Below are 144,179 nucleotides of genomic sequence, written 5' to 3'. Positions count from 1 at the left end.
TAGTAGTAGTTGTAGTAGTAGTAGTAGTAGTTGTTGTTGTACTAGCAGCAGTGGTAGTAGTAGTTTGTACTAGCAGCAGTGGTAGTAGTAGTTGTAGTAGTAGTAGTAGTTTTTGTTGTTGTTGTAGTAGTAGTAGCAGCAGTGGTAGTAGTAGTAGTAGTAGTAGTTGTTGTTGTTGTACTAGCACCAGTGGTAGTAGTAGTAGTTTGTACTAGCAGCAGTTGTAGTAGTAGTTGTAGTAGTAGTAGTAGTAGTAGTAGTAGTAGTAGTAGTAGTAGTAGTAGTAGTTGTTGTACTAGCAGCAGTGGTAGTAGTAGTAGTGGTCATAGTAGTAGTAGTAGTGATAGTTTGTACTAGCAGCAGTGGTAGTAGTAGTAGTAATAGTAGTAGTAGTAGTGGTAATTTGTACTAGCAGCAGTGGTAGTAGTAGTAGTAGTAGTAATAGTAGTAGTAGTAGTAGTAGTAGTAGTAGTAGTAGTGGTAATTTGTACTAGCAGCAGTGGTACTAGCAGCAGTGGTAGTAGTAGTAGTAGTAGTTGTAGTAGTAATAGTAGTAGTAGTAGTAGTGGTAATTTGTACTAGCAGCAGTGGTACTAGCAGCAGTGGTAGTAGTAGTAGTAGTAGTAGTAGTAGTAGTAGTTGTTGTTGTCCTAGCAGCAGTGGTAGTAGTAGTAGTGGTCATAGTAGTAGTAGTAGTAGTGGTAATTTGTACTAGCAGCAGTGGTAGTAGTAGTAGTAGTAGTAGTAGTAGTAGTAATAGTAGTAGTAGTAGTGGTAATTTGTACTAGCAGCAGTGGTACTAGCAGCAGTGGTAGTAGTAGTAGTAGTAGTAGTAGTAGTAGTAGTAGTAGTAATAGTAGTAGTAGTAGTGGTAATTTGTACTAGCAGCAGTGGTACTAGCAGCAGTGGTAGTAGTAGTAGTAGTAGTAGTAGTAGTAGTAGTAGTAGTAGTAGTAATTGATTGTTGATGATTGTGATATGCTTCATTTGCTGTATGGTTGTCGATAATTATGTAATTGTGATATTATTGTTGTATGGTTGTCGTTCGATTGTTGTATGGTTATATAATTGCTGTTAACGTGTTGTATGATTACGGTATCACTGTATGATTGTTATTATAGTTGTATATTTTTGAATATTTCTTTTCATGCGATCATATAAGTGTTGTTTATCCGACTAATCGCTTCATGCAATTTATACATACATTGGTGAAGACTGAAATCTTGTATTAATACAACCCTTTTACAGTACAAGAAAACCAGCACATGCATCCTCTGTGGTTCCCAGCAAGACCCCCTAACGCTGCGTATGACCCTACAAGAAATGCACCATAACACGCCATTCAAACAACCTCATGAAACCTCCCAAAGAATGCCTGTTTACAAAGCTCCAGCGACAACCTCCATCACCCCCTCCCCGGGGCATTCAGCCCAGTGACCCCTGATACCCCGGGTAGAGCCCAAGAAGACCCTGTCTCGCGCTCGAGTTGTCAGATTGTATCGGAGACGGCAGCCATTGTTGTAGGCCATGCTACTGTAACGAAACGAGGTGAGATGACCTTCACGAATGGCATCCAGTGCTTACTGTAGCGGAACGATGGTAGGGATGGTCGTGGTACTTGTAAGTCCTAAATACAACCTGACACTTGGGGACTTTTTTGGTTTTGTAGCTCCAAATAATCCGATCGTCACTGTATTTTGGTTTAAAACAATTTCCGTATTCCATTGATTTATCAACATACTTCACAAATAACTTAAATTCTAAGAAAAGAAAAAAATGGCATCAGTGTTACTAGAACATCGTAGGCTTTGGATAAGCATTCAGTTGATTTTGGTAAATTTAGCTTGATTCAAAATAGGCAATAACAAATCTTTTGCTGCAACCATTTGGTTTATTTTTTTGTTTGACACCGCACTCAGCAATATTCCTGCTATATGACAGATGTCTGTAAAAATCTAGCCTGGGCCAGATAATCCAGTGATTGACATCATGAGCATCGATCCACGCAATTGGGATACGATGACATGCATCAACCAAGTCAGCGAGTGTGACCACCCGATCCCGTCTGTCGCCTCTTACGACAAACATTGTCACCTTTTACGACAAGCATGGGTAGCTGAAGACCTAGCCGAACCCGGGTCGCATGAATATTAACAAGAACGCAGTGAACGCAGTGATCTCTTACGACAAGCAATGGTCACATCAGGCGGACCACGACTGACCACGTGTACGACGCCGTTGCGAATGTAAATAACTGAAAAGTCGTGGTCCACATTCGCAAACATCGTGTTATCGGAAAGGGGCATAAGGCGCTGCGTCTGAGAGCTGCAACACGTCCGACTTTCCTCCCACATTAAGATGACACGCTGTGATACAACTGGAATACTGTTCAAAGCGGCGTTAAACCCAACTCACTCACTCACTCACTCACTCACTCACTCACTCGAAAGAAAACAAGTCTTCATTTGAGCATGAGATGTGCATATAACGTCACGATCCGTGCACGCGTCGAGAATTATCGTTTGTCTTTAAAGCAACTTAATCTGAACAATCTATATACGTAAATTAGGCCCTGAGGTAGAATTGGTCCCCGTAACCTATGTTTGTCGTAGGGGGCACGGGTGGCCCAGTCGTCTAAGGCGCCGCAATTCGCTGTGCAGAGTTGAGTCCCTTGGGCACGCCAGGAATCTGTGATTGTGGGTTCGAATCCCGGTTCGCCCCAATTATGTTTCTAGGTTTGTCTGCACCATACCCGTGCTCGTGGGTTTAACCGAAGTGGTAAACGTCTGAGACCTGCATCACTTCGGGCTTTCCTCCCACATTAAGCTGACACGCCGTGATATAACTGGAATAATGTTAAAAGCGGCGTTAAACCCAACTCACTCACTCACTCACTATGTTTGTCGTAAGATGTGACTAGCATGTACCTGGTAGACAGGCTCGGTGACTTGGTTGATTGCATGTCAGCGTACTCCGACGGCGTGGAACATGCTCATAACATCAGTCACTCGATTGTTTACATGTCGCCGTCATATTGCTGGAATATTGCTTTGTACGCCTTTGAGAAAAAAAATCCACTCACTAATAAATGTTTTTGTAGCTGAAACATTCAAGGTCAATAAACAGTTCACCGTCAAAAGCACTGTAAGCTGATCCGAGAATGATCCTATTTAGGTAGCGATGCCAAGAAGAATATATGTCGTGATCTACTTAAGCACGAGTGTTACGTACTGACTGGCGTCACATTTTCTGCCACGGTTTATAGAGCGTAGCCAGATTAAGCTGGGGGTTCAAATAACGCTGGGCGTTCCCAGATGTCAAACGTTTTATGGGTGTTGTTTTTAAGGGGGGAAATGAATTTACCTGTCACAAAAAAACATTCGTTCTTGCATGACGGGGTTCGTTTGTTTTATATATTTAGATGTAAAATTCTGGTTTTGCATCTTCAGCTGAAAAAATAACAACTCATTTGGTCACCATACAAAAGCAACCACCAGCACACTTCAACTCGCCCTACCCTACCCCATCCTACCTCGCACCATCGAAATCAAATGGTCGATCCCTAAATCATCGCTGCCATCTTATGTTCATAAGTGCCATTAGTTTAATGAAACACCACATACGTAGTGTTAGTGAGTGAGTGAGTGAGTTTCATTTAACGCCGCTTTGAGCATTGTGCCAGTTTTATCACGGCATGTGAGGAGAGATCTTTGATGAATACCATTTCATTGAAATATAATTCGGGCGCCCACGAAGAATTGCGACGTCTCAGACGACTGGGCCACCCTTGAATTAAGCACAATATGTGTTGATAATCTGTTTGTAATTATGGTGAACCAAACCCTAGCTACTGGTGTGCCTTAAAATTAAAATAAAGTAATGGATGACCATTTAATATAATATTTTTTCAGTCACTTACTCCAAAACATACGACTTTCTTGTCAAAAAGGACGAAACAAACGACTTTTTAGGGGACACCAAACTCAATTTTTCTCAGAAGGCCTATCAAACAATAAACATGTATTTTTTTTAATCATTTTATGGAACAAATCTTATTGTTCGCACGCAACCCTCTCACCACAGAAAATCATATGGTAGGTCATTAAAGTGTTCACACAGAAACTCAAATGGTAGGTCTCTTAAATGAGCATACATTAACTATGGTTTTGTCACATTTTTCACAAATTGAACTTGTCACTTTTAAATAAAAGCGACAAACCCTTTTTCATAACCATGAGAGATGTGCGAAAAGTAGAGTACATTGTACGATCCTGAATACTAGTATATCATAAGCATGTGTTAATGAATCACTATCAAATAGTGATGACAACCGGGTGTTCGCGGTAAGAGGTGTGTCCTGCCCCACCGGTGACTCCTGTCACAAGCATATGCATGTCAATTGTGAACTTGAAAAGAACACGAAAACAAATGACATAAGTCAAAATAGGGAATTGCATCGGATATCACTACAGCGTCACTTTTAGAAACGACCTCCCTGTCCACGTTAAAACTGTTTGAAGGTTTGTGGAATTTAGACACCGATCCTTCCACAGAACATTATACTTATTGCGTTAAGTCTTTTTGTATAAAACAAATGGGACTGAAGAGAAGTTGAAACCGATGCTTTAATCGTGCTGCTAGTTTAACCCAGGCTTTATGATGTGACGAGTGCTGAGAAAGATCTGTGAACGTTAGGTGTCCTGTAAACGTCATCCATTGTTCAACAGTTTCTGCTTGGTAATGTTTAGTCCACATTAAGATACGGGCGAGTGTACGGATATCTGTTATATGTGCCGAAAGTACATAAGAAGATATATATTCAGCTTTATATTGAGAAACGGGTACATGGAGAGATGCACGTCTGGGTACTGGTACATACCAAGATATACGTCAAGGTACTGGTACATACCAAGATAAACGTCAAGATACGGGTACATACAGGTTATCACGCGAGTGTGTTTGGGGATGGTAAATATCCTGCATTAGGAATAAACATTGTATTTAGCGAGCCTTGGCGAGCTAAATACATGGTGTTTATTCCTAATACAGGATATTTACCATCCCCAAACACACAAGCGTGATAACCTCTTTATCATATAATGTCATTCTTTAATTCTGTGTTTTAAAATCGCTTTCCCTCTCTCACAAACATTACCGAAACATTGCGAGTTTTCCTGGAATGCGCGCATTAATATTAATTACGTCACAGGGTAAGTGATGTGTCAGTCGGACAGTGACAGTAGCCAATATAGTTCTAACTGAAATCTGTTTCTTATACAGTGGCGAAGCAACGTATACGCAAGACAACAATTGTTTTTAATTGCCTTTCGCGGCAATCCATCTGTCCCTTAGAGTAACTGCCCTTTGTCAAAGGGAAGCTACTCTAACCCTAGTCTATGAGACGTCACGGCCACGGTCAGACGTTGACAGTCGGTCTGTCCTGTCATAACGTTAAGAAGTGTAGTCAGATGTACACACAGCGACAAAACGAAACAAGGTTACAATTCAAACATATTTCGGCCAAATCCAACTATTATAATTTGTGGAGAAGGTTTCAAGCCGCAGAGGTCGACAAGCACAGATATGGCTACTGATCCCGCTTGGCTAGGCCTCGTGCCCTCGCAAAAGTGTTTCGAAATTTATATCTCCAAGTTGCCAAAACTTATAAAATGCCTTAGCTACGTCACAGTTAGACACTGATTTTCAGTATATTAGACTGTTCTTTTGATAATGATAGCAATTATCCCTGTAGTTTATCCAGCTTCCCGATGGTTAATTCTGACTCGATCGCCGAATGACGACGGCGACGCCATGTTTGTTTATAAACAGTGAAAGTAGTCCTTACTTGACCTTTGATATTTGCATCTCTATCCGCATATGACCCAAGCGGATATCGTTTTTATCCGTTGGCTTTATCCTGCCGAGAAACCTACCCATTATATGATAAATACCAATACACGTCAAGGTACGGGTACATATCAAGATACACGTCAAGATACGGGTACATATTAAGATACACGTCAAGGTACGGGTACATACCAATGCACGCCAAGGTACGGATACATACCAAGATATACGTCAAGGTACGGATACATATCAAGATACACGTCAAGATAAATGTAATTCAACTAGACTGACATAACTCTTAAATCGGGCCCCATTGTTAATGACGACAGCTGATTCTTTTCAGATAAATAATGAGGTGTCAACCTGATAGGGATCTCAGCATGAACAATATAACTGAACACACAATATAAATAACATTTCAGAAACATGCACATAAAAAATGCAATGTATATCCATATTATATATTCGCTCAACAAAATGCCAGTAATGTATTCAAAACCAACGCCGTGAGCAGGCAGCATGCGTGACAGTTATAATGGAAATGGATCAGCATGTGTCGCATCTCTCACGGCATCACTTCATCACAATGAGGCGACTACGCATCCGACGACCTATTTATTGTACGTTTTTTTCTAAACTGAGAAGCAGCAGAATCGTTGCACTTGTACAGAGCAGACGTTATTCAAAATTAACTTATCAGGTTTTTAAGTTTCAACAAAAACAGTAAATGAGCTATCTTGTCACTGGACTTTCTGGTCCACCGCTTGATTGTCTGGTTTGTTTACAGGCCGAAGTAGCACGGCAGGAGGACTACAGTGTGTGTGTGTGTGTGTGTGTGTGTGTGTGTGTGTGTGTGTGTGTGTGTGTGTGTGTGTGTGTGTGTGAGAGAGAGAGAGAGAGAGAGAGAGTTGGGTTTAACGCCGCTTTTAACAGTATTCCAGTCATATCGCGGCGTGTCAGCTTAATGTGGGAGGAAAGCCCGAAGCGATGCAGGTTTAAGACGTTTACCACTTCGGTGAAACCCACGAGCACGGGTATGGTGCTGACAAACCTAGAAACATAATTGGGGCGAACCGGGATTCGAACCCACAAACATAGGTTTCTGGCATGCCCAAGGGACGCAACTCTGCACAGCGAATCGCGGCGCCTTAGACGACTGGGCCACCCGTGCCCCCGACTACAGTGTGACGTCTGGCAACAAACAACACTTATATTTGGATGCAAATTGTGTGAGTGGCGGGTGCTACTGGTAGGCCAGGACATGCTTACCATGTTTGCGAATACTGGTGTCATCCTTAATTTTCAGTGATCCATTCTTACAATTTTCACCGCTTTTTTAAGCCCAATAAAATGTGTTTCGTCTGATAATCGAGACTGGTTATTCTCTGGAGTTGATGTTTATTTTTAATTTGGCGTTAATGTTTATATTCAATTTCTTAATCTATTCAAAGCTCGAATATCTAATTTAATTATTCATTGTTTTAGGTTGAAGGGATACTATGTTTGAGGGAGCAAATTGACAGTCCAAGCGAGGTTGATTCAGTGGTTCAAACCCCACCCAGTCCGTGTGCTGTTATGATTTATGTAATTCCTCCAGTTGGTTATCAATAACCTTAATGCACAGGCAATGGTTTGGTTTCACATGGGTAGGCCTTGACCTACATTGGAATTGAGCATCAGCGTGTGGTCGAGCCCCTTTAACTGGGAACCGAAGGACAGCCTTGGGACAAATATATTTATTTTTCGGATGTTGTTTGTCTGGATTTACACATAAACAGATTCATTTACAAACACAATTTATTGTACATATTTACGGGTCACAAAGTTGAAAGAAATTAGCCCTGTAATGTTATTCCAGAACAGCTCATGCGATAATCGTCCTGGGCCCACTTGCACAAAACGATCTTAGCGCTAAGATGATCGTAACTCCCATTCTTTAACATAGGCTTACGATAGTCGTAGCGCTAAGATCGCTTTGTGCAAGTGGGGCCTGGACGGAAGTTGTCTCCGTCAATGCTTTATCATTAATATCATTACTTTCAAACAAACGTCTCCCTTTTAGTTTTCGTTAAACTATTAAAAACGAAATTGTTGATCAACTGACGTTATCGTTTTAGCTACATATACATGTGTCTTATTTGTTTGACGCTGCACTCGGCGTCCTGTTCAGATAATGGAGTCTGGACCAGACAATGCAGTGATTGGGTATATGATGACATGGTATCTTTCACAAAGTCTTGTGGAAGGCTTTTTGTAACTGTGAATCCAAATATGAAGCAGATGGGACACTTTCACTGCTCTCTATTAATTCTAGTTCATGTGAGTACATCAATGGAACGATATCAGATCATCGCTATATCTGAAGCTTAATTCAACTTACTTTAGACTAATTCTTATTCTCATTTTGCCATCCCGAGACGAAATTCCGATTAAAATGCAAGGAGAAAGAGATCAGCAAGAAGTGGGGCCCCTGGGGATTCCCAAATGACTTAGACCGCCTCCGTGGTCTAGTGGTAGAGCGTCCGCCCGGAGAGCGGAAGGTCCAGGGTTCGATCCCGGGCCGCGTCATACAAAAAGACGTTAAAAGATGGTACTTGTTGTTACCCTGTCTGGCGCTCGGCATTAAGGGGCTTAAACAAGGACTGGTCGGCTCGGAGTCAGTATACTGTGTCTGAGTGGGGTATTCATGTTAAACTGCGGCATGGTATCTCAGTGAGCTAGCACTATAAATCGGCATCAGTCCGGACTAGTACAAGCAGCCACACACACACATACACGTGCATGCACGTCGCTATATAAGTGCAATAATCTTGGACGCGACGTTAAACCCAATTTCACCTCACCTCACCTAAATGACTTATCCCAAAATTTCACATATTGTTTTCCCAGTAGACTTCAGGCTACATTTGCTTGACTATGGTATTAATTCCACTTGTCCCAAATACTTTCTGTGAATATAAAGAATAATTCTGTCTCAAATGTTTTAATGTTCAAATGTGGTTAATTTTTGTAACAGGGATTTGGTGGTACATATGCTGGACCCAGCAATATATCTCTCTTTGTACGGATTTCTATTTGAAATCCAGTACGACAGAGGACAGTTTGTAGAGTCAAGACAAATGTTGACGGCACTGATGCGTGTTTTGTGACAGATTTATTCCCCGGTTAACACTTTGGCTTTATATGTGGCATTATTCGATATGTCATTTATACCAGGTTCTTTGATTAAAGGATTTATACAGAGATGCTTACATTATGGTGATGTTATTTGGAACAGCATCAAACTTTTCATTAATGGTAGGGGGGACGGGTGGCCCAGTCGTCTTAGGCGCCGCGATTCGCTGTGCAGAGTTGCGTCCCTTGGGCACGCCAGAAACCTATGATTGTGGGCTCGAATCCCGATTCGCCCCGATTGTGTTTCTAGGTTTGTCAGCACCATTCCCGTGCTCGTCGGTTTCAGCAAAGTGGTACACGTCTGAGACCTGTATCACTTTGGGCTTTCCTCCCACATTAAGCTGACACGCCGCGATATATCTGGAATACTGTTAAAAGTGGCGTTAAACCCAACTAACCCACTCACTCATGTATGGTAGCCAGACTTCTGATGGCAGCTGACTGGAACAAAATAGGTTTATTCCAATTATGTTTCCTCTTACCAACGACACGGGTATGGTATTGATAAATCAAGAAACATAATCAGGGTGAAGCGGGATTCGAACCCACGATCATAGCTTTCTCGCACGTCTAAGGGACGCAACTCTGCACAGCAACCACCTGTGCTCCGTTTACTCCTTTGGACATTTACCACTTTTGCGAAACTCACGAGTACGGGTATGGTGCTGACGCGCCTAGAAACATAATCGGGGATTCGAACCCAGTATCATAGGTTTCTGGCACGCATAAGGGACGCAACTCTGCACAGTGGATTGCGGCGCCTAAAAAAAAAAGTGCCATCCGCCCCCTCCCCCCCCCCCCCCCCCCCCCCACACGTTTTGTGCATGTGGGCCCTGGTGTTCGCGAGAAGGGCAAACATGTCGTGTCCTGGCGTTAGCACCGCCACTCACACAATTTGCATAAAAAGTTAGTCTGGGTTTGTTGTTGGCGGAGGCCGCACAGTGGGTACTCCTGTAAAGTAGAAAATGACATCACTGCCTATCATTTAGCTGATTCTACTTGTATCTTTATGTGATTAGTAAGTGGGTCTTGTGTGTATATGTGATCTGTATCATGTTGCTGCTTTTGACCGCTTTAGCATGTCCGTTGTGTAAAGACGATGTTCATGCTTGTTTTGATTTTGGATTCTTTATTGGATGGCTTTCATTTTCATAACCAATGAAATCCATCAGTGTTGTGTTGGGGTAGTAAACTAGCCAAGTGGGCACTCACTCACTCACTTACTCACTCACTTACTCACTCACTCACTCACTCAAACCCACTCACTCACTCACTCATTCACTCACTCACTCACTCACTCACTCACTCACTCACTCACTCACTCACTCACCCACCCACTCACTCACTCACTCACTCACTCAAACCCACTCACTCACTCATTCATTCACCCACCCACCCACCCACCCACCCACTCACTCACTCACTCACTCACTCACTCACTCACTCACTCACTCACTCAAACCCACTCACTCACTCACTCACTCACTCACTCACTCATTCACTCACTCACTCACTCACTCACTCACTCACTCAAACCCACTCACTCACTCACTCACTCACTCACTCACTCACTCAAACCCACTCACTCACTCACTCACTCACTCACTCACTCAAACCCACTCACTCACTCACTCACTCACTCACTCATTCACTCACTCACTCACTCACTCACTCAAACCCACTCACTCACTCACTCACTCACTCACTCACTCATTCACTCACTCACTCACTCACTCACTCAAACCCACTCACTCACTCACTCACTCACTCACTCACTCATTCACTCACTCACTCACTCACTCACTCAAACCCACTCACTCACTCACTCACTCATTCACTCACTCACTCACTCACTCACTCAAACCCACTCACTCACTCACTCATTACCAACTCACGAACTCACGAACTTACTCACTCACTCACTCACTCACTCACTCACTCAAACCCACTCACTCACTCACTCACTCACTCATTCACTCACTCACTCACTCACTCACTCACTCAAACCCACTCACTCACTCACTCACTCACTCACTCACTCACTCATTCACTCACTCACTCACTCACTCACTCAAACCCACTCACTCACTCACTCACTCACTCACTCATTCACTCACTCACTCACTCACTCACTCACTCAAACCCACTCACTCACTCACTCACTCACTCACTCATTCACTCACTCACTCACTCACTCACTCAAACCCACTCACTCACTCACTCACTCACTCACTCACTCACTCACTCACTCATTACCAACTCACGAACTTACTCACTCACGAACTCACTCACCGACTCACGAACTCACGAACTCACGAACTTACTCACCGACTCACGAACTCACGAACTCACGAACTCACTCACTCACTCATTACCAACTCACGAACTTACTCACTCACGAACTCACTCACCGACTCACGAACTCACGAACTCACGAACTCACGAACTCACGAACTCACGAACTCACGAACTCACCCACCCACTCACGAACTCACTCACTCACTGCGATGTATCTATGTATTAAAAGGTTGATTTATTTATCAAGCAGTAACAGGATTATTAACCTATCCCTACACAAAGTGACCACGTCACATCATTGTCACAAACAGCACCCCTTAACCCGAAACCTATTTCCTTTCGCCGCTGGACATCGTGATCCATGCAGTGTCCACTGGACTACCTGTGTAACCTTACACCTGTAATCAACTCACCTGGATCCAGGTAACGATAAGACATGTCCCCCGGATTTGTCCCATTGAAGGGAGGGGTAGGACTCCAAATCAGGAGGAAACTCTACCCAGTTCAAAGAGTGTATGTAAACACGGGTAGATGTCACATCGACTTACAACGATACCCGGACTAGATGGCCCTGCCTATGATACACACCTCAGCACACAATTGTAGTTGTTGAAAGTACATGCTATTTTCCCGTTCATAACATCACAACTTTACAGATTTCAAAGACACCCGAGACAATTCGACCGCCCCTTTTCAGGGTGCGGCGCTACTCTTTGATGAAGCGTTAAGTGATAGACAGGTCATGGCGAGGTCGAACGCGACAGTCAAGTCAAATATTATTATGAAAAAAAGCTATATGCAGTTTCAAACTCGACAACCTTCGCTAGTCTCTGTGGTTGTTCTAGCATCTCATGTTCTTTCATCTAGCTCTATTACATAATACGAGGGGCATCAAGATTATCATAACCAAACAAAACTGTGGGATCGAAGGTGTGAAATGCTGTCGCTCACAACGGAGCTAGTGTTCTGAGATTATGTGTGAAGTGTATTTTTTGAGGATTTTACTGTTCTCATTTTTTAAACTCTTACTTTTTAGGATTATTCTTTGAGAGGGATATGTGCTTTCCCTTGCCGCGCATCATGAGTTCAGCTTAGTCAGCGGTTAATGCATATGTTTAGCGATACTAGAGACAGAGGTCGTGTTTTAACGAGGGCAGGTACTGATTAATGGTAGACGGACATTGTGGTTCTGGACGTTTTAAGTCTTCATTTTCAATGCACATCCAACCTTGTGTGTGTGTTTGGGATTGCCCCATATGAACTGGTGGTATATATTCAGTCATTGTCTATACACTGCGATGATTGTGGTCAGAAGAGCTCAGTTAACTGTTCAACTGGGACAGTTCGTTATAAAGGGGGTGTAAATAAGTCGGTAAAGCGACAAGTTGGTTATCACAAAACATCAGTTAAAACTGAGAGTGAGAATAACCAAATACTAAGGTGGATGGATGGATTGGTAGGGTTGGGGGATGGGGGTTGATTCACTGTCATCAGTTGATATATTCCTTCAGTTTATCCTTCTTCTTCCACAGTTTCCTTTTCCTTATTTTTATTCTATGCTTTTCCCTCTTCTTCTCCTTTTCCTTCTTCGTCTTCTCCTTTTCCTTCTACTGATACTCCTTCTCCGTCTTCTGATACTTCTCCCTTCCTGCTTCTCCTTCCCTTCTTATTCTTCTCATTCATCGTCTTCACCTCCTTCATTTTCACCTTCTTCTTCGCCGTCATGTAGCTGGAATAGTGCTGAGTGTGGCGTTAAACAACAAACAACTCTTCCTCTATTTTCCTTATCGTATTTTCTTCTTCTTTTTCTTCTTCTCCTATTCCTCACTCCTCCCCTACTCCTTCTTTCCCTTCTTCTCTTTCTTCTTATTATCCTTCTCCTTTTCCTACTCTTATCCTTCTTCTGATCTTTCATATTATTATCCTTCTCCTTTTCCTACTCTTCTCCTTCTTCTCTTTCTTCTCTTCTTTCTCCCCCCCCCCCCCCCCCCCCCCCCCCCCCCCTCGTCCTTCCTCCTCAAATACGACTACAACGCACAGTGTTACACGTGGGGACACAGGATGAAGCCCTGGGACCAAGCTCGTAACAACAAGGTTGTGATGGCGTGGTTTGTCCATAATGTTGGTTGAAATGAGTAATTGCTATGTCATTCTAGTTTATGAGGTGATGGATAGTAGGATAAAGTAGCCCTGGTCTTTGTTGATGGTCGGCTTGAATCTTTTGATGTGAATAGCTTCACCATAAGGGAACTAACAAAAGACATTCACATCAAAAGACACCAAAACTTTGCATTAAAAGAATAAAGAAGCTGACATCCACAAGTCAATCCTGCCTCCCAATGTCACATAAAGATAGGAAGAAACGATGCCTATGACTAAAAATCGATTATAAACGAACAGCGTATTTTGGACATAAAACAGATTTTAATGCTGCTTTGTATTGAATTCTTTAATGTAAACTGCTACAATGAACTTTTACATTATAAACGTTTTACAGTATAATTCTGAACAATACTCGAGAGCCTCAATGGAGATTATAGTGAGTGCACATGGTTTTACGCCGCTTTTAACAATATTCTAGCAATATCACGCCGCAGGACGCCAGAAATGGGCTTCACACATTGTACCTATGCTGAATCGAACCCGGGATTTCGGCGTGACGAGCGAAGACGAACATTAAAACTAGTTCATATTTCTCATGAACATGGAAAGGGTTTTATCGATTAGGAATTATACGTGGTAATGTCATTATAGATGCAATGTCCATCTAAAGTTGTTGTCTTATAGTTGTTAATGTCAATATTGATGCTGTCAATGTGATTCTACTATATGATAAGTGTCAATGTCATTATTGACGCACTGTTCCCGTGAATCTACTTTCTGATAGTGCTAATGTGATTAGTGATGTACTGTCCGTGTAAAGTTGTTGTCTTATACGTGATAATGTCAGTATTGATGCATTGAAGTTACTCTCGAGTACGTGTTAAGGTGTTATATTGATGCAATGTCCATTTGAAGCTTTTATACATAATTTCATTATCGACTCAGGCTGTTGTCTCACATGTGATATGTCAATAGGGAGCACGGGTGGCCCAGTCGTCTGAGGCGCTGTGCAGAGTTGCGTCCCTTGGGCACGTCAGAAACCAATGATTGTGGGTTCGAATCCCGGTTCGCCCCAATTATGTTTCTAGGTTTGTCAGCACCATACCCGTGCTCATGGGTTTCACCGATGTGGTAAACGTTTGAGACCTGCATCATTTCGGGCTTTCCTTCCTCATTAAGCTGACACGCCACGATATATCTGGAATACTGTTAAAAGCGGCGTTAAACCCAACTCACTCACTCACTCACTGATATGTCAATATGGCATGTGTTATTTCCATGCGATAATAATTTGATCACTCTCATTTCTCATTCTGAGTATACTGAAATGTCATCATTGACGAATAATCAATCAACTCCCTGGCTCAGTTTTTGTTGTTTTTACTGACATCATATTTGAAATCAACAACGTTTAATCAGAGCAAAAGTTTCCGTTTGTAATTTGTTTTCTCCAAACACTAAATCTGCTTAAATAATATCAAAGTACAAAAGTAATTGATCCGTATAATGTTTACGTGTTTACAAGCCATAATATCCTTATGTCAACAGGAATCAGACAAAGTCATAAAACCTTATCAGAACCGCTGACATGGAAGGTGGAACTGTGTTTATTACGGCAATATTACTCCTATAAAACCAATTTAGCCTACACGACAGAGACGTGAAATATATAGCCCCGCCATGTCTGTTGCGTGAGTGAGTGAGTTTGGTTTTACGCCGCTTTTAGCAATATTCCAGCAATATCACAGCGGGGGACACCAGAAATGGGCTTCACACATTGTACCCATGTCGGGAATCGAACCCGGGTCTTCGGCGTGACGAGCGAAGACGAACATTAAAACTAGTTCATATTTCTCATGAACATGGAAAGGGTTTTATCGATTAGGAATTATACGTGGTAATGTCATTATAGATGCAATGTCCATCTAAAGTTGTTGTCTTATAGTTGTTAATGTCAATATTGATGCTGTCAATGTGATTCTACTATATGATAAGTGTCAATGTCATTATTGACGCACTGTTCCCGTGAATCTACTTTCTGATAGTGCTAATGTGATTAGTGATGTACTGTCCGTGTAAAGTTGTTGTCTTATACGTGATAATGTCAGTATTGATGCATTGAAGTTACTCTCGAGTACGTGTTAAGGTGTTATATTGATGCAATGTCCATTTGAAGCTTTTATACATAATTTCATTATCGACTCAGGCTGTTGTCTCACATGTGATATGTCAATAGGGAGCACGGGTGGCCCAGTCGTCTGAGGCGCTGTGCAGAGTTGCGTCCCTTGGGCACGTCAGAAACCAATGATTGTGGGTTCGAATCCCGGTTCGCCCCAATTATGTTTCTAGGTTTGTCAGCACCATACCCGTGCTCATGGGTTTCACCGATGTGGTAAACGTTTGAGACCTGCATCATTTCGGGCTTTCCTTCCTCATTAAGCTGACACGCCACGATATATCTGGAATACTGTTAAAAGCGGCGTTAAACCCAACTCACTCACTCACTCACTGATATGTCAATATGGCATGTGTTATTTCCATGCGATAATAATTTGATCACTCTCATTTCTCATTCTGAGTATACTGAAATGTCATCATTGACGAATAATCAATCAACTCCCTGGCTCAGTTTTTGTTGTTTTTACTGACATCATATTTGAAATCAACAACGTTTAATCAGAGCAAAAGTTTCCGTTTGTAATTTGTTTTCTCCAAACACTAAATCTGCTTAAATAATATCAAAGTACAAACTTAATTGATCCGTATAATGTTTACGTGTTTACAAGCCATAATATCCTTATGTCAACAGGAATCAGACAAAGTCATAAAACCTTATCAGAACCGCTGACATGGAAGGTGGAACTGTGTTTATTACGGCAATATTACTCCTATAAAACCAATTTAGCCTACACGACAGAGACGTGAAATATATAGCCCCGCCATGTCTGTTGCGTGAGTGAGTGAGTTTGGTTTTACGCCGCTTTTAGCAATATTCCAGCAATATCACAGCGGGGGACACCAGAAATGGGCTTCACACATTGTACCCATGTCGGGAATCGAACCCGGGTCTTCGGCGTGACGAGCGAACGCTTTAACCACTAGGCTACCCGACCGCCCCTTCATGTCTGTTGCGTTAGTGAAAACTATTCAATGGTGGCTTTGTGTAGATGTTCGAGACATGGCATCAGCGACTGTGCAGGTAGGTGGAGCAATTATTAATGGGGAATTGAGCCAGGGGAGGTTAATCTTGTATAGATGCGGGGAATGTGTACTTCGAATGCATTCGTAGCCACTCGTGTCACCCCGAGAACGCACCGAATGATGACGAAAGGTGCTCGGCACGTCATTAATATTCTATCATCTGAAAAACAAAACAATATAAGGAAGAGAATATATGGATGTCAACGTCTCTATTATGAGGAACACAACGTTTCGGAGTATATGCTTACTCCTTCATCAGGTGAATGAATGCCATGAGGCAGAGTGAGTGAGTGAGTGAGTTTGGTTTTACGCCGCTTTTAGCAATATTCCAGCAATATCACGGCGGGGGACACCAGAAATGGGCTTCACACATTGTACCCATGTCGGGAATCGAACCCGGGTCTTCGGCGTGACGAGCGAACGCTTTAACCACTAGGCTACCCGACCGCCCCGCCATGAGGCAGAGAGCATATATATGCATACGTAAGGACACGTACGGACAACAAAGTTAATAAGATAACAAAAGGTGGAATATTTGGAGCGTTTTATGAATGTTTTTTTTTTTGTATTAGTACAAATTGCAGATTTGTTTGTATAATATACAATGTCAAATGCCTAATCAACAATCAAGTCTTGACCAGACTATCAAGGTATCGACCAGACAACCCAGTGCAACGATATCGAATTTAATGATTTTGTTGAAACTAACAAGGATATATTAATTTTGAATTACATCTGTTGCGTACAAGGGCACAGTCTGTCTCACAGAGAAACGTTTAAGAAATGTTCGTTTTGCAACCCAGTGGGTGGCAGTTTTAATGTCTCGGTCTAAATATTTCGTTTGCTGTTGACGCAGGATAATTCATTTTATTAGGGGCCACGGGTGGCCCGGTCGTCTAAGGCGCCGCGATTCGCTGTGCGTCCCTTGGGCACGTCAGAAACCTATGATTGTGGGTTCGAATCCCGGTTCTCTACGATTATGCTTCTAGGTTTGTCAGCACCATACCCGTGCTCGTGGGTTTTACCGAAGTGGTAAACGTCTGAGACCTGCATCACTTCGGGCTTTCCTCTCACATTAAGCTGACACGCCGCAATATAACTGGAATAATGTTAAAAGCGGCGTTAAATCCAACTCACTCACTCACTCATTTTATTAAATGCTAAATGAGTTAATGAAGAGACCCGGGGAATTTACTCCACCAGCGGAAACATCGATCCTTCACAAGTAAACATTAAACATCACGAGTATAGACAGTCTGTGAGCGATTCAATTATCATTGAAGATGCGGGTACCAGTTAAAGTTAGCCTCCGAGAGTTCACCCCAAGTGCTGCTAATACAAAATGAAGCTAATTAGCGTCATTGCGCTTTTATGGACTCAATTCCGAACTAGTATAATAATAGATTCTGTGCAGAAACGGATTCTACTGTGAAGAATTTGTCACGTGCTATTGTGGGTCTTCCAGCCTTTGGGTATGGCTCGATGGCACCCTTTACCTGTAAGGTTTGCACACGGGTTGTTTAGTGCTTCATTGACGTAACTTTTAGCAAGATCATCGCAATTTCCTTTTACGTGATGAAGAGATTTAATTTCAAACACGATTCCCACTTCAGTCTTCCAAATGCGCTTCATTTCATCGGAGGTGGGGGTGGGGGTGTTTACAACAATCTTTTTTCCAACTGCATCCAACAAAATATTTATTTACTGAGCCCAATGAACCAATCTATTCATTTTACACTTGTAACATAAAAACTTTGTCGCTTGGGCATTTTCCACAAAACAAGCTACCCGGGTTTTTTACTACTGCCATTAGACTGTCCATTTTGGGCACATATCTGAACAAACTATTCATTTTAAAAAATCGTGATCGAAATTATAATAAATTTAAATCCATGATGTTGCATTTTCAAAATAATATCTTTCAATTAGATTCGGTTGGAAGAAATATAGAAAAAAGTACAATGAAAGAAGGGATATAATCCTTCCCAATCCTGATCTGAATTTTGTTTCATTGTAGTAATAAGTTGACAGATTAGTCCAGAAAGAAAATAATAAATCATTCTTTTCATTCACGAAACTTTGGGTCGGTAGATTGGGTTGGCGTGATTGAAATCCGCCTAACATATGTCGATTGATCGGGACTCCGTGCACTTCTTTCACCCCCTAGTATGGACCAAGTCTTACCCATTCAGGTGTAGGAGAACTTCAAGAAGCTACCAATAATAGTTTAATTAAGCGGGCATAGATGTGGAACTGCCGCTTGGTGTGTGTTGTATTGTAACACAGTAAAACCCATGGGAAGAAAACGATAACACTGAAAATCATTGTGGTCCGACATGACAAAACGTCTTCCTGGACGCTGGTCTCAAAAGCATTTGAATTAACTGTGAGGGTTGGGGGCGGGGATGGTGTGACTGACTCGGCGGGGATTCGAAGAGTGGAGCCACGGGGTCTCACATCGGAGAGGACAACCTTTCTCTGTCTGCACGTGTGGTTGAGCTAGTCAAAGAGGTCGTGGTTGTGTGCAGAGTAAGGAATTTGAATGGAGCATAATTGCACCAAAAAGGATCTGATGAGTAATTTGGGGGATGCTTGGTGTGAGAAGAGTTTTGTTTGGGGGCTCCATAATGATAACATTTACAAATATTGAAATAGCAGTTGTAGTAGAAGTAAAAGCAACATTATTTGAAATAGAAGAGTTTAGCAGCTTTAGTAGAAATGGAAGAAATAAAAGCAGCAGTATTAGCAGTCGAAGAAGTAGAAGGAGCATTAGTAGAAATATAAGAAGTAAAAGCAGCAGTAGTAGCAAAAGAAGAAGTAAAAGCAACAGTAGTAGAAATATAAAAAGGTAAAGCAGCATTAGTAGAAATATAAAAAGTAAAGCAGCATTAGTAGAAATATAAGAAATAAAAGCAGCAGTAGTGGAAGTAAAAGCAGCAGCAGTAGAAACAGAAGAAGTAAAAGCAGCAGTAGCAGCAATAGAAGAAGTAGAAACAGAAGCAGCAGCAATAGAAGAAATAATAGCTGCAATAGCAGCAATAGAAGAAGGAAAAGCAGCAATATTAGCAATAAAAGGCATAGAAGCAGCAGTGACAGCAAATACATGAAGCAAATGTAGCTGTAGTAGCAACAGAAGCAGTCCTAGTAGAAATAGAAGAAGTTGAATCAGTAGAGGTAGCAACAGAAGCAGCAGTAGCATTAGAAAAGTAGAATCAGTAGAAGTAGCATTAGAAGCAGCAGTAGTAGCAACAGTAGAAGCAAATACCGCAGTAGTGGCAATAGAAGAGGTAAAAGCAGCAGTAGTAGCAATAGAAGCCGTAGCACTACTGCAGCAGTGGTAGAGGTAGAAGAGATAGAAACAGATGTAGCAGCAATAAGACAAGTAAAGCAACAGAGCAGCAGTAGTAGCAATAATAGCAGCCTTAGTAGCAATAATAGCAACAGAAGCAGCAGTAGCAGCAATAATAGCAACAGAAGCAGCACTAGTGGCAATAATAGCAGCAAATGCTGCAGTAGTGGCTATTATAACAACAGAAGTAGCAATAATAGCAGCAAATGCTGCAGTAGAAGCAATAATAGCAACAGAAGCAGCAGTAGTGGCAATAATAGCAACAGAAGCAGCAGTAATAGCAATAATAGCAACAGAAGCAGCAGTAGTAGCAATAAAAGCAACAGAAGCAGCAAAAGTAGCAATAATAGCAACAGAAGCAGCAGTAGAAGCAATAATAGAAACAGAAGCAGCAGTAGTAGCAATAATAGCAACAGAAGCAGCAATAGTAGCAATAATAGCAACAGAAGCAGCAGTAGTAGCAATAATAGCAACAGAGCAGCAGTAGTAGCAATAATAGCAACAGAAGCAGCAGTAGTAGCAATAATAGCAACAGAAGCAGCAGTAGTAGCAATAATAGCAACAGAAGCAGCAGTAGTAGCAATAATAGCACTAGAAGCAGCAGTAGTAGCAATAATAGCAGCAAATGCTGCAGTTGTGGTAATAGAAAGACGTTGAAACAAAAGTAGCGGCAATAGAAGAATTAGAAACAGAAGTAGCGGCAATAGAAGAATTAGAAACAGAAGTAGCAGCAATAGAAGAAGTAAAAGCAGCAAGAGCATAAGGAATAGTTTTGGTTCATACTCGACTCTTTACACATGTGTGCCTGGACGGAAGGTATCTTCGTTCTTAAATGCTAAGATAGTATATAAAATCATTGGTCCTGGTGCTTCTTGTAACAAAATATGGGTACCAGCAGTTGAAGACATTAGACCTGCTGACTGTGCAATTAAGCTGAAATTAAGAAATGTTTGAGTCGGAGTAACTTTAAACAGAGACCATATAATAGAGGGACGGCCCTCTAGCCTATGCGCGAAACCATCAGTGCTACGGCTTGTACTGCGCAGCCTGTCCGGAAGCGAGCAGAAACGCGTTAACTGCAGTCATCGCTGTCGCCTTTTTTTCCCATGCAAAAGATATATTTTACAAAACAAAATTACACTCATGTATTTCTTAACATTGTTAACATTACAACTGAGATTTGTTGGTGCCCTAAAGCATGTCGTTGTCACTGTATTTGATGACTGTGATCACGCTTTGTCTTTGTCCGAGAGAACAAAATGGCGCACATGTAAAATCGGCAAAAGTGCAGATTTTAATTTTCAATAACGGCCTCTAATTCGCAATGAAAGTCCTTGGTTACCAAGGTGTATAAAAAGGATATATGTTAAAAATTGGCTTAGTGCCATTTACAAATTTAGGGCGGATGCGATATTTCAGATTTTGACTCAAGAAATGGGACTAAATCTGACTTTTCCCGAAATAATTACACCACAACTCTTAATTTCCGCATGCTTTCAGACGAATGTGTTCCTATCATCGGTCCTGAATTAAATAGTTTTACATTCATCACGATTTCCCCTTTGGCTTGGTACCAAAGTTATTTAGGTACGATCGGTAGTTTTTTTTGTATGATTTTTGGCGCAAGGCCATATTTTACGTCACATATTTTAAATTAAATTACCATATAGCAGACGAAATAACATGCATTTTGTCTGTGATTATCATCCGCATATATCTTTTGAAACATTATACAAAGTGACTTATATTATATGATATTAGAATTGTTTTTGTAAGACGTGTATTTTTTTTACCTTTGCTTTCGCCATTTTTTCGTAAGTTTAACTTTGTTTCAGTTAGGCTTCTATCACATATCGCGCATATACTACATACTACAATACTACATATTTGTTATCTTCTGAAGATTTTGTCTGTATTAATCATGACTACATTTAATCAATTATTTATTTTATGCCGTGTAAATATTGATTATGAGCAAAATGATCTTGGCCTAAACCCAATCATAATAATGTAAATATGATGAAGGTACTACTTACTTTGTGTATTTACACAACAATGAAAACATCATACAAAAATAAAAATCCGTTACATGAAATATTTGTATTATAAAATTATCATTTGCTTTGTAAATGCCAAGAAAAAAGAAGGATTATATCGGCAGTCGTCGGGAGAGAAGTTCCAGACAACAAGGTCGAAGGTGTCAAACTTATCTCGCTCCGGCAAACCCCATTATCACTGCTAGCCCCAAACTGGCATTAACCAATAACATTTGATTCTTTCGAAGCCCATTGTCAGACACATCGAAAATTCATTTAACAACGCTCGTAGTTTAATGTGTATTTTTAATTCATTGGAACTATTAGCATTATAAAATAGTAGCGAATTTACATGAAATAAAAACATTAATATGGCGTCATTTTTTTTCTGGCTAATAGTAAAGCGTTTACACCAGTCGGTGATCATGCATTTTTGCAAGTAAATCTAGTCTGGACTTATTATAAGATATGAAGTTAATCTGGAGATATATTTTGTGAACATCGGGAATATGGTGATATGTTACAAGTGTCTTCCCTGCTTCTGAATGAGTTTTATTTACACTTCTGAGTTCCTTTGCAATTTACCGGATCGTAGTTTTCTGTGGCGTTCGTAGTAGATTTGGTATATTTGTTTTTTTATAATAGTTAACAATTGCAGCATAAAATGAGATATGTAAATTGAAATAAATGTCCCGGAAGACACACATGTTCAGCAAATAATTTGCAGCCAACTGACATGTGCTAATGAGAGATATCATACAAAAATCTTTGTAATCCGCTAAGAGACGTCCTTTTATTGGATTGTCGCTGGTCGTAGTCGGAGAAATCTCGGCTAAGGGAATTAACTCTTACCCCGGATATTATGTAATATTGTTTACGTGGTTACCAGAATGGTCAGTCGTGAATGTCTGCGCATCTATTGCGCATCTGCAGCGGTACAGGGAGGTTAACAGCAGGGTGTCGGGGTGTATCAGTTACATGCCAGACCGTAGCGCTGATGGTTAGTGATAAACTGTTGGTGAGGGCCGTCCCTCTATTATATGGTCTCTGCTTTAAACGATAACAATGTTCACAGCAAACATGTACATGGGAGAATGATAATTGCCAGTTACTTGTCTGTTGTATCTGCATGTATAGTGCAGCTGTACCTGGATGCACCTGGATGCACCATGCACACGTGGCAGTGTAGGTGACTGCCAATCACATGCAATTACATGCCCTATCATCTTAGGTTACACCTATTCAGACCTTACCTACTATCATTACAACACATTCAATAGCGATGTTGTAATTTGTTGTTCTGTTGAATGTTCTCTCCAACGTGCCTCTGATTTGAAGATGATTGTGACATGAAAATTGGTATAATTATATGTTTCTGAATAGTAAACAATCATTAGGAACGCCGCTGTGAGCAGAACAAGAAGGGCGGGGGTTGACTGGGGTGAAATCGGCTCCATGACAATACCTGAATTGAAGCTTTAAAACGCAACAAATAAGAGCAACATTCCACCCCTGTGCAATGGTCATGGGAACTGATGAACAAATAGTAGTAAGATAACAATGGGAGTTTAGTATGCATTTAATAGCAAGCAGAGAGAGCATACGCGTGTACCTTCAGACATTACACACACGTGGGAGACAGGTGCGCTCTGCAACTTAACTGCCAAGCAAAGCAAAGTATACAACTATGTTGGTGGCTAAAGATGAAACAAACTTTAATAATGTTTTGTAATGTTCAAAGTGTATATTTTCCTTTCTCACGCTGTTAACAGTGAAATCTGCATGTACTCTCTTTAGGAAAACATCAGTTTATCTTATATCACTTATATTTCTTTTTTGAATTTTGGCCGTCGATTCTTTATCTTTAACGGGAAACTAAGGTGAAGGACCAAATTTCATAAATAGATTCTCTGCTGAGGCCCAAAACAAGGGAAACCGTACAATATAAACGTCTATGATATCTGACCTTTGGCCTCCTATGTCTTTCAGCTTTAAACATTTGCCGAAAGATAATTAATATATTGATGTATGTAGGTGTAACTTTGCCATGAAGCACATTTGTGTTATGATGCACACACATACATGTACCTGTACTTTTGCTCGTGATTGACCTATTTATGGTGGGCATGCATGTATCTGCACCTTTGCTTACGATGAACCTATGCATGCATGGGTTTTGTATCGTGTGATGCTCATATGTAACTTATGCATGAATAGGTTATTTTAGCGTATGATAAACATTTGTAAGTTATGCATGCATGGGTTTTGTAGAGTAGGGTGCTAATTTGTACCGTATGCATGCATAGGTTATTTAGCGTATGATGCACATTTGTAAGTTATGCATGCATGAGTTTTGTATCGTGTGATGCTCATATGTAACTTATGGGTTTTGTAGCCTATGCTCAATGGCAAGATTGATTCATGCAAGTAACCTGTGTGATGCACATTTGTGTGCCATGCATTTGTGTGTGTGTCATGCACTTTTGTGTGAAGTATGCATGTATGTGTTCATGTAACCTTTATGTGTGATGCACCTTTGTGTGTGATGAATCTGTGTTTGTGATGCACCTTTGCGTGTAATGCACTTTTGTGTGACATGCATCTTTGTGTGTAATGCACCTTTTCATGTGATGAACCTTTGTGTGTGATGCGTCTTTGTGTGTGGTGAATCTGTGTTTGTGATGCACCTTTGTGTGCGATGCACCTTTTTGTGTGATGCACCTTTGTGTGTATTGCACATCTGTGTGTGATGCACCTTGTGTGCAATGCATCTTTGTGTGTAATGCACCTTTGTGTGTGAGGCATCTTTGTGGGTAATGAACTGTGTTTGTGATGCACCTTTGTGTGTGATGCACCTGTGTGTGTGATGAATCTTTGTGCCATGCACCTTTGTGTGATGCATGCATATATGTGTTCATGTAAGTACTTGAAAATGGAATACAGACTCGTAAAAATGTTTAAGCGTTTTCAACGTTCATACAAACATTTAATGTCATATTTCTGACATAACTTACCAAATTTCGTCATTTCCATAATGTGTTTACTTACAAAAATATAACTCCTTATGTCGTGGTCTCTCAATACTGATACATATTTGACATGAACAAATAGGTAAGATATTTCATACATAAATCGGTACTTAAGAAATATCATTCTCTCTTCCCATAAAAATGACAAAGAAATGAAAATGGTCAAAAACATTTATCTACTAAGCTCCGGTCAACAAAATCACAGTAGGGGACATAAAAAAATGTCAAGCATCCAATTAAGAAACACTGCCCACGAAAGAATAATTTTATGATTATTACCCAAAATTGAAGAGAAGGGTCAACTCGGGGTCAAACAAGGGAGATAACTGTTAAAACCAGTGTGGCATTAAGCTGTCAAGCTATTGAACAGCATGTCTTTTCACATTAACAACCAATTCGACGCCATTTCTGTATCGATGGGTGTCGGCAATTGACAATATGAGGTCATCGGGCAATAAACCGACAAACGCTGAATCAGCACGGGGTTGTAAAGATGTCTTGAGGATGAAGCCGGAGACCGAGATATCAGTGTGCATTCACAAGCTAATTACGTTCATAAATGTGTCTATTTCTCTGTGTGACAGGAAAATCGTGAACACATGGTTCATCAATGCAGATGAATTTCAAATAGCATGAACAAGTGTGGGTCTGGTTTGCGGACATAAAAATGTAATTAAACTGCATACAATGGTTCGTTTTGTTGGAAAGGGCATCATAAAAACTCTAGCTACAGACGTTTTTTTAATCGAAGACACTCGGCAATGTGTATATGCTTGACCTTAATATTGTTGTTTCTTGTTGTTTAAGTGTTTATTTGAAATATCGAATGAACAGACGATTCTTTGCTTGGTAGGGAATATTTTCAAAGGGACAATGAGCCTGTGTTTCTGAGAGCATCTCTTCTCCACAATGTCAGTATTGTGTCAACTATAACAATGTCTTGTATTCATTAGATGACGTTGTAAAACAATATTCTTTTCTTGATCATAGGTTATGACGCTTGGTTTTCAGCACCCGTTCCTGTGGAACCATGAAAGTGGGAAAATTCTTAAAACTATGTCACCTTTCACTTTCCTTCCCAGTTAGAACTCGTCTTCAGCAACCCAAGCTTGCGGCAAAAGGCGACTATGCTTGTCGTAAGAGGCTACTAACGGGATCGGGTGGTCAGGCTCGCTGACTTGGTTGATGCATGTCATCGTATCCCGTAAATCGATGCTCAGGGTGTTAATCACTGGATTGTCTTGTCCAGACTCGATTATTTACCGCCGCCATATAGCTGGAATTTTGCAGTTGGCAGCGTTAAATACCAACCAACCAAAAGTTTGCGTCCACGTTATACTGACACGCTTTGATATAACTTATTTGCGAACAGGTGTAAACTTGAACTCACCCACTAAGTCCTCTTTGGTGTGAGTAAGTTGGGTTTTAACACGGCCTAATTTTAGTTTATATCACGGCATTTCAGTTCAAAGTGGGAGGTTATTGCTGTTTACAACGCGAGAACGGGAATGCTTCTGAAATGCCAAGCATCATAGTCGAACAATCCACGATCTGCGGATCCTGAAAGCTAAGGGACGCAACTCTGAACCAAATGTGTCATCTGTGCTTCCTTCTAAATATGAATAATAACAAAGGCGCAACTTGTTACCGGTTTCCGGATAATGGGGTGATGAATAAGGGTTTTGATACAACAGACCACTGTTAGTCAAAACGGATGGGTGAATATCCGATGAAAAATTCATATTTTTGTCATATCAAAGTATTTTTTGGATAAATATGAGTGGTTATTTGGAGATGTTGCTGTAAGAATAGGATGCGGTTTGGGCTGGACCTGATGCATGTTAAGCTTTATTTCATAATTAACAAATGTCAGATTTATCCCCATTTGAACCCTCAGAATATCCATATCAATATCACCGGAATACATGTCTGAAAATTGTTTTCTTATGATTGGTAAAATTCACTCTTATCAAAACTTCTTAAGAATAAATATTTGATTAAAAAGGGTCTGTTTTGTCCAGAAAAGGGTGAGTTTTTACCAAATTGGCTAATACATGACTACAATTTGACTTCAACATTCACAAGCTTATTTTTATACTGTAAATAAAACAAGAGGCCTTGCAAGTTTCACTAGTGGCATTTTTAGAACCGAAAACATGCTTCAACTCTACATGTAGTTTGACCATAATTAATCAGTTATGCGGGTCAGGAATGAATTGTATAATTGTGTACAGGGAGACATGTTGCTAATAGGAAAGAGAGCTATCAAGCACAATATGTCTTTTAACACCGTAAATCAACCCCTTCAATTGAACAATTCATGACAAGTTAGTCGTTAAAATATACAATACGTTTCAAACGACAGGGGTCTGCGAAGGCCATCTTGATAGAGAGGCGATCTACCCGAGATACCCAAGGTATTGTGCAGCCCAGCGGGGTGTTGGCCAACAGTCACTCATAACGGAAGATCGCGACTCGACATCAAATTATCTCCCTTGGGGACATGACACCAGGTGGGGTGATTCTAAGGCTCTGGGGGCCAGAGGTCATCGGTAGCCATTCTTCGTTATGACACCTCGTAAAGATGCAAGATTTACACTAATGCGAAGTAATGAGGTATTAAAGGATTAAATCCACATGTGATAGCTGTATTAGGCGAGAAAGCTGTAGAAGAGGGCTTCAGTGACAAACCCATATTGAGAGATTAGTTTAAATGTCCTGTAGTCCTGAAAGTTCAAAGAATAGGTTCTATGTATCAGGCAAATTGTGACTGTTGTGCATGTAAGCTACTTAGGAACAAACTAATCCCTCCTTAATCCTAAAAAGTCTTCAATCTTGAACAGCAAAGGTTACATAATCCAAGGCGATAATCAATGATTACGCCGATGTGATGATTATGATGTACTGATCCACTGACCGGGTAGATAGTAATGGACATTTATTTGGACTTCTCCTGACGCTTCTTATTTATTTATTTATTTATTTATTTATTTATTTATTTATTTATTTATTTATTTATTTATTTATTTATTTATTTATTTATTTATTTATTTATTTATTTATTTATTTATTTATTTATTTATTTATTTATTTATTTATTTATTTATTTATTTATTTATTTATTTATTTATTTACAGATCAAAATAAAAAATGCAGCAAGGAAGGTTTGGTTGATCTTGGCAAAGTCAGGCTGGTTAGGCTCATCATCAGGGTCCTTGTCCCCTCTACACGCAGCCCAGGCAGTGAAGGGGACTTCTCCCAGGAAGCGCTGCCTAGTCAAACCCACCCAGAACTTTTCGGAGAATGTGAAGACTCCCCAACACTGCAGCCTTCTGCATTACACAGATTGTCAGAAGGGCTGTAATTCTTGGCAGCGAACCCGGGTACTCTCCCAGTGTCATTCAACAGATTGGGAGGTACCAAACCTAAGGCTCCGAGCGCAATGGGGAGTCGGACAACTTGGTACTTTGGATGCAAGCGTGTCATTTCGAAAGCGAGGTCCGCATATTTGCCATGTTTTTCCTGAATCTTGTCAATCACATTTGTGTCAAAAGGGACTATTTCATCGGATTTATCAAAAAGGACAATATCAGGTTTGTTGGCCTAGATAGGTCTGAGGCTGTAAACGGGCCTATTCCAAAAAAAATTGTATATATCATTTTCCATGACGCCCCCTACATATTCTGGGTCCTAGCATGGATGGACCTCTGTGTCAAAACCACAGGCATGGCGAAGACGGTAATAAAATGATCGAGCTACACCATCATATCGCTTAAGGTACTGTTTTTGTGCCAAAGCATCCACTGACAATATGTTGGACAGCTGATGGATGGGGGTTACAATGGCTGTGTGTCACCGTGCCCCGAAAGCATGGAACCTTGGTCATGCTGTCAACCACCGGTTTTCTTGGTCAAGGCCCGATTACAGCCCCTCGTGATAAGGCTGGAATATTGCTGACTCCTGCGAAGAGCAACATTCATTAATTCATTTCACTTGTCCAAAGATCAAATGGTCCCTTTCGAGATCTAGAATTTGGAGGGACAGGGTACGGATTAGAGTTGTCTCCCCTTCCCGGCATGTGGCATCGTATACACCGCTGGCACCAATGGAACTCTTTGACGGACAGGTCGAGTTGTCTCCCTTCCTGGTTAGTAGTGTGTCAGAGCATCGATACACATCGCTGTGCCTCATGGTAAGAAGCACCCTTTCCCCTTACATTCTCACCACACTAACTACATGATAGTTGTGAAATTAAATTAAAATTGAAAATGACAAACAAACAGAGGAGGTAGAGCAATCGGAGTTACGACAGTCATCCTTTGATAGCAAAGATAACGGTCCAGAGTTGTGGCCGCCAAGCCCAGTGGGAAGTTGTGAGTTGTTGCTTCCATAGTATCGAGAGCTCTGCGAACGGGCTGTCGCTGTAAGGAGCTTGGTGGATTATGTATCAAAGGGACATTACTCCCAGCCTATGATTCGTTATTCAGAAATAAGTATTAATGAGAGGGATTTCAATTGCAATGGTACCAAGATTAACGATGTTTCAATATATTCACACATATATGTACTAGAGTCGTCCCAGAGAAATAAAGGTCGGTGGTTCGATCCCCGGCCGCTTCATGCCGAAAGAGACTGTGGATAGAATAGGTCTTCAGCAACCCATGCTTGTCGTAAAAGGCGACTATACTTGTCTTAAGAGGATACTATCGGGATTCGGTGGTAAGGCTCGCTGATGCATGTCATCGTATCCCAATTGCGTAGATCGATGCTCATAATATCAATCACGGGATTGTCACTGTTATTTACAGACCGCCGTCATATAGCCGGAATATTGTTGAGTGCGGCGTTAAACGACAAACAACCGTTTTGAAAATATTCAAGTTATAACGTATGATGAGAATTCTCATTTTCTATCACAGCCAGAATAATCCATTCATGAGATACATGATGTGCCAATGTCATTTATTCTTCCCATCTCAGGGGGCAAATCAAACAAATCATACCGAAAGACGTTAAAAGAGCTTCTTGTTACCCTGCCTGGCGTTCGGCATTAAGGTGATAAAACTAAGATAAAACAAGTCTTGGTAAGGTATCCATCCTAAACTGCACCATAGCATCTTAGTGGGATATGTGGGCTATCGAGGTTTAGTTCAGAGGTATCAAATGGAAATCCCAGAATCACCCGATTATCACCCGATTGTCTGTCCAATACGTGTAATCAAATAGGAAGCCGTATCTACAACCTACGTCTCGCTAAGCTTACCTACCGTATTAATATGCCACGCCGTGTTGTAACTGAAGAAAAAGGCTTTTAACACAACTCACTCACTTACACATGCTCTGTCACGTTAATCTGACGCGCCGTGATATAACACAAATAATGTTCACACTCACTCACTCTAAGGGGCGCTTGGGTAACCTAATGTTTAAGGTGTTCGATCGTCTCGACGAAGCAGGGGTACAATGTGTGAGACTCATTTCTGATGTTGCTAAAATGTTAAAACCATACTCACTCACTACCTCAAGTAAAACTGGGGCGGTAGGGTTGCCTAGTGGTTAAAGCGGAAGACCCGGGTTCGATTCCCGACATGGGTACAATGTGTAAAGCACATTTCTGGTGTCCCCCGCCGTGATATTGCTGGAATATTGCTAAAAGCAGCGTATAACCATACTAACTCACTCATTCACAAGCAGCAAGAACCCACGCACACGCACACGCACACGCACACGCACACGCACGTGTGTGTGCATGAACGTCGCTATATACATGAAAGAGCAATAATCTTAAACGCGACGTGACACCCCATTTTACCTCAACTCACGAAAACACTTGTTCAATTCCCTTTGATGAGATTAAGTTAATCATCTGTATGTAAGTACTAAATGAGTGAACTTAATTTTACGCCGCTTTGAAAAGTATTTAAGTTAAATCACGGCGTGTCAGCTTGGTGTGGGAGAAAGGCCCGAAAGGGTAGAATACAAATTCCATAGACACAACTCATTCATCAGAAGATAATTTTCAGTTACTCAGAATAGGCCGGCCTTGTTATATTCTCAAGTACGAGGAACAAGCTGAACCTTGACAGGTTGACACATGAGCCATGTCTAGACAGGGGCAGCAGGCGAGATGACACATAGACACACGTAACAATACACAGACAACAGACATGTCTACACGCTGCATGGATGGTCACCCGAGGGCCATGGTGGGATCAGTGGGCGGTGTCACCCTCAAGGCGAGTACAATGCGGCTTCACACGCGCTTCCAGTGTAATTTGTACCCACTTTAACATGTACGGCCACCAGTGTGATAAACCACATCGTACTGTCCAAAATATAGTTTGTGCAACTATCCAAAAAAGATTCTGTTGTTGTTTTGTTGTTGTTGTTTCGTATGTGTATCGCGCGGGAGGTTTGTTTGTTTGTTGTTTAACGCCGCATTCAGGAGTATTCCAGCTATATATCGAGTCTGTAAATAATCGAGTTTGAAGCAGACAATCCAGTGATTGACATCATGAGCATCGATCCACGCAATTGGGATACGATGACATGCATCAACCAAGTCAGCGAGCCTGACCATCCGATCCCGTTCGTCGCCTCCTACGACAAGCATAGCCGACTTTTACGGCAAGCATGGGTTACTAAAGACCTATTCTACCCAGGATCTTCAGACTGTTTTCTTTAATGCTCAATTGTAACCAAGGATGCATTTGGTAGTAGAAAGATTCAGAAAGCATCTATTATGTGATAAGCATATTCTGCTTCCGTGTCCGGTCATCGTAGATCCGTTCACCCGACGACTGGAACCACGTCACTCACAGAAAGGCCAGGGTGCCGTTGTACAAAGCGATCTTAGCCCTAAGGTGATCGTAACTCCCATACCTTAACACAGACTTACGACAGTCGTAGAGCTAAGATTGTTTTGAAGAACGGCAACTTGGTCGTTGGCTTGTTTATTTGTATGTTTGTTTGTTTAACGCCGCTTCAGCAACATACCAGGTACATGACGACGGCCTGTAATGGAGTCTGGACCAGACAATCCAGTGATTGACAGCATGAGCATCGACCTACTGAACTGGTATATGTAGGCGCTGCATGAAGTCCCATCATGCAATACACCGTCACGTGACTGTCACATTCTGTTCTACCTTTGGCATTCTTCAGTTTCAAATTGCAGTTAAGATTAAAGTTGAAGTGTGCAGCTTGTATTTAATGTTAATATAAGCTCCTCTGTTATTTAAATACAGATGTATAAGTTTCTCAACTAAGTCGAGGCAGTAGGGTTGCCTTGTGGTTTAAGGTGTTCGCTTTTCGAAATCGGGGTTGTATCATCCACAATAATATTGATATTGTCGCTAGTTGAAAAATGCTTAAATGTATTTAAAGCTCATTCATCCCCATTTATCTACATTACGACCCATACATCCCTCACCCGACCACTATGCCCTACCCCTAGACCAAATATCCCCGACCCACCTGGACCCCATATGCCAACCCACCACCACCCCTACCCCTACCCTCACCCCCACCCGTATCCCCACACCCAACCACAACCCCCACCCCCAAGATCCATTATCTGTAGATCCCCGGCCTACCCTTGACCCGATACTGCCCACACTTTGGCCCAAGACAAAACATCCACGTTCACCCTGGACCAACATCCCAATCTCTTAGGCCCAAACCGAAGAAGATCCGGGGGAGAATAGGTCTTCAGCAACCTATGCTTGCCGTAAAAGTAGATTATGCTTATGGTAACAGGCTACTAACGGGATCGGGTGGTCAGAATTGGTTGATGCATGTCATCGTATCCCAATTGCGTAGATCGATGCTCATGATGTCAATCACTGGATAATCTGGTCCAGACTCGATTATTTACAGACCGACGCCATACAGCTGGACTATTGATTAGTGCGGCGTTAAACAACAAACAAACAAACAAACAAACGAATCTAAGGCCCAAGGTCCCATACCCCTTGACCAAATATCCCCGACTCACCAGAGACCCCAGATTTCCGCCCCATCACACTAAACATCCCCGACCAACCCAAGACCTCTGATCCCCTCTTAGATCCCCTATCCCCCACCCCAGACCAAAGATTGACCCACATTAAAAAATCCCGGTTTACTCTATTCGTCTTTTGATTTAACGCTGTGACGTAACCCTAGCCTGCGTCTAAAGACACTTAAAGAGATTTACCCATGTACTTTCCATTCACAAATCCCACCCCTGTGATTGACGAGTACTTTTTCTACCGATTTAACAGTTATGTAAATGTTGTCGGCGACTCAAGGTTGTTCAAGAGATATACATCACCCCAATGGCGTTATTACTGACACCTTTCACCCTTTGAACTCTCAAATGGTTTAGCATGCACAGTATGATACTCGCAGTTACGACGACTCTGCTGGAATTGATCACAAGGTGAATATTATCGGTTCGCGCTGCTTAAGCATCTGTTGAACACCCCATTGGCCCCAAAACGCTTTCTAAAGAGTGTTCCCATTTAATCTCTGAGACCTGAATATTAAACAATAGCTTCTTGACCAGTGCTTCAACTCACACGTCACTTAGTGCGGTAACGCGCACCTTTTCTGACCAGCGTGGACATTGTTCGAGCTGTGCGGTCAACAATGAATGAAGTGGTCGGAATGTGCAGCATATTTTTCAATGAATTTTATCCTTTTGATGATGGCACGGTTGGGTGGACGTGTTTCCAAACAACCTGTGGATCTGGTCAACTTAACGTGATTGAGGAGGAAATGATACCGGCGTTCGGGGTAGCTAGTTGAAAGGATTGGGGGTACAGGGGTAAGCTGTCTGTGGGCCAAGAGATTCTCAGGGGTAATTTGATTTATTGGGACTAGTTCCAGTGGCAAGGACAAGCAATTGTCGCCATTTTTATAGCAGCGCAGGGATCTTTTGTAGGAGATGACATTTTGGTCAAATTGATGGAATTAGCGCTGTTACTGTGAAGCAGTTGTGAATGATAATGGATTAACAGGTTATCGGACATATTTAATTTACTCAAGGATACCGTTACGCAAGAGAGAGAGAGAGAGAGAGAGCGAGAGCGAGAGAGAGACACACAGAGAGAGAGACAGAGAGAGCAGCGTCCAGCCATAAGGCTATTGAGGCACAATAAGTCGGTAAAACACATATTTACGTAAAACATAAGGATACCCTCAGTATCCTATACAAAACAAAATTATGATGATCATACACATAGCCCGTTAATAAAATATTCATGAATTAAATAATCGTTTTCCATTTTATAAAGTGTGCTTGCTAATACATTGAGGATATGGGTGTGGTTTAACCCCGCTTTGAACAGTATTTCAGTTACATCACGGCGTATCAGCTTGATGTGGGAGGAAAGCCCAAAGTGATGAAGGTCTGGGCATTTCAAACTGTTGTAAAACCAACGCGTACGGGTAGGGAACTAACAAACCAAGTAACATATTCAGTGAGAATTTGGGATTCGAACTCACGACCATAGGGACGCCTAAAGGTCGTAACTGTATAAGCAGTGTATGTAATATTCGGCGACTGTGTCACCCGTGTGCCTTATCGAGGGAATTTTGATCTCTCCAACAGATGTAGTAGATGAACGATTATTTGTGGAAAAGGTTTTCATAATCTTCCAGTTTCTAGATTTAACATTGCCAAGTAATGAACCTCGTCAAATCGGACCCTGTTAATCTGGGCAAACGCTGTTCGGACGAGTTTGCTATAAATGTTCCCTTATATCCTGGGGACAATTCTCAAAAACAATGATTCGTTAATCAGGACGTTTTGAAAAATCTGGACGATTTCTAGGGGAACAGCACTGTCCGGATTCTCGAGGGTTCACGAGGGTTCAAAAGGGTTCACGTTATTGACTCTTGAACACAGCGTTAATGACCAGTGGCCGACATCATCCCGGCATGGACGTTCCTTCGAAACATCATACGGATTTATGTTTTAGTAATCTTAAAGAAAGACCATGCACCACTGGCGACTGCATTGATCGGGTGGTCAGCCTCGGTGACTTCATTGATAGCGGCGTGGGACGTTGCTCATGATATCAATCACTGGTTTGACTAAGGACTCAATTATGAAAAGGTCCATTCAAACACCTTCCACATTTGTTATGCCGCTTTTGGTCATAGCTCAGCAATATCTCGGCGGAGAACATTAGACATGAGCTGTACCCATGTGTGGAATCGAACCAGGGCCTTCGACGAGTCGAGCGAACGCTTTAACCACTAGGTGTACTTATCCATAGACTTTAAAGTTCACAATGGAGGACGAGAAAAAAACAACATAATTTAAACAGTTTCCTATTTGTTTACGTTACTCCTACGCCATGAAAGTAGGACAAAGAAGCCGTTATGGGTGTGCTATCATTAGCCCTGCACACCCTTTGTGCGCCATCCCTGGCTCGTCGTCTATATGACACCACTGTATTGTGTTATTGACGAGGTGTGGTGGATAGTGTTTACACGACAGGGCATGTCCATATAATTTTCCCCACCTTACACCGAACACTTATGACGTCTCTTCCTCCCACGCTGAGGTAATCAAATTTGTACTTTTGTACTGTTAAACGTTAAAGTGCATCGCACCTCTGCTTGGGGTGTTATGATATGGAGAACGCCTTCATAAATTAAAGAGCATAAACCTGGAGTCTATATAACTTCGCATAAACCCAGATCCATTTAGCTTCGCATAAACCCAGAGCCTATATAACCTCGTGTAACTTGGAATCTATATAACTTTGCATAAACCCAGAGTCCATATAAGATCACATAAACCAAGAGTCCATATAAGATCGCATAAACCCAGAGTCTACATAACCTCGTATAACTTGGAATCTATATAACTCTGCATAAACCCGGAGTCTATATAAGATCGCATAAACCCGGAGTCTATATAACCTCGTATAACTTGGAATCTATATAACTCTGCATAAACCCAAAGTCCATATAGCATTGCATAAACCCGGAGTCTATATAAGATCACATAAACCCGGAGTCTATATAACCTCGTATAACTTGGAATCTATATAACTCTGCATAAACCCAGAGTCCATATAGCATCGCATAAACCCGGAGTCTATGTAAGATCGCATAAATCCGGAGTCTTAAACATCGTATAAAACAAACGTACTTCAAAAGTGCAAACACATTGTTTCCAAAATGTTTCTAAAAGCATTCGGAACTCTCCAGATAGGGAGATTTCGGTAAAATATAATTTGAAACATGAACTTTGCAACACATTTGTTGACTGAATACGTGATTTGAGTACAAATACGATATATGGTATTATTATATTTCATTGTATACTATTACGTATGTAGTAAGTCGTAGTAGCAGCTGTAGTAGTAGTAGTAGTAGTAGTAGTAGTATCAGTTGTAGTAGTAGTAGTGGCAGTAGTAGCAGCAGCAATAGTAGCAGTAGTAGTAGTAGCATCAGTTGTAGTAGTAGCATCAGCAATAGTAGTAGTAGCATCAGCATCAGTTGTAGTAGTAGTAGCATCAGCAATAGTAGCAGTAGAAAAGTAGTAGTAGGAGTAGCAGTAGTGGTAGTAGTTGTTTCTTTATCGTTTTCATTACTTTTATGCGAGAGAAAATTTTACACAACTTCATTGTTATTCTTAACGCTGAGAGAATCCGTGTGTGGTATAAGGGAGATAACTCTTATTATCCACGCGTTCGAGAACATTATGAGTTTATCACAACCCCATCGCTATCAGCGGTACAAGAGTCACATGGATGTTAGAAGTATGTACACAGTGTTCAGTGTTCACCGTGTATTGAAATAGAACAACGATATCTCCCTGAAATGTATCTGCATGTCTTGCGAAAGTCACCAGTTACTTCAACCAGTATCGACACTTCTCTCCATGCATGTACGGAATAATTGTTAAGTTGTAAATATCTCCTCAAATCTCCCTGCAAACACGGGCAGTTGACATATCTTTGTTTGATTGTTTGTTTGTTTGTTTGTTTGTTTGTTAACGCTGCACTCCAACTATGTGACTGCGGACCAGACATTCCAGTGATTGATACTGTGAGCAACGAACCACATCAGAGTACGTTGACGGGTTGTCAACAACGTCCCCGAGACTGACCACCCGATCTACTGGTTACCAGTGGTGCATGATCTGTCTTACTAAACTGACTAAACATGTTCTTAGTATCACGTTTCATAGAAACATATTATCAGGAACGATCCACCCCGCCAGGGTAGGATGGCACGCATTCAACAGGGACACCCGCCCTGACCACCCGATCCATTAAGTCGCCTACAAGTATTCGTTGCTGGTGACAGGAAATAGTAAGGCAGTGGTTGCAAATGCATGGATTCAAGGGGCTGGTTACTATTTTTTGTTTGATTGTGTGGTGTTTCTTATCGCAACATTGGCCGTTGTTATGTCGACTACCCTGAAAGAGTTTATTCGCACTAACTCAACTGCCCGATATGGGAAAAATATGCCGTATTTAATTATTCATGTTATCACGCACTTATTTCCTGTGTCTTTCCAAAAGCAAATAATTTGTTCTTGGAACGTTTAAAGTGATTTTGTTGTTTGTGTCTGTGCGGCCTTGATTTTGCGTGTATTCCTTTTTGTATTATTGTTTAGCGCTGCACTCAGCAATATTTCTACAGGGGCCTTCGTTCAAAGTGTACTTATGTTTAACTGGGCTAGAGATAGACAATTATGGGTCTTTCTCGCACTGTCTATGTCTATTTCCCATAAAAGATTACAACGGTTTAAAAGCACCTCCAGTAGCTATAAAGTCCATTGGAAACTCGGTGTGTTAAAATGAAACAAATTTGAAGAGGGATTTTCTTGTTCACGGCAATACACAAAACGGTCTGCCTTCACAAGTGGTTTGTTGTGTACACAGTTTCAGTTCGTTATAAGCATACATACAGCATATACATCTTATGGACTGGACCGAAAAAACAGTTCGTTATATCCGTCAGTTCGTTATAACCGTGTTCGTTATAAACGTAGTTAAAGTAGAAGACTGGTCAGTCTGGAAAGCCTTACAGTCCAAATCATCATAATTAGCATTACCTTCCTGTTATAATTAAAACAAATGATCGGAGTTACTTTTGGTTTTGATGTTAGTGGAAAGATGATGATATTTCTAAATACATAGATAAGGATAAACTGTTTCACAAAAGCTTACATCAGAGCTGTCGTGAAACGTGTGTCCAATATCTGAACATCAGTAAGTCTTCCCACACTGAGAGCCTTGAGACACGGACCTGTTCACAGTTAACTTTCTCTTCAAGCTGGATAAATCGGATTTTTCATACATTTTCTATACTGTATCATCAGAACTCTAAAATTTGCCAATATAAAAACGAAAATATGTCTGATAATGTTCATGTCAATACACTGTACTAAGTGAATTCTCTCTTGTGGCAAACAACCTGTCAGACAAAGCGGCTTACCACTGTGTGTAACAATGTACAGTAAACTACGGTTATAACGAACACGCTTATAACGAACTTATTTTTAAGTCCCGGCCATTTGTTGTATATATGCTGCATATATGCCTTTAACGAACTACGGTTAAAACGAACTTAAATTAGTGGTCCCTTTGAGTTCGTTATAACCGTAGTTTACTGTACAAACAACGTGAGGTAGATGATTCAATAACGGCACGCAAGTCGTATTTGGTCAGTAGAAAACCCGGTAAGACATTATTTTTTCCACGAACCTTCATTTTCAACTAAACAGAATTTGACAGTATTTCCGTAACTTCAAAATTTGATATTTTCAGTGAGCCAAAACCCGGCCTTTATCCAAACTCTAGTCCCCCTTAAACATGGGCATGATATCTCCACAAAGACTCTGAGAGCGATATGTTAATCAATATTTAGACGCAGCGTTTTTAGATCAGCTCTGATAGCCATGTCAACATCGATGTTACCAATCTTAAACACCCACCCAATGTTGCTCAGTGCCACTGCCCTGCGTAATAACGAGACACATACATAACCCCTGGTACGTACCCACTTAACTGCTACACTGTATCGGGTAGATACTAGAGTGTTTGTGTATACATTGCGTGAGAGTCTCCCGTTAAACGAGTCGCAAACAGACATCGATTCCTATCTGTATCAGATCTCAACCACTTATGTGTCATTCTGCCATTGAGACGGGACCCAGTCTATTGTTCGTAAGGTCCTGGAGCCGACTGCATCGAGAAATGTGCGCGCACATTTTAAACGTTAGTTTTACTATAGGAAGAAACGCCTGATTTGAACAGAATGACCTCTGTCTGATCTTAAAGGCGCACTACTGAAGGTACACTATGACCTGTGATGAAAAACTTGCTATAAATACGGAATCTGCGAATCCTTAAATATATGTGTGTGTTGGGTGTGTGTGGGTGGACGGGTGGGAATGGTGTGGTGGGGTGGGGTGGAGGATGGGTGCATGCTGTTAGGTTTGAATTTTTACAAGACATCATGCACCAGTTCATCACCGACCAGACTCGACTTAAGTAAAAGTGGCTTGGCTGGGAATAGGGTCCAGGCCATCATGCTTGAATCTTACCATTTAAACAGTACTTGATCCAGTAAACAACTGCAGTTTTACCATCTAGATGATTTCGTCAACTAGTAATTACACTCAATTTTACACATTTTCCTGAATATGGACCCTAGACCTCTAAATGACAGATGTCAGTTGAGAATTATTTTTTTAACCATTCTTACTTTTCAGTCGCTACTTTCTATGTAGATCGTATATCTAATATCTGCATATCTACGTAAATTTTATATGTCAAACAGAAGGTTAGGCAAACGATGAAAGTGTTCGCTCGTCACACCAAAAGTTGGGTTCGAATCCATCGGCAAATTGTTGGAAACCTGCTACAAGCTGCGGTAAACCTAACCCATACAATATATATATAACTATCAAGCTGTGTTCTTTTCTATAATGGACCATGTTTAAACTACAAAGGCACATTATCTGAAATAGCGACAGTCACGTGGTTATTGCTACATGTGTTACCAAATTACTTATCACATGTAATGCCTTTAATATCACAGCAGTCCCACGTGTACCAGACAAGCTGCAAATACCCACCACTGCTATGCATGCCAGTCACGGGTACTTCGGCCGATTGGTGGACGACACCGTATATCTGATTCCAGTGAAACAGATCGACATATCCGATTTATCGACACATCCGATTTCGATCCGATTACCACTCACCACTGCTATTCATGCCAATCAGGGATGCCCCGGCTTAAAGGAGGGCAACTACCATGCATTCTGATCTGAATGATCTTTAAAACATTTCAACATATCCGAGGTGTCGACACATCCGATTTCGATCTGATTATCAGTTAAGCTACTGATGTACACGCCAGTCATGCCTACTTCGGCTTAAAGGGACACAAATACCATGCATTCTGATTCCAGTGATCAGTAAAAACAACCGATATATCGACACATCCGACTTAAGCGTCGTAAAATGAGGAGTAATGATTTCGCCGAAAAGGTGTTACGTGTCTTAATGACATTTCAAGATGACCAAATCCAACTGCACCCTTTCCAATTCCTTCAACGTGAACATCAAGGTCCCTTTAATACGCACATATCATAAAAACGCACAGTCCCTTTAAACATACACGCTTGGCTTGATTCGCTTGTTGCGAGCTGAGCTCACTAATGCCAGTTAAACTCCGACTCTAGATGCGACCAACGGCCATGTTAATTACGGTGAGTTATTTATTCATTTTGATTATTCAAAAAAATCGTCTAGTTTCTCTCCAGTTGTTGAACTGGTCTCGGCACACAACAAGATTGCCCATATTTCCCAAGTCACTGCTCATGCACATTTAAGTAACTTAAAAGTTCTTTGACAGGTCGGATTAGTGAAACGGATTATCCCAGTTGGATTAAATTGATTTCTTTTGTTGTAGAACCAGGTGTGTGTCCATTTCGTACCTACATGCGCCATTAATAGACGATTATACGTGTGTAATATTTTCTCGGTCATGCCATAATAGTTAATATACAAAGTACTTCACGTTCATTTGTTGGTAGATTAGGGTTTACGCCCGTAGCATACTAGTCGATAAAACACCAATGTGAGCTTTGCAAGTTGATGGTATTAACGTTATCGAACACATGACGTCTGAGTAGCGCCTTGGATAGGAATTAACGAACCACACTCGGAATACAGTGACGCGTGCTTTGTAGGAGTGTTGGAATAATCGCCTACCTGACACAAGATTCCGTGTCTAGATAGGAGAAAATGGCGAGCTACTGGCATGACTGACAAGCTATACCGAAGGGTATATGTGTCAATATTTAGCTGTCAATCAGCCTTTCACTGTCAAGTGGAGAAAGCTTAATTTGTTAGACAATGAACCCCCCAGCAACCTATGGACTTAGGTAGAACGACATTGTCTGGCACTGAAGAAAAAAGCTAGAATTGTTTTAAAGCTGTTTCGAGTCCAGACACTTGAGCTGAGGGAGAGTCATCTCTGGTCAAATTGTGACGGCATCGTGGATACAGTTGATACCCGCTTGTGTGGAATCATCATCTAAAGTGACATTTTGTCACTAGCATGAACATTAGCATGTTAGTATCATACTAAGATATAAAACAGGATACAAGTATGACTACCGCACCACCAATACTTCTGCAGGTATGTGACATTTAATTCATGCATATATCATTTCTTTCATTCGTTTGTTATTCCATCACTTTCTTCTTTCATTAATTGAATCAATCTGTTCTTCATTGATTCATTCATTCATACGTTTATCATTCATTGGGATAGCAACGGATCCTTGCATTTATCATTTAATCAACTTCTTCATATATGCTTCATTCACCACTCGTTTATTCATTCATTCGCGAAGAAAATGTTTCAGGAAGAACTGGTAGGTATTTTGACACTGAAATATATTTTTACTGGGTGACTTGAAAAAATTCCTCCCAAAATAATTGTTTGGCTCCCCATTTTCTGAGAAAGAAATTCGATACTAAAATGTCGTGAAGTTACATATTGTGAATTCCCTATCAGATTTAAGTGGTACTTATTTTCGATTGTGGATTTAAACAGCTGTTTCTTCTGATGACTTCAGATAGTTGTCTAATTTTAAATCAGTTTCAACGACGGACGTTATAAAAGCTCCATGTGCAGAGCCTTCCGGATTTGAAACCATGTGTTTAACACCGTAATCAGCAATATTGCAGTTATATGACGGCGGTTCGAACATAATCGAGTCTGGACCAGAGAATCCAGTGATTGACATCATGAGCAACGATCTACGTAATTGGGATTCGATAACATGCATCAACCAAGTCAGCGAGCCTGACCCCCAAATCCTGTTAGTAACCCTTTTCGATAAGCATTGGTTTCTGAAGGCAAATTCTAACCCGAGGGTCGATATGCCAATGTTTGTTTGTTGTTTAACGCCGCACTCAGCAATATTCCAGCTATAAGACGGCGGTCTGTAAATAATCGAGTCTGGACCAGACAATCCAGTGATTGACATCATGAGCATCCATCCACGCAACTGAGATACGATGACATGCATCAAGTGCAACCAAGTCAGCGAGCCTGACAGACCGACCACGTTAGTCGCCTTTTACGGCAAGCATAGGTTGCTGATGACCTATTCTACCCTGGATCTTCATGGGTCCGATATTCTACTGCAATCTGGGATTATCTGGGAGTATCCATAAGATACCTTCCACGAATGATGTTCATTGTATGACCATTTTTTTTCTAGAATTGTCATTATTTAGCGTTGATAGATGTTTTAGGAATTACTATGTGGTGTCGCGTTTGGAAGTGCCTTTGTTGGAACTGTGCCATTGTACGCCAAGCAGCAAGTGGGTACCCGGTAGGATGAACTGGTGAAGTGAATGCAAATCCCTTGGGAGTGAAGCATGTTTATTGAACTGGTGATCGAGATAATACTATGACATATCATCATCATCATCATCATCATCACCATCACCATCATCATCATCAATCCCACCGCCCCCAATCATTATTCTCGTCGTCATCATCATCATCATTAGTGGAAGTTGAGCGGCGCGGTAGCTCGGTGGTTAAAGCGTTCGCTCGACAAGCCGAGTTCGATTCCTCACTTGGATACAATGTGTGAAGCCTAGGTCTGGCGTCCACTGTCGTGATATTGCTGGAATATTGCGAAAAGCTTTGAAAACGTTACTCATTTACTCACTAGCAGCAAGGGTAGTAGTAGAAGTAGTAACAGTAGCAGCAATTAGTAGCAGCAGCAACAGGAGATGTTACTGTAGCAGTAGTAGTTTCTGCTACACCACCTCCGCCATCATCATAATCGTCGTCGGCATTAGCATTAATACTCGTAGTGGTAGTAGTAGTAGTAGTAGTAGTAGTAGTAGTAGTAGTAGTAGTATCACAACTTGACAATGTTGCTGCAGCGACCGTTCAGATTGTAGATGCATAACTATTTGTTGATATGTCCGATAATGCGAAACTTGTGAAACTGAAAAGTTCCGAGGCTCTTCGCCATTAAACATTTTTCTATAAATTATAGAACGTTTCTCCCACCTCAGCAATGGCTGTTCATGCGTCTACGTACAGCTGGCGGCGGTCCTTACTGTCACACCGAAATAAACTGAGCCAAAAAGCATTGTTTCATGTGAAATATGAAATTGTATGCTCAGCCTTCACTACAAAAACGTATCCCAAAAAATATTCATGACTCCTAATCCTTTTGGTTCAATAGAGATCAAGTTCGCCAATACACCGAATAGTGTGGGTATTAAGTCAAATGTATCCATACCCGAAGACGATAACGAAAATCTACCGACAGGATGATGTTGTTTACGATTGTATTGACTGTAGGTTGCTAATGATGTGGTGATGAAAGCGGTGACTAACGCAACGAGAAGACCCATGAAGAAACGGGTTAAAATATGCCTTCAGCTTGCCGTAAAAGGCGACTATGCTTGTCGTAAGAGGCGACTAACGGGATCGGGTGGTCAGGCTCGCTGATTTGGTAGATGCATGTCAACGTATCCCAATTGCGTGGATCGATGTCATGATATCACTCACTGGATTGTCTGGTCCAGACTCGATTTTTTACAGACCACCGCCATTATTGCGGAGTGTGGCGTTAAACAACAAAAAAACATCACGAGAGGGTATGAGCGAGTGAGTTATCGCCGCTTCAAACAGTATTTCTATTAGATCACGAAACCCACGAACATAGGTATGGTTTAACCCCAACATTATCATCACTGGACATATTTGCAGGGGTTAAAAGAGGCAGATTTATCATATATAATCGGGTAACTCAGGGAATCGAAGCAACGGCAAATGGATCCTGGTAGTCCAAGGGACGCAACTCACCACAGCGAAACGCGGTACCTAAGACTACCCTTGCTCGTAAAAGAGAAAGAGGTTGTTGAGTGAGTGAATATGGTTTTACGTCGTTTGAAGCAATATTCCAGCAATAGCACAGCTGGAAGCACTAGAAATGTGCCTCACACATTGTACCCATGTTAGGAATCGAACCCGGATCTTCGTCGTGAAGAGCGAACGCTTTAACCACTAGGCTACCCCACGGCTCCGATGATGATGATGATGATGATGATGATGATGATGATGATGACGACGATGCCTGTAAATAATCGAGACTGGAGCAGGCAAACAAATAAATCGTTTCTGACTATGTATTTTAGCGTAGAACACTATTCTAACGACAAAATAAAAAGGTAGAAAAGCAACGTCTTAAAATAACTACACAATAATCACCAAGCACTTGCGTCATCCAACCTTTAAAAGGGAGTTCATGTTCGTCTCTGGACCATTGATCAGATGGCTTGCCTGTCTGTTTTTCTACAAGCCAATGCACTTTGTAGCAAGAAACAAAAACACACATTATGGTGATCTTATTACCCACTGCACACTTGAATGCCCTCCCATTGGCTGTCGTCATACAAGGCCTTCACATGCAACACAGTGCTACATGTTATCTTTATAGTAAATCTCTGGTATATTTTTACCCGACAGCCACACGTTCAAAGGGCTAGCAGCGGACGCTCCTCGGTTCATACCCGCAGCAGTCAGAGGACGTGCCACGAGGATATACAAACACCTGGACCCACCCCGTGTTCCTCCACCCCCTCACAACCCGCCCCCACCCCCTCACAACACGACCGCACCCCCATCGGATCAAGACCGGTCAGCCTCGACAGTAAGAAGGTACCTCCCAGTATGCCCGCCGCTGAGGTGGAGGACGATTTGGAAACTGAACTCGATACGAACGGTAAGTAGTACATTGAAACCCCTTTAATCCAGAAACTTCGCTTTCTGGACATCTACCATTGCTTCCCCCGACACAGGAAATACAAAAATAAAGTGAACTCGTTTATCCGGACGGTACTGTGTCTGTGGTTGTTTACTCTGTATAAAGACAGTACCGTCCGGATTAACGGGGTTTCAGTTTAAGTTTTTATTTAATGTGTTCGGGAAGGTTTGCGGTAATCCCCCTCACGCTGGGAAGTGTAAGGGGATTTGTTTGTATCCTGTCGTTAATAAGTGTCTCAGTAACTGGGAGTCGATCAATCGCGCGTTGGAGCCCGACCGCATTGAGTTGAAATCGTGCACATTTTGTTACCTGTAATCAATAGCTATCCGTGAACATTTTAATGTTGTTAGGTTGCTTTTCGTTTTTCGTTGAAGTATTTCAATATATATTGTTTCTTATTTCGTATATATATATATATACGCTAATGTATTGTATTGCGCGAATTTCACTTCGATATTAGTGAGTGAGTATGGTTTTACGCCGCTTTTAGCAATATTCCAGCAATTTCACGGCGGGGAAAACCAGAAAAGGGCTTTACACATTGTACCCATTTTGGGAATCGAACACGGGTCTTCGGCGTGACGAGCGAACGCTTTAACCACTTTAAGCGAATGTGAAGTGGACGTCAAATTCGTTACCCTGTCTATCCACATTCGCAGAACATAAATCGCGGTTCTTATGTGATGAAAAGCGACAAAACCCTTTCCACAAACCACTTCTTAATACATGTTAGACTTCTAGATTTCCTATTTGCCAGGTTTCTGTTTCACGCATATATTTTATCAAATGATTGTGTTTCTCTTATAACGCGACTCCCACGACAAAAGCCCATATTTCTATATGGTATATTGTCCCATATATCGCTAGTCAGTATTCACAAGTGTCCAACCGTTGCGTTATATCGAGGATAACAATTACGACTTGGCAGTTAAAGATATCCAAGTGACAACCCGTTGGCTTTTCTAGGTTCCCTGAATACATGCACGCGGTACCTGCACTGTAGATATACCACTTTAGATACGTATATACTACTCAAAAGAAGTCAAGGGCCATCGACTTTTTCATATTACTATGGTTAATCTGACATTTCGAAAAAAATCTTTATTTCTGTATAAATTACCACCAAAGACAATAAATAGATCTGAATTGTGCACACACAAACACACACACACACACACACACACACACACACACACACTTTTAAAAAAAAAGCTGTATCCGCCCATGATAAGTGTCGTACCAGAGAAGATACACTGCATGTCGTTTGGGTTGCAGTAAGTAATGTTTTGTATTGGTTAACGACTTCCGGTGTAGCTCACATATTTCACTTCCGTGACAGAAGAGTACGATCATATGCCCACAATGCATCAGCTATATGCCGGCGGCCTGTAAATAATCGAGACTGGAGCAGGCAAGTTAGTGATTGATATTATGAGCAAAGTCCCATGCTGTCGGGGTACGATGCTATGCAAACAACCATGTCACAGAGTCTGACCAACCGATTTAGCCTAGGTTACTGGGAACCTACACTAACACGGGATCTACGCGGGGTTGTTTATCTTTGTACTACAAGTATTTTATACTTTGAACGTAAAAGTGATTTCAGATGTTTATTTTTTTTATCATATAAATAATCAACAGATAATATCGATTGTTCAAAATTGGCAGACATCATTGTCATTGACCAAGGCGCACAAGGAATAGTATATTTTCAAGGTGAAGGTAATCTTTTCTCAATATCTTGTATGGCCACCATTAGAGTCCAACACTGACTGGCATGATCTACCGTAGTTGTAGATGTGGCCGTGGTGGTTCTTTTACGTGAGTGACGTAGCCGTATGAATCTGCCCTGTGCTCTAGTGGTGAAACGCGGTCGACCGGATCTGGGAATGTCCCGTGTGTCCACAGTTTCACAGTCTTGTGTAAGTGGTTCTTGGTGCTACGTGGAAACCCCTACAGCTGAAGATGATTCTCCTGTTTGCAGTCGGCCGATGGCGTTGTTGCATTAGGCTTCCGTCAGTCGTGGCATGGATTGTGATGGCATGCAAATGAAAACCCAACGTTTTTATAGCCCAACAAGTGATGTTGCACGTACATGTCATGTTGGTGTGTTTCGGCGCCAGGCTCTCACGTGGTTGTGTTTTTCGATGTTTCCACCTTTTCACCAAATTTCTGCAATAGCTTATTCTTTTCACACAAATCAATTCCAATCCAAGCAGCAATGACCTGTAAACTTTTGGTCATAATTTAAATTTTGTATGGATATCGGCAACATTCGATATTTACGATTTTACTACTTTTGTGGGGTTTTTTTGTTTTGCTAAAAATGAAACAAACAAGAAATGGCTATTCGATGGTGGTGTTCTTGATACGTGTATCATATCATATCATGCTTTCGACCTTAGGTTTGCTGTGTTTCGGCGACTGTTTTCAGCCTGAATATCCTACGGCCACGGTTTCGAATTCCAGATTCCCCATGATTACGATCCTATACCCGTGCTCGAATCCGACACTGGTATAATCGTTTTGAAGATTTCCCTTTCCCTTGTAGAGAAGCCTCACAGCTATGACGACACTGGTATAATCGTTTTGAAGATTTCTCTTTCCCTTGTAGAGAAGCCTCACAGCTATGACGACACTGGTATAATCGTTTTGAAGATTTCCCTTTCCCTTGTAGAGAAGCCTCACAGCTATGACGACACTGGTATAATCGTTTTGAAGATTCCACTTTCCCTTGCAGAGAAGCATCACAGCTATGACGACATTGGTATAATCGTTTTGAAGATTCCACTTTCCCTTGTAGAGAAGCCTCACAGCTATGACGACACTGGTATAATCGTTTTGAAGATTCCACTTTCCCTTGTAGAGAAGCCTCACAGCTATGACGACACTGGTATAATCGTTTTGAAGATTCCACTTTCCCTTGTAGAGAAGCCTCACAGCTATGACGACACTGGTATAATCGTTTTGAAGATTCCACTTTCCCTTGTAGAGAAGCGTCACAGCTATGACGACACTGGTATAATCGTTTTGAAGATTCCACTTTCCCTTGTAGAGAAGCCTCACAGCTATGACGACACTGGTATAATCGTTTTGAAGATTCCACTTTCCCTTGTAGAGAAGCCTCACAGCTATGACGACACGGGGACACGGACGTATGAGCGAGCTTGTCGTAAACTGGGGATCATTCCTTCTTCAAACTGTGTTAAAAAACTTGGCAGGGTGACGGAGAACCTCGACCTCAAGTATTACGGAATGGGGGCCCGTGGCGCGATGGCAGTGTCTATGGCACTAGTCGTAAGTGTGCCATTCCTCTTATTATCGTTGTGTCATTCATCCATTCGTCTTCGTTGTTTTTTTTAAGGTATATTTAAAAAAGAATCATTTTAATTAAATAATCTCTGCACTGCAGACATCAAAACGGTTTGTCGCTTCTTTAAGCACCCCAGCAAACTATGACGGTGGTACCTACCTGGTTTGCGGTCAAATAAGAACCTTACTTCCAGTGAATGGGATATTTTTCATTTTTTTGTTGTAAAGGGGTAGCGAGTGGCCAAGTCGTTTAAGGCCTTGCTAGTCGCTGTGTAGAGTTGCGTCCCTTGGGTACGCCAGAAACCTATGACTGTGGGCTCGAATCCCGGTTCGCCCCGATTATGTTTCTTGGTTTGTCAGCACCATACCCGTGCTCGTGGGTTTCACCAAAGCGTTAAAGGTCTAAGGCCTTCATCACTTCTGGCTTCCGTCCCATCAACATGACACTCCATGATGTAACTGAAATACTGTTCAAAGCGCGTTATTCCCAAATCACTCACTCATTATATTTAGTTATATATGTGATATTTTGAATCAGATAAACGACCGGATAGCCAGCGTGAACATGTGCGGTAACGACATGGGGCCGACGGGAATGATGTACATGCAGCGCATGATGCAGGAAAACAACAACATTGTAGAACTGGTGAGCTGTGCTGACATTCGGCATCACTCGTTGCTTTCCGTAAACTGCCACGAGTGGTCCCTGGTTTATATAACGGACTGTCGTGTGTATGTTGATTGTATGTTGTCATTTTTTTATTATCTGACGTGATTATGTACTTAATTCTGTTGATTTAAAAAAATGTTTATTTGGAGAAAATTATTTATGGCGGTGTTTCTCGTTTTAGACTGGGGTCATGTGTGGTTTCGTGGTCAGAGGGGCCGAAAGTCGCTGTGAATAGGGCATTATAGAGGATTGTGTGTCATTGTTTTCACGAAAAAGGCATTTAGAGCCAGAGGCATTTGTGTCTGATTTCAACAAAAAAGGCATTACAGAGGCATTTGTCACAGTTTTCACGAAAAACGGCATTATAGAGGCATCTCTGTCCCTTTTGTCAACAAATAGGGCATTATAGAGTAATTTGTCACAGTTTTCACGAAAAACGGCATTATAGAGGCATATGTGTCCCTTTTGTCAACAAATAGGGCATTATGGAGGCATGTGTCACAGTTTTCACGAAAAACGGCATTATAGAGGCATCTGTGTCCTTTTTGTCAACAAATAGGGCATTATAGAGAATTGTGTATCACTTTTTTCACAAAAGTCATTATAGAGGCGTTTGTGTCTGATTTCAACAAATAGGGCATTATAGGAGTATTTGTGTCACTGTTTTCACGACAAACGGCATTATAGAGGCATATAGGTCTCTTTTTTCAGCAAATAGGACATTGCAAATGCATTTGTTCCTTGCTTCTCCAGGGCCATAGAGAAGATTTGTATCCCTATGTTCTTCACAAACAGGGCATTAATGAGGTATTTACGTGTCTCTGGTTCGAACAGAATATATCCGAGAACAATCTGGGAACAGAAGGTGCCCGACATATTGGGGAACTGCTGCGTGTGAACAAGGTTATCCGTCACCTAGACGCTTCAGGTAGGCGGTCTCTAGAGGGTGCCCCCCTCTCTACCATGACACACTTCACTTTCAGGTGTCGTGTCAGGCGCTTTAGTTTATACATGTTTGGGGAGGGAACAGCTAGTCGACTCTATTATTTTATTGACATTAGATTCAGAAGCGCAATTGGTCAATGTGTTTTGTTCATTCGAAGACATAGTCAGTTATCAGTAGAATGATATATTAATACAGTGATTTTGTGGTTTATTTGTCAACAATGAGACATGTATCTTTTTTGACGGAAATATGACGCGTGAAATTTAATACATCTGAAACAAAATCAACTTTCAGTGGACAAGTTTGGATTATTTTACCTTTATCTGCCTAAAATTGTACAATACTTACCAAAGGTGTTTCCCATAGCATGGCATTGACATTAAACATGACTGTACTACTAATTTGTCAATTATTAGCAAACAAATATTAATTTATTATTTTCAGGAAACGATTTTACAGACGCTGATGCACAACTCATATCAAAACCCGTTGAGGTAGGTTTGTTTGTTTGTTGTTTAACGCCGCACTTAGCAATAGTCCAGCTATATGACGGCGGTCTGTAAATAATCGAGTCTGGACCAGATAATCAAGTGCTTGACATCATGAGCATCGATCTACGTAATTGGGATACGATGACATGCATCTTACGATAAGCATGGGTTTCTGAAGATCATTTCTTATCCGGATCTTCACAGGTCGATAGTAATGATGATTATTGAGGGTGAACACCAATCAGTGCCTGCCAAGGTCATGTACTGTTATAGTAAATGTTCCATGAGCTGATGAGATCCCATGAGCTGATGAGATCCCATGAGCTGATGAGTTCCCATGAGCTGACATCCACCACAGAAGCAATCCCATTAAAATCAGGACGGGACTCAACCCAACAAAGTACTGGAATCTGTACTTTACTAAGTTTATCCCATTGCTACATTTCCTTTCTACATTAACACCCAATTTCCCAATGTAGAATGACCAGAAAATGTTCCACTTACCCGTTTTTCTACTTAATGATATCCGGGTTTGAATAATAATATTAAGAAACGATGTCGCAGTCGCTACCTGCCATATCATCCGGTTCTTCTTGTTAAACGGTTTCTGCTTAACGAGATTCGACTGTATCCCTACCCAAGTTGTGTAGCATAATTATGGTGTCTATATCCCTGTCCAAGTTGTGCAGTATAGTTATGGTGTCTATATCCCTGTCCAAGTTGTGTAGTATAGTTATGTTGTCTACTTGACAGGCGCACACAGGGCTTGTCCGTCTCAACCTCAGCCACAACTCACTCGGAGATGCAGCTGCTGGCGCTCTTCAACAGATGATAGGTGAGAAACTCTTACTGCACAATTCACTAAGTGAGTGAGTGAGTAGGCCTAACGCCGCTTTGAACAGTATTCCAGTCATATCACTGCGTGTCAGCTTAATGTGGGAGAAAAACCCTAAGTGATGCAGGTCTCAGACGTTTACCACTTTGGTGAAACCCACGAGCACGGGTATGGTGCTGACAAACCTAGAAACATAATCGAGGCCAACCGGGATTCGAACCCACAATCCTGAGTTTCTGGCGTGCCCAAGGGACGCAACTCTGCACAGTGAAGTATTTTTAACTGAGGCCATGAAGAGTTACATAAGAATAAATTGCGGGAGAAAAGAAAGTATACGTCCATGTTTGATATTGGCTTAAAATGAAACAACCAAAAATGGTTATTCGATGGTGATGTATTTGATACGGATGCCATAGTTGTGTTTTGGACCTTAAGTTTGCCATATTTGTTCTACTTTCTTTTTCCCGTAGTTTGGTGTTAGTCATCAGCATGGCATGTGAACGAGCCTCGTTAGGGCGAGCAATATTTTTAGGTCAGGTGAAAAATCCTAACTAGGATTTCGGGTGGAGACGGGATATATCTTTTCAGTTCAAGACGTCGATCCCATACATAACAATTGCAGTTTATTTGCATAATCAGTACCTTTTGCAAACGTCTGGAGAGTTGTTGAATTTGTGAGGCTTTTACTAGAAACAGTGCAAACATGTTTGCAGCCTTTTATTTTGGACACTTTTAGAAAGATCGCTCTTTCCGAGTTTCTTCCAAGCAAGGAAATGATGCGTTTTCTTTCAGTGTGAACAAAATTAAAAGTTAAAATGGTATTTTCTTATTCCAGCTGAAAATAGTTCCCTGCAAGAACTCGACCTTAGCTGGAATCACTTCCGGGGCGCTGGAGCCATTCAGTTAGCCCAAGGCTTGTCGGTAAGACTACGAAACTTTTCATTACACTAAATTCATGTTTGCAGCAACTTTTTCAACAAATATGTACTTAAAGCATACAAATATATGCTATTAGTTTAAGATAATAAGTAAACACAAGTAAAAGACTGAGGAGCAAAAGAAACTATACATCTCAGCTGCATTTTATCATATGTTTGAATTTAAATTGAAAAAGTCTTCCGACGAAATTATATGGGAAATAAATTAAGTGTACTAGCGCTTGATAAGCACTCAAAGAATACTTCTACAAGGAGTTTTTTTTAAATATAAAAAAAATAATTCTGTATACTTTCTTTTGTCCCTCAGTTCATTAACGTTTTCCAATCATGAGACCTCGTGTTGTCGTAAGATGGTGATGGTTGGTGACGGAGTGATGGTTGCTCATTATATTAACCACTGGTTTAACTGGCCAAGAGTCCAAGCGGTGGTAAAATAGCTAGAATACTGATGACTGTAGCGTAAAACGGCATACATTCACTCATTCCATGTGTTGTCCCGGCCCCAGGAAAACGTCAACATTAAAGTGTTCAACGTGTCCTGGAACGGCTTCGACGATGACGGCGCCGTGGCCCTTGCGTCGTGCTTGAAGAACAACTCCGTTGTGGTTGACCTGGACGTGGCTTGCAACAGGGTCGGGCAGATCGGTGTCATGGAGCTCGTCTCAGCCTTGAAGGTCAACGACGCTCTGGAAACACTACGGGTAATGTTAACGTTGGGTGTCGTTAATTAAGGGAATTAGGGGACCATCCCTGTGATGTCCTGTGGGGTGGGGAATGTCAGAGACAGGATTTGTTTTCGAGGTGGGTTATAGTACTGTGGGGTTTGAGTAGGGATAATGGTGATGTTTGTTGGGATTTCTTTTAAAACACTTCCAGAAAAAATGGAAAGCAATTTTTTGTCATTACGTTTAACCAAAGAAAGTATATTTGTTCGCTGAATATGCTGATTGTCCTGAAATGGATGTGGCTGTCAGTTTCATTCAGTAAATGTGCTATCGTGTCACTGGATTGTCTGGTCCATCACTTGATTGTCCGGTTATGACTCGATTGTTTACAGGCTGCCGTCTTGGAGTAGTGTTCAGGCAACATACAAAAACAACCCGTAGAGCAGCGCATACTTACACTTTGGCGAACACCCGGGTCCACTTGATTGCAGCGCTAAATTAAGATTGTTGTGTGCAAGTAGACCCTGGTCTCATCACTGATTTTCAGTTATCCATTCATATCTTTGTCGTCGCATTTTTTGCCTTTTAAGCCCATTGGAATCTGTTTCGGCGGATGATCGAGACTGACTATTCTTCGCTTTGACATTTTATATTTAACTTGTTCGGCTATTCCTTTCACATAAATTGTTTTAGCGTGTTTTGAAGCTGTGACCAACAACAAATTATGTCTCTAACAATCTGCTGGACTTTATGTTTGGACTTACACGACATGTCTGGTTGTTTGTTGTTTTACGCCGCACTCAGCAGTATTCCAGCTATATGACGGCGGTCTGTAAATAATCGAGTCTGGACCAGACAATCCAGTGATTGACATCATGAGCATCGATCCACGCAATTGGGATCGATCACATGCATCAACCAAGTCAGTGAGTCTGACCACCCGATCCCGTCAGTCGCCTTTTACGACAAGCACAGTCGCCTTTTACGGCAAGCATGGGTTGCTGAAGACCGGATCTTCACGGGTGGTGCTTACGCGAGTGAGTATAACGTTAAGGTGTCCATCTGTCGTGTTTAAACATTTAGGTGTGGCTCTTACATCTTCTTGTGTGATGTTTCACACTTGCTGTGTCCACTGATTTCAGATCGGTAAAAACAACATCTCAGAAGAATGTGCCGGTGCTGCAGTGGAGGTGTTGAGGATGACGAACCCCCTGAAACTGACCAAACTGGACATGTCGGTGTGTACAGGTCATGTTCATTTATATTTTATGATTTTTAAAAAATTAGTTTTAGAGCTTAATTACATGTTAATTGAGCTCTTGGCGTCGCCGTCTAATGGATATGAACTACAGATATGTACCACAGATACATTTATGTAAACTAAAATGTACCATATCCAAAATCGGTTTAAAAAAACTGTACCCCAACTACAGCTTAGCAATGTACGCTACGCAAGTCCATTCCAAATGGGTGATTTTTATCTAGTTTTGGCATATGTGATTAGGCAAGGTGAGGTGAAATTGGGTTTAACGTCGCGTCCAAGATTATTTCACTTATATAGCGACGAGCATGCACGTGTATGTGTGTGTGTGTGTGTGTGTGGCTGCTTGTACTAGTCCGGACTGATGCCGATTCATAGTGCTAGCCCACTGAGATACCATGCCGCAGTTTAACATGAATACCCCACTCAGACACAGTATACTGACTCCGAGCCGACCAGTCCTTGTTTTAATGCCGAGCGCCAGATAGGGTAACAACAAGTACCATCTTTTAACGGCTTTTGGTATGACGCGGCCGGGGATCGATCTCCGGGCGGACGCTCTACCACTAGACCACGGAGGCGGTCTTGATTAGGCAAGTCTGCAAAGGAACCGGTTTGGTGCATTGTGACATATATGTAGTACCTTATACCACAACAACCCCTTCAGCGTTGCCCGACACAGTACCCGGATCATCGAATCGGGAGGCTCCTTCTTTTTCTTTGGATGACACGCGCCATTATACAGTAAAAGTAATTTCAAAATCATTTCGTAAAACGTTTTTCAGTGAATGGTGCTGAACCAACGACCTATCTATCAATGTCGGTGTACCTTAATGAAATCGTTTTCTAGTTTCTGTACATGAAATTGAAAATGAATATAACTGTATGACATCTACAATACGGAGTGAGTGAGTTTTGTTTAATGCCGCTTTGAATATCCTTTAAGTCATATCACCACGGCGTGTCAGTTTGTGGGAGGAAAGCCCGAAGTGATGCAGGTCTTGGAAGTGTACCACTTTGTTGAAACCCACGAGAGCGTGTATGGTGCTGACGAACCCAGAAAAATGATTATGGTGAATATGGGATTCGAACCCACGATGAAATGTTTCTGGCAGGCCTTAGGAACGCAACTCTATACATAGTGAATAGCGACGCCTTAAACGGCAGGCCAGACATGCCCTAAATGACAAGTAGCGTTGAGTGATGTTTTCAAGTGCTCGATCCCTGTCGAGTACAATAGATAACGTGAGTGGAAATTTACCGTTGCTTCGTCTTTATTTCAGCCATATAGCTATATAAAATAATGAAATACAGTGAGTGTATATGAAAACGAGAAAACAATAGCTAGCTGGCCGCAGTGGATGTAAATTCGAACTCCTATATAAGAGATACAACGTTTGAACTCTTCAAAATGTTTCTTCTCCGACAGGATGTGATCCTGAGCTCCCGGTTCGCCGACCTCGTGTCCGACTTGTACGACGTGCACCCCGAGTTAGACGTCGTCTACGGCTACACGGACTCCTACGGCAAACGCAAGATGAAGGGATACGACATCGTCGAGGAATCTATGAAAGTGATCAGCGAGTACCTCAAGGCTAAAGACATCACGATTGTGGAGTTGTTCAGTCGCTTCGATGCTGACGGAAGCATGAGTGTGACGCACGAGGAGTTCAAGGAGGGACTGAGGGTCAGTATTAATTTGAGTGAGTGAGTGAGTATGGTTTTACGGCAGGGCCATCAGAAATGGGCTTCAGACATTGTACCCATTTCACAAGGTTTCTTCTTTTGCTTCTGAGACTCGTTCTGAAAAAGACACCTTCTTCATTTAACCTGCGACTGAATGACATTTACAATCACTAACATGATGACCAGTTGATTTTATCATGTTTGATTTTTAATTGAAAATATCTCAAGTTAAAAAACCGCATTATGAACAACTGTTGATTGGTATTTAATTATACCCCGTTCACGTGCAAAATATATACTCACGTAGGTAATTTTGCACATGCGTAACTATACATACGTGAGTGTTATGTAAATTTACTTTGCGTTCACATGAATATTAACTTAGGTATGTAAATGATGTATGTAAATGGCGTAATGTACACACATTCATCAGTCTGTTCACGACTTTCAACATGAGAAGATTGTTTTCACATCAAAGTCGAATGAGGAAAGAGTTACCTTACAGGAATCTTCGCTTGAAGCAGCATGTGTTCGATTTAATCTGTACTACCAATTATTGACGCCTTGTAACCCAAGGAAAACACCGTCCGCCCAGCTCCGGATGTCCGCGTAGGAGTAGGTATTGCTGTATAATGAGTGAGTGAGTGAGTAAGGTTTTACGCCGCTTTTAGCAATATTCCAGCAATATCACGGCGGGGGACACCAGAAATTGGGCTGTATAATGATTAGCGTCAAATTCAGAATACAGAGCTGTTGACAATTTGGCTGGTGTTGGCAAATCAACAGATATATTAATTAGATCATTTTCTGACGTGGGCATAAACGTTCATATGACAACATAGACATACAGTGCAAATTTACATTTACATTTGCACCAGCTCAAGCCATGATTCAAATTTGCTTCTGGTGTAAATATACACATGAGTAAACGCGTTCACATGACGAGTATACTCACGCCTGTATATTTACACACCTATGCAAATATACACACATATGTATAGAGATGCTGTGAACATTTCAAACACATGTACTACATTTCACACATGGTAGGGGTCATTTGGTTGCAAATGTATTTCATACCCCAGTCTTCATTGAACCAGGGCGGTCGGGTAGCCTAGTGGTTAAGGCGTTCGCTCGTCACGCCGAAGACCCGGGTTCAATTCCCGACATGGGTAAAATGTGTGAAGCCCATTTCTGGTGTCCCCCGCCGTGATATTGCTGGAATATTGCTAAAAGCGGCGTAAAACCAAACTCACTCACTCATTGAACCAATATATTTTTACACAAAATTACTCAAGCACAGATTACTTTTTAGAAACTATTACATGAATAAATGGTGGTAAAATAGACATAATCAAACAGTTCTTTCAATTTTCAATTACATAAAAAACAAAGTCGGTGTGCTTTCTTTTGCCTCTCAGTCTGCATCTTCTCGAGGCAGGAGAGTTACCTGACCATAAAAGTGAAAACTGAACTTTTAAAGTCAGTTAACTCCCTTGCCTCGGGAAGATGCTCAGTTTGTAATAACTTGCCAATTCAAGGACTTAAATCCGCGAGGTACTCCTAACAGTGTATCTATTGAAAACCATTCTTCCTTGCCGAGTCCTTGGACCCAGTCAGGAGTACATTGCGTACAGAGTTGCTTCCCTTGGCAAATGCGGGGTTTGTCGACTATCGATCGTTGATGAGATGAAATCCCACAAAGTGGACTGTTTATGTGTAAGAAGGTATCTATGAACAAGACTGCATCACCTGTCAGTTCAACTGCGCGTGGGAGCAAATTCGTATTTTTGGCGTGTGACGGGTGACACCTCATTCGAATGACCCATTGTGAGACAGCGATTCCAGTCCAGTCTTTGTCAATACAGGTAAGAATATAAAGAAAATGGCAATTATTACTTTCAAAACAGAATAGGTCTTCAGCAACCCTTGCTTGCCGTAAAAGGCGACTATGCTTGTCGTAAGAAGCGACTAACGTTGGTTTGTTTGTTGTTTAACGCCGCACTCCGCAATATTCCAGCTATATGACGGCGGTCTGTAAATAATCAAGTCTGGACCAGACAACCCAGTAATTGATATCATGAGCATCAGTTTACGCAATTTGGATACGATGACATGCAGCAAACAAGCCAACGAGTGTGGCCACCCGGTCCGTTAGTCGCCTCTTACGACAAGCACAGTGTTGCCTTTTACAGCGAGCATGGGTTGCTGAAGACCCATTCTAACCCGGATCTCCACGGGTCCTTATCATTATGTGCCGTAAAACACGAGAGAGCTGCCTTCTGATTGGTCATTCCATTGGTCGGTCAAAGTTCTCGCAAGATCGGCCTGAACGTGACCCGTAATGGGATGTCCTCAGATCTGTGTTTAGCGGTAGCGAGAACTCAGGTCTGATATTAATGATATTTCTACCTTTTGTTAAATATGCGCCAATTATCAGCGCATCCAAAAATCGTCCGTTTAAAAAAACTAGCGGGGGATATAAGTAGCCTTAAATCCGTCCGTTTTCCGTCAATGGTTAAGATGCCGACCACAATGCACATATTATTTTATTTTCCCACTTGTTAGGTGTTACATGAAATATTACCTACAAATATTTTATTTATTAACTAACCTAACAACCATTAAGGGATTTTTATACACACAGTATCGTTTAGTATGTGAATAATCGTACCTAATTTTCTACCCATAATACGATCAGTTTCAAACTTAGATATACATATTTGATGCAACACTGCAAGAGTTATCTCCCTTCGCTGCGGCTGCCTTTTCTTCAGACGATCCAATGAATGCGATTTGAAAAATAACATTTCCGTCATAGATGAATTCAAACGTAATAAAAAGGCTTGGTTGCTGGACTGAAGTCCCTAGAACTATTCTGTTATAGTTTTGTTTCTAAATTGCACAGTAGAAGAGATAATTTGAGGAATAATAATATTAATTAAAATCGACAAATATGAAAAACTTGTCCAGCATCTATGAGAGGAACACTGACCTTGAGACATGCGAACACCACGCATCTTATAACAGCATATGATATAACAGTACATATATGACTGCATGACCTTGAGACATACTCATACCACATAGCTTCCATACAACACATAACAAAACTGTTCATCTTGCAAATTGTTTTATGAGGCCTCGTAAAAGAAAAATCTGTCTCCCTGCCTCGATCGATCTCCATATCCTCCTCTGTATCTCCAGTATTCCTAGCGTCGGCTTACCGCAGTGCGAACCATGAAGATATAGAGCATGCCTCACTACCGTAATAACTGGAATATTATATATTATATTATAATATATGGAATATTCCAAAGATATAATACAATGGTACGCAAGACTTGCGTGAATGATTTTACCACGACTCCAGCCGTTAGCGTACGATTATGCAACGATGATACGATGCGTCACCGACTCTGTCCATTCGAACCATTCAGTCACCTCGTTCGACAAGCATAGTTTGCTGGGGACCAGTTTCCCACGGAATATTCACCGCAAAGGATCAGTTACATATTAAGTTATAACACCTCGTGATTAATTGTGATCAAGAGTTAAAGGAACATTAACTTAAAGTGTCTCAATGCATTGGCAATTAATTGAGCCACAGTGCATCATAACGGAGCTTCTACGGGATCGTGGATTTCTAACTATAATTTAATACATGGCCAATAAACTTAAACACTATTTCTCTGTCACCCTTTCCTCAACGTATTTTTTTCTTCTACCTGATGTGGAACTTCGCAAGTCGTAACATTTGTGGACTTTATATATTATAAACGGTACACAGAAAATCGGACAGTATCTTAAAGTAAGATTGACAGAATTGACAGAAATATTCTACAATCATAATCTTCAAACAGATAGCTAGCCTACATTTTGTACCAATGACCTTATTTTCATATGAAAACCCACGATCACTGGTTCGGTGCTGTCAAATCAAGAAAAATAATCGGGGCAAATCTGGGACTCGAACCCACGATCATAGGATTCTGGTCCGCCTAAGGGACGCAACTCTGTACAGCCTGTTTATTAAAGTGGGAACCAGAGGGATCACATACAGTGTACGTGATTCACATAATGATAAGGACCCGCGAAGATCCGTGTTAGAATGGGTCTTCAGCAACCCATGCTCGCCGTAAAAGGCGACTATGCTTGTCGTAAGAGACGACTAACGGGATCGGGTGGTCAGGCTCGTTCGGGTGGTCAGACTTGTTTGATGCATGTCATCGTATCCCAATTGCGTAGACTGATGCTCATGATATCAATTACTTGATTGTCTGGTCCAGACTCGATTATTTACAGACCGCCGTCATATAGCTGGAGTATTGCGGAGTGCGGCGTTAAACAACAAACAAACCAACGTTAGTCGCCTCTTACGACAAGCATAGTCGCCTTTTACGGCAAGCAAGGGTTGCTGTAGACCTATTCTGTTTTGAAAGTAATAATTGCCATTTTCTTTATATTCTTACCTGTATTAACAAACACTGGACTGGTGAAATGAAACGAAAGATGGAATCGCTGTCTCACAATGGGTCATTCGAATGAGGTGTCACCCACCACATGCCAAAAAATACGAATTTGCTCTCACGCGCAGTTGAACTGACAGGTGATACAGTCATGTTCATAGATACCTTCTTACACTTTCCACTTTGTATATGTACTGTTATATCATATGCTGTTATAAGATGCGTGGTGTTCGCATGTCTCAAGGTCAGTGTTCTTCTCATAGATGCTGGACAAGTTTTTCATATTTGTCGATTTTAATTAATATTATTCCTCAAATTATCTCTTCTACTGTGCAATTTAGAGACAAAACTATAACAAAATAGTTCTAGGGACTTCAGTCCAGCAACCAAGCCTTTTTATTACGTTTAAATTCATCTATGACGGAATTGTTATTTTTCAAATCGCATTCATTGGATCGTCTGAAGAAAAGGCAGCCGCAGCGAAGGGAGATAACTCTTGCAGTGTTGCATCAAATATGTATATCTAAGTTTGAAACAGATCGTATTATTGGTAGAAAATTAGGTACGATTATTCACATACTAAACGATACTGTGTGTAAAAAAATCCCTTAATGGTTGATAGGTTAGTTAATAAATAAAATATTTGTAGGTAATATTTCATGTAACACCTAACAAGAGGGAAAATAAAATAATATGTGCATTGTGGTCGGCATCTGAACGAGTGACGGAAAACGGACGGATTTAAGGCTACTTATATCCCCCGCTAGTTTTTTTAAACGGACGATTTTTGGATGCGCTGATAAATGGCGCGTATTTAACGAAAGGTAGAAATATCATCAGAAAATGCAAGGTTGCATTACGTGTTCTAAAATATATAGAGCAACAAGTGGAAATTACATACCTCAGGCGCATATTAGCAAACATATTTATATGCTCCCAATACCTAGGTAATTACATTTATCAAATTGCTTTATTAATGATTGAATTTTTTTTAAATGAAACTAATTAGCTCTAACGATGAGGCTACTAACCAGAGTACCACACCCTAGTAGGTATGGGCAACACGTGGTTAATCGAAGGATGAGGTAAATTAGTTCACGTGTGCTAACATTGGTCAGCCAAGGCTAACTAGGGTAACCGTGTTCGACGTAATAAGCGCCCCGCTCTAATAAGCGCCCACGGCGGTATTTGCTAATATATTGGCGAGTGAACAATCCCAATTAACTCCCCTTCCGATTGATCAATGTATACAAGACTTATTTATTCGCGTATAATACGCACTCGTACGCGTGTGTTATATGCACCCTTCATTATGGGCAATTAAATTCTCGAAAAAAATATATATTATCTGTCGTACAAAACACTTCAGGCTGTCAGCATAAACCACAAAATTTAAGTGTCAACACTGTTTTTTTCACCAAAATAATATTCTAATAAGAGCCCCTTTTTTCTAATTTTTGAGAGCGCCCTGTGCGCTTATTGCGTCGAATACGGTATACCTCGGTCAACACGGGTGCACCTGGATCGTCCAGGGTTTGGAGGGGCGGTCGGGTAGCCTAGTGGTTAAAGCGTTCGCTGGTCACGCCGAAGACCCGGGTTCGATTCCCGACATGGGTACAATGTGTGAAGCCCATTTCTGGTGTCCCCCGCCGTGATATTGCTGGAATATTGCTAAAAGCGGCGTAAAATCATACTCACTCACTCACTCACTCACTCACTCCAGGGTTTGGAAACAGAACGTGAGCATAGACACTTATAGAGATCGAGTGATAGAGAAAAATAGATATTTATGCCCCTTGTGGAACGTTTTTAATGCACTTAGATTAACAAGCGAATTATAAAATACATGTCAAACGCAAGAGATATCCTGAGCATATTGCTTGCTTGCTTGTGGATATTAGTATTACAACCACGCGAGAACTCCCGGTAGATAACTTCACTTCACTGAACAAAGATGTATAACCATTTCTGATTGCCGTGGATAGCTGATATAGTGGCTTTGCCCTCGGCGGGGGTAAAAGTAGCGTAAAACTATTGTCCCCTTGAGAGGGTATGTGAGACCATCTCATTCAAAGTATATTTATATCTAACTCTATTTCAACTGCAGAATCTTGTTCACTTTTAATCTCTGGCTAACCTTGCAACAATCGCCAGCAACTAAGGGAAAGGTGTAAATCCTGCTGAGACCGTAAGTCCCCCTTGGTCCCTTGTATGGTGACATTACCTTTGTTGCTGGCGACCTATACCCCCATTTTTTATATCGTGTCGCTACCCAATAATCACATATTTTTATTATTCTACAACTAGTTTTAAGTCAATCTGTGATATATTTCTAGTTATTAACTGTCCTTCGTCGACAGTTATTATAAATATTGTATGCCTTGTTCTAGTCACACTATGGCTGAACTACTGTCCACGTGACTCAAAATTAAACTCACTAACTCACTCCAAATTGAAAGCTTTGTATTTGAAGCAACAGATGCATGTGAAAGGAAGCTGGGTGATGTGTTTGAAAGCACGACGGGCGTTCTTATTAAAGGGGCACAACTCGTGTATAAGTAGAGTCTGTTATCAAAGTAACACGCTGATTTAAAAAATCTGAAGCAAATGCATAACACATCTCAAACCACATTTTTAGCAAAATATTAATTAAATTTGTGAATAAGCATTAGTTCATTTTAAGCTCAAATGTGTAATTTCAGTTAAAAAGACGTTTAATGCACCTATTTTGAGTAGAATTGATTGAAATATATTTTAGTGAAGTGACAATTCTCGTAATGACCTTTTGGCTTGCCTTAAGCCAATTAACATTACTTCCTTTTTTTGTAGCGCTTTGACCTTGGCGCAAAATTAATATAATACCAGTCATTCAACAACATACAACACTAGAACTAAGTGAATTGAACACGTCTGTGTAGGTACGTCGTTGTATTGATTTTGGTTTGTTGGTTAACGCCGCACTCAGCAATAATCCAGCTACATGACGGCGGTCTGTAAATAGTCGAGTCTGAACCAGTGATTAATATCATGAGCATCGATCCACGCAATTGGGATCAATGACATGCATCAACAAAGTCAGCGAGTCTGACCACCCGATCCCGTTGGTCACCTCTTACGACAAGCATAGTCGTCTTTTACGGCTAGCATGGGTAGCTGAAGACCTACTCTACCCCGGATCTTTGTATTGATGGATATATTTTTAGTACTGTCACTGTGGACTAAAACGGAGTAAATTCTTTGTGTTTGGTGAAAGAAAGGTTTCTGGTTAATACAGATACATGTAATTATGGACCCGTGAAGATCCGGGGTAGAAAAGATCTTCAGCAACCCATGCTTGCCGTAAAAGGCGACTATGCTTGTCGTAAAATGCGACTAACGGGATCGGGTGGTCAGGATCGTTGACTTGGTTGATGCATGTCATCGATCCCAATTGCGTGATTCGATGCTCATGATATTAATCACTGGATTGTCTGGTCCAGACTTGATTATTTACAGACCGCCGTCATATAGCTGGAATATTGCTGAGTGCGGCGTTTAACCACAAACCAACCAACCAACCAACATGTAATTATGCTAGTTTTGCGTTATTTTCCTGTTGGGTTTTTTAATTGTGTATTCATTTTACAGGGTATTTAAGAAACCCACGGCAAGCCTTTTTCAGACGAATTAAGACGTGTGTGTAGACCTGCTATTAATTGTTTTGATTGACTATATTTTGTGTGTTAAAAATTGTAGTCGGAAATGCTTATTGCCCGTTAAAACAAGACAGAATGTTTTACAGACTGTTGCTATTGTAATATCGAGTAACTACCGCTCTGCCTACCTATGGTTTGAAGTATTTCAGTCACAAGGAGTCCTATCGACAAATTTACAGAACAATTCGATCGAAAACAGCAAATTCAGGAGTCCAATGAGCGATGTCTGAAACGGACTATAGACATATGCGCATGCGACTCTGTTATGATAATAATGTAGTCTTCATAAAACATCTAATCAAAGGAATTTTTGAAAATAATTATGCTTCAGACTGTTGGAAAAAAGGAAATTGCCTGCCACAAACATTACATTGTTACAAGATTCAGGCGCATAGTTTTGCGGCCCAGTCGTGTGAGGCGCCGCGATTCGCTGTGCAGAGTTGCGTCCCTTGGGCACGCCAGAAACCTATGATTGTTTGAGGGTTCGAATCCCGGTTCGCCTCGTATATGTTTCTAGGTTTGTCAGCACCATACCCGTGCTCGTGGGTTTCACCGAAGTGTGAAACGTCTGATACCTGCATCACTTCGAGCTTTCCTCCCACATTAAGCTGACACGCCGTGATATAACTGGAATAATGTTAAAAGCGGCGTTAAACCAAACTCACTCACTCACTCACTCACTCACTGACTCACTTGTGTCTTCAGGATGCTGGGATACCCCTGTCAGATCTGCAGGTGGAGGAGATCATCAAGCAGTTGGACATGGATGGAGACGGGGAGATCGACTTCAGGTGAGTAACGGCATAGGACGGGAGTGGATGAGCTGGGATTCACGTCGGTTTGGACAGTTTTTGTCAGCTTGAATTAAGGCAGCCATCGATTTTTCATTCCAAGCGCTGCTTAATGGCCAAACGAGGCTACAGAATCGTACTAGTTGTCAATTGTTTTTCACATATATAAGTCCTAATAGCTACTTATGACACAGGCGTATTGTGCGTGCTGAAAGGGAATTCCGTGACGTATTTTGGCCACGTGTTACTTTTGGTGTTCCAGCCTTTAGGTACCGCTCGATGACTTCCTTTATATGGCAGGAAGGCTCAAAGTGGCGTAGGTTTTAAAGGTCATCTCACAAACAACACACCATGCACATTCTGTAAATAAAAGGCACATGAGAGTATGTTCGGAGGACAAGTGGCCTGTCGTCTCTTTATAAGGCGACTCGGTTCGTTCTGCACATACGTCCGGTGATCTAATGGTCATAAGTCCGAATACCAGATATGAACTTTAGCCGCACCATACTCGAGCTTGTGGGCTTAATAACGTGGCAGATGTCGAAAACTGCATCACTTCGGCATTTGTGTTTGTTCGTCTGTTTGTATCTTAACGCCGCACTCAGCAATATTCCAGCTATATTCCAGCGGTCTGCAAACAATCGAGTCTCGACCAGACAATCAAGTGACTGACATCATGAGCATCTATCCACGCAATTGGGATACGATGACATGCATCAACCAAGCCAGCGAGTCTGACCACCCGATCCCGTTGGCAGGGATGTGTTGCTGAAAACCTTTTCTACCCTGGATCTTCACGGGTCGGTTTAGGTTCAGAACCTCCTCACTGGGGATCCTTTTCAATTTAACTGTAGTTGCTTGTTTCTATCAAAAATATATATTTTCACAGACTAAGGACATTATGTTAGTCTACATTTAGTCGCATTTTACGGCAAGCATTGGTTGCTGAAGACCTTTTCTACCCCGGATCTTTACGGGTCTCGGGATTATTTCAACATTATGCCGAAACGCCGTGATATAACTGTGATAGTGTTCAAAGTGGCGTTAGGCCAAACTTACTCACTTTTAGCAAGAGCGTTCTAGACACAGGCGGTATGCCTTGTTATCGGACGCTCCGGCTACAAAACATAGTGAGTGAGTGAGTGAGTTGGGTTTAACGCCGCTTTTAACAGTATTCCAGTTATATCGCGGCGTGTCAGCTTGATGTAGGAAGAAAGCCCGAAGTGATGCAGGTCTCAGACGTTTACCATTTCGGTGAAACCCACGAGCACGGGTATGGTGCTGACAAACCTAGAAACATAATCAGGGTGAACCGAGATTCGAACCCACAATCATAGGTTTCTGGCGTGTCCAGGGGACGCAACTCTGCACAGCGAATCGCGGCGCCCTAGACGACTGGGCCACCCGTGCCCCCTACAAAACATAGACTACTGGATATTGATTTAGATAATGTCGTTTTATGTGGGTTTTATTTTCTGTTTGTAGTGAGTTGGTGATATCTACGAAGGATGTTTTATAAGCGACAGTCACAAGGTTGGTAAGGATCTCACATCGAATGTGACGCTGGAAGAGGGTCGATAACGATCTCGTGACACCACCCAACACAATTCTCGCCAAGAAGTGAAGAAAGACGACCAGGTGTTTGTGTGGGCCGTGCTGACTCGTTGATAGACTAATGTGCCAGAGTCATTTATTATCATTATTAAATTAAATTTGTCAACATAACTGCCATGACTGCACCACGAAAGCCTGTAAGGACTACTCACCAATATATCTTGAAACTTGTTAAAAAAATGTAAGATTTTTAAAATAATGTTACCTTTTCAACATGCCTAGTTGAATTTCCAATTCCAAGCATTGCAGTTTAAAGATAATGGTGATATTGACTGAGATACAAAAATAACCAAAACATTTTTATTAAAAAACATTAAACTTAGCACCTCGAAATCTCAATTTTGCAGCTTTTATTTTGACATATTTCTATTTGGAAACCCATCAAAGGTTTCCTCATAACAACTATTTGTGTGAATCGATATACATGTAGTTTACATGTGAGCGAGTGAGTGAGTGAGTGTGGTGTATAAAGTCAACAATATAACAGCTATGCCGTGGCCGCCTGCAATCAAGTCTGTAGCAAACCAGGTGGTTGATAGCATGAGCATGGATACCGGTCAGGTTATAGGGTGCCACCCTATCAGCCATCCAAACATTGTGACTATCGACCCCATTTATGCAGGGCTTAAGGACCAGGTCAGGGTGTAAGGTGCTACAGATTAAATAGTCTCTCTCACATACCCCAGAGCACATAGTCAATAAAACATTCACCCCATTCTATTCCTAACCCCTTTTTTCAGCTCTTGAAATTAAGGGACTGGAGGGTTCTTTTAATGCCAGCGGGTTAAATCCCTTGTAGAATGTTTTCAACTTAACCTTATAAGTAACTTTAATTCAGGGACATAGTCTATATAGTCATATAGTTCTATAACCCTAGATGAAGCAAGTCAAGGATTGTTTTTGGTTCAGATTCTGTTTGTTAGTTTGTTGTTTAAAGCCGCACTCAGCAATATTCCAGCTATAAGACAGCAGTCCGTAAATAATTTAGTCTGGACCAGACAATCCAGTGATTGACGTCATGAGCGTCGATCCACGCAATTGGGATCAATGACATGCATCAACCAAGTCATCGAGCCTGAGCACCGATCCCGTTAGCAAGGATGAGTTGCTGAAAACCTTTTCTACCCTGGATCTTCAAGGGGGATCCTTTTCAATTTAACTGTAGTTGCTTGTTTCTATCAAAAATAATTTTTTTCACAGACTAAGGACAATATGTTAGTCTACAGATTTGAGAACGTCAATTTTGTGTGTGTGTGAATAGACTCGATTGCGCCGTATACTGTTTAGCCATTCTACCATATTAGGATATATTTCACTGGACAATCGAGGATGGTGTGACAATTGTTAGCAAAACCTGTCTATGTTTAAAGTGACTACCCCTGTCTAAAGTGCTGTCTTGTGCTATGAAGGAACTCATAAATCTTGCAAGTTGGAATCAATTGAAGAAGAGTCATGATAAAACATGATTTTGATAAATTAGTTGATTTTCTTTCTTTACAAACTCATGAAGAGATAGATCGCAGGTCATTTGCGGTTAATGTAAGTTTGATTTTTGTTATTTCCATGGAAACAAGGATATAGTCATGTTAAATTTTATCACTGGTGTATGACACTGGAAACATTACGTTGCTTTATTTATGGCATGTGTATATATAACCATTCGCGAATTTAAGGTAATGTTTGTCAGAATCTGTGATCTTTTTATTTTTATGAATGTTGATAAAAGGTGTATGACAATATGTACAGAGACATTCATAACTTTTATGTAGACATCCAGTTTTGCAGATAATAAAATGTGGTCGAAGGAATGCATCCTCTGTGCTACGTGGAACTATTCGTTTGTTTTGCATCACACGAAAAGTGTGTGCACTGAAGCCTTAAGTTGTCGCCAATCGCTTTTAGTCATTGCGAAATATTTTTTTTTTTTAAACACCGTACTCAAAAGTCTGGGCCAGACAATCCAGTGATTGATACTATAAGAAACGATCAACAAGTGGCGGTACACTGACAGGCAATCAATCAAGTCACAGTCCCTCCGTCAAACAAATAAATCGCCTATTGGACCAGGACAGGGACCTTAGAAATACGAACCTTTCATGTCTGTAAAACGTCATTTCTTTCTTGTTAGAACAGTATTTCAGTTTTGTCAACTTTAAGAGCGAGTGAGTGAGTGAGTAGGGTTTAACGCCGCTTTTAACAGTATTCCAGTCATATCACGGCGTGTCAGCTTAATGTGGGAGGAAAGCCCGAAGTGATGCAGGTCTCAGACGTTTACCACTTCGGTGAAACCCACGAGCACGGGTATGGTGCTGACAAACCTAGAAACATAATCGGGGCGAACCGGGATTCGAACCCACAATCATAGGTTTCTGGCGTGCCTAAGGGACGCAAAACTGCACAGCGAATCACTGGGCCTTAGACGACTGGACCACCCGTGCCCCCTCAACTTTAAGAGGTGAGGTTCAACTTGCGTGCGTGCGTGCGTGTGTGTGAAACTTATTCCGATTTCTAGTGCTAGCCCATGAATATACCATGCCACTCTGAACCATGAATACCCCTCTCAGACACAGTATACTGACTCTGAGCCAACCAGTCCTTGTTTTATCCCCCCTCACCTCAATGCCGAGAGCCAGACTGGGTGACAAGAAGTAACATCTGTCAACGTATTTTGGTCTTAAGCTGGATCGAACCTTCCCCTCTCCAGGCAAACACTCTACCTAGAGGGCGGTCTTGTCAGCTTTAGGATGATATGGAGCACAAGTTAATGAAAAAAGATCCAAACAACAGATTCATCTTAATCCACTGTTTATTTACAACTGGATGCACAGTAGAACACCACCAATGATCTTTGTACACTGAAGGTGATGATGACTGCAGATTGAGAACACATGGATGGGACAAGACCAATCAAAAACTGAGATTTCCCTTAGCAATTCAGTATTACACTTGAAATAAATGAGTGAGTGAATGACGTTTTACACTCATACAAGATAGTACATATCATATCACTGCAGCCGGTAAATAATCAGACCCGACAAATGGTTGATAGTATGGGCATCGATCAACATCATTGGAGAAATGACAAATACCAGCTACATCACTCATTCTAGAACATAGGCTAAAGCAGGAATTATTTTCAGCATCAATACATGTCCTTGTCTAGATGGAATGACGACACTTTGTAGCTGAGAAAGTGTCAATGCAAATAAATTACAATTGTTGCATTCTAGCATTAGACTGCACAATGATGCCAGACAGGCAACTGTGGAACATTCACTCTTTTAAATACTTAAGATGGCAGTTTTAGCACACGTATCCTGTATGGGAGTGCAGCCCTGAACTCTCAAGACATAGGTGTAGACACATCCTATGTGGAGTGCAGCCCTGCTCATTTTCCATGCAAGTACAAAGTTTCATTGATGCTGCAGTGTTTGCAGATCAGGCAAGCTCTAATGTAAACTATTGGTTCAAAGATAAACTAAGCATAAATTCAAGACAAGCTTATCACAATATTGAATAGTCATACACATGAACAGTCAATTAGCTAACCATGCACCAAACACCAAACTGTTTGCCATCTTTAGTTGGAGGAAACCAATGAATCATTGAAAACAATTTGTAACCCAAATATATACCTGTATATGACCAATAGGCCTTCGTACATGAAATATTCTTTGAGTTTGAATAGCTGAAAAACTTTGAAACTAAGATGATTTTGATTACCTGTTTCCTGGAAAATATATCTTGCAGTGAACAATTTTTGGTTAACACCCCAAGCACAGTAAAGTGCTGACAAACCCAGTAACATTATTCAGGGCGAACTTGGATTCCAACCCACAATAACAAGTATCTAGCAGGTGGTGACACAACTCTGCACAGCGAATTGTGGTGGCCATAGATGACAGGGACACCCATGTCCCCTTTTATCATGGATGGTGACAGAGGAAGGTCAAGTACATAAAACACTGTTTATAACAGGTTTCTTCCAATACACAGGGCTCTGAATATTCTTCATCCTCATCACCTCTGCCAAATGGTATATGAAAACAACATTGGTAGATGCTGGATTAATACCCCTATCAACACTATTTCCTTTTTTAGGCATGTCAGCTAAATGTGGGAGAAATGCCCAAGTGATGCAGTTTCTAGAAGTGTACCACAATGGCGAAACCAGCGAGCACAGGTGCCGACAAAACAATCAATAGCAGAGTTAATCTGGGATACTAGAAATGAACCGAGATGAATTACTCAATGAACAAAGCATCATGCAGGTGGGGGCCCATTTATAAGACCATCTGAGACAAGTATCCCTATGTGATTACCACAGGGTAATCTTTTCATGCAGGGATTTATTTAGAATTCCAAACAAAGATCCTTTGGCAGGCAAACTGCAATTTCTTTTATTTTCCTCAATATTGGAATCTTTATAGTAACTATTTTCTTAAATTTAGAGGTATTTTAACTTGTATTCTCAGCATTGTGTTCAGTGTGGCAATATCAACCTCAGCAATAAAGCCTCTTCCTTTTTATCATGCTTATTGACCACATTATCACTGTAGCACAAGTCTCTTTACGGTTTAACAGTAGTTATACCTATGTCAACATGAATTGGGTAGGTTATTCATTCCAATTTGGGCATTTTTACTGACATTTGCTGCTGACTTGGGGTTTAATATTGGTCTCTCAACAGGCCTAGATAAATCCCTGCAAGTGATTTGCTGCATGGTTAGTGCTTAATACTATAGTGCTACAAGACAGTTGCTGCCTTTTCTTGCACTGATTGGTCATCTCGGGAAAAAGTCCTCAGCTTCCTGATCTGCCTCATGATCCTTCTAGGTATGTCCCTGTTTTGATTCTGTACACGAAACTGTTTTCCGAAGTGTGCCTATTTTCAGCCTGATCATCATGTTTCAATACAAAGACAAGCACAAAGAACAATGTAACTAGTCTGAAAACACTTGTGAAGCCAGTATCGACAAGTCCTGTAAAAATCTTCCACAACTGCAGGTAGTATCTGTCTTCGAGGCAAATGGTGTTAGCAAAACTGGAAAAACAGAAATAAAGCAATTACAATGTGTTGTGAAAATAACTGAAGGGACCATCAGCATATGGACACTCTACAAGGACTTAGTCAAGGACATAAAGGGACCTGCAGCATATGGACACTGTACAAGAATTAGACAAGGACATGAATGGACTTGCGGCATAGGGATGCTCTACGAGGACTTAGTCATGGACATGAAGGGACCTGCAGCATATGGACACTGTACAAGAATTAGTCATGAACATGAAGGGATCTGCAGTACCTGGACCCTTGCTAAGTGAAATATTTCTCCTTACAAAGTTTGGAGGTTGATGGCTCACAACTAAGGCTACCTGACCGTATTGTATCAGACTGTTATGTTGAATATCTGACCTAATGTATACCCATCTATCCAACAAGTCAACCTTAAAGTAGCTATGATACAGATTACATATTCTGTGGCTACATACCTTCCATCTATGACCGCACTCGTTGCAGTAGCAGAAGGTTGTCATTGGTTCATCAGCGCTTCTTGTTTGCACCTGTAGCAAAGGGAAAAGGCCATTAAGTGTAAATATTGTTATCATTACTTGTAATAAACTCCAGCTATATGACTGGCCAACTGTACCAACCAATACAAATCGGTCAGCAGGCCTGCACTGACATCATGATGTCATAGTGTTTCAAATAACATCATCTCCTTGTCACATCAACTGACCCCATTCACATTTGACTTACAATACCAAACCCACTAGTGGTCGTACGACAGATCTGATATTGTCTCTAAACATATTTCACTGAAAATAAGTGTACTTGTGAACTTATCATGATAGATTTATTACAAGTATCACTAGAAGGGTGTACAGGAAACTACCATCTTCCCGAGGCAAGGGAGTTAACTGACTGTAAAAGTCCAGTTTCCACCCCTGCCAAACTAGGCTGGAATTTCTAGGCTCGATCGTAGCGCCACCAGTGGCTATAACAAGTATTGTCCCTCCAACTGACCGGTCAGATTCCAATTCAAAATCACCTGCATTTGCTTCAAACAAAATGGCGGTGCCCAGTCAAGACAATCAGATCGATAATCAAGATCTATATTGTAATAAATCATGTGAGCACCTTGATTAGAAACATGAAAGGATTTGGAAAATATCTATTGAAGCCGAGTTGGCAGTACACATGCTTTACAAATCCTGCAATCAACTGAAACCTGCAAGGCAGTTGATGAACAGGACGTCGCTTTAGTTGCGCGATTTTAATTGGACTATGCATTGACTCATAGGGTCCAGCCAAAATGTAACTCCATAAATCCAGCCTAGTTCGGCAACTGTTATAGTCAGTTAACTCCCTTGATTTGACAAGATAGGAAATTATGAGTTACATTCAATGTCATGGTGTAGTCCATTCAGCTTGTGAAGTCTGTACACAATGATAGCAACACATGTATCTCATTATACCAACATAGTACAAAACATACCTGCCATTCTTACTTCCATGATTAAACATCTAAAAGCACACAATGGCTGATTAAAGCATGGATAAGAAAATCAAAGTTTTCTTGTGAAATACCCCAGAATGGACAGATGAGGAAAAGTTCTTACATGTGTTGAACTACTCACTTAATATCACGTGCATGAGAATGTGACTGATTTTCGTATTTAATATTCTATGTGTATCACAACAGGGAGGCACCAGGTAATTCATGTGAACAGGATGTCATTGAAAGACATACATACCTCCCTCCAGTGTTTGAAACAAAACAATTTGCCAGGTTTCATCAGGACCCACTGACCTTAGAAGCTGCAGCCTCTGACTAAACTCTTCAGTCCCTCATTAAAAAACTGCAGCTTATTCTAACAAATAAATGGACTCTGTCCCCACAATACATTAATCCAGAAATGTTATACCCTTGTGCATCAACCCAAAATAGTTACATTTTTTCATACTGGGTAACAAATGTTGGGATTTGTGTTTCCACACTCCTGAATAATGCAATTCCACTAGATCATACTCAACAGAATCAGAAGACAAAATTGAAAGTCTGTGAGCTGAATAGAATGTACAAGAGCAAATCTATGGCACTTTGCCTAGTATTATCTCAGAGCGACCGTTTGTTCTAAAAAGTGTCTGTGCTTGTTTCCATGGCTTCTTTATGAAAATGGCCCTGGTTTTGTTTAATGACCCCAAATTTTGCCACTTGGGCCAAAAGAATTAGCAACTAGAATGAATGAGTTAGTATAGTCTTACGCGGCTTTTAGCAACATTCCAATAATATCATGGCAGAAATGGCTTCACACATAGTACCGATGCGGGGAGGCAAAGCCTGTGGGGTCAAAGCCTGGGGGGAGCCAAAGCCTGGGGGGAGCCAAAGCCTGTGGGGAGTCAAAGCCTTGGGGAGTCAAAGCCCATGGGAGCCAAAGCCTGTGGGGTCAAAGCCTATGGGGAGTCAAAGACTGTGAAGAGTCAAAGCCTGTGGGAGCCAAAGCCTGTGGGGTCAAAGCCTATAGGGAGTCAAAGACTGTGAAGAGTCAAAGCCTGTGGAGAGCCAAAGCCTGTGAAGAGTCAAAGCCTGTGGGAGCCAAAACCTGTGGGGAGTCAAAGCCTGTGGGAGCCAAAGCCTGTGAGGAGTCAAAGCCTGTGAAGAGTCAAAGCCTGTGGAGAGTCAAAGCCTGTGAAGAGTCAAAGCCTGTGGAGAGCCAAAGCCTGTGAAGAGTCAAAGCCTGTGAGGAGTCAAAGCCTGTGAAGAGTCAAAGCCTGTGAAGAGTCAAAGCCTGTGGAGAGCCAAAACCTGTGGGGAGTCAAAACCTGTGGGGAGTCAAAGCCTGTGAAGAGTCAAAGCCTGTGAAGAGTCAAAGCCTGTGAAGAGTCAAAGCCTGTGGAGAGCCAAAACCTGTGGGGAGTCAAAACCTGTGGGGAGTCAAAGCCTGTGAAGAGTCAAAGCCTGTGAAGAGTCAAAGCCTGTGAAGAGTCAAAGCCTGTGGAGAGCCAAAACCTGTGGGGAGTCAAAACCTGTGGGGAGTCAAAGCCTGTGGGGAGCCATAGCCTGGGGGGAGCCAAAGCCTGTGAAGAGTCAAAGCCTGTGAAGAGTCAAAGCCTGTGGGAGCCAAAACCTGTGGGGAGTCAAAGCCTGTGGGGAGTCAAAGCCTGTGGGGAGCCATAGCCTGGGGGGAGCCAAAGCCTGTGAAGAGTCAAAGCCTGTGAAGAGTCAAAGCCTGTGGAGAGCCAAAGCCTGTGAAGAGTCAAAGCCTGTGGGAGCCAAAACCTGTGGAGAGCCAAAGCCTGTGAAGAGTCAAAGCCTGTGGGAGCCAAAACCTGTGGGGAGTCAAAGCCTGTGGGGAGCCATAGCCTGGGGGGAGCCAAAGCCTGTGAAGAGCCAAAGCCTGTGAAGAGTCAAAGCCTGTGGGAGCCAAAACCTGTGGGGAGCCAAAGCCTGTGGGGAGTCAAAGCCTGTGGGAGTCAAAGCCTGTGGGGAGTCAAAGCCTGTGGGGAGTCAAAGCCTGTGGGAGCCAAAACCTGTGGGGAGTCAAAGCCAGTGGGGAGTCAAAGCCTGTGGGGAGTCAAAGCCTGTGGGGAGTCAAAGCCTGTGGGGAGCCAAAACCTGTGGGGAGTCAAAGCCTGTCGGGAGCCAAAGCATGACGAGCAAATGCTTTAACCACTAGCCTACCCTACTGCCCGCATTTGAATGAAGACTGGGGATATATGTTATGTACCTGGTTGTATGTGACACTCTTCTTCCCACACTTGCCGCACTTGAGTAGATCCGTCACTGTGCCGCTTGTCTTGGCCAACTGATGATCATCAATGGCCTCTTTGGTAAACTTTGTACGCAAATTCTTCATCTCATTGCTTGCCATTTCCTAGAATACACAAAGGATCTAGGTATAGTGATATGTTCCAGGCCTTACGTACCTATGACATATTGCAATATTGCAGCTATATGATAGCAGCCTATACATAATCAAGTCTGGACCAGGAAACCCAGTGATTGATGTGAGCAAAGACCACCAAACGATTCAGCTTCAATTCTTAACTGCCCCAATTCAAAAAGTTTGATTGCAGCAAAAGAAAACCACTATTGAACATCCTCAATAGGACATCCGTTTAGGTTAAGATGCCATGGTGCTCAGAAATCATTGGAGGTATAAAATACATGTATCCATAACAATATAATAGCACAGCAATATTTTTTGCATTCGGAACCTCCGATTTCGCGAGATACAGAAATCAGATGTGCTTGTCTGCATGCTTCACTCACTTGTACCGAGAATATAGAAGATGAGTGGAAAGTTTACAGTAGTCCTCAGATCTTCATGCAGAGAGGAATCATGTTGGAGCAAAACATCTGATTTTAATGAGTCACAACACTAATGCCCTACAACAGATTTAGGGCAGTGACTTATGGAAGATACAGAATTTATGTACAAATGCACTGCTGAACACAAGTCTATTACCTCTGCTGTCATTTTGGCCAGCTGAATGGGTGTGATGTGACCTAGCAGCACGTTCTCCCTCAAACTAGGATTCTTGGTGTCTCTCAGATTGGCAACTCGGCTCCGAATTCTTGTCTTATACTTGGAATCTGTATTAGCAAACTCACAATACACAGCTAAGCAGAGTTAAGGACAATAAAGAAACCTAAAGTTGATAATTCATTGGACATCATTTTTCAAAGACACCCGATCTAATTAAAAATCATCAAGCAAACCTTTAAACAAAAAATGCCTCTTTGAGACCAAACAAAGAAAAAGTAAATGAGAACATAATATCATTCATTTTTTCTTCTTCCTTAATTTCACACACAACACCCCTGGTTGAATTCTGTTACAGCATTAGTATCAACATAACTTATTGCAAGAAGCATTCCCTCAAAATACAAAAGGATTCAGAAGAAAATCAGGGCTTGATTTCAGTGAGTGTGTGAGTTTGGTTTAACGCTGCTTTTAACAGTATTCCAGTTAAATCATGGCGTGTCAGCTTAATGTGGGAGGAAAGCCCGAAGTGATGCAGGTCTCAGACATTTACCACTTCGGTGAAACTCACGAGCATGGGTATGGTGCTGACAAACCTAGAAACATAATCGGGGCTAACTTGGATTCGAACCCACAATCATAGGTTTCTGGCGTGCCCAAGGGACGCAACTCTGCACAGCGAATGGCGGCGCCTCAGACAACTGGGCCACCTGTGCCCCCGCTCGATTTTAGGAACATGCACGAGTTGCCTGTTGACATGAAAATCAAGTTGTACCAAGCAGAGCCTGGGTGCACCCAAGGTTCATAAATTTATCAAAATTAACACACAGGCCGATTAGCAGCCATGGTCACATAAACTACAGACACATTGGTGTGAAATGTAATAGAAACCTGCACCTAACCTTGAAGTACCCACAGTGTGATAAACTCAAGCCTAAGCCTAGCTAAATTGATCCCTGAAAATATGCAGACGCCTCCATAGTCTGCTGAATGACTTTTTACTGCTGACAATTGTAGAACTTGCCTTTGAAAATGAAGGGAAATCAAAAATTGCTACGTATGACCTACCATCCAGTTTGAAGCAAAATGTTAGCCAAATCAAACAAATCTATACCTTGTAAAAATTGGAAATCAATATACCAGTATCTGCGAAAAATGCAGCGTAACTCTAAAGAGTCTTGTCATGTCAGGCTCAGTATATTGGAAGGATACCATCTTCAATCTCTTCTGCCAACACTGCCCCATCCATAGCATCCTCCATTCCTTCAGTGTTTTCTGCAATAGAAATAAAAATGATGTAATAATAATCGTAAGTGAGTGACTTGTTTTTACTCCATAGTAAAACCGATTACAGCTATATCACAGTCAGAAGGCTGGACATGACAAAATAATGCTTAATTGATAGTGTGACCAATTATTCCTGCTGTTAGGGTTTAATTACACATAAACTTCAGTACCTCACCCATAAAGTGCCTCACCTGGAATGTTTGAGCACATCTATGAAATGTCTCCTGTTTGTTTGAAAGCACCCAAATAGTGCCCCACCTGGTAGCTGGAACACATCCATATAGTGACCCACCTGGTAGTGTGAGTGCACTCATAAATTATCTCACTTTGTAGTTTTAGTGCACCCACAAAGTGCCCCACCCAGTAACTGGAGCACATCCATATAGTGTCTCACCTGCTAGTTTTCATGGTTTTAGTTCACCCATAAATTAACTCATCTGGTAGTTCAAGTGCACCTATAAAAATGCCTCACCTGGTTTTAGTGCACCCATAAAGTGCCACATCTGGTACCTGGAACACATTCATATGGCATCCCACATGGTCTTTTGAATGCACCCATAACGTTCTGTACCTGGTAGTTTTAGTGCACTCATATGTCTAACCTGCTAGTTTAAGTTCACCCATAAAGTGCCTCACCAGGTAGTTTGAGAGCACCTATGTTATGCCTCACCAGGTAGTTTGAGAGCACCTATGTTATGCCTCACCTGGTAGTTTGAGTGCATTCTGCAGCAATTCCCGACACTTGAGGCGGACAGGATCGTTGGTATAGTTAAGCCCGGACCCAGATGAGCTGCTCTCCCGTAGACTGGTGCTGCTCTGGGAGGACTGGGAGTTGTCAAAGCCATCGTTCGAGGACTCGTCCATCTTGGTGGCACTACTGCTGTTGGACTTCTTGTCACTGCCTTGGTTGGTTTCTGTAAGGCAACGTGTTATGCTGTGGTTACAATTTAGAAAATATATTTGCATCCAAAAATTGTTTTCAACATGTTCAAAAGTGAGCTATTACATATTTTATCTTTCTTACTATTGCATCAACTTACTGACTACGTCCTTCCTTGGTTGTGGTTGGTTTGATATGAGTCACCTTCCCGAGGCAAGGGTGTTAACTGACTATAAATGTCCAGTTTCCACCCTTGCCGAACAAGACTGGAATTCCTGAGTCACATTTTGGTTGAACTAACGAGTCTATGCATAGTCCAATCATAATCGCAAAACGAACTATAGGGTTTGTAAACAACATGGATTTCAATGTGCAGATATCGGTCAACTGCAGGATTTGCAAAGCAAGTGTTCAGCCAACTGGGCGTTGACAGATATTTTGCAAATCTTTTCATGTTTTTAATCAAGGTGCTCAGGTGATGTGATGCACTTGGCGTCGCAAGAACCTTTTTATTGCAATATAGATCTTGATTATTGATCAGATTGTCTTCACTGGGCACTGCCATTTTGCTTGAAGCAAATGCAAGTGATATGAGACGTGGAATCTGATGGGTCAATAGGAGGGATATAGAGTGAGTGAGTGAGTATGGTTTTACGCCGCTTTTAGCAATATTCCAGCAATATCACGGCGGGGGACACCAGAAATGGGCCTCACACATTGTACCCATGTCGGGAATCGAACCCGGGTCTTCTGCGTGACGAGCGAACGCTTTAACCACTAGGCTACCCGACCGCCCCAGGAGGGATATAGAAGGGACATTACTCGTAATAACGACTCGTGGCGTTACGATCGAGTCTGGAAATTTCAGCCAAGTTCAGCAAGGGTGGAAACTGGACTTTTATAGTTAGTTAAAACGCCCTTGCCTCAGGAAGATGAATATGAGTGGGTTTGGGACAAACATCAGGCAATGACCTACGACATCCATACATTAGTTCTTGGGGATAACAACAGAAGTTATAAAATAGTAAGTGATAAAATTAAATAAACATGGGCTCTAACATCCTGAAGAATTATGTAAGATAGCATTTCAATTTTGTTTTCAAACTGCTTTGAACAGTATTTCAGTTATATCATGACATGTCAGCTTAATTAACACGTGAAATTATGCAGGTCTTGGACATTATGAAACCATTGAGCACAGGTATGGTGCTGATGAACCCATGATCACAGACAGAAAACATGGCCGGGGATGCACTGCAAGGCAACCTGGGCCACTATTACATCCATGAACCCAAATGAAAAGGATTTGATCATCTCTGCTTGTTTGTTTGTTGTTTACCGCTGCACTTCACAGTAAGGCAATCAGTAAATTGAGTCTAAACCAGACAAATCAGTGATTGATATTGTGAGCAACAATCCACTCGCTCACGGTAGGATGACATGCTATCAGCCAAGTCACCGAGCCTGATTACCCAATCCATTTGGTTGCCTAAACAACCTGCAAAGGTATCTGGGGATATATTTTAACCCTATATTCAGGGTTAGTGTCGCTAGCAGTAGCATCATCAGAAACCAACCTGGCAACAGCTTCTTCCAGTTCTTTATGAGCGTCTTTGCTAGTGAAACAACTTCGTCATTTGAGGTTGCCTTCCTGAAGTTGTTCACAATCATCCCTATTCTGGTTTTCTGCAAACAGGTTTTCATCATTATCAATCTCATAGAATATATAGAACAACTGCATAGTTATGGGTCTACCAAGATTAATTATCCATTTCATTATTAACTGATATTCAGTGACAATGCTTGCTTATGATAATGTGGGTATATGTCAATGTCTTTGCCCAAATTAGTTCTCAGAATAACAATTAGGCCTCGAAAATTTAATTACTTAACCGTCATCCCAATTTCCAATTCTTATTCTTTCTTTTAAATGGGATTCAACTGAAGTATAAATCATTAAATGTTTCATTGAACTATGTATATAGTGTATTCCATCAAGGAAAGACAGAAAGGAACACTTGTACTGATTGTTTTAGCATGTGTATTCTGTAGCAATATCATCAAAATCAGATATACTACTCCAAATCTATGCCTCTGTGTGTGGAGATCTAAAGTGACTAAAGGCCACCTCCAAAGAAAATTGCATCAGGGGAACCCTTAGCTAAACAAAAGTCAGATATGCTGGTCTGAATACTTCATTCATTCATACCAAGAATTTAAAAGCCTCTACACTGAACGGCTCATCAGAAAGTTCACCTGATGCCTCCAATGCAGGTGTCCTCAGGGAGGTATCGTATCAGAGGGAAACATCTGATTTTAATGTGATTGTGTCTGCAAGTACTTGGGGACAATAAAATGATGCGAGGCAGGTTGGGGTGTTCTATTGTGAGGTTGGTGGGGTTGAAAAATCTCATAATTATCAAAAATATCATGCTTATGAGCATTGTCCCTATGTACATGTTGTACCCTACCTGCAAAACGTCCAAAGTCATGGGCAAGTCTCGAAGTGTCTTTAACAAATCCAGAGCAGTCACATGATCCTGGAAAAAAAGTATGAAATATTTTTTTACAAGCATGCCACATATTGTGCCCATTTTGTATTTGCATTCATTTATGTATTGATAGTAAAATAGACAGTCATCTGGACTAGTTTTAATATAAATGAATTTCTAAGGCTGTTACGCCGTGCTGTTATGGACATGTTGGGGTAGGACTTCAGTTGATGCATTATTAGTAATCTACATATACCTAATAAACATAATAATGCAAAATTATACAATTATTCTGAAAGAAACCATGATGATTAGTATTGTTATTACTTAAGCAGTCAATGTAGCCAATTATAATTCTTTCTCAAATATAATTCTTGTTTCTCGTGTAAATTAAGTTTACTTTCATTGATTTGATACCTAGAATATGATCAGCTTATAAAAACTGAGACTAAAATCTCAGTGATTTTGCTTTAAAAAAATGCCATTTGTATATTTTCATAATTTTGTGCCAATTTGGATAGGACATCCTTTTATATCATTATCAAATTTGACAATTATCTTTAGGTTAATTTGGATGAAAATCAGTCAACATACGAGAAATTAACTGATAATGCCAAAATACAAGTGAGTGAGTGAGTGAGTGAGTATGGTTTTACGCTGCTTTTAGCAATATTCCAGCAATATCACAGCGGGGGACACCAGAAATGGGCTTCACACATTGTGCCCATGTCGGGAATCGAACCCGGGTCTTCGGCGTGACGAGCGAACGCTTTAACCACTAGGCTACCAGACCGCCCCTCCAAAATACAAGACTCAAATGTATTTGCAATAGACTACCAACCAAAATTTCTCTTAAGCCTTGCTATTTGAATATTGTCCAACGATACTAAGGGAAGTGACCATAAAATCTGATTGGTCAATCTGAATATGTTCCTTATTCAGACAACTGCAAACATTTCAAATTTAACACTATCTCGATCCCAATGACGGACTGTCACTGGCATACAACAACGTATGCTTCATGGCTTTAGCAGTTACTTCTACTGAAAACACGGCTACCTTGTTTGTGTGAACCGCATAATCAATCTTATGTCATGAATAAATGATATATCGGGTTCGGTGAATGGCGCGCCGGGTGAAAAATGTAAACAGTTGGCACTAGCATGTGCCCGGTTTCACATATCATAACTCCTCTTGCGAACAGTTTAACCCTGAAACTGACACTATTATAATAAAGCGTATGCACAGATTTTGCACTACTTAAATTTGACGCTTTGTTATTTTTAATCAATTTATATCAGTGCAGACGTGAGAAGTCTTTGCAGTTTGTCATGTCGTGATGTTCTCCATCGAAGACATGAAAATTAAACAATAAACGCATTCTACACAGTGCACTTACCGATGTATCGTTTGAAATCATTTTCTCGAGTTTTTTCCCAACCCTGAGCACATCGTCTTCGCACCCCATTGCTTATTTAGTGTTTATTTGTATACAATAAAACAATTTTACTTTCGATAACATCCAACGTAATCTAGAACGGAAGTTATATTCTCAAAATGGCCGCGCGCGTCGCAATGCATTGTGATTCTACAACTAAATATTTTTGCAAACGAAACATTTGTATTTAACAAGAAATATGGGGATTTGGTAATAAAGAACAAACGCCGGTGTGTGAAAATTGATAACATAAATTCTGAATATATATAGTCATTGAGAAAGTTTTTTTACATACTAGTTCCCTAACGAGACATTTTAGATGAGGTACTGATTGATGCCTATGATAGGACGAGTTTGGAATCAGTTTTGTTCGTCAATAAAATATTGAGACACCGACTGCACTCAGCAGTTGGCGATCAAGCCATTTTAATTAAGAATTTCAATGTTTATTCTTTAAAAGTCGCAAAGAAATCAAATTGGTTTTTTTTTACGATATTGGGACTTTGTATTACATTTGCATTTAGAATAGGTCACAACTAATTTATTCGTTTCATTTTCTTTCCAAAGTGAGGTTGCATATCAGTACATTTTGATAGGTCAAGGTAAAATGTTTTGCTCTCACGCAGCAAATATGCTTTTGACAGGCGTAGGGGTGAAACCGTAAACTAGTACTAGAGTACTCGGGAGAGCTACCTCCTCTTCGAGAGACAACGTGATACGTCGGATCAAAACACACCCAAGGTACGGTCATGTTCACTTTGTGGCATACAGTTGTCTTTTAAAGGCGGCACCATTTCAACGATGAGAAACATTGCCAAATGCAAAACAATCGACTCTCCTCAATTGAAAATGGCTTCTTATACGAATACTCATGAGTAATGACTTACAAGTACTCGAATAATATTTTCCAACCCATTTTAACCCAAGACAAGAGTTTGGTTTGTTTTTTTAAATCAACTTGACACACGCCCTAAGATAATAATAAAGAAGACAAACTCAAGTATTGTGTCACAGTAATTGTATTATATACATTGTATAACAGTTCATAACACCATATGCACACATATCTTAATTTTGCACTAATTCTGGGCACCCCTATCACATATATTATCAAAAGCATGCTGTGTTTTCTAACTGTTTTCACGCACTTAGGCATTGTAACAGTATCATTAGGATAAAAGTGTATTCATGTTTTCACAACAGATTGGTACACTGGTCAGTACAGAAATCAAAGTAAATTGATGAGATTGGTTAAAGCAACAGTGGACTCTACTGGAAGGTATTACATTGTAATAACAACATCTAATATGCATCCTCTGTACATATCCTGCTCACATTGAATATTCATTCTTCCCCGCCCTGAAGGCGGGGAAGTTTAAGGATTAGTTTATTTTTTACTCAAGGAGAGCGCCAATTTGGTTTCCCTGAAGCAAATTTAGTTTTGAAAATGAAATGAGTTTGACTTAATCTGGACATTTTTTAACCATATTCTGTGACTTAGTCACGTTTCGTAATGTAGATAATCTATTTGTTCATTTTATTTTTAAAAGAGCTAACAATGTTTAGGGGAAATATATGTCTCCTTTCGCTAAAGTTAACCGGTCTATATTTTGTAAGAATAAACTATTGCGCTCTGAGCGATTATCTCCTTTAGCTATAGGCGTAGTATAGAGCTTTATCACGCACTGACCTTGCAATGCTGTACATCGTATCTTATTAAAACTGTATCACTGAGAGTGGGTGATTATCTCCCTTACCCGAATAGCTCTATTGCGCACAACCTTTGTATCATACATTATTCAGGCAGCCAGCGAGAACGGTTCCAGGGAGGAATTCAGGTCAAGCCTGTAACGCGCACTCAATCCTTCTCCCTTCACACTGCTATTGCAACTTATTGTTCAACACGATTAACTACCAGGCTTCTATAAAGTATGACTCTGTTCAGTAAACAACACATGTTTGGTTTGTTTGTTGTTTAACGCCGCATTCAGCAATATTCCAGCTATATGACGGCGGTCTGTAAATAATCGAGTCTGGACCAGACAATCCAGTGATTGACATCATGAGCAGCGATCCACGCAATTGGTATACGATGACATGCATCAACCAAGCCAGCGAGTCTGACCACCCGATCCCGTTAGTCGCCTTTTATGACAAGCAAAGTCGCCTTTTACGACAGGCATGGGTTGCTGAAGACCTATTCTACCCCGGATCTTCACGCGTCAACAACACTTCTCAAACAACGGGTTTGATGTGAGAATTTTTTAATTATTTGTCTTCATAATCACATGTATGGCGCTTGCTATGCATAGTTGAGCACAGTATTGTTTCAAGTAGTTCACTGTATGTAATGTATGATTCATATCGTTTCATACGGCGGTTTACGGTTCTGCATGGTTTATTGCCTTGACAGTTTTTTTAACTTCCGGCAGAGATTATACACCCGTATATGTTCTTTTCTTCTGGATAAAACAGGTTGATCTGTAATTTGCAATTACTTTCCTGAAACATAATGCGGTTGCATGGTATATTCACGATGTTTGGGTTGAACATAATAACATTCTTCTATACAAACTTCAAATCTAAACCCGAAGTAATCACAAGACAAACCCAATAAACCAAGAGTGAACCGTACACAAGAGTGAGTGAGGGATTTGGGTTTGACGCCGTTTTCAATATTATTCAACTTATATCAAGGCGTGTCAGCTTGCTGTGGGAGGAAATCCCGAAGTGATGTTGGTCTTAGACGTTCACCACTTTGTTGAAAACCACGAGCACGGGTATAGTGCTGACAACATAATCGGGGCGAACCAGGATTCAAACACACTGTCATAGGTTTCTGGCGTGCCCAAGGGACACAACTCTGCATAGCGAATTACAGCGCCTTAAGCGATTGGGCCAACCGTGCCCCCGTACACAACTGTAACAAACTATCGTGCAACAAAGATTTTTTAGATAAAATGTGTATTGCGTAACATTCCATAAAGAAACAGTGGCAATATTACACTATCACAAACTACAAAATATATGCACAATAACAATTAACAAATATAACAATTTTATTTTAAAACAAGTGTATTATAATGATGCGGAAACAATATGGGAATTGAGCAAAACTATGGCATTGTTGTACATGCAAGGAATTTATTTATAATTGTTGATATGATAACACGTACATCTTGGGAGTTGTTTCTGGATAACTGTTGGTAAAATTATAAAGAACTGTTCTTTTTAACAGAGTGTACCAAATTCTTTATCATGATTGAGTATTATTTGTGATTCCCTTTCTTGGTAGTTTGTGCAAGACAGTGCATAGTGTGGCTCATCTTCTGAGACATCACATGTTTCACAGAGACGTTGTGCCACTGAAGTTGGTGGGTTTTTTTATATCTACCAATTTCAATTTTTAGTTTGTGATTACTCAAACGAAATTTTGAGAAATTTGACCCACGAGCTTTGCTTTTACAATATGTTAGATTATTCTCAATATTTATAGATGACTTGACCAACCTGCATGCTCCGAACTTGCTGTTAGATAAAATGGGAATCCCTTAGTGAATGCGTGAACATATTTTTACGTTTGGACAGGAGTTTATTTACAGTGGATTCATGACATTTATTTGTGTTTACTCTTTCAAATGTTTGTTTTATTTAACCCAGCCAACAATCTGACCAGAATTATTGATATTTTCTGCCAAAGCATGATAAAGAATGACATTAGTTGTGTTATCTATATTGGACTTTTTTTTATTATAGGTACTAATAGTGGGTATATATCTTCTGTATATAGTTCTGCCTGACAGGCCCAGTTAAGGGCAAATATTTGTACAAGTATCACTTGTCCCCAACTTGATTCAAATAAAACTGTTTTCTATAACCAATAATCTTTATATGTTATCGCGAATCATATAGTTAGTCAAAAGTCCATGATGGTATGGATATGCTTTTGGCTTTTGCAAATTATTATTTTGAAAATATTCTAATAAATGTCCGTAACACTGTGAAGTCATTTCCATGAAAGATGTTCTTAGGTAAATAGTTTGGGCGTGGCTTGTAAAATTCAACTGGGGCTCTTGCCAGTATGCGCAATGTATTATGCGCTAAACTTTATGACTGCCTAGATGTAGAAGTCTACGTTACACTGTTCATTCTCTTTTGGGGTATTTGACATGTTGACCAGAAACATGTTTTCAACCAAGAATGTAACGTGCGAATGATATCTTAATTATCAAAATGTTTAAATCAAAGCAAAAACGGGCTGTGCCCAGTGGAAGCAGGGAGTCGGTGGAGAGTGGTAATATGGTGAGATTGTTTGACAGGGGCCCTCTTGGGGTTTTGTGGTGTTAATAACTTTCATTTCAGACATGATATTTTGTCCAACTATTTACCTGGTATGTCTGATCTGATTATAAATGATTTGATTCAAATTACAGAAATACATACTTATGAAACATTGTAGACGACACATGTAAAATAAATTAAAACTGCAGTGTCTAAATTACATTTTAACCCCCCAGAGTGGCTCAAGCAATGAAAATCTAACAGCAAGCAAGGAGAAGGATACAGTAGACATGATCCTTAAACAGAAAGTTCACTTCAACCTGTTCTATATGGGCATGGTGCAAAATGTGAACCTGACAAGCGCCAAGAAGCGGGACACAGAGGCTCAGCTCATTGACCAGGTAGAGGAGGCTCAAGTAAGTGCAGAGGCTATGAGGCTCAGGGACATGGTAGGCGAAGGGTAGACAGGCAGTATGGAAACAATACCTGTTTCAAATAGTTCTTTCCTCTTCCTGATGTGTTCCAAATAACTTCAGGACAATGTTTTGAACATTTATTCAAATCAGATTTTCTGTTGCATTTTGTTTGTTTAAGGTAATTTGAGACATTATTTGTATGGTATTATTGAAAAAAAAGAGACTGCTCCAGGCAAGATAATTACTTTTTATAATGCACAGACTGCCACTGTGGTCTAGTGGATTGAGGGTCGGCCCAAAGAGCGGAAGGTCCGTTGTTCAATCCCGAACGTCATACGAAAAGATGTTACTTGTTGTTACCCTGCCTGGTGCTTGGCATTAAGAGGATAAAACATAGACTGTAGGCTCAGAGTCAGTATACTGTGTCTGAGTGGGTATCCATGTTAAACTGTGGCATGGTCTCTGGTGGGCTAGCATTATGAAACACTCATGCACACATACACACACACCACACACACCACACACACACACACACACATTGCTGAAAAAGTGTAATAATTAAGAAAGACAGTTAGCTCTAACCCCATGTGTAGTGTAATAAAGTCTCGTTTTTCCCTGAGCTATTATAGTTAACGCACGAGGACGCTTGCGTCAGTGTGCTTTGATGGAAGTATATAATTTTCTTATTTTTCTTTCTCTTTTTTAATAAGTTTCTTTTTTAAATACATCATATTTCATTTTCCGTCATTATCAGTGTCCCCCGCCATGATATTGCAGGAATATTGCTAAAAGCGGTGTAAAACCATACTCACTCATTATGAGTAGTCTGCAGTTGACCCATTCCTTTGTCCAGAGACAGACCTAATTCGGAGGCACCAGTGCTCGCCTCAGACGATTTTGTGACTTGTGGCACAAATGCAAAGGTTGAATTATGTTTATGATAAGCCTGCAGCATGAGAGAGAATTAACATCATCTTCCTATAATAATATTCAAATATTCGACAAGTTTAGGGAAACTATTTAACCGAAATCTTGCTTGACGGAAATGAAAAAAATGTTTCCAAGGGTACGTTAGATCACAGGGTAGAAGACTTGAACAGCACCTTGACTTTGGTCCATTCTGACGTAACTCAAAAAGTGTACTTTATTGCGGGATAAAGTACAGTCGACACCTTTTGATCATTTAGCAAAGCATCCTAGAGTCTTAAACGCAGCGTTAAACACCCATTTCACCGAACCCAGATAATGCACATTTTTCGTCTTTTAGATTGAGGGTAAGCTGCCCTTGTCTGTGACAGAGGAGGACAAGGTGGCGATCACCGTATCTCGACATGGAATCAAAGTGATGGACACTTCCAGACAGGTGGGACACTGGCACATGAGTTGTTTTTTGTTGTTGTTTAATGCTGAACTCAGCAATATTCTAGCTATATGAAGGCAGTCTGTAAATAATTGACTCTGTACAAGACAATCCAGTGATTGACATCATGAGCATCGATCCACGCAATTGGGATACGATGACATGCATCAACCAAGCCAGCGAGCCTGACCACCCGATCCTGTTAGTCGACAAGCATAGTTGCCTTTACAGCAAGCATGGGTTGCTGAAGACCCATTCTACCCCACATCTTCATGGGTGTTTACTACAGTTGTGACTTTAAGCAAACAAGCTACAACAAACACACACATTGAGTGATCTGCCAACTTCAGAAATTTGAACACTGGATTCTTATTTTTTCAACAGAAAAATCCTGGGCTATTCTAAAGAGGCATAATTTTTTTGTCCACTTGTGTTTTGCTGAGTGAGTGAGTGAGTTTGGTTTTACGCTGCTTTAAGCAATATTCCAGCAATATCACGGCGGGGGACACCAGAAATGGGCTTCACACATTGTACCCATGTCGGGATTCAAACCTGGGTCTTCGGCGTGACAAGCGAACGCTTTAAACACTAGGCTACCCGACCGCCCCTTGTGTTTTACTTACCAGGTGTAACAGAATATTAATTGTCATTCATGATGTGTTCAGGATTCCCTGCTACGTGTTCTTCTTATCAAAATGTGGAGCTGACGAATTAATTCAGAGTTTTCCTGGGTTATTCTTTTAACTCAGGAAGTTTTCCAGCGCCATCCACTTTACACGATTGCACAACTGATTCACTACAACGATGGTTTCGGCAAACAGAACATTGCACTGAAGATCGGTCAAGTTGGGAAGATCATCAACCAGTGCTATCAGTGTTATATCTACCAGTGTCATACAGAGGTAGGTGATCTATCAGTGTTATATCTACCAATGTCATACAGAGGTAGGTCATCAATCAGTCTTGTATCTACGCATGTCACACAGAGGTAGGGCATCAACCAGTATTATATCTACCAATGTCATAGAGAGGTAGGTCATTAACCAGTATTATATCTACCAATGTCATACAGAGGTATGTCATCAACCAGTATTATATAGATCTACCAATGTCATACAGAGGTAGGTCATCAACCAGTGCTACTAGTTGTTATATCTACCAATGTCACAGAGGTAGGTCATCAACCAGTGTTGTATCTACCAATGTCATACAGAGGTAGGTCATCAACCAGTTTTATATCTACCAATGTCACACAGAGGTAGGGCATCAACCAGTATCATATCTACCAATGTCATAGAGAGGTAGGTCATTAACCAGTATTATATCTACCAATGTCATACAGAGGTAGGTCATCAACCAGTGCTACTAGGTGTTATATCTACCAATGTCATACAGAGGTAGGTCATCAACCAGTGTTGTATCTACCAATGTCATACAGAGGTAGGTCATCAACCAGTGTTGTATCTATCAATGTCACACAGTGGTAGGTCATCAACCAGTGTTGTATCTACCAATGTCATACAGAGGTAGGTCATCAACCAGTGCTACTAGGTGTTATATCTACCAATGTCATACAGAGGTAGGTCATCAACCAGTGTTGTATCTACCAATGTCACACAGTGGTAGGTCATCAACCAGTTATGTATCTACCAATGTCATACATAGGTAGGTCATCAACCAGTATTACATCTACCAATGTCACAGAGATAGGTCATCAACCAGTGTTGTATTTTCCAATGTCATACAGAGGTAGGTCATCAACCAGTATTATATCTACCAATGACACATACAGGTAGGTCATCAACCAGCTTTTATCTTCCAATGTCACACAGAGGTAGGTCATCAACCAGTGTTGTATCTACCAATGTCATACAGAGGTAGTTCATCAACCAGTGTTGTATCTACCAATGTCACACAGAGGTAGGTCATCAACCAGTATTATATCTATCAATGTCATACAGAGGTAGGTCATCAACCAGTATTATATCTACCAATGACACATACAGGTAGGTCATCAACCAGCTTGTATCTACCAATGTCACACAGAGGTAGGTCATCAACCAGTATTATATCTATCAATGTCACATAGAGGTAGGTCATCAACCAGTGCTACCAGTGTTATGTCTACCAATGACACATACAGGTAGGTCATCAACCAGTTTTTATCTTCCAATGACACATACAGGTAGGTCATCAACCAGTGTTATATCTGAAGGAAGCTGAGATCGAGTTGTCACAACCCATGAATGTTTTTGGTCATAGGTTCAAGATTAAGGGTTCACCTGATGTGGCCTCCAATGGAGGGTTTGTCAGCTCTTCACAAACACAGGTATTGCATTGGAGTAAAAGATTTGATTTTAAGGAGATTGATATATCTGATCCCAATGTCCTAATTTCAGGAGGAGGCGAATGCTATTTGCCAGTGTGTGAGGAGGCTGTTTGATGCCATCACTGCAAAAGCATGAACATTTCTGGGACAGCTTGCCATTGATGACTTCTTTGTGTGTGATGGGGTGAATTGTGAGGCTGTCACTGCTAAAACATGAAGACTGTTGGGACAGCTAGCCACAAAGGAATACATTGTGTATGGTAGAGTGAATTGTGAGGCTGTCACTGCTAAAACATGAAGACTGTTGGGACAGCTAGCCACAAAGGAATACATTGTGTATGGTAGAGTGAATTGTGAGGCTGTCACTGTTGGGACAGCTAGCCATTGAGGACTCCTTTGTGTGTGATGGGGTGAATTGTGAAGCTGTTTGATGCTGTCACTGCTAAAACATGAAGACTGTTGGGACAGCTAGCTTTTATGGACTTCATTGTGAGTGATGGAGTTAGTTGTGAGGCTGTTAAACTGTATTTCATCAATGCATGTCAGCCTAAAGATGGAGGATACCATAAAGTGATGCAGGTGCTGACAGAAACATCAGCAGCAGGAATTGGACTGATGACATGTGATATTGACATTGAGATACATTTCCTTGACGTCGTTTATAGGAGGATCACTAAATTATTTGCATAAAACATTGTTGAATTGTGCCTTAATTGTTTATATGTGAACTGAAGATACATTGTTATAATAAATAATGATAGGAACATATTTTTACATTTGAAATATTATAAAGTAATAGAAATGAGTCAGACATATTTTGTCTACTTAGCTTTGGACAGGAAAAAGCAAAGGACCTTTCTTACCCATCATCATTGCTAATTTAATAAAACTTAGAAAAACCCTAAGACATGTAGCAAGGTGTGTCCCCAGTGTCCTATGCTTGAAGTAAGAGCTGAGTACATACTTCACCGGTGTCCTATGCTTGAAGTAAGAACCAAGATCAGAGTTCCCCGGTGTCCTATGCTTGAAGTAAGAGCTGAGTACAGAGGTCCCCGGTGTCCTATTCTTGAAGTAAGAGCTGAGTACATACTTCACCGGTGTCCTATGCTTGAAGTAAGAACCGAGATCAGAGTTCCCCTGTGTCCTATGCTTGAAGTAAGAGCTGAGTACAGAGGTCCCCGGTGTCCTATGCTTGAAGTAAGAGCTGAGTACAGAGGTCCCCGGTGACCTATGCTTGAAGTAGGAGCTGAGTACATACTTCACCAGTGTCCTATGCTTGAAGTAAGAACCGAGATCAGAGTTCACCTGTGTCCTATGCTTGAAGTAAGAGCTGAGTACAGAGGTCCCCGGTGTCCTATGCTTGAAGTAACAGCAGAGTACAGAGTTCCCCTGTGTCCTATGCTTGAAGTAAGAGCTGAGTACAGAGGTCCCCGGTGTCCTATGCTTGAAGTAAGAGCTGAGTACATACTTCACCGGTGTCCTATGCTTGAAGTAAGAACCGAGATCAGAGTTCCCCTGTGTCCTATGCTTGAAGTAAGAGCTGAGTACAGAGGCCCCCGGTGTCCTATGCTTGAAGTAACAGCAGAGTACAGAGTTCCCCTGTGTCCTATGCTTGAAGTAAGAGCTGAGTACAGAGGTCCCCGGTGTCCTATGCTTGAAGTAACAGCAGAGTACAGAGGTCCCCGGTGTCCTATGCTTGAAGTAACAGCGGAGTACAGAGGTCCCCGGTGTCCTATTCTTGAAGTAAGAGCTGAGTACATACTTCAACGGTGTCCTATGCTTGAAGTAAGAGCTGAGTACAGAGGTCCCCGGTGTCCTATGCTTGAAGTAAGAGCGGAGTACATACTTCACCGTTGTCCTATGCTTGAAGTAAGAGCTGAGTACAGAGGTCCCCGGTGTCCTATGCTTGAAGTAAGAGCTGAGTACATACTTCACCGGTGTCCTATGCTTGAAGTAACAGCAGAGTACAGAGGTCCCGGTGTCCTATTCTTGAAGTAAGAGCTGAGTACATACTTCACCGGTGTCCTATGCTTGAAGTAAGAGCTGAGTACAGAGGTCCCCGGTGTCCTATGCTTGAAGTAGGAGCTAAGTACAGAGGTCCCCGGTGTCCTATTCTTGAAGTAAGAGCTGAGTACATACTTCACCGGTGTCCTATGCTTGAAGTAACAGCAGAGTACAGAGGTCCCGGTGTCCTATTCTTGAAGTAAGAGCTGACTACAGAGGTCCCCGGTGTCCTATGCTTGAAGTAAGAGCTGAGTATAGAGGTCCCCGGTGTCCTATGCTTGAAGTAAGAGCTGAGTACATACTTCACCGGTGTCCTATGCTTGAAGTAAGAGCTGAGAACAGAGGTCCCCGGTGTCCTATGCTTGAAGTAAGAGCTAAGTACAGAGGTCCCCGGTGTCCTATTCTTGAAGTAAGAGCTGAGTACAGAGGTCCCCGGTGTCCTATGCTTGAAGTAAGAGCTGAGTACATACTTCACCGGTGTCCTATTCTTGAAGTAAGAGCTGAGTACATACTTCACCGGTGTCCTATGCTTGAAGTAACAGCAGAGTACAGAGGTCCCCGGTGTCCTATTCTTGAAGTAAGAGCTGAGTACATACTTCACCGGTGTCCTATGCTTGAAGTAGGAGCTAAGTACAGAGGTCCCCTGTGTCCTATGCTTGAAGTAAGAGCTGAGTACATACTTCACCGGTGTCCTATGCTTGAAGTAGGAGCTAAGTACAGAGGTCCCCGGTGTCCTATTCTTGAAGTAAGAGCTGAGTACATACTTCACCGGTGTCCTATGCTTGAAGTAGGAGCTGAGTACAGAGGTCCCTGGTGTCCTATGCTTGAAGTAAGAGCTGAGTACATACTTCACCGGTGTCCTATTCTTGAAGTAAGAGCTGAGTACATACTTCACCGGTGTCCTATGCTTGAAGTAACAGCAGAGTACAGAGGTCCCCGGTGTCCTATTCTTGAAGTAAGAGCTGAGTACATACTTCACCGGTGTCCTATGCTTGAAGTAACAGCAGAGTACAGAGGTCCCCGGTGTCCTATTCTTGAAGTAAGAGCTGAGTACATACTTCACCGGTGTCCTATGCTTGAAGTAAGAGCTGAGTACATACTTCATCGGTGTCCTATGCTTGAAGTAAGAGCTGAGTACAGAGGTCCCCGGTGTCCTATGCTTGAAGTAAGAGCTGAGTACATACTTCACCGGTGTCCTATGCTTGAAGTAACAGCAGAGTACAGAGGTCCCCGGTGTCCTATTCTTGAAGTAAGAGCTGAGTACATACTTCACCGGTGTCCTATGCTTGAAGTAAGAGCTGAGTACATACTTCATCGGTGTCCTATTCTTGAAGTAAGAGCTGAGTACAGAGGTCCCCGGTGTCCTATGCTTGAAGTAAGAGCTGAGTACATACTTCACCGGTGTCCTATGCTTGAAGTAAGGGCTGAGTACAGAGGTCCCCGGTGTCCTATGCTTGAAGTAAGAGCTGAGTACATACTTCACCGGTGTCCTATGCTTGAAGTAAGAGCTGAGTACAGAGGTCCCTGGTGTCCTATGCTTGAAGTAAGAGCGGAGTACAGAGGTCCCTGGTGTCCTATGCTTGAAGTAAGAGCTGAGTACATACTTCACCGGTGTCCTATGCTTGAAGTAAGAGCTGAGTACAGAGGTCCCTGGTGTCCTATGCTTGAAGTAAGAGCGGAGTACAGAGGTCCCCGGTGTCCTATGCTTGAAGTAACAGCGGAGTACAGAGTTCCCCGGTGTCCTATGCTTGAAGTAAGAGCTGAGTACAGAGGTCCCCGGTGTCCTATGCTTGAAGTAAGAGCTGAGTACAGAGGTCCCCGGTGACCTATGCTTGAAGTAGGAGCTGAGTACATACATCACCAGTGTCCTATGCTTGAAGTAAGAGCTGAGTACAGAGGTCCCCGGTGTCCTATGCTTGAAGTAGGAGCTGAGTACATACTTCACCGGTGTCCTATGCTTGAAGTAAGAGCTGAGTACAGAGGTCCCCGGTGTCCTATGCTTGAAGTAGGAGCTGAGTACATACTTCACCGGTGTCCTATTCTTGAAGTAAGAGCTGAGTACATACTTCACCGGTGTCCTATGCTTATAGTAAGAGCAGAGTACAGAGGTCCCTGGTGTCCTATTCTTGAAGTAAGAGCTGAGTACATACTTCACCGGTGTCCTATGCTTGAAGTAGGAGCTAAGTACAGAGGTCCCCGGTGTCCTATGCTTGAAGTAAGAGCTGAGTACATACTTCACCGGTGTCCTATGCTTGAAGTAGGAGCTAAGTACAGAGGTCCCCGGTGTCCTATTCTTGAAGTAAGAGCTGAGTACATACTTCACCGGTGTCCTATGCTTGAAGTAGGAGCTGAGTACAGAGGTCCCTGGTGTCCTATGCTTGAAGTAAGAGCTGAGTACATACTTCACCGGTGTCCTATTCTTGAAGTAAGAGCTGAGTACATACTTCACCGGTGTCCTATGCTTGAAGTAACAGCAGAGTACAGAGGTCCCCGGTGTCCTATTCTTGAAGTAAGAGCTGAGTACATACTTCACCGGTGTCCTATGCTTGAAGTAAGAGCTGAGTACATACTTCATCGGTGTCCTATTCTTGAAGTAAGAGCTGAGTACAGAGGTCCCCGGTGTCCTATGCTTGAAGTAAGAGCTGAGTACATACTTCACCGGTGTCCTATGCTTGAAGTAAGGGCTGAGTACAGAGGTCCCCGGTGTCCTATGCTTGAAGTAAGAGCTGAGTACATACTTCACCGGTGTCCTATGCTTGAAGTAAGAGCTGAGTACAGAGGTCCCTGGTGTCCTATGCTTGAAGTAAGAGCGGAGTACAGAGGTCCCTGGTGTCCTATGCTTGAAGTAAGAGCTGAGTACATACTTCACCGGTGTCCTATGCTTGAAGTAAGAGCTGAGTACAGAGGTCCCTGGTGTCCTATGCTTGAAGTAAGAGCGGAGTACAGAGGTCCCCGGTGTCCTATGCTTGAAGTAACAGCGGAGTACAGAGTTCCCCGGTGTCCTATGCTTGAAGTAAGAGCTGAGTACAGAGGTCCCCGGTGTCCTATGCTTGAAGTAAGAGCTGAGTACAGAGGTCCCCGGTGACCTATGCTTGAAGTAGGAGCTGAGTACATACATCACCAGTGTCCTATGCTTGAAGTAAGAGCTGAGTACAGAGGTCCCCGGTGTCCTATGCTTGAAGTAGGAGCTGAGTACATACTTCACCGGTGTCCTATGCTTGAAGTAAGAGCTGAGTACAGAGGTCCCCGGTGTCCTATGCTTGAAGTAGGAGCTGAGTACATACTTCACCGGTGTCCTATTCTTGAAGTAAGAGCTGAGTACATACTTCACCGGTGTCCTATGCTTATAGTAAGAGCAGAGTACAGAGGTCCCTGGTGTCCTATTCTTGAAGTAAGAGCTGAGTACATACTTCACCGGTGTCCTATGCTTGAAGTAGGAGCTAAGTACAGAGGTCCCCGGTGTCCTATGCTTGAAGTAAGAGCTGAGTACATACTTCACCGGTGTCCTATGCTTGAAGTAGGAGCTAAGTACAGAGGTCCCCGGTGTCCTATTCTTGAAGTAAGAGCTGAGTACATACTTCACCGGTGTCCTATGCTTGAAGTAGGAGCTGAGTACAGAGGTCCCTGGTGTCCTATGCTTGAAGTAAGAGCTGAGTACATACTTCACCGGTGTCCTATTCTTGAAGTAAGAGCTGAGTACATACTTCACCGGTGTCCTATGCTTGAAGTAACAGCAGAGTACAGAGGTCCCCGGTGTCCTATTCTTGAAGTAAGAGCTGAGTACATACTTCACCGGTGTCCTATGCTTGAAGTAACAGCAGAGTACAGAGGTCCCCGGTGTCCTATTCTTGAAGTAAGAGCTGAGTACATACTTCACCGGTGTCCTATGCTTGAAGTAAGAGCTGAGTACATACTTCATCGGTGTCCTATGCTTGAAGTAAGAGCTGAGTACAGAGGTCCCCGGTGTCCTATGCTTGAAGTAAGAGCTGAGTACATACTTCACCGGTGTCCTATGCTTGAAGTAAGAGCTGAGTACAGAGGTCCCCGGTGTCCTATGCTTGAAGTAAGAGCTGAGTACATACTTCACCGGTGTCCTATGCTTGAAGTAAGGGCTGAGTACAGAGGTCCCCGGTGTCCTATGCTTGAAGTAAGAGCTGAGTACATACTTCACCGGTGTCCTATGCTTGAAGTAAGAGCTGAGTACAGAGGTCCCTGGTGTCCTATGCTTGAAGTAAGAGCGGAGTACAGAGGTCCCCGGTGTCCTATGCTTGAAGTAACAGCGGCGTACAGAGTTCCCCGGTGTCCTATGCTTGAAGTAAGAGCTGAGTACAGAGGTCCCCGGTGTCCTATGCTTGAAGTAAGAGCTGAGTACAGAGGTCCCCGGTGACCTATGCTTGAAGTAGGAGCTGAGTACATACTTCACCAGTGTCCTATGCTTGAAGTAAGAGCTGAGTACAGAGGTCCCCGGTGTCCTATGCTTGAAGTAGGAGCTGAGTACATACTTCACCGGTGTCCTATGCTTGAAGTAAGAGCTGAGTACAGAGGTCCCCGGTGTCCTATGCTTGAAGTAGGAGCTGAGTACATACTTCACCGGTGTCCTATGCTTGAAGTAAGAGCTGAGTACAGAGGTCCCCGGTGTCCGATGCTTGAAGTAAGAGCTGAGTACAGAGGTCCCCGGTGTCCGATGCTTGAAGTAAGAGCTGAGTTCAGAGGTCCCCGGTGTCCTATGCTTGAAGTAAAGGATGTGATGATCACAATGTCTGCAGACGTTGTCTCTGAAACTTTTTGATCAACAATTGCTTCACCAAGAAACAAAATCATGTCAAAGACTAGGGTAAGATGGAATTGTTTTTCTTGGAAATCAATGACACCAAAATGAAAAAAGATCTATTTTATTTAGCATTTATATTGCTCGATACAGTTTATTGTTAGCAACATAATCACCATACCATATCTTATGCACATATTTACACAATACCATCACACTCCTCTCTCTAATTATGCACTGTTTGATGAACAATGAACACACAAAGCGAATCTCATACGTCTACCAGGTGCTTTTTCGAGCTTCCAATATTAAGGTAGGCTATCTTTCCATGTTTCTTGGATTTTGTAATTGAGCACAGAGCGCAGCCACTGTGTCCATGCACACTGAAGCCTGGCACCTGGAGCCCTCGAGATGGAAACATCTCCAGTTCATGTTGTCTGAAAGATATTGCAAGGGCACTCTCACACAGCTCCTATCTCAGCCTCCCATGACACAGCAGCAATAGTAACATACAACATGTACACACATCAGTATTGCCCAAAACAATGGGATTTCTTTTCGAAATGAATGACCGCATTTTCAAAAACACCATGATTTAGCATCTATATTAGAATCAAAGCAAGCAGGTCAATAAAATTCATAACTGAAGTAGATGTCAAATCTAAGAATAGGTCTAGAATGAATAAGTAGCATCTAAAACTGACATAAAAAAACAAACCTAAACCTACTTTTGATGACATGAATATCAACCAATTACCTCACCTCTGGTTGTATGTCAACATCTTTGAGAGAATGTGAAAAGTCAACACCTTGTCACTGTAAAAGGCATACTGTAAATCTTGAAATTAACGTGAGCAAGAATTAAATGCGAGTGGTCTTTTTTTCGCATTTATGAAACGTCACATTTATATCTCCAAAATGACTATCAACAATAAGACTGCACTGGATACATTGGATAGCGGAAATACCAACTTGAATATAACCACAAACACGGTTTATTGAGCAGCAGTTGCCACAGTTATATAACCATGTCATTCCAAGAATAAGAATTACACACTAGGCATCCGGTGAGTGATCACTGCTGGGGTCAAGAATTCTACCCACTTGTGTCTAACCAGGCATCACTGACCACTCCAATCAGTGAGTTGTTGGTTCTATTATTTTATTGCCTTACTTCCTTAATGCCAGTCAACAGAATAAACGTACAAACTGTAGGTTGTTTGGGGGAAAACACTGCTTATTGTTATTACAGAAGTGCTCTACTCAGTGCTAATAAGCAGTGCTATTTGCTGTCTGATGGGATGAAGGTAAGGTTGGATTGAGGTAAGGATATGTATCATTCCACTGGGGATGGGGTGGGGGGAGTCGCATTGATTTTGAGTCACATTTCTGGCTAGGGGACAGCAGTCGTATTAATTTGGAGATGCATTAATTTCAAGACTTACAGTATTCCTGGGACATAAAAGACTAGTTACCAAATACTCATTGTCAATAATTCACAGCTTCTACATACACTACATGTTCCTCAATCAAGTGTGTATATAAAATTATATATATAAACGTCAATGAAAAGAAATAACAGTCTTGATTATCTGCAGATCCCATTTGGCGTAAAGGGCAAAATAGCTATGAAAATTAGACGAATGGAAAATGAATTATTATTATACGAAATATAATCAATGCCCCTAAGTTCAAACTTTGACCAGGCTCTGTAACAATGCCCCTGAAGCTAGCTACTGAAACTGTGAAATGGTCGAGGTTTTGGTGTCAATTCCAGTAAATCTGACAAAGGTATTTAATCAAGCATTGCATATAGTGTCCCAATAGTGTTTTAAACCACTGCAACAGTTAAAAGCCCTAAAGGTCATCCCTAGCATCGATACAAAACAAAGCATACCGTGTATCACGTATCATATCGGATATCATATTGACTTGCATATCTTGTATCAAATCATGTATCATATCACATGTGACACATCATGTATCTGATTGCATACCATAATGCATATCATGTATCATGTTTCATATCACATGTATCTGATTGCATACTATAATGCATATCATATATCATGTATCATATCACATGTATCTGATTGCATACCATAATGCATATCATATATCATGTATCATATCACATGTGACACATCATGTATCTGATTGCATACCATAATGCATATCATATATCATGTATCATATCACATGTATCTGATTGCATACCATAATACATATCATATATCATGTATCATATCACATGTGACACATCATGTATCTGATTGCATACCATAATGCATATCATATATCATGTATCATATCACATGTATCTGATTGCATACCATAATACATATCATATATCATGTATCATATCACATGTGACACATCATGTATCTGATTGCATACCATAATGCATATCATATATCATGTTTCATATCACATGTGACACATCATGTATCTGATTGCATACCATAATGCATATCATATATCATGTTTCATATCATTTTTGTTGTTGTTGTTAACACCGCACTCAGCAATATTCCAACTATATGACGGCAGTCTGTAAATAGTAGGCTCTGGACCAGACAATCCCGTGATTGACATGCAATTGGGATATGATGACATGCATTATAACCAAGTCAGCGAGCCTGACCACCTGATCCTGTTAGTCGCCTCATAGGACAAGTGTATCATGTACCATATCACATATATCACATATATAGCACATATTTTATCACGTATCATATCGAGTATCAGATTGTATATCACTCATATCAACATCCTGGTGAATCCTGGCATTTTACAGTGCCAAGACACATGGCACATGGCTTACTATACGTCCGCATAAATACATTTATCATAACAGTATTGGACTAAAACAGTGAGACATTTCTTCCTTATTAGAGAAGATAAAAAGATACAAAACAGAAACTTATAAGCACATGTATACAAGTCAATATTGTGTTGATATAACTAAGTAGATTTAACAAATACAACATGCTTATATACAACAATGGTTGATATCATGCATTGTGATTGATATCATGCATTAATGTGGTTGATATCATGCACTAATGTTTAAGATGAAAGCAGCATAAAAGAGAGTTCTTATACCAATGTAAACAAAATAAAATGTATGGTATGTGTCTTGATCCGGAACTCCCACACCTAGACACTTGTGCTCCTCCATCCCCCCCCCCCCCCCCCCCCCCGCCCCAAACCCGCCCTGACTTTGCCCTGACTTTGCCCTTTTACATTCAGATTAACCCTCGTGTTAAAGCAGAGCCTCAAGACCTTCGCTCAGATCCCACAACAATCTTTCCCCAAAGCTTGTAAGTCAACAAGCCCGAACTAATTTTGGTATCAATTTCAGTGTTATTCTGTCTTGGCATATGGACAAATATAAACCAATCTGACAAGACCAGAGTAAAGTGAACTAGACACAGGCTTCAGACTAGTGGCTCAAGTCACAGACTGCAGCACTGTTTATCAGCATGGGAAGGACTACAAAAATAGTCAAAAGATCTAAGGCACACAATAAATATGTTATCACATCCCAATGTACACTTCTTACAGAGTAAATCAGAATGGTAAGTGTATATACATTGCATGTGATGTCTTAGATAAAATGTCAATGAATGTAGCAATATGTACATTTAAACAACATAAGCAGGTATTAGCCATGTAATGTAATGCAATATTTGACATGATTCGAGGTGTTGATTGAGTTAATTATGTTTGAATAAACAGTAACATTGAGAATATTTTTCAGATAAACTTTAAACTACAGATGAGACAAGCAGTCTTAAATTGTTTCACAAAATATGTTATGCAGTAACAGTAGGCTTGTAGGTCATAATTTCAAATTGTTTGAAATTTAATTAGGACCAATTTATTATATGATTTTGCCAACACGTATACCCTAACAACTGCCAAAAAAACAATAAACATCATGAAAAATTCAAGGTATTTTGGAAACACCTGTTTCTTTTAAATAACTTTGCTTTCAAGAGATGTTTTGACAAGCAGAGACATCTCATGCTGGTAGATCCAGAACAGTTTCAGAAACTCTGCTAGACATTTTGGACCCAATTCTACAGGTACTGGTATCACTCTTCAACTGACTAGGAAACACAGGAACTTGCTTCCCTTATTAATCGGGGGCACGGGTGGCCAAGTCGTCTAAAGCGCTGCGATTCGCTGTGCAGAGTTGTGTCCCTTGGGCATGCCAGAAACCTATGATTGTGGGTTCGAATCCCGGTTCGCCCAAATTATGTTTCTAGGTTTGTCAGCACCATACCCTTGCTCGTGGGTTTCACCGAAGTGGTAAACGTCTGAGACCTGCATCACTTCGGGGCTTTCCTCCCACATAAAGCTGACACGCCGCGATATAATTGGAATACTGTTAAAAGCGGCGTTAAATCCAACTCACTCACTCCCTTATTAATCAAATGCTTTTAGGACATGTAAATCATCAAGATGTTCAAGTGTTATTCTTCCTCACCCTTAGCACAGGTAAAAGAAATCCTTCATTTTTTTCAAATGCAATTCCACCCGTGTAGGACTTTGCTTATTAGCTTTAGGTGTGTATGGATGGGCAGGTGCCACAATTTGCTTGCAGAATTACATCTCTTAGATGTGCCTGAAACTTAAGGGTTCGAATTCCAGTTCACCCTGATCCAGTGCGTGGTTGTATTGTAAATCCTTCGCTCTACTAATTCAAGGTGTACGGGACACAGGTGGCGCTACAGTCTCTGGTGTAGAGTTGCGCCCCCTAGGCATGTCAGAAATGTATGATCATTGGTTCAAATGCCAGACTCGCCATGATTTTGTTTCTACATTTGTCAACACCATACCATTGCTCGGTGGTTTCACCAAACTCGGAAACATCCAAGATCTGCATCACTTCTGGCTTTCCTCCAACATATGCTCACACGCCGTGAAACAACTTGAGTATTGTTTAAGCAGCATTAAACCCAACTCACTCACCCACTCATGAAATGAAATTGGGAAAATTGACCTCTCCCCTTGCCCAAATGGTCCCACTGTGTCCAAATGTCCTAAACAGCAATAACAGTAAGGGATCCTAGAATGAGCTTCACAAATTGTACCCAAACTCAGATCATCAGTATGAACGACGAACACTTCCCCAGTACCCAATAGAACTGAAGGCCAAAAGTTATCTATATAAACATTGGGTCTAGGTAATATTCTGTCTATTTCACTGTTACACAATCACCAAAAGCATCTTTCAAAGATGCACTCAAATCATACTCGGTCAGCTTTAATCTCATATATAAAGATACCAGAGCCAGTACCCATATGGTCCAAGATCCTATGCAGAGAGGGTCCTGAAGCAGTGTGTAGTCTTAGATCCTGTGTTTAAGGATCAATCATACCGGAATATTCTGGATTTCTCTACCAGTTTCAACCAGATCAAACATTAAATGAAAGACACATCAATAATTATCGATTCCATGCATGAAGTTTTCGGGGTTTGTTTCCACATCCACGCTGGCATCAAGACGAGCGATGTGATCTGTGACCATGTTAAGAATCTGTTCTACGTCGTCGATGTTGCCGTTGCTGATAGTGCTCGCTGTTGACAACTCACTGACTGACCGTCTGCTGGAACAAACACATCAGGCTTGAAGTCAACTTGAAAAAATATACACTTGATATTCTTTCAAAATATTTCAGATGTTAGCATTCATTCATTTGGTCTGATATTAACATAACACGCTGGAGGCCTAACTAGCTTAGCCCTTGGAATCCTCTCCTATCTTAGCCTGGAAGCTAATTTATTGCCTTTACTCTTGGGGCCCCTTCAGCCGATAAGATAAATTTGTTGTTACTTTTAAGATTAGGGTGCTCTGTAAAGGGCAATAGTCCTCCTCCCTGCCAATGACTGATGTGCATGCTATATAGAAGCCAATAATTATTACGTGTACATTCTTGGGTTACTCCTGGAGCTGGAGAGTGTTCCGTTCTCAGGGATGTTGATGCCATTCTTGCGGAGAAACTCGACAAATTGACCATAGTCCGCAGATGGGATGAAAGGACTCATTTCTAGAAAACCAATATTCAATGTTATGACTACATTGATTCCAAATCCATTCAGTAATATCAAACAGAGAGCTTGTGACAGTCACGGAATCAATGTTGAACAAATAAAACAGTTTTTCCTGACTTTGCTTTAATATTAAATGTATTATCATCCTAACAAGTTCATCCTCAATCTTCATCTTAGCCATGTCAGTTGAACAGCATCATTAATTACAGATTAATAACAAGTTACAGGAGGATTAGTGAATGTTATTTTGTGCCACTGTCAGCAAATTGTCCAGGACCACGTTCCCCAAGTAGCACCCTGACAACAATGTTGAAGCTATGTTGGAGACCATATTGAAAAACAGATTCAAACCCATGAACAAATTGGGGTGCCATCTATGGTTGGGACGACATGTAAAATTTCAGCTTCATTGGTCCTGTGGTTTCTGAGAAGATGTTTACGACTGAATGCATGTTTTTCCAATGTGGATGCTGGCAGCCATGTTTCAGCTAAATCCATCACAGTTTGTGGATGAAGACAATGATGATGGAAAACTATGGATGACTTGCTAATAATTTAAAATACCCACCTGCTAACAAATGTTTCCTATCTTGACCGTAAAGTTTTAGCACTTGTTCACAAAATTCTCCAATCGGTAGGTCATTATGCCAGTCCCGCAGAAGTTCAGCAAAGTGACGCAACTCATCCGGATTCAGCTTTTGATGCAGCTGAAATATTTCATGTGATGGTCAATAAACAGAGTAGCCTCCTGATACTGCTTCCTTATGATATGATTTTGCGATGGTTATTGTGTGATATTCTTCATGTTCATGCACCCCAGGTAACCAGGGACCATTGCTATCAGGGGGCCCAGTCGTCTAAGGTGCTGCAATTCGCTGTGCAGAGTTGCATCCCTTGGGCACGCCAGAAACCTATGATTGTGGGTTCGAATCCCGGTTCGCCCCAATTATGTTTCTAGGTTTGTCAGCACCAGTTTGTTGTGGTAAACGTCTGAGACCTGCATCACTTCTGGCTTTCCTCCCACATTAAGCTGATATGCCGCTATATAACTGGAATACTGTTTAAAGCGACGTTAAACCCAACCCTCACTCACTTACTCATTGCTATCAATCAGATTTTGTTAAATTGATGATTGGTTCATTTAGGCTCATTCCAATGTATTATCCAATAACAATAGAGTGATGTTTTGTGATAGGTGGTAAGAAAAAGCTAGCCCAAGTAGTTACCACATAGTTTGAGCAGTATTTCAGTAATATCACACCTTAATAATATGGGAGGAAAGCCCCCAAACTGCAATCATCAGATCTTAGATTTCAGATGTATCACAAAGTCCAAAGTAAAGCCTTAAGAGATGCAGGTCCTAGACTATGGTGATCCTATGTTGAATTGAGAACCAGAGCTATATGGGAAAATATCAGTCATTCTCCAGAAGCAATATCACCAATGTTAAAGGTAGAAATTTGTTAGATTTTTTGGTGCAGTAAGAAAAGAGACATTTATGAATATATACAAACAACACACTAACTTTAAACATGTAGTCTTTGACCAGGTCGGTGGGGATGCTGACATCACTCCCCCTCGTACTGTTCTCACTCGGCACACGCTCTTGTCCGCGGGGCGATCGTCTCGGGATGGAATCTTGACGTGTTGGCAGATCTAGATTTGATGATGTCAAACTGAAAGAAAAATACCACAATAATTCTAAAGGACAAGAAAAGGTAAGGTGGCATGTCTAATATTCAAACATATATAATACTCAAAGTCCTTGACCCATTTAGGAAATCTAAACAAAAACAGTGCAAACTTGGTAAACAAAATCATCATAGGCCACACACTTACCGTATTCAATGTAATAAGCGCCCAGGGCGCTCTCAAAATTAAAAATAGGGGGTTCTTATTAGAATATTATTTTGGTGAAAAAACAGAGTTGAAAGATAAATTTCGTGGTTTATGCTGACAGCCTGAAATGTTTATATACAGCAGATATAGTTTTCCAGAATTTAATTGCCCATAATTAAGGGTGCATATAACACACGAGTGTGTATTATACGCGAATAAATAAGTCTTGTGTACATTGATCAATCGGAAGGGGTGCTAATTGGGATTGTTCACTAGCCAATATATTAGCAAATATCGCCGTGGGAACTTATTAGAGCAGGGTGCTTATTACGTCGAATACGGTAATTATAATTGGCTTATCTCATGATGCTAGATGTTTATGTGTACTTGATCATGTCATATTTACAGTCCAGGGCCCCGTTCCTCAAAGCGATCTTAGCGCTAAGGTAATCGTAAGTCCCATACTTTAACATAGGCTTACGATCATTGTAGCGCTAAGATGGCTTTGAGGAATTGGGCCCTACAATTATTTTAGAGTTTTCCTATATTTTACCATTTTACAGTTACATTTTCAGTGGACCAAATCATCCCTCTGTTTTAAAAAGAAGGGAGAACCAGTTCCAAAGATGCCAAAGACAACACAAGAGCATGCATAATCAACACTCAACAAGTAACTTACAATGAAGGACGTCCACCATGTCCAAAGGGAAAGACCGTTGTCGACTCTGAAATGGTTTCTATGAGATAAAAACTATTAACAATAACTGTACTTTAATTAATACAAGCAATACAGAATGATATTAAAAGAGTGATCTAGTTCAGAGGGTGTGGTCACTTTGAGCTATCAGATGGGAGTGAGTGACTCAGGTTTAATAACAGTATTTCATTTATGCCACTCTATATTAGTTTAATCACTTTAATGAGATGAGAGCCCAATGTTACCATGGCTACCCAAATTGTAAACTGTAGGTCATAGACACTTTTATCACTTTGACCACTAAGTCACCACTACCGCCAATGGAATTAGAGTGAGTGATACATCTATGCCATTTTTAGCCATATTCCAGCCATATTTCAGAAATATCATAGCAAGGATACTGGGGCCCACTTGCACAAAGCTATCTTAGCGCTAAGACTATCGTGAGCCTATGTTAAAGCATGGGAGTTACGATCATCTTAGCGCTAAGATCGCTTTGTGCAAGTGGGCCCAGGAACAGGCTTCATACATTGTGCCCATATGAGGAATTGAACCCAGGTCTTCAGTGTAAAGAGAAAATGATTTAACCACTGGGCTACGCCATTTTCCTAATGCAATAAAAACACTGATGGGATTCTGGGTCCGAATAAGTCCCAGCAACCGATGCTGGTCGTAAGAGTTGACCAAAGCAATCAGGTCGTCAGTGACGTGACTTGGTTGATTGCCTGTCATCAAACTCAAACAGCATAAATCATTGCTCATAATATTAATTCCTGGTTTATTTGGTCCAGATTATTTACAGACCACTGGCATATAGTTGAAATATTGCTGAGTGTGGCGTTAAACAACAGACAAGCAAACCAATGCAATAAGAAAATAAACATTGTCATAGTACACATGGTAAGAGAGCGCTACAAAATATAACCCATAATTTTTGTGTGAAAAATATTAAAAAATCAGAATGGCAGGTTATTGAGTATTTGAAGCCTGGGAATCTCCACCATACAAATGAACTCAAATTTGAAAATATGTAATATGGTCAAATGTGTCCTATTATAACACGAGAATACTGATGAAAAGTCAAAAGTGTCATCAACTTGCACGTACCCCCAGTTGATCCACTGTGAGAGACGCTGGTCGTGGTTCCGGGGATGCGAGAATCCAACAGCTGCATGGTGGCCTCGGTATACACCAGCTGGAAACACTGGCCAATCAGAGCACACAGTTCCTCTGCTGCTTGCTGATGGCAACCAATCAGAAGACAGTATTTGAGTTGGATACTTTACTATCATATGTATCAGTTAGGGGCAATTCACATAAAACATGCAACATGAAGGCAAGCAACTCTGTGGCACAATTGGTGTTTGGTAGTCATGTTATTGTTTTGTTGAGATATATCATCAAATGATTAGGCACTTGTGTTCACCCAGCACTGAATGGGTACCCAGTAGGATGAGATGGTAATGTGACTGTTACCCTTCTAGCGCCTTACAGGCAGCTTGGGTTGTATACTCCCCAGGGCATTGAGAATGAAAACTTGAGTGCACACTGACCAAGGTAATTATAATGCAGCCCTGAAAGCATGCATCACATATGGAGTTATGCACTTTACAGTGAGTTGGGTTTTACCCCACCTTAACAATATTCCAGCAATATCACGGCTGGGGACACCAGAAATGGGCTTCATAAATTGTACCCATGTGGTGAATCGAACCCAGGCCTTTGGCGTGAAGAGCAAACGCTTTAACCACTAGGCTACCCCACCACCCCTTATGTACTTTACAAGCAGATTATTATTGCCAGATGAATTAAAACAACTTGTGAAACAACTTATGTTTGATAGTGATGTTAATTGATGGAAAACATATCATCAAATGCTTTAGGTATATCCAATACAATTCCATTTTTAAAAGTGTGGGTGGTGTGGGGTGGGGTTGGGTGGTGTGGGGTGGTGTGGGGTGGGGTGGGGCGGGGTGGGGTGGGTGGGGTGGGGTGGGTGGGTGTTACACACCCTTTAACTTCCCTTCTGGATCTGGGTATCTATATTATAATTATAACTTGACGGCAATCAATAAGGGCATCAAATTGGACATCAAAGTTTTTTATTATACAACCTGAATGACATGTCTGACAACCCCAATTTCACACATTTCTTAAATTAATACTTTTAGAGCAGTCGCCTTTATAGTTTCAAAGAGTCTGTTAACAAATTTCATTAACAATAAACTCCAATGAAGATGGATATGACACTAACTTTAAGGCTTTCCATTCAAAGCTATGCTTCAAGAAAAATGTTTCCTGGATTTTTCTTTTTCATATATATATATTATAATCCTACTTGCAACATCTAAAAGATCATATTTTTGCAATTTTTGAGTTTCCTAAAACAAGCATAAGGAGTCTAACACAACCAGTCTCAGTGAACACACGAACCACAGAAACATATAGAGAAGTATGTACGTAAAGAAGAGATGTTTCCAATGTGCACCACTTAATGACAAAACTAACAATCTGTCAAGTGTTACCACAGAGTGTCTTTATTCTTATCACGATATGCTGCCGGTGATTTCCAAACTTTACACGCTAATCCTGCACAAGACAAATGGTACATTTTGAGTCATGGATCTATCACGTCACATGATGCAGTTCACACAACATACCAGTATGCTCCCGTACATCAAACCCATCTAATGTCTCTTGAAAAAGAATAATTCTTCATATATGAACCAACATGTATGGTATTCACGTTTCTTATAGCGGTGATATGAGCTAAACAAGTCTCAGTGAAAGTCATCTATTAACCTTCCCTGTGAGGTCAGACTTTTAACTTCCAGTGTAACATAGTCCTAAGTGGACTTTTGTGACAGAACCAAAGCTTCCGAGTCCTAAACAAGTCCGTCTGGGTCTTACCTTTGTATCGCAGTAGAGGACAGACAAACTGCATTCCTCAAGTGTTCCTAGAAGGGAGGACAGAATAAGCAGTGTCACAATACCAGAGCTCCAGATAAGCATTAGGTGTTGTGGGTATTTTACCCATGCATTTTAAAATCATTGGGTATCAGTAATTTTATCTGGGTATTCAAATTTCTGTTACCCACTAGTTTTTACACATGTTGGTATTTAAGTTAAATATTTAAAAACACTATTCATCTAGTCCCTGCAAACTGGTGTCGTGTGGGTTCGAGAGCCTTATAGGACTCAAAAATACCACGATACTTCCACAAGAAAGTGTGATGGCAAATGATCATGATGTAACTGTCATCGTGGAGTTTGGCAAGGTGGACAGAATGCTCGTTTATAATTTCAAAATAAGTTGCTGATTTGTTAATCGAATACGCAGGGTTTCTTCACAATATTTTGATGATACGCACAAGTTTTATTTTTGTAGCGTATCTGTAATGTTCGTTGCGTATTTGATACGCTTGGATTTTATTTTACTGCGTATTTCTGCATTTCCGATGCATATTTTACGCAGATACGCAGCTTATCTCGAGCTCTGCAATGCATACTAATAGGCTAGACAGTTTATATGTTGCTTTATGTCACAGTTAGCAATATTCCAGCTGTATCACGTCGACATGTAAACAACCGACTCTGGCCAGTCGTGAGGTTGATATGAGCACCACTCCATACAATGAACCATGTCATCAAGCCTGACCACCCATTCCAATTTTGTCGCCTCTTTTTTCAGTTTAAACATATATCTCTTGAAAAGCATTTTGCACAAGTGAGTGAGTATGGTTTTACGCCGCTTTTAGCAATTTTCCAGCGATATCACGGCGGGGATCACCAGAAAAGGACTTCACACATTGTACCCATGTCGGGAATCGAACCCGGGTCTTCGGCGTGACGAGCGAACGCTTTAACCACTAGGCTACCCGACCGCCCCCAGAAGAGAAACAGATAAACGTATGTACATCAACATTGCTTACTCAAACGTATGTATATTCCTAAAGAAGTTTTCATTGACATGATAAGGTAAAGCTGCATTGCCAACTAGTATCAAGTCAATAACATTACCTGCATCTTTCACAATTAACAAACGTGAGTGCATCATTTCATTTGTAGCTATTTCAAAATGGACGTTCAATGAAACAATAACATGATTTTCCACAAGGGCTGCCACATCGGCAGTTGGGATCCTTGTGTAAACATCTTCTAAATAAATCATTTTATAATTCATTACCATAATTCATTATGTCTAAATTTTGTCCATGTTGTATGTTAATTTTGAGCCCATATGAGAGTCACCTCTTGAGACAAGTGATAGAATGATGGGACCTATTCTAGCCAAGGGGTGATGGTTAGGCTGCAACAGTTTACAGCTACTAGGTCATCTTTGAGACGTGTTAATTCAAAATTATCATGATTATTGCTTTAAGGAATAAATCAGATTTATGTGAAGAACAGAAACAGTAACAAGAACATCTTCCCGAGGCAAGGGAGTTAACTGAGCATAAATGTCCAGTTCCACCCTTGCCGAACCAGGCTGGAATTTCCAGGCTTGATTATAGCGGCTATTATGAGTTGTGTCCCTTCTATGTCCCTCCTATTGACCAATAAGATTACATTGCTCACATCCCTTGCATTTGCTTCAAACAAAATGGTGGCGCCAAGTCGAGACGATCTGATCAATAATTAAGATCTTTATTGTAATAAACATGTCTCACCCAGCAAAGTGCATCAGATCACTTGAGCACCTTGATTAAAATCATGAAAAGATTTGACAAAATATCTGTCGACGCCCAGTTGACGGTACACATGTTTTGCAAATCCTGCAGTTGACGGACATCAGCATGCTGAAATCCATGTTATTTACCCACCAGATGTCTAATTCGTTACGCGATTTTGATTGGATTATGCATAGGTTGTCCAGCCAAACTGCAACTCCAAAATTCCAGTCTATTTCAGCAAGGGTGGAAACAGGAGTTTTATAGTCAGTTAACTCCCTTGCCTCAGGAGAATGTAACATGAAAGAAGTTAAATACAACCTACCATGTTTGAGTGCCAGAATATGCTGGCCATCATCCTTTATGTAACACACAGCTGCAATCTCATGCATTGGTATCCGTAGCAACAGATCCTAGAAAAGGGAGATAACTCTTTAAGAGTGAGTGAGTATGGTTTTACGCCACAATATCACTGTACCCATGTCGTGTATCGAACCCGGGTCTTCAGCGTGACAAGCAAACACGTTAACCACTAGGCTATCCGACCACCCCGAAAACAGAGTCAGTTGAAGTTATTAACACATGAAAATCATAATGATATTTCAAACATCCTCTCTTTTTAATGATGGTATTTTATCCATATGTCATGTACGTGTCAAAGGTATTTCAAAGACGTCTAAGAATACCTCTGACTGGTTGTATCTGCTGATCTTGATGTTGTTGACACTCAGGCTGAAGATTGCTTCATGCTCGTATCCAACTTTTGGCGGGATGAAACCTTGTTTCTGAAATAATAAGTGAGATAAAAAGTGATTGATTGAATGATTGATGGCATGTGTCAGAGTGTGTGAGCATTCATGAGTGAATATATCTTCCACAATATTCTTCTAGCTGTTTTCAGTGAGCAGTCTCAGTATTGAGTACATGACAGTAACTTAATGCTATTTGGGGTTCAATGGACACCTGTAGTTACAGCACTAAGATGGTCTTGTGGATGGGGTCCAGTATAGCATAGAGGTCTTCCGACAGCATCCATTTTGTTACTATGGTTACCAAGATGACACTGTGAGGAATCTTAATCCACTAAAACAACAACCTTTAATTTGGGATAATTCTATGGTGTAGCCTCATGTTACACCTTTCTACCATTGTTAACTGGCATCAATGTAAGTTATATTATTTCTAACCAAAAACCTGCTTTATAAATATCTCACCTTTCCCTTGTCAATGACTCTGAGGACATCAGTCCTGTTTGTGATGTCGATGTCGGCCACCACTCCATCGATCATCCCTGCATACTGAAACACAAAACAAAGGGTTCGTGTTATTGACTGAATGTAATGACTTTTGATTACGCCCTAACATGAACCATAACTTATTCACACGCCCCACACACCTCTTCACCAAACACCTCATCATTTTATTGTCCCAATCTCATTAAAATCAGATCTTAGTTTTCGCTTTCGCTAAACTAAGATCTGAGGACATCCCATTACGGGTCAGGTCAGAACAACCTTTCATCCAACCAGTCAGAGCGCCGCTTACCAGATCATGAAAGTGACAGTCAGAATGTGTTTTCTAATCATGCAAATATTTAACACAGGGTATTCTGAATGACAGTTATGGTCTTTATGATTATATCCATACAATCTAGGCCATCTATAAGCCATTCCAGAATGTTCTTCTTATTAGTTTTAATTTTTTTAATCTAGAATACGTCAAAATATGTTTCGAAGCGTAGTCGCCAGCTTGACTGGCTAATGTCAATTTCTTGTCAGTCATTTCATTGGTCGGTCAAAATTCGCGAAAGGTTGTTCTGACGTGACCCGTAATGGTATGTCCTCATATCTTTGTTTAGCGGTAGCGAAAACTAAGATCTGATTTTAATGAGATTGTTTATTGTCCACAAGTGCCAACCAAGAAATTTGCTATGTCAGTCGACGTCAAATGCATTTTGAAATCATTTTCATGTCTATGAAGGTCCATACTCCAATGAACTCACTTAAAGTAAAAGTCAACTCTTTTAAATTTTTGTATCACTATTTTATACATCTAAGTATCTATATCTATACACAATTCTATTAAGTATGTGTGACTTCTTGTTTACACCTACAGCAATACAACAACCACCTTCATCGCGGAATGGAACAGCTCCTCAAAAGGAGAGGCGACATGAGCTTACGTATGCTCACAGTGACATCTTTTGTAGTTTGTTTACAACAATTATTTTCAAATAATATCATTATGAGCTGAGAAGGGTCTGTTAAGAGCTACCTCAGTAAACCATTCAGTGTGACTGCGAAGCGTAATAAATTTACATCAAGTACAAAACGACAAAATGGCCGACGGATACATGACGGGAGATCATTGGCCGGTAATTGAACGGTGATTGTAAAGATGCGTTAAATAGATACTAAGGTAAATTTATAGATTGCTGTAGACTGTCACTGTGAGTCTAGGCACGGATTGAGTCATGACTACTAGTTAGGATGTGCATTTCTTTGTTTTGTTCACTAGGAGTGGTCGTAACAAGGATGTCCTTCAACGAACATGCAATCAAACTCTCTGACCCAATGTGTGCTAAAACACTAAGTTCAAGATTATAAAAGGGTCTAAATGATCAGAAACAACACTTCTGTGCTAATTTGTGCTTGGGAATTCCCAGGGGTTTCCCCATGGATGTGGACATAGCCTGTCAGTGTTTACGTCATTTCAAGAATATACGTCATTTCAAGAATATAGTCTCTTGAAAAACGTATGAACATCAAAATGTGTCATTCATGCACTATTGATCTTCAGTTTCGCAGTCATGGGACCAACCTCTTGTCAAATGGAAAAGCTGTAAATCATGTAACCTTTATATTGAAAAATTATACAAACATGATCATGTATGCACGAGACACTGCATTCTTACCAAAGAGACTTGACAAAAGTACCAGCATCTCTACGAAAATGTACCATTCAAAGAATAAAGAAGGTGCAATACATAAGTCAGCTCATCATTGAGACTAGTCACTGAAATGCCAGTTACACATACATAGATTCTACACAGGGTTTCAACTGACCTTGACAACTTTCTCTACGTTCTCCTCAATGAGGTACTGAGGTTTCACGTAGTAGTCGGGGGGTTTGAGATCGTAACTGTTGAGCACCCGTCGGCTGTACATGCCCATCTCTTCACGGGGGCCCCGACCGCGATTCAGTTGGTTGCTGAAGAAGCCCTGGAAGAACAACAACAATGAGTGAGTTGAGGTTCACGACACTTTCAACAGAATTTGAGTGATATGACGGTTTGACAGATGCTGTTCACATCAGATTGTAAGCATAGTGAGATTTTCATCTCAATGTTCAGCATCAGATTGAGCTGGTAGTTTGAGGAATTAAAAAATAAAAAAAGAGTTGTCTCTTTAACATGTTTATATATCAGCATGGATCATTGAAACAGCAATGGTTTTGATCTCAGCATTCTTAACAAATATTAATCATGTTATTTATTATTAGCAGTAAACAGAAGATATTCAAATATTCAATAAACATACATACATACATACATACACACACACACACACACACACACACACACACATACCATACATACATACATACATACATACATACATACATACATACATACATACATACATACATACATACATACATACATACATACTATAAACTTACTACCCTTCTCTAATGTTCTCCAAATATCATACTTATATTTAACGAGAAATGATAAATATTTTTGTCCAGAGACAGGTGATTTATGTTGGAACTGATCATGCTGATGGAAAGATTGAAATATAATTTTTTTAAATTAATTGTTTAGGACAGTAACCATGGTAATTATGAAGCAGCATGGGATGAGGGAGCAGCCCTATTTTCTTCTCTCTGCTAAAGTTGTTAAATGATTTCAGGAACGAGAAAGAAAGGGAATTAACTCTTTGACCTTTCATTCAAAACAACACTTTTTCATTTTAATGTTTTCACCTGACAATCATTTTTGTGTGTTAACTAATCATCATGGTTACTAAAAATATGCTTTTAAATGTCATATACCGATATGGTCTCTGGTTCTTAGTTTAGTAGTTTAAAAATAACAAAATAAAATGACAAATGGCCTAACCATGCTATGATGGGTGTCTAAATTAAACTAAAATGCATTATCTATGCATCATCATCAAAAACATTATTTGATCAACCTGATAAATATATTATCATGAATATACACACAAACACACACAAAAATAATAAAAAAATAATAATCTGTGAAAATAGTGCCAGAAAAAGAAATACTAAAATAAAATGAAACAGCAATGGTTTTGATGTCAGCATTCTGAACAAATATTATTCATGTTAATATTTTTAGCAGTAAACAGAAGATAAACTGTAATAAACATGATAAGAATAATCATGATAATATTCAAATATTCAATAAATAAACAATGTAAGCATGAGACTAACTACAAGCCACCAACTTAGTATTTTTCACCAAAAAAAAAAACAAGAACAAATGCAGAAGTTCTCCTCCCCTACCTGACTCAATATCCCCTATATCCTCTGCCTGCCTGTCCCACATACATGCAATACCTATCTAGCAGATGATGAATGGCATACACCAAGTTCATACAGTCGGCCCTAAAGTGCCACACCCAAAAGGGACAAAAGATTAGATAATAAATGTTCTCTACAAACATACGGTTTGTGCCCATCTGTCATCATAGGCATACAGCATTCGTGACAGGCAGATTACAGGAAGGGTGGAGTAATGTGACCTGTATTCAGTGGCAAGCAAGTGGAACCCACCCTACTTCAGCCTGTGGAATTCCACGATACAAATAGCATTTGTGTCCCTGTTGTGTCACACCATTGTGTTGACCCAATAAATACCGGTACATGACGATGAGGCAGTTGCCTGGTTCCTCACTACAGGATTGTTGATGCCTTGTCATGATTTGTCATGATTTGTCATGTTTTGTCATGCTTATTAGTTGATAGCAAGTAATTGTTTTTCATCCTGAATGGCTGTTTTGCTGTGAGTGTTGATGTTCTGAGGTGGACTAGGTGTAGAGGGAGTATTCAGGAGCTGTGAGTATTATCAGCACAATTAATTATCGTATCTCTGACGATTAAGTATAAGATTTTCTTTTGTTTGTTTAACTGTCAACTAAGCAAAAATTCTGAATTATAACTTAATTTATTTATTTATTAAATTTCAAGAAATCCCACGCTTCAAATCTTCAAAGAAGAAAAGCGATTGAGTTACGTGCGTCTAAAATACTTCTATAGTGTACTATATATTGAATGTGATCGCCAGTAATGAAGACTTCATGAAACAAATACAACCTATTCTCTTAACTTCTGAGTTGGTTGGTTGGTTGGTTTGTTGTTTAACGCCGCACTCAGCAATATTCCAGCTATATGACGGCGGTCTGTAAATAATCGAGTCTGGACCAGACAATCCAGTGATTGATATCATGAGCATCGATCCAAGCAGTTGGGATTGATGACATGTATCAACCAAGTCAGCGAGCCTGACCATCGGATCCCGTTAGTCGCCTTTTATGACAAGCATAGTCGCCTTTCACGGCAAGCATGGGTTGCTGAAGACCTATTCTACCCCGTAATCTTCACGCGTCCTTAACTTCTGAGGTGAGGTGATATGGGGTTTAAGGTTGTGTTAAAGACTTTTGCACTTATATAGCAATGTGCAAGCATATGTGTGTCTGGCTGCTTGTACTCGTCCGGACTAATGCCGATTTTATAGTGCTAGCCCATGGAGATACAAGACACAGTATACGGACCCTGAACTGACCAGTCCTTGATTTAGCCCCTTAATGCCGAGCGCAAGGCAGGGTAACAACAAGTACCATCTGTCAACGTCTGTTAGTATGACGTGGCCTGGTTTCGAACCCCTACCTTCCGCTCCCCAGGCAGACGCTCTACTAGAAACAACGGAGGCAGTCTTCTGAGTTTAGGAAGACCATGAGTCTGTTACCTGGCTTTTCAGGTTAGTTTACGTACAACATATCATTTTCTTGTCATCGAATATTTCAAGACCAGACTGTGAAAGATGACTTTAGACAAAAAACATAGGGCCGTCTCTTTTTTGTTTTACTATAAGTTGAAATGAAAAATCCTTGGGATTCTGAAAACGGTGAATAATATATGCATAAAAATATTTATTCTAACAAAATAAAACACAATCAATTATCTTTTGGCATCGCACTTCCAAGATGGTGTGAACTATTGTTTGTTTTTCATTTATCAGATGCAGTACTAATCTGGAAGTTGAAATCTTTTTTATATATACATTTTTTTATATAAAATCATGAAAAATGTCCGAATGACACTTTTCTTCTGATTTACTAATCGACCTAAATTCAGTGATGAAAATAGTTTTAAAGTAGGTCAATAGGGAAAGGGAGGTAACCCCCAATCATAAATCGGCAAAAAACTGTTTTCATTTATACTAATAAGACATGAAACTTAATACACAGTATCTTTTATGACAAGTGAGAGGCTCAAACTGTTTCTTTGAGATTAAAAACTCACAATGGGCTATATATATTTTTACCCCTAGTGTGCCTACTGTCTGTTTGTGATATTATCCTCTATGTACTTTGACTCTGCTGACAGTCCTAACCAATATTTCAGAGATCGAATGGAAAATTTAAGAGTTTGCTTCAAGGTGGGAGTCCTTTTGCTACCAGGTGTTCCCAGTTGTAATTATAACTGTAACAACAGAACAAGACAAGTCAAGTAATATTGATATAACATGTATAGCGAACTGGGTCTTTCAGTCATGACAGAAAAGTGTAATTTGATTGGCTGGTTATTTTTTAAGAGTCATGTCAACTGTCCTCTGAACCATGCTGGTGAATGGGTCCAGGATATTTATCATAACAGAATGAAGATAAAAAAATTATGATGCACAGGAAAATCAGAAATGAATGCAATGGTATCCAGTGATTTTAAAAGCTGTAGTTTCAAAAAGACTGAGTTGACTTACGGGATTCAATTGCCTTATTGTTGAAATAGTTAGTCTTGACCTTTGAACATCTGTCAAGTGTCTTGTTTAAGACAATGTCCTTAATGATGGGACATTTTTATTTTTCATGCTTATTTTCCCCAAAATTTACACACTGCTTTTCACTACCCTGATTACTTTATTTCATTTTCTACAGTTTCCTGACATCAAACAATGTTAAAGGCTTAAACTAATGGGGAAAAACATATGTGTTCAAAATTATGGGGAGACCTGGGGTCCTTGATGTTTGTTCCTGTAGTAACTGAGTGTAGGACCCCTAACACTTTCAGCTTCAGGGCAATCACAAGCACCCCTGGACTTTTCAGGCTTAATTAATATAGCTTCAAAAACTGCATATGATAAATACAGTACATCATAATCATTTATTCAAGAGAGTAGGACACATTCAAAATGAATACCAAGCATTATTGAGCAGGGTCATGTGATAATAATGATTGCGTATAGTTTAAGGCTTCCCTGATATATCTTTAACAATTTTCTTATCGTGATTTACAATTGCAGTTCAATAGAGTTGAATATTTAACAACATTTGAACCATTTTCAAAGATACAAATACAATAACATGTAATGAATTATACGCTTTACATTCAAACATGACATGGAGTTCATCCTCGACGTATCTGCAGTCACATATTTTACATGTACCACTTAATCATACAAAATCTTTGCTTTTTTGTATTACATTGCAGTGGCAACGCATGTAGACTAAGTAGACATATATATCTTCTTACCTCTTTTACATGAATGTTAGCCACACAATATTCAACCTCTAACATTGACTTAATCAGTTTATAATGCACGAAATGTGGAGAATACATAATCTCCCCAAATATATGTTGTTTATTACAATCCACTAGTCCTTGCTTGAAAGTAGAAATAAAGTGTTTATCATTGCCCATGTCTTGATTATACCAGACAACCCCAAAACCATATGAAGATGACACCCAGGTATGTCTTCCTGTCAAGTCTAATGTTTTCATAAGTAAATAATAACATTGTTTTGGATAAAGATCCTGAGGCATTTTCAATGATTCCCACCAATAAGTCACACATTTAAAAAACTAATCAACACATATGCCTGTTCCCCCACACTCTGCTAAAACAGCATTACTTGAATCATGTTTACCAACTCCCAATACATACTTACAGAAATTTATATTAAATCTATCTGAAAATTTTCTTTCTTGGAAGCCCCATAATTCAGCCCCCATATTATAACACTGGCTTTATCTTGCTATCAAATATTTTAAGTAGTACATTGACAGTCAAATTTGGAAATTTATTGTATAGCTTTTTAATAACAAGAAGCGCCTTAACAAGAGTAACATTACACTTTGTCCAAGATAATCTAGTTGAACATAACACCCCAAGATTATTATAATCTGTAGACGTCTTTAATGGTTTACTGTCAATGACCCACCATTCATGAAAAACTGAAACCTCCATACTATTCCATATTAACTTCTAAACCCCAAGATATACAAAACTTATGCAGGATGTCAATCTTTCTATGTAGACCAATAACACTGTCATCAAATATACAAATAAAGTCAGTGAAAAGTAACACTAACTGTTCATGAAAGTCAGAGCCAACAAATATACCTCTGAGTTGTGCATTTCGTAATATAGTGTGAAATTCCGTAATGAATAGCAAAAAGAAGTGACTCAACATGCTCAAGACAACCCTGTCTTACACTGCTACATGATTCAAAACATTTCTACTGCTGCTATAATCTTTGAATTCATTAATATTATGAATGATTTACCATGAATACCATTTCTATATGAGTGAATGCCAAAGTAAAATTTCTATTTATAGAATTGAAAGCTTTTTCCAAATCCACAAATCACCAACAAAACCTCCCACCACTTGTAGAAAGATATTGCTGCACCAGACATTGTAAAGTAAATATGTTATCTGCTGTACGGTATCCTTTAAGCAATCCCACCTGTGCATCTGGATTCTTCTCAAAGTAATCTGCATACCGCCGTAAACAATTATTAAAAATTACACAAAATATTTTCTCTAAAATATCCATCAAAGAAAAACCTGGATAATTATTAACACAATTACGATTACCCTTTTTATGAAGAGGAATAATAATTCCTTACATCCATTCCGCTGGCAATACACCAGTTTGCATAATACTGTTAAATATAAGAAGTAAATATGGCATCAACATATGCACACAACAGATAATCAGGGGTCACCCTAGGAATTTTCTGACATGGCCCCTTTATGTGAAAATTTCAAATATTCCAGAGGTCCGCACATACAAAACAATGTTAAAATTCTCAATTGTATTTGAAAATATGGGCCTTTTTTCAAATTTAGGGGCTAAAAGCACAAGGCCCCACCCTAGAATTATCCCTGAATAATCATTTCAACTTCAATGCCTTCTGGACAAGCTGCCTTGCCTTGTTTAATTCTTTTACGTCGGCTTCAATCTCATCTATCTCATCCCGCGGGATGTCACTTTTCAACATCATGTCAACATCCTCATCACAACAAACATCACCTGACCATGATCACACAACTGTTCATCGTGGTCGTTCATTACAGCCTTGGCAAGTTTGAGAATGTCCATGTCTATTGGGATGTCTGTTAGGTTCAACCCATTCTTTAAGGAGTCCACTGACCACAGATAATATTTGCAGCAGAAGTACCAGGACAGGGTCGGTCATGTAGCCTAGTGGTTTAAGTGTTCGCTCGTCACCCCAAAGACCTGGGTTCGATTCCTGACATGGGTACAATGTGTGAAGCCCATTTCTGGTGTCCCCCGCCATGATATTGCTGGAATATTGCTAAAAGCGGCGTAAAACTATACTCAGTAAGTGAACCAATCTTCCCCCAGAACATTTACTGTTATAACCATCACAGCTATGTATGAGTTTGTTTATTGTTATTTCTTCGTGATCCATTTTCTTCTTTCTGCATAGGCTTCTATAACTGTTTCTTAATTTGCAATATTCAAATAATGTGATAATATTTCCATTAATCTGAAGTCATTTAAAAGAATAAATTTCTTCTTTTTTAATTGTTCACATGCCTCATCATACCATACAGCTTGGTCATCCTGTATAGCAATGCAATGTTTAACTTGTACACCACATGCCAAAGCGTCGGTTTGTATTGTCTCATTTAGTTTGTCAACAGCAAGACAGACGCTCACTGTCAACAATTGAGAACACTGGTCAAGGCTTAAGTCAGATTAAACATCAAACATTTAATCATTAAAAATATCAGTTTTCCATCTAAACCTTGGTATGTTCGAAAACAACTCTTCTTGACGCTCTTCAGTAACAGTTCTGTCCACATAGGGTAATGTAACACTGATTGGAAGTAGTCTGATATGCAATGAGTATGGAGGTTAAAATCATACACATTAAACAGATCAGTTGCGCACAAAATATAATCAACCACACTTGTGCCATTTTCCTTAAAATACCATTTAGCATGTGAACATCAAATGTACAGCATAAGTCTGTAAGGTCCTTCCTGTAGTCATTACAACATCGTATCTTGTATTTCGACGAGTAGTAAATGTATCATCATCACAGTTCTTATCTTCTAAACTTGGGATAAATCTATTGTCATCATTCAAAATATAATCATATAAATTGCCAGTTGGTTATTCATATCAATTTAGAAATCCAGGAAAAGTCTCATTGTTCTCTTTCGAACAGTTGCTCTAGAATTCAAGAACTCCAAAAATGTCAAAACCAGAGCAAAAACTTATAAATCCATTATCAGACAGATTGTTTGTTTCTGAGACAAAAAATATATCCCAAAACAAGGAAGTGAAATTCAATATTTTGGTGTTGTAGAAAATCTATGTGTTGTTGTTAATCTTAAAATACTTATGTCGTCGGCTTATCAATTGATACAGTGCAGTGATTTTGGTAGAGACCAAAGGCACTGGGATATCATTATGATTTTGTTAACAGTTAAAGATAAGATACTAGGTAGAAGTCTAGCCTAATATACAAAGGACGTATTGGATGACAAGTCTGTCAGTTTGTCAGAAATTGAATCGATCTGAAACCTTGATAGTTTCATTATAAATGTAACTCAAGCTGAAATAACTTATCAATTTATACAGGCCTACGAAAGTTATAGATCTATTTTTTTAAAACAATCATTGTGAACTTTTTTATTACAAAATTACAGCAAGCGGTCTTCAATCATTCTTCCATCATGTCCAGTTAATTGGATGGTTTAATTCATTGTTTGAGATCTTGAGTGCATTGCCTTGATCTAATAATCATCAGTATTTTCTATAATGTTCCTTTAATGTATGTTTACAACTGATTAAAACGAGAACAGCTGATTTATTTCTAGTTTCTAGACATTTGGATCATAGGTTATATTTACCTTTTTTCTTGTCCGTGGGTCGTCTTCCATTGCACAATTGCCAACATTTTAGATAAAACCACTACTTGAAAAGTGAAAGCTGCGTATATCAGCTGTCACCAAAAGAATTTCCAAAACTTTCTACCATAACAACCTCCGCCATCTTGTCGCCGTCATTTTCCGGAAGCAGGTGCCCATTTAGAGTTATCTACCTTGGTTTTCTTCGTATGTTTGACTTCTATCTTACATATTTTGTTTTAAAAGTTAATTATGTTTATACTATTATTATTGTACATGTCACTTTTAGAAGAATGTTTAATTACATAAGCAATAAGCATACTCATATGGATATTTAGATATATCTCTATTTACATTTACATTTCATAAATGAAAAATAATAATCTTGTTTCATATATTTTGTAATCATATATTTTCAAAAATATGAATTAAAAAAACAAAATAATATTTAAAACATTTATTTAATTTTTATTTCCAAACAACTCCAAACAAAATTGACAGTTGCACTATACAATTTCTGAAAGATGATACTTTAAGATTTCAAACCAGTTTTCCCCATTTGCAAAATTATAAATAAGCATCAATACATGAACATCAGGACAGGCTACATAAAAAATGGAACTTCGGGAAATAACTATAGATGTAGAACTGGAGCTGAATTAAGCATGCACAAAAATTAATGATAACTTTAACATGAGGCAAATGTTTCCGGTTTGGACAGTGATGAAAAATAAGTTATTTTTTTATGTATCCTAAACCTGACCTGTCTAAGCTGTTTCAGATAATAAAGTAACAGTGTTCTTATGTATTATGTATGGATGCATAATAAAGGTTAAATATATTTTCACTTGTTATGGGTAACACTGTTCATGTAATTATCAGATAAACTGTATGTAAAGGAATGGTGGTTCTCAACACAAGTGGGGTATCCAAGATCCATCCCTGAATTGGTCCATAGTACTTCATGTATGCAACATCCGATGTGAGGTGAAAAGGAAATAGGGTTCAACATTGCATTCAAGATTACCAGGCAACTAACAGGATCGGGTGGTCAGGCTCGCTGACTTGGTTGATGCATGCCATCGTATCCCAATTGCGTGGATCGATGCTCATGATGCCAATCACTGGATTGGCTGGTCCAGACTCGATTATTTACAGACTGCTGTCATATAGCTGGAATATTGCTGAGTGCGGCATTAAACAATAAACAAGATTATTGCTCTTGTTTACGATGTGTGTGTTTGTGGGAGGGGGGTGGGGAGGGCACGTGGTTGCGTGCATGCATGTGTGTGCATGCTTTCTTGTACCACTCTGGACTAATGCCACTTTTATAGTGCTAACCCACTGATATACCATGCCACAGTTTACCATGGATACACCACTTAAACACTGTATGTATAGTGACTCCGAACCGGCAAACCCGATCCCGTTAGTCGCCTCTTACGGCAAGCATAAGACAAGCATGGGTTGTTGAAGACCAATTGTAACCCAGATCATCATGGGTTCTTTTGGTATGACCAGCTAGGGGATCGAACCACCGACCTTCGTATCTCTGGGCAGATGCTCTATTCACGAGACCACGGAGGCAGTCAGTGATATGAGGATCATCAATTTTGAAACCAAGTTCAGTGGCGAATAGGTACAAGGTATTTATCCCAACAGAATGAAGATACAATACATTAGATAATCAAACACAATGGACATCATGTAAAAATATTTTATTTTGTACAGCTTGAAACCTTGGACAGAGATAACAGTAATCAAACATGTCCAACAACCATCCAAAGTCTATTTTTATTGCTTCCAAATCTCCTCATAGACTACATCTACATGTACTCTTCTTCTCTGGGGATGTCTTTTCAACTTCTCAAAAAGACACCTCTTGAGTCAATGAACACCTGAGTTGTTGGGTTTAACCCCACTTTGAACAGTATTCCAGTTATATCACACAATGTCAGCTTAATGTGGGAGGAAAGCCCAAAGTGATGCAGGTTTCAAAGTTTTACCACTTTGGTAAAACCCATGAGCATGTGTATGGTGCTTACAAACCTAGAAACATAATCGTGGCGAACCAGGATTCAAGACACGATCTTAGGTTTCTGGACTGCCAAAGAGACGCAACTCTGCACAGCGAATTGCAGCGCCTTTAACAACTGGGCCCCCCATGCCCCCTACCCTACTTAAAATGTAAGGACTACACATACTCAAAAACAAACATGTACATACTACTGTTAATAACTTTCACAAACTTCTGAACACAGTGACACTTTACTCATGTACTACAAGATGTCACCTTGAATAGTTGATGAGTTTGGTTTAATGCTGCATTTAACAGTATTTCAGTTATATCACAGCATGTCAGCTTGATATCAGTGGAAAAAGCCAGAGAAGTGATGCAGATCTTATCCATTTACCCCTTTGGTGAAACCAATGAGCATGGGTATGGTGCTGACAAACATAGAAATCTGGAGAGAGTCTGGAATTTGAACCAGGTTTCTGGCACACCTAAGGGATGCAACTCTACACTACAAACTGTTGCATCACCTGTGTCCTTTACACCTTGAATCAGCTGAGAGAAAGATTTACAGTGGGCAAGTTAGGAGATAAACATACTGTGTTTTCAAAGAAGAGCTATTCCTGTTCATTTGCATTAATCTTTGTAACCGAATACACAGCATGTTGTTTTAAATGTTACATTTAGTGCTGCCACAGCTCTACAATGAAAACACAGTATGTTTAAAGCCATTCTGCCATGACTAAATTTAAATGCAAACTCTTTGGTATCAGCAACGATCATGAGTGAAATTATGACTCCAATGTTGTGTGTAGTTGTTGTATATTGGTGTGTATAGTCAAACATTGTGCTTTACACCAGTATATTTTACTTGCATACATGAGAACATTGAAAGTGTGTAGTACAGATACATCATAAGCACTAAACACTAAACACTAATTGCTGACCTTGAAAAGATCTAAACCCAACACAACCCTCTGTAAATATGTGGCAGTATATATTGTAAGTAGATTTCTGATGTTAATAGGCAGCAGATTGAAGCGATGGAAAATTAGAGTGACCTCCCTTAGTTGTTTTCAGTCCAAGCTCCATCACAGCGCTTGACACCCTTCATTATCATCCCAGTATTGAGAGCTCCACGGTGAGGAGCTTGTTTACAGTTGACGATTCACTTCCAGGACTGACTACCTAAATCTAGCAGCTTCGTGAGGTAACAGTTTCTAGAAAACTAGCTGTACCTATTGGAATCTACATGTAATAAGAGCTAGACGTGGGCGACATGAGGCCTTCCACGATCTGACTTGCGACTTATCTGCATGCCCAGTGTGGACATGATATCTATCTGAAAGTGCCAACTTTCTGTCTGCTTCAAACACTGTTCCCTGGATTGAAGAATGGAGCACATGCCTCATTCAAGACATTCAAGTGTAAAAATGTTCGACTTATGAGTGAGGGAGTATGGTTTTACGCCACTTTTAGCAATATTCCAGCAATATCACAGCGGGGGACACCAGAAATGGGCTTCTTCGTCGTGATGAGTGAACGCTTTAACCACTGGGCTATGTGAAGATCACTGATAGATTACGTCTTCAGCAACCAATGCTTACTGTAAGAGGTGACTGACAGGATTGGGTGGTCAGGTTTACTGACTTGGTTGATGCATGTCATTGTATCCCAATTGTGTTTACCAATGCTCATGATGTCAATCACTGGGATATAGCTGGGATATTGCTGAGTGTAGTGTTAAACAACAAACAAACAAACTGGAAACTGGAATCTAACCAACAATTATTCAGAAAGAAAAGTCTGAGTATAGTCGGTTCCAAACTTAATTAAGGAGAGTTAAATCTACAGGTAACTTAGCGCTACACTGAAAACACAGTGTGTTTATCTCCTAAATACCTCATTGAACTGTTGTGGCCAATATTCAACTATTTCAATTCTCAAATTTTAGCAGCTGATCTAACAGAAACAACTCCGCAGGGAGTGCCACGTGTGCCTTATACAAGTGCCTTATGCCTCGTACCATAAAAGATAAAATGTCTGCTGAGTTTTTCAACTGCTCAGTTTTCTGTACATTTTTCAAATGTTAATAATTGTAATTTTACAACTGACCAATGTAATTCTTAAAAGATTTCTGCAATCAGTATTCCCAGTTATTTCATATGTGCTGAAAACCACTATTGTAACATAGGTTTCAAATGTTCATACGGCATAGCTTGTAACACAGCCACCCTCAGTCATCTCCCAGCTTCACTGATCCCTGAGATCTGATGATCCTTAAACTAACAGAAAGACACTTCAAGTAAACAAGGTTTCATTGTAAAATCCATCCACATAATGACATTCCTTATGTCAAAGCAGATGGAGAAAAGACAGGGTATTTCGGGACTGAGATAATTTCGCCAGCCAAGAAACAGTTCTTTATTTTACCCACAATTTCAAAAGATTTGTCCCTAGGATCAAAACACTCCACTGTCGGGCTGTTGGAGAAATCCTCGAACCAGTAAACCTTCCCATGGAGCAGGACACATCCCATACACTCTGTCTGGAAATGGCCCAATTCCTTGCAGTCTCTTGTTTCTGGGTTAAACATTCTCAGATTCTTGGTGAACTTGCAGCACAGGTAGATGCTGCTGCCAAAGGTCAAGGCAAAGTTGACATTGGAGCTGATTGGTTGGCTTATGGTGATGAATGACCATTCACGAGTTGTGAGACAGTACTGCTGAATCTGTGTTTTAAAGACGTAGATTTTGTTGTTACAGACAGCGACTGCGGCAGAGAACTCAGGCTGAAGCAAGGGAGGATGGTCTGACCATTCATCTGAAATAGGATGGAGAGTGAATGTAGATGATAAGGATCCCAGTGCTTAGCTGCCTGTGTAATATACTTCAGGTAATAAGAGTAGCACCTAAGTTATACCCCAGAACGCCTGTCATAGATTCTTGAAAAACATTATTATACCCAGGGGAAATTTATAATGAGTTTCACTTGATGAATTAAAATTCATTTTCAACATTATCAAATCGCTTTGGTTCCTATCCAACAAACATCATTTTTTTATGTTTAGTCTAACTATTGTTTGAACAAAATCTTTGGCACATATCATGATATAACATTTTTTGTTTATTCTTGCTTGCAAGGCACAAATCACTGGTTCGCCTGAATGTCGGGATGTACCTATCAATCAGAGACTTAGCCACTAGTCTAATAAATAAGTTTAGGTCACCTGTTTCAACGTCAAAGCTTTCAACAACATTGAGTATCTTCCGGAAGCGCCCAAACCCTCCAATTAGAAACAAGTGTCTGCGGTCCACGGCACATGCTCCATGGTGTCTCCGGGGCTGTCGGAGAACCTTCTTGCAGCACCATCTACGGGTGAAACAGTTGAACGCCATCATTGTCATCTGCCACGTGTTCCTCCCCAGGACCGCCTCCCCACCAGAGACGAACACCTCCTTGTCTGAAACAGTGGTCGCAATGGTCAGTGAGTGAGTGGGTGAGTTCGGTGTAAGACCACTTTGAACAGTATTTCGGTTACATCACGACATGTCAGCTTCAAAGTCCAAAGTGATGTAGGACGATGGACGTTTACAACTTTGGTGAAACCCCTGAGAACAGGTATGGAGCTGACAAACCTAAAATCATAATCAGGGCAAACCAGGATTTGAACCAACCATCAAAGGTTTCTGGTATGTCTGACAAGACTATGGGACTCAAATCTGGAATACCCAGCACCTCAGACGACTGGGCCACCTGTGCCCCTGGAGACAGGAATAATGTTTGACATTGGCACATCATGTATCTCATGAATGGATTATTCTGGCTCTGATAGAAGATGAGAATTCCTATTATACGTAATTACGCAATCATTGTTTGTTGTTTAATGCCACACTCAGCAATGTTCCAGATATATGATGCTGGTCTGTTTAATAATCGATTCTGGACCAGACAATCCAGTCATTGATATTTGCTGTATATTAATATTTTCAATTGCACATTTCTTCAGGAAGTCTGCTGATTTTTATTTAGAATATTTAACTTTATCAAAGATAAATATTTTCAAACTTTTATATGTAAGTTTCCAAAAAAAAATAAGGTGTTTAGCATGGTTAAAGTTTATTCTATTGCTATCACAACAAATTCCTAAATTAGTATGCAAGAAACATGACACAAAACGATCGCTGAGAAAACACTTCTGCATAAAAGCATAACTAGTAGTATTTATCTTTAAAATATTTAACCAAATATGGATAAAATGTTCATCTTAAAACAAATGTAAAACAAATATCATTATTTCTATTAGTTAGTGTTCAATATTTTAAAACCTGTTATCTTGGTAATGCAGAGAACCAAAGATTCCATTGTAAATACTATGATAGTACAAGATACCCACCAACAAGTGTAACTTGACACCCTATCACCTTGAGAGCATTTTCACCAAGCTCTGAGTTGTCATCTTTTGTGAGAGCTTCGACAGAGAAGGAACACGTGTCTTGTGAGAACCACAGCATGTCCCTCGAGGCGGAGTTGCCCTCACACTGGTCAGGTTTCACACATGTTAACGATGAACAAACATGGCCGCCAAAACACATGATGGCAGTTGGAGACTTTCTCTTAGATACCTGAACATGCAGAACAAGAAATCATATAATTACTAATAACATGATGACATAAAGCAAGGCTCCAGAGCAGCGAAGTAAGTTATGCAACATAAATCACCATTACCATAATTGCCACGGATTTATAACCAAGAAACATAATCAGGGAAACCCGGGATTCATACCCACAAACATAGGTTACTGGCATGCCTAAGGGAGGCAACTCTGCCCAGCAAATTGCAACGTCTGGGGCACCCATGTCCCTAATATCAGTATCAAATGTACATACCTGGGCAGCTGGTCTTGTTCGAAGATGCAGTTTCCTTAATGCAGCAGCATCTGACACTAGTTGCCTAGCATCTTCGTCAGCAGCCACCAGAGGATGCTGAAGTAGTTTCTGTATCTGCTGCTCACACAGCATGTCAAAATACACACACTTCTTCAACAGCTCACAGAACTTGGTACTGGGAACTGCTGCCGCATTGTTTGAAGTGTGACGGTCAGTGAACTGACCTGGAGCAACAACACTGACCACAACAGAAGTACAATCTTTCACAGAAATAGGCATGCTGGAATCCTGTATCAGCTCTTTGGGATCAGTGTTCATATCATTGAAATGATTGTCTGGAGAGGAACTGCACTGGTCCATCTCATTCACATTATTTTCGCCATTTGAATGTAAGGAATCAGCAAGAGGATCAGAATTGCAAGAGATATTCTGTGTGTACCACTTGCATAACACATCAAACACCAGCCATTCATCAGTGCAGTGGAGAGCATTATGGGAAAGGTAGGCAATGAGCTGAGGCTCTGGCAGGTCGTAGAGTTCCAATTCTCGGGCAACATCTTCAAAGTACCACAAAGAGTGTGTCTTTGCCTTATGGAACAACTCTGACAGCGAGAACATGTCAGCCATTGTCATGACAGTCAGACAGTTGGAATGATCCAAGGAATGGTCCAGGAACTCACAACACGATTCCAGTACTTCTTGGAATTGGTACACTACAGAAGCTTCTGTCAAATCATACACATTGTCTTCTGTTATGAGCAGAGGAGAGTCCAAAGATTTCACTAACAATTGAATCACGTCAGCTTTGGCTCCTTTTAACTCAATTACATCTGATGAACTTTCTTTCATGTTACTTGCAAACATTCCTTGGAAATAGTCACTTTTTGCAATAAGAACATGTTTTTTACATTTTATTCGAGTTTCATTTACTTGGAGAATGATGTGATTGTCTCCATTCTTTCCTGTAGTATGGCTAGAATGATCCATGATGACATCCGAGACTTCTCCCCTCAACCTCTTTCTTCCATTCTTGTAAACTGAAAATAAATTATCCCATAAGTATGGAAAGTGAGTTAGTCTAACATTGTTTTAAGAAGTATTTCTATCGTGTCCCAGTTTGTCAGCCTTAATGTGGGAGGATAGTTTAATTTAAACATATTTTTTTGTCTAAAAAGACAATGGGATTGGGCATTAGTGTAACACGTTCTGCTGCCACCTCCCTAATGAAACAATTACCACTTTGGTAAAACCGATAAGCACAGATATGGTGTTTCCTGAGCAAGGATGACAATCTATGTAAAACGTACGCTGGTAAGTTGAGCTCAGTTTACACTTGAATTACCATAAAAAAACTTTTACAACTTAAATTCCTATGTTAATTCCTATGTCAATGTTAAAAAGGTATCACTTATTACAATATCTATAGACAATAACCTAACTCCAATTAAGGGCCCGGGTAGCCTTGTGATCAAAGGGTAACCTGTTAAAGCATTCGACCCGGGTTCGATTCCCGACATGGGTACAATGTGTGAAGCCCATTTGTCTGTTTGTGGTGTCCCTCGCTGTGATATTGCTGGAATATTGCTAATAGCGGCATAAAACCATACTCACTTACTCACTTCAATTACAGGACCATGTACATATATTCTAGAGCTATGTTAGTATTGAATATTAGGCCTAGTCACATGGTCCTGTGCTTCAATCAGTGAATCACCTAAAACAACACCTGCATGTCTTCGTCTGAGTAACCAATATTTCACCTTCATGAGGTGATGGGGTCCAACAGTCAAGACAAAAGCCTGCCTCGCGCACTGGATCTTCTCACGGCTTTGAATGAACACTAAGGAAATCCCTTAAATTAGTAGACGTAAGTCTATTATAACGCCGTTAGATCTACTGTAAGACTAGACCGTTACAAAAGTATGAGTGCAGCACTAGCCATACCATTTCATTACACAAGTTCGTCTTACAGTGTCGAGAATACATATTTTATAGTTCCCGGGAAAAGACTTCTTACCTCGAAACGTTTGTGTCGTTCAACTTGCCAACAGACGGAGCAAGCATGCAGTCTATTATCAAGGCTTGGCGAAATAGCCGACGACCGACTTTCCTGCTGTTAAAAATCCAAGGGACGTAACTCTAACCACGCAACCAAAGGGTCCATTGGCGAAGGGTTCTACCAAGTAAAGCTGGATGAGGTTTTTTAGTATAGTATCTACATAACTGCGCGAGTTAAATCACGTTGCAGCATTAAAAAGTATATATTAAGTAGCCAGCTCTACATGGTAGTGAACCCTTTACACTTGAATTGCCATACAAAAAAACTTTTACAAACTTCGTAGTACTTATTTTAACATATGTAAATTACCAAATTATTAACTACCAAATTGCTCCCCCTGGGTTTTTTTTATATGTATCCCAATTGCGTAGATCCATGTTCATGATGTCGATCACTGGATTGTCTGGTCCAGACTTTTTACAGGTTTTTACAGACTGCCGTCATATAGCTTGAATACATCTTCCCGAGGCAAGAGAGTTAACTGACTTTAAAAGTCCAGTTTGGACTTTTATAGTCAGTTAACTCTCTTGCCTCGGGAAGATGTATTCAACCTGGCTGGTAGGGCTGGGACTGTAGGTCTCATGAATAGTTTAACTGTAGCCCTGGCAAAAACTGTTAGATACATGTATGAAACCAGAGACCATATAATAGATATATGGTCTCTTACGAAACGATCAAATCATGCGTACACTGTAGTTGACTGAAGCTTTATCTTTACTCAAACACATATAAGTCAAAAGGAATGTGTGCATCATCATAAAGAAATGGGAACAACAGTGACTTGTAGTGTAATCACTGAGTTCTGGTGAGTTTTTGTCATTAAACAATATGTCACGTGACAAACCACGGGTCCGGGTAGTACTGTGGGTACCCGGGTCCTACTCAGGAACCACCCGACTCGAGTACCCGAGTTACCCGTCCCAGCCCTAGTGGCTGGAGACATATTACATAATGCCATATCTGTAAATGGCCTCTATTAGTATTATTGCGGTCACCCGATTATAATAGGGGGCTCAATGACTTTGAACTCATTAAACAACGGTAATCAATATAATAAGATAGACCATTTCATGCACTTTGTTAATAACGATTTATATTTTTTCGAGTAAAGTATATGGGGCGGTGGGGTAGCTTAGTGGTTAAAGCGTTGGCTCGTCACGTCGAAGGCCCGGGTTCGATTCCCCACATGCATACAATGTGTGAAGCCCATTTTTCGGTGTCCCCCGCAGGGATATTGCTGAAATATTGCTAAAAGCGGCGTAAAACCATACTCACTCACCCGAGTAAAGTATGAAGACTCTGTATGTGCTCCTCAAAATAAATCATATTGTTTTTAACTCTTAACAAATTCCAACAAGATAGTTTTTGGTGTCCCCCTACAAATTATTTTTAAAATAAATTTCCACAGTGAACTTGACGTTTTTTCGCAACATAATTTTTATATACAAACTGAGCTCAGTCTTTACAGATCTAAAATATTGAAAGCGCGAAAGAAGCCAGGAACCAGTCAACACTCTTTTTAAATCTCGCGTGACTGTTACTTTGAATGTCGTCCTTGACGACCGTTGTCACTTTGATGTCACATCGACGCCATTGTTGTTGTTACATCTGCACTTTGCTTTTCTGAAAGCGTTATCTTGCTATCCTGTCTTGCATTTCTTGAACCCGTCACCATGAATGCGAGCACGTATGTTCAAGGTACAATTCTGACTTTGTTTCCATGTCTTTATGATCCTGTAACATTAGCCTATTACTATTAGACAATGTGAAGTGACAGTATCTAATATAATATTGCCAAGCTTGGATACGTTTCTGTATACGTAAATATACCTGGGGTACAGTTGTCCAGTACCTGTGCCGACAATGACCCCAACATCGACCGTAGAGCTATAGGCCGAGCCTACCCCAGTGATTTCTTCCCCAGGGTTTCGATTTTTTGTTGAAAAAAATACGTGGGAATAGCCCCATAATTTCGAGCGTGAGTTTGAGAGATTAGCAGCCTGTTGTATCAAGGCTAAATGTCTATATAAATATATTTACATATTACATATAAAGGAGGCAGGCCTATACATCAACCCACACTAGAAACTACCGATTTCTCTGATGTTAACCATAAACTGACCCCAAAACACGTCTGAAAAACTTGGAAACCGTTAGAGCGGCAAAGAAAGGAGCTCGTGCAAATCTGTTCCAAAAATGGCATACGGTATCGGTATATACCGCAATCCTGCCAATGACGTGTAGGGAGACACACATGTCGTTTGTCCCTTCACTTGATGAAGATCCTTTTAGACCTACAACCGTCTCTGCCATTGGTCAATTGCGAAATTACCAACAACTGGTGCCCTCAGTCCATAATCATACAGCATAGGATAGACTTTTTTAAAATGCATTCGGCCTCACATTCTACCCAACGTTTTACATGAACTCACCTGTGTCTGTTTGTGTCGAAATGGTAACATAGTCACATGACCAGCTGGACTGCAATGTGTCTTAACCCTCTGGCTGCCACCTAAAAATAGCCTGTGTACTATCGCTGTATTTATTCAATTCTTTTAACATGTTGTTTCAGAAGGACATATATGTCCCTCTGGCACAGCAACTGTGTTTTGTGTAGGGACATATATGTCCAAATGACATCCAGAGGGTTAAAGATGAGTCCAGTCTCCTAAATAAGCATCCCTGAGTTTGAAATGAAATTAAACATTTTACAATGATAGACATTATGTTCTCATAGGTTAGTATATGTATGAGGGTAAATCGAAATGTTCTGGTCACATGGGAGGTATCACAGAAGGTGTATGAAGGAGAACATCTCTTGGATTATGACACATCAAGCTACAAACAAATAATTGTATCTGGCTTTGAGAAAGCATTGCTGGGCCAAGTGTATCAAAGGAAATATACATTGGAAAAATAATTTTGATTCTGAACGATTTTCTATGTGAGGCAACAAACTTTTCGATTTACCCTCTGAAGTGGCTTGTACTCAATGTCTTACCCTTCCATTCCCTCACAGTTGATCGGATGATCTGGTTCCCCCTGCCTCTGTCCCCCCTGCCTTTTCCTGCCCCTTCTCCAGTAGGTGGTATAGGGGCCTGTTATTATGTATATTCTTAGTGTTTAGCTCTGCATATAATATGATATTGTGTTTTCAGTATCACTTACATGTGGAAAACATTAATATACTGGTTGAAATTTAACATCCTAAACATTACACTAAATATGACATACTTCCCAAACTAAAAGAAAACCAACAAACATTATTATATATTCTGGTCCTAAACAAGCAGTTTAAGGCAAATTCTACCAACTGGATGTATGACTATTAACTGCTTACCATTATACTTGGCCTGGTATATACTTCATTATGGTATCATTCTTGGTATTTCCTAGAAAATCCCTTCATGATGTCTATTTTTGATTATGTAATCTCCACCTCTCATTATTGAATGTGTACTTGTAACAATACAAATCTTCTGCCTGGATCACACTGTCTATGGTTTCTCACAGAAAGAATCTCAGCTCTCAATATACATATTTCCAATACTGCAATAGACCATTCGGTCATTCACGTCATATCTGCTTTACCTTTGTCTGTACCTCACATCAGCCTTTTACCGTCATTCATTATCTACTATATAAAATAATATCATTTTTGTTTACTTCATGTACAGATTTAATTCTTAATTATAACCACCTATAGACTTTTTCACTCATACCTTCATCACTTTTCTGGCTCTACCGACAAAATTTCATATTTGCTACAATATAATTCAATAATTGAATAACTTTTTCTTCAACATAATATTCTTTCCTCACGTCCCATTCTTTCCACTACCTCCCTCTCTAATAGCACCCAACTTCGAAGTTCCTGACCATCCCTGCCCACTTGTCTCACCTGCCCGTCCCACAGACCCTTCGCCCCAGCACTGTCCCCTCTGTGTCCCTCACTATCGCTGGTCAGTACATCGTGGACGACACTGACTTTGTTGAAGTTGATCTCGTGGATGAGGAAATCATCCAGCCAACCCACTCCTTCCTGAAGGCCTTGCTATCCAGGGTGGCCAACTTCTTCAGAAGAGTCAAGAGTGTGTTTAAGAAGAAGGATGATTAGGCAGTGAACTCTGAACACAAAAATATATACTTATATACAAAACATTTATGAACCATTTTTGGGACTCTTGAGGCATTTGTTACAATATTTGGGAAATACATAAATTTTACCTTTATTTGTTTTATTGTTTTCTTTTTGGTAATAAAACACGTTATTTGTTACAAATTTTGGTTGTGTTTTTATTTGCTCATTTGGTCTGCTAGTTTATGGCGATGTTCTGGACTAAGGCATGGTGATCAAACATGTAGTTCATAAGCAGCTGCCACATCTGGGAAGACACGCTGGTGCACCATATAAACAAGTGTTCGATTAGGGTCAACCCACCTTATTCTGGAATGGAATTGGTGTTTTGTCCACACTGACAAACCTAGAAATATAAGTAGGGCGAATCCAGCATTGAAACACACGGTCTTTGGTTGCTGGCATGCCTAAGGGACGCAACTCTGCACAGTGACCTGAGGCGCCTAAGACTGGTCCCATGTAAACCCGCTAAGGATTCTTGAAGAAGGATGATAAGGCAGTGAACTATGAACACATATGTATATACTTACATACACAACATTTATGAATCATTCTAGGACTGTTGAGGCATTTGTTACAATATACGGGTGGCTCAGTCGTGTACTAAGGCGCCGCGATTCGATGTGCAGAGTTGCGTCCCTTGGGCACGCCAGAAACTTCGGCTTTCCTCCCACGCCGTGATATAACTGGAATACTCACTCACTCACTCTAGACTAACGTATGGTGATCACACATGTAGTCCATAAACAGCTGCTACATCTGGGACTGCACGCAGGTGCACCATCTGAACAGGTGTTTAATTCTGGAGAGAAATTAACATTCCAAACGTCACATCCACTCACATACTGAGCAGTTTACATGTACATTACTTAATCTTCACACAAGTGTTTTTAGGATAATAAATATGTGAAACTCATGAATATGTGAGTGAGTCCTCCTTTAGGATTCTTGACGCATTTGTAACAATATTTAGGAAATATATTACTTGCAAAATGTTTGGTAATAATCAAATCATGGAGTAGAAAGTTGTACCACGAACAATACATACCTTCTGACCACCATGGGAAATTAATGCATGGAGTGTGGCAGACGTTGTACCACAAATCATTTTGTCGAGTTCTTTCCGACACTGGATTAATGTCATGGCCCCACAGCATTGTATTTCCAAGGCTCCAAACAAATGTTACACGCACGCACGCACGCACTGTACCATGAACAGAGTGACGAAGATGAATAAATCCTCTGGTTGTAACATTTCTTGTTGAGTAAATTGTCTACATTTTGGTACAGTTGCAATATGTTTCATCTTTGACAACAAGGCTATTCCTGGTAGGCCTAGGATACAAATCAAACATTTAAAATGAATTTAAAACGAATGAGTGAGTATGATGTTACGCCGTTTTCAGCAATATTCCACGAATATCAGTGCGGGGGACACCAAAAATGCGCTTCACACATGTACTCATGTAGGCAATTGAACCTTGGTCTTCGGCGTGAGCTAACCCTTTAACCAATAGGCTACCCACCGCCCCCTGTTGAGAAGGAGAGTATCCATCTCTGGTCTGGCTGGGTTCATGTTTCAGTGTGGACAATAATATTTGGAGGCTTGGCAACATTTTGTCATAACATCATGACATTGATTGGAATAGATGCAAGAACTCGGCTAAACTGTTATGATGCAACGCCTATCATATTTCATCCATACATTTCAACATGGATATCACCTTGGTGAGGTGAGGTGAGGTTTAACGTCGCGCATACGTTAGTGCATGTGTGTGTGTGCGTGCGTGGCTGCTTGAACGAGCCGGTTTTACAGTGCTAGTCCACTGAGATAACATGCCGCAGTATAACATTGACACCCCATTCAGACACGGTTTTACTTACTCCGAGCCGACCAGTCGACAACCCGACCAAGGTGAGCTTATACCATACCGTGGCGTCCGTCGTCCGTCTATCATATCATCCGTCAACAATTTATTCAAACGACTTCTTCTAAACCACTTGTTGGAAATTAACAAAATTAGACTGGAAGCATCCCTAGGTGGTGGGTATTCAAAATTGTACAAATGGTTGGGCTGAGGGGGCGGGGCTAAATAGGGGTAAATTGTCTATATTGCTTTAAACGACTTCTTCTCTGGAACTAAGAGTTAGATATCGACCATATTTGGTTGGAAGCATTCTTCGGTGGTGAGAATTCAAAATTGTACAAATGGAGGGGCTGATCACACCCCAAGGGGCTTATGGGCGTGGCCAAATAGGAGTAATTTGGCGTTATTGTTTTCAACGACTTCTTCTCTTGAACTGAGAGATAGATATCAACCATATATTGTTGGAAGCATTCTCGGGTGGTGAGAATTCAAAATTGTACAAAAGGAAGGGCTGATCACCCCCCAAGAGGCTGAGGGGCGGGGCGAAATAGGGGTAATTTGGCTATATTGCTTCAGACCACTTCCTCTCTGGTACTAAGAGATAGTTATCAACCATATTTGGATGGAATCATTCTCCAGTGGTGGGGATTCAAATTGGAGAAATGGAGGGCTGAACCCTACCCCTACCCCCGGGGACTAAGGGCCGGGGCTAAAAAGAGTTTATAACTTGGACACAGTTAAGATCCCCACCGTATAACCATATGTACAATTGAGAGTATAATGAGAGGAATGCACATATGCTACAAGGACTGGCCCTTCTGTTCATCAGTCCGGCACACCCAAAGGAGTTAGAATCTTGACCATAACTTGCAAACCGATATTATCCCCACTCTATAATAAACAGATACATTGTATACATTTGTTTGTTATGAAGAGAATAATACTTTTAATATGATTTATCCTGTATCATAACATGGAAACGGTTCAGATCTTTATGCCACATTTGTATCTAGATAAATACACGTTCATGCTGTCAGGTTTGCCATCCACCCATATTGAATGCTGACAGAATCCAAATTACGAAGTATTTGGAGTATTATATACATGTACAATGCAAATGTATATTTTGTCATGATTGCGTCAATATCCAGGAGAGCGATACAGGCCATATGGGCCTCTTGTTCTAATTACTTATCGATCATTGATTTCAGTTTTGAATTTTTAACGAAGCTTCAACATTAATTTATATTTCTTAAACTGAAATATTCATATCATGATATTTGTTCCCATGTAATATCTTTTCTTTAATGGAATAAGCTAATATGAAAGCTGTCTTCTACTTAATGTTTTAAGTGCTTTGTTCGGGTAAGGTCATGTCAATCCTGTTCAAGCAAGTCAGTGTACTCCATTAGACAAGTATTGTTGAACATGCCCCTGGTCATGACCTGATCGTTACCTGAGGGGGCGGTCGGGTAGCCTAGTGGTTAAAGCGTTGGCTCGTCACGTTGAAGACCCGGGGTCGATACCCAACATTGGCACAATGTGTGAAGCCCATTTCTGTTGTCCCCCGCCGTGATATTGCTGGAATATTGCTAAAAGTGGCGTAAAACCATACTCACTCACTCATGACCTGAAACTAGTGTACCAACCATGCAGGGTCGGCTGATGGTACCTGTCATCTCGATATACCAGTCCCCGTGAGGTCCCGGTCAGAATAAATCCCTAGCACCCTTCATATTGCTGGTTGTGAAAATAGTCATAGTATGATTATAGTCACTGTCGTACCTTAAATTTGACGGACCCTTATAAGCTGCTGGTTGAATAGTAACTAGTAACACCCAGAATCGTGACTGAAGGAATTAATTCAGCTCATAATTAATTTTGCTCCATTTATATGATGGCGCGACTTAACTTCTCTCCTGTAAATACAGCCGAGCTCCGTCTCTTACACCCCAGTGCAAGCGCAAATAAAGTCGGGAGCCAGTTTAACTTTATTTTGTAATATCGCGTGATTTTACGAGACTTCATGTCTTCCTTGACGACGGTTCTCACTTTGATGTTACATCGACGCCATTTTGATGCTACATCTGCACTTTGCTGTTCTGAAAGCGTTATTTTCCTATCCTTTATTGCAATTCCTGAACCTGTCACCATGAATGCGAGCACGTATGTTCAAGGTACAATTCTAATTACGCTTCAGTAGATTCCGTACCTACATGTTTGTATTTTAGTGTGATGAGGCATAGTGTATCATGGCTGTACTGATCTTCAAACACTGCATGCTTTAGGGGCTTAGATGTTCAATGCAGGGCCTATGTGTACTTTGAACTTGTAAACATTATTTGAAAATGTGGGTTCTCTGGGGTTTTTTATATCTCATTGACATTCTTTATGCGCCTTTCCTACCATGGTAACATGTTGATTTGGTTGTAAAATGAATTCCGTTAATTTATTATCAGTGGTTTACATGAAGTGTTTGTGAGTCTTGGGGAAGTGTTTTGGGTGAGAAGTGCCCGTACTTGAGCGGAACACACCCCTGCCCCCCATCCCATTTTTATAAACCTGGATCTGCCCATGATTTCTTATAAACTCTTAACTGACACAGCAGTCTGAGCTCAAATCAATATTGTATGGTTAGGCTGAATCCCTTGTATTTTATCAAATAGAATTAGTTTAGCAGTTAAAGGTAAACTGTAACTTATTATCCCATATTTTGTCTGAAGTTTTCAAGTTATAAAGTAACAGGGAGATATACTTTGCAGTGTCTAGGCCAGCTGCCCTTGGTTATTACCATTACCCTTTATCCAACATAAAACTGGAACATTTTGGAAAAGGGGAACCCCTAAAAGCTTAGCGATATACCACCTATCTGTCAGCACAAATGATTTATAAACTGCAAAATGATATATTATTTACTAGTCACCAGCCAAAGGTTAGGGTCCAGCAACATACATTCTGGGCTTTTAATACCCTGTATGTTTATTCTTCTGTTTCCTCACAGTTGATCGGATGATCTGGTTCCTCCAGCCTCTGTCCCAACTGACTTATCCTGCCCCTTGCCATGTAGGTGTCATAAAGGGTTGTCTTTAACAACGCCTGTTTAGCACTTCCATGAGTTTCGACCGATATGTTGAACACCTCTGTGTACTGGTCCCTGTTTTCATAAAGCTGTAACTGAATGTTTATACTGTTTTCCTACCTTAGAAACCAACAGTATGCAATTTATAAAGTCCTATTATGAATGTTTAGAGTACTTTGGTTCAGAGACTTCGGTAATTCTGTAAAGTTTGTCACATTTGTATTTCCAAGAATATCCTTCATGTCATCATCTTTACGATCAATGCTCATGATGTCAATCACTGAATTGTCTGGTCGACTCGATTATTTACAGACCGCCATTATATAGCTGGAATATTGCTGAGTGAGGCATCAAACAGCAAGCAAACAAACAAACAATCTACCTTCCCTTGGCATCATCTACCTTTCAGTATTTACTATATAATATATATCATCTTTATTTACCTTGTTTCTTTTTTCACACCTTTTCTGTCTTTACCACCACGATGTTTTATTTGCTACAATAAAATTCAAAGATTGAATAACTTTTTCTAGTAATATTCTTTCCTCACACCCCATTCTTTCCACTACCTCCCTATCTATAGCAACCTACTTCAAAGTCCCTGACCATCCCTGCCCACTTGTCCTACCTGCCCGTCCCACAGACCCTTCGCCCCAGCACTGTCCCTTCTGTGTCCCTCACTATCGCTGGTCAGTACATCGTGGACGACACTGACTTTGTTGAAGTAGATCTCGTGGATGAGGAGATCATCCAGCCAACCCACTCCTTCCTGAAGGCCTTGCTATCCAGGGTGGCCAACTTCTTCAGAAGAGTCAAGAGTGTGTTTAAGAAGAAGGATGATTAGGCAGTGAACTCTGAACACATATGTATATACTTATATACAAAACATTTATGAATCATTTTTGGGACTATTGAGGCATTTGTTACAATATTTGGGAAATACATAAATTTTACCTTTATTTGTTTTATTGTTTTCTTTTTGGTAATAAAACACGTTATTTGTTACAAATTATGGTTGTGTTTTCATTTGCTCATTTGGTCTGCTAGTTTATGGCGATGTTCTGGACTAAGGCATGGTGATCAAACATGTAGTTCATAAGCAGCTGCCACATCTGGGAAGACACGCTGGTGCCCCATATAAACAAGTGTTCGATTAGGGTCAACCCACCTTATTCTGGAATGGAATTAGGATTCCAAACAGGGTTGTGTTGTTTTGTCCACGCTGACAAACCTAGAAATATAATTAGGGCGAATCCAGCATTCAAACCCACGGTCATAGGATGCTGGCATGCCTAAGGGATACAACTCTGCACAGTGACCTGAGGCGCCTAAGACTGGTCCAATGTAAACTCGCTAAGGATTCTTGATGGGATATGTTCTGATTTCACAGAAGGCTTGATCTGATTCACACGTTGTATCAAATGGTATATATTTAACTTTCTCATATGTTTTTTCTACACATTTACACTTTCCGCAAAAGTTCTTTATCTTCTTCCTAAAACTTTTGTCCCAATTGCGTGGATCGATGCTCATGATATTAATCACTGTATTGTCTGGTCCAGACTTGATTATTTACAGATCGCCGTCATATAGCTTGGAATATTGCTGAGTGCGGCGTGAAACAACAAACCAACCAACTAACCAAACTAACACTTTTGATTTTATTTTGGTACTTATTTTATCATTGACAGGGTGCTGTATAAAATGTGTGCCTAAATTACCTACTGTACCAAAACCTATGGCTGTAAAAAGTATTTGTAAAGTCACATAAAGCTGTCTAATAAGGTTCTGCCCTTAAAACTTGAAATCTAAAAGTAATATTGTGCCTTTTCACTGGCGTTACGCTAGTAAGTTATAGAGCAGTTAATATTAAAATTATTTGCCAAGATATAAATATCTAAGTTTTTTATTATTCTTTAACACAAGTGTTAATATGTAGTTAAAATAGAATTTCATTTGGTAATCTGATGTCAGTAAAAGAAAAATCAAATGCACAAATAATTTGTTTAAGGCTGCAGAAATATATTCTTTTGCTGTAAATCCCCGTCTTATGATTTTATTTGTGTTATTATTTTTATGATAACACCTCCACCCCTTTTTAGCTGATTACAAACGACAAGGTTTAGGTTGAGTTTCAGCAGGGAGTTTATAATCTTATATAAACTGCCGGAGGGCACGGGTGGCACAGTCGTCTACTAAGGCGCCGCGATTCGATGCGCAGAGTTGCGCCCCTTGGGCACGCCAGAAATCTATGATTGTTTGTTCGAATCCCGGTTCGCCCCGATTATGTTTCTAGGTTTGTCAGCACCATACCTGTGCTCGTGGGTTTCACCGAAGTGGTAAACGTCTCAGACCTGCATCACTTCGGGCTTTCCTCCCACATTAAGCTCACACGCCGTGATATAACTGGAATACTGTTTAAAGCGGCGTTAAACCCAACTCACTCACTCACTCACTCACTCTAGACTAACGCATGGTGATTACACATGTAGTCCATAAACAGCTGCTACATCTGGGACGGCACGCAGGTGCACCATCTGAACAGGTGTTTAACCTATTTAATTCTGGAAAGAAATTAACATTCCAAACGTCACATCCACTCACATACTGAGCAGTTTACATGTACATCACTTAATCTTCACACAAGTGTTTTTAGGATAATAAATATGTGAAACTCATGAATTAGTGAGGCCTCCTTTAGGACTCTTGACGCATTTGTAACAATATTTAGGAAATATATTACTTGCAAAATGTTTGGTAATAATCAAATCATTAAGTAGAAAGTTGTACCACGAACAATACATACCTTCTGACCACCATGGGAAATTAATGCATGGAGTGTGGCAGACGTTGTACCACAAATCATTTTGTCGAGTTCTTTCCGACACTGGATTAATGTCATGGCCCCACAGCATTGTATTTCCAAGGTTCCAAACAATTGTTACACGCACGCACGCACGCACGCACTGTACCATGAACAGAGTGACGAAGATGAATAAATCCTCTGGTTGCAACATTTCTTGTTGAGTAAATGGTCTACATTTTGGTACAGTTGCAATATGTTTCATCTTGGACAACCAGGCTACACCTGATAGGTCCAGGATACAAATCAAACATTTAAAATGAATTTAAAACGAATGAGTGAGTACGGTGTTACGCCGTTTTCAGCAATATTCCACGAATATCAGTGCGGGGGACACCAGAATTGCGCTTCACACATGTACTCATGTAGGCAATTGAACCTTGGTCTTCGGCGTGAGCTAACCCTTTAACCCAATAGGCTACCCACCGCCCCCTGTTGAGAAGGAGAGTATCCATCTCTGGCGGTCTGGCTGGGTTCATGTTTCAGTGTGGACAATAATATTTGGAGGCTTGGCAACATTTTGTCATAACATCATGACATTGATTGGTATAGATGCAAGGACTCGGCTAAACGGTTATGATGCAACGCCTATCATATTTCATCCATACATTTCAACATGGATATCACCTTGGCGAGGTAAGGTGAGATGAGGTGAAATGGGTTTAACGTCGAGCATACGGCGACGTTCATGCACGTGTGTGCGTGCGTGCGTGGCTGCTTGAACTAGCCGGTTTTACAGTGCTAGTCCACTGAGATAACATGCCGCAGTTTAACATTGACACCCCATTCAGACACGGTTTTACTTACTCCGAGCCGACCAGTCGACAACCCGACCAAGGTGAGCTTATACCATACCGTGGCGTCCGTCGTCCGTCTATCATATCATTCGTCAACAATTTATTCAAACGACTTCTTCTAAACCACTTGTTGGAAATTAACAAAATTAGACTGGAAGCATCCCTAGGTGGTGGGTATTCAAAATTGTACAAATGGTTGGGCCGACCCCCCAAAACTGCTGAGGGGCGGGGCTAAATAGGGGTAATTTGGCTTTATTGCTTTAAACGACTTCTTCTCTGGAACTAAGAG

The 144,179-nt window shown here is 40.6% G+C and overlaps 5 protein-coding genes across 12 annotated transcripts; 2 read left to right on the top strand and 3 right to left on the bottom strand.

The window, feature by feature from the left end:
* The first annotated feature begins 40,692 nt into the window (after window positions 1-40,692).
* LOC124135609 (leucine-rich repeat-containing protein 74A-like) lies at window positions 40,693-67,784 on the top strand. 2 transcript variants are annotated; one of them, XM_048399690.1, is made up of 13 exons: window positions 40,693-40,770; window positions 45,075-45,330; window positions 48,491-48,669; window positions 49,223-49,330; window positions 50,189-50,282; window positions 50,745-50,794; window positions 51,545-51,626; window positions 52,462-52,547; window positions 53,071-53,265; window positions 54,372-54,467; window positions 55,920-56,177; window positions 65,046-65,131; window positions 66,617-67,784. In XM_048399690.1, the coding sequence occupies exons 1-13, from the start codon at window positions 40,744-40,746 to the stop codon at window positions 66,648-66,650; spliced, it is 1,551 nt and encodes a 516-aa protein (XP_048255647.1). In that variant the 5' UTR covers window positions 40,693-40,743; the 3' UTR covers window positions 66,651-67,784. The 2 variants fall into 2 exon arrangements, with proteins under 2 accessions (XP_048255647.1, XP_048255646.1); XM_048399689.1 differs by lacking the exon at window positions 40,693-40,770 and adding an exon at window positions 41,194-41,705.
* Window positions 67,785-69,533: 1,749 nt separating this feature from the next.
* On the bottom strand, window positions 69,534-82,454 carry LOC124135608 (transcription elongation factor S-II-like). The gene is made up of 9 exons (XM_046501009.2): window positions 82,296-82,454; window positions 80,876-80,944; window positions 79,982-80,090; window positions 78,229-78,438; window positions 77,450-77,512; window positions 76,220-76,374; window positions 75,479-75,625; window positions 72,239-72,310; window positions 69,534-71,789 (listed from the first exon to the last, which is right to left on the bottom strand). Exons 1-9 carry the CDS (start codon window positions 82,362-82,364, stop codon window positions 71,781-71,783), a joined length of 903 nt encoding a protein of 300 aa, XP_046356965.1. The 5' UTR covers window positions 82,365-82,454; the 3' UTR covers window positions 69,534-71,780.
* Window positions 82,455-86,414: 3,960 nt separating this feature from the next.
* LOC124135607 (integrin beta-1-binding protein 1-like) lies at window positions 86,415-91,488 on the top strand. The gene is made up of 5 exons (XM_046501008.2): window positions 86,415-86,636; window positions 86,852-87,031; window positions 88,299-88,394; window positions 89,141-89,293; window positions 90,791-91,488. Exons 1-5 carry the CDS (start codon window positions 86,568-86,570, stop codon window positions 90,854-90,856), a joined length of 564 nt encoding a protein of 187 aa, XP_046356964.1. The 5' UTR covers window positions 86,415-86,567; the 3' UTR covers window positions 90,857-91,488.
* A 10,326-nt stretch (window positions 91,489-101,814) lies between these two features.
* On the bottom strand, window positions 101,815-122,345 carry LOC124135606 (cerebral cavernous malformations protein 2 homolog). Of its 7 annotated transcripts, none has more exons than XM_046501001.2 (12): window positions 122,186-122,345; window positions 113,828-113,983; window positions 111,977-112,060; window positions 111,449-111,547; window positions 111,088-111,175; window positions 109,003-109,049; window positions 107,200-107,332; window positions 106,075-106,132; window positions 105,082-105,232; window positions 104,125-104,263; window positions 103,429-103,552; window positions 101,815-103,111 (listed from the first exon to the last, which is right to left on the bottom strand). In XM_046501001.2, the coding sequence occupies exons 1-12, from the start codon at window positions 122,213-122,215 to the stop codon at window positions 102,943-102,945; spliced, it is 1,278 nt and encodes a 425-aa protein (XP_046356957.1). In that variant the 5' UTR covers window positions 122,216-122,345; the 3' UTR covers window positions 101,815-102,942. The 7 variants fall into 7 exon arrangements, with proteins under 7 accessions (XP_046356957.1, XP_048255641.1, XP_048255643.1 ...); XM_048399684.1 differs by lacking the exon at window positions 122,186-122,345 and adding an exon at window positions 115,459-115,558; XM_048399686.1 differs by lacking the exon at window positions 122,186-122,345 and adding an exon at window positions 115,459-115,558 and having other exon boundaries at window positions 103,435-103,552.
* A 3,944-nt stretch (window positions 122,346-126,289) lies between these two features.
* On the bottom strand, window positions 126,290-131,365 carry LOC124135605 (kelch-like protein 40). The gene is made up of 5 exons (XM_046500999.2): window positions 131,104-131,365; window positions 129,087-130,123; window positions 128,593-128,821; window positions 127,426-127,659; window positions 126,290-127,019 (listed from the first exon to the last, which is right to left on the bottom strand). The coding sequence occupies exons 2-5, from the start codon at window positions 130,071-130,073 to the stop codon at window positions 126,547-126,549; spliced, it is 1,923 nt and encodes a 640-aa protein (XP_046356955.2). The 5' UTR covers window positions 130,074-130,123; window positions 131,104-131,365; the 3' UTR covers window positions 126,290-126,546.
* Between the last annotated feature and the right edge of the window lie 12,814 nt (window positions 131,366-144,179).

This window comes from Haliotis rufescens, unplaced genomic scaffold (assembly GCF_023055435.1).
Source record: "Haliotis rufescens isolate VD_foot unplaced genomic scaffold, xgHalRufe1.0.p SCAF_2, whole genome shotgun sequence".
Lineage (NCBI taxonomy): Eukaryota > Metazoa > Mollusca > Gastropoda > Lepetellida > Haliotidae > Haliotis > Haliotis rufescens.
Note: the sequence above shows the minus strand (reverse complement) of the source record. Positions and strands in the feature narration are given on the sequence as shown.

What these genes read in the sequence shown, in the direction of transcription:
- LOC124135609 (XM_048399689.1), top strand. Translation starts at nt 41,676, where the DNA reads ATGACTACCGCACCACCAATACTTCTGCAG. An exon ending in ACAACAACATTGTAGAACTG is followed by an intron (nt 49,331 to 50,188) that starts GTGAGCTGTGCT and finishes TGGTTCGAACAG; the next exon opens with AATATATCCGAGAACAATCT. An exon ending in TCATATCAAAACCCGTTGAG is followed by an intron (nt 50,795 to 51,544) that starts GTAGGTTTGTTT and finishes TCTACTTGACAG; the next exon opens with GCGCACACAGGGCTTGTCCG.
- LOC124135607 (XM_046501008.2), top strand. Translation starts at nt 86,568, where the DNA reads ATGTTTAAATCAAAGCAAAAACGGGCTGTGCCCAGTGGAAGCAGGGAG. An exon ending in ACCAGGTAGAGGAGGCTCAA is followed by an intron (nt 87,032 to 88,298) that starts GTAAGTGCAGAG and finishes TTCGTCTTTTAG; the next exon opens with ATTGAGGGTAAGCTGCCCTT. An exon ending in TCTACCAGTGTCATACAGAG is followed by an intron (nt 89,294 to 90,790) that starts GTAGGTGATCTA and finishes TCCTAATTTCAG; the next exon opens with GAGGAGGCGAATGCTATTTG.
- LOC124135606 (XM_048399684.1), bottom strand. Translation starts at nt 115,494, where the DNA reads ATGCTGTATGCCTATGATGACAGATGGGCACAAACC. An exon ending in TATTCTGGCACTCAAACATG is followed by an intron (nt 109,050 to 111,087) that starts GTAGGTTGTATT and finishes CCTCCCTTCTAG; the next exon opens with GAACACTTGAGGAATGCAGT. An exon ending in TCACAGTGGATCAACTGGGG is followed by an intron (nt 106,133 to 107,199) that starts GTACGTGCAAGT and finishes TTTATCTCATAG; the next exon opens with AAACCATTTCAGAGTCGACA.
- LOC124135605 (XM_046500999.2), bottom strand. Translation starts at nt 130,073, where the DNA reads ATGGATCATTCTAGCCATACTACAGGAAAGAATGGAGACAATCACATC. An exon ending in GAACAAGACCAGCTGCCCAG is followed by an intron (nt 128,822 to 129,086) that starts GTATGTACATTT and finishes CTGCATGTTCAG; the next exon opens with GTATCTAAGAGAAAGTCTCC. An exon ending in AAGCTTTGACGTTGAAACAG is followed by an intron (nt 127,020 to 127,425) that starts GTGACCTAAACT and finishes ATCCTATTTCAG; the next exon opens with ATGAATGGTCAGACCATCCT.
- LOC124135608 (XM_046501009.2), bottom strand. Translation starts at nt 82,364, where the DNA reads ATGGGGTGCGAAGACGATGTGCTCAGGGTTGGGAAAAAACTCGAGAAA. An exon ending in TGACTTTGGACGTTTTGCAG is followed by an intron (nt 80,091 to 80,875) that starts GTAGGGTACAAC and finishes ACCTGTTTGCAG; the next exon opens with AAAACCAGAATAGGGATGAT. An exon ending in GAATGCACTCAAACTACCAG is followed by an intron (nt 77,513 to 78,228) that starts GTGAGGCATAAC and finishes TTTCTATTGCAG; the next exon opens with AAAACACTGAAGGAATGGAG.